Below are 144,179 nucleotides of genomic sequence, written 5' to 3' on the forward strand. Positions count from 1 at the left end.
GAATGAGAACGTAATTCTTGCTGCTATGGCCATTTTTGCCTTGGTGTTTTCTCGCGTAGACGTTGGTCGTTTGGTTGGTGATAATGACGGCACCATGTAGAAGCCGGTTTTTGAGCAGAATTCGGTACATGCGAGCGGCGGGTAGCGGATGATATCTCCGATGGCAGGGTGTTGTGTTCGAGCACGAACGTGCCACATGTTGGCATCGTAAATGCGCCTTATCGTGAACAGGGGGGGAAAAAAGCTGAGAGTAGACGAGCTCAAGAAGCAACGAAAAAAAAAGGCAATACAGTAGAAATTCCAACATCGCATACCGATAATCTGTCCCAGGGTTGGAAGTCATTTCCACGAAGCTTTTTCGACTGGCAGCGTAGTTTTTCCTTGCGTTCTCATGTTTTGTTCAGTCGTGGCTTATTTTTTACGCTTCGCAGAACGGAAACGTGACGTGTGCTGCACGGGATGTCGTACAGCAGCGCAAAAGGGCATCAACATGGTTCCGAATTTCAATTTACGGCCCACACCGGTCCCGGGTGTGCTGTGGCATCGCGTGGTCTGGTGGTGTATATCGTGGTGCAGCTGGTAGTCGGTGTCGAGGAAAAATGCCTGCACGCGCCACACGTAAGGTATGCAAAAAAATTACCTCCTCGGGAGACGCTGGAATACACGACCGCTTGGCGGACGGTACGTGTCCACCGTGGAGGGTGCAAAGAGAGCGTGGAAGAGACGTGGTAAGTGTAGGTGGCTTGACGGCTTAACACGAAGCAGCAGCGAATGGAACGATGGTGGTGGCAAAGCAATGTTCGGATTTACAGGCATGTGTAACATTACCGCTCACACTCTTCAATGCGGGTGGAGGTGGAGAGCCTGCTCGGTCTCGTAAACATGGCCACCAGGGTTGGTGATATAGGGCACATGTAGCGCACAGTAAAGAAAGCGTTCGCAAGGAAAGAATTTCCTTGCACGTTCTGGCAAGGGATTAAACTACCGTGCACCTCCAAAGCGACCTGTCACCGAACGTTACCGATCCTGGGTAACGCAAGCTTATCTCCGATCTGTCTTCTGCTGTGGACATCGTATAGAGTGAGTGCACGCTGTCGTTCCGAACAACAGGCAGAAAGTGTTTAATGTTGTGGCCAATTGTCCAAATTGCTTTCGATTGTTGTGGATGCAACGAGCTGAGCAATGCATTCGGAGTGCATTGAAGGAGTGTTGTTTTTGATTGAGGTTTTGTAGATAAACCCCGGAGCGGTACGTTTTGATTCAACCTGAAAGTCTATTTGTAATGGTTTTTTCAGGGGAAAAAAACAAAACACTGAACGATTGTTATATTTCGTAGAACGTTTGTTCGTTTATACCATTTCATTTTCATTGTTCTCACAGTTTATTTCATTGTTTCAATGAATTTATCGAGATTGTAACAAAATTTGCATACAATCAGGCGTTTTTTACTTTTTGATCGACGCCTAAAGTTAGGCATGACTAAACATGTTTGTTGCATGTTACATTAAATGTACGTTGATTGTAGTCTATTCTGATTCATTTTAAAATTTCATTATCTCAAAATATGTAATTATTGCTTATTGCTGATTATTTCAACGATAATATTCCCGATCAATCATTTATTTCCCACAGAACATTTTCTGTAAGCTGGGTTCAGCTTATGCTACGCTACATAAACCTGCATTCCATGTTATCCATGCACATCGATCTGCACAGCGGTAACCAGCAAGTGTAACAGCAACTTCGACATATTTAGCCCCCGATGCGAAGCATAAAGTTCATTGAGGCTTTTATTTTTGTAAGCTTACATACAGATTTAGCACCGCTTCAGAACCGTTTAACCATCGTGAACAAACAAACCAGAGCCACGGTCACTAATCTCTGATGGGACTGGAGAAAACAAAGCTCAACATCACACACACACACGCAACGGGCGGGTTACGAAGGCTTACAATGCTCAATTGGCCTGATCGTCGGGGTAATGAAGGTGAACGGGAAAGGTAAGCGGGTGCTACCGACAGGCCGTGGGTGGATTAGAATTTTAGAATTTAGAATTAACAGAAGCCCTACCTCGTGCCCGGTGCGCAATGAACCGACCTGCCGGGTTTTGATGCAATCGACCTACTCACGAACCGAATGGTTGTAATTTTTGTGTTACCAAATGGGACGGGTAGCGTGGGTTTTGGGGGTACGCGTGTAACGGGCCAAAGTGCTTGAGTGCTTCTTTCCGGAAGATTTAATTTTGTTTATTGCTTTATTTGCTCAGGTGCTTTGCGAGCTGATCTGTTTTGCCCGGTGAATAGCGTTTCCTCTCCATATCTGGCCTGGGTGTGTATGTGTGTGTATGTGTGTTATGCTTGAAAGGATTAAAACTTTCAGAGAGGGGAATGAATGAGGAGAAGTGGCCATACGTGGAACCAACATGCCACTGTTCTTCTCACCCTCCCCTCGAGCGTTTCTCCTTTTTTATCACTTTGGCTTACGCTTCAGTGAAAAATGGAGTGTATCTCTTTGGATTATATGTTTTGTGCTTTCTTTTACCAGCCCGGTGAAGTTTTACAGACATGGACAACTATGGAGTGGCACTAAACAAAACAAAAAAACACACAAAAAAGAAAAGGGTTTGTTTGGGGTGTGTTGGTATGGTTTTTGAAGGACTCTAGCGGTTCCCGCCTGAAGTGGCCTCTTGTGGGCGATTATTCACTGCACTGCTTGTAGCTTGCGGTAGTGTTCCCCGCAATTGGTTGGGGGGAGCATTAAACACACCAACTGCGAGTGTTTTAAGCTTTAAGGTGGGTTTGGAGATTGCATGCTCATCCGTCCATGGATTATGTGCGGCAGAATTTGGAAGATGAAACCAAAATAAAAGTCGTTCAGCGTGGCGAAGCTGCAGCAAGTGTAGTGATTTGTCAACAGAAGCGGTACAAATATGTTTTATTAGTAATTTAGATAAAAGCATCTGAAGCCAATATTACTTCTCTGAAAATTCAGCAGAACGTAGCTGAATTAGCTACCAATTTTATTAAACAATAATTCTTTAAGCAGTTTGTTTTATTTTTAGTACATGTTTTTTGTCAAATACATCCTTTTGTGGTTTGTTTTTGCCCACTGTGAAACATTTCCCTGATTGTTTCAGCAATAATTTAGCACTTTGCCAACCAAACCCCCTTCCAATAATTACATTCAATTGCTACCGAATGCCGAAAAATAATCATGCTGTAATAACACATACTACTGGTTAATGATTTCCTGTAATGATTTACAACATTTACCCACTGGAGAGTTGCCTTTTTAATTGAATATTCAATCACTGATGCGTGAGTAATGTCTATCCCTTGCGAGCTACGGGACTGAAGTGCCACATAAAACGGCAAGGGCAACCAAAACCAACCGCCAGCTATCACTCGATCGGAGATTAAAAGCTCTACTCTGGTGGATAAAATAAATTAAAAACTTACACATAGCGCCCCACTGCCGAACGCTAGCGCGGGCATATGTGAAGGATGTTCCTACGGTGTACGGTCGCACCAAGACTCCTGACCGTGCGTGACGCGAGCTCATTTGTGCTCGGCCCAACGCCCCACTAAGGGGAGTAAAATTTATCGTTATCATTAATTCCTGACCGTTTACGGTAGGGGCACAGCACACCGTCCCACCACCGCAAAAGCCGCTTTCATTTTCCAATCGTTCGCCTTAACCTTCCGCCTCGTGTGGTGCCCGGTGGCGATGCCACCGAAAACGGGCCGGCTAGTGTCGCCCGGGATTGGTAGCAATAAATACCAGCAATCATATCAGTGCAACAGTTATAATCAATCAATTAATTAATCAGTGTCGGTTTTCTGGTACTTATTACGCTTTTTCGATTCCATTTGTCAATCACGGAGCGATGAGCTAGGGGGAGGATGGCACGCATGGAGCAAGGCACAAGGTACACAAAAGGTGAAGCATCGGGTATGTGAGGTTGTGATAATCTCTTTTTGTTTCGCGATGACAATTTCACGGCGGTCAATCAAGGAGCAGGTACAGCCAAGCGGGGCCGGGTGCGCCAAAGGTCGGGTTGGAAATTGATGACCCATCCGGAACGAAACGCTGAAGCCGGAAAAGCCACAAGCCCAGGTGAACAAATAAGTGATTAGTTTTCATTAACTTTGAAATGTAGCTGAAATTAAATTTCATTTACAAATTTAATTAGCTCATTATGCAGTTCGATGTTGGCTTCGGTGCGTTGATATAAAGCTACCGATCGTGTCAGCTTTCACTGGATCACGCCACCACCACGCAGGGAGAATATGCGATGTTAGTTCCCGGATAGGGCATTTTTTGTGTGTGTGTGTTGTGTGTTTCACAACTAAAGTGTCACACAGGTGTTGGCGGTTTTTTCCGGTTTGTTTATTTTTGTTCTATTCTAACCACACTTGGTACCACGCTCTTTTTAAGCTTAATTTGTTTTTAATGAACGCTAAAGTAAGATTTAATTCACAGCCGCGAATGAAGCTGTGTGTGTGTGTAATTATAAAGTTAATTGTAGTGAACTCTTAAATGGTTGATATCGATTTATTTTTCTTTTCAAGTGTGTTTGTGCAATTTAAACATCGTTTGTTTGTGGAGTTTCCATTTGAATTGATTATAGATTTGAAAAAAAAATCAATCTTGAGTATTTTACATGGCGCGTGTGGGAAACATAGAGGCAAACATTTTAATTTAATAAAAATAGACTAAAATAAAAAATAATTAATTAGCCTGATTAGCCTGAAAGTATGCAATTTGTACACAAAATTTTTTAATACATGTTTGAAAAAAAAAAAAATAGTATGTTTACAGATAGTCAATGTTCCAATGGGGCACTACAGGGTGACTTTAAAAGTTTTCAGAAGGATTGTACTTTATATTTACTGTGCAACAACATATGAAACCTCACGAACTGCCTATGCTATGTGTAAATAGCAGCTATTCATATTGTAAAACTTCGTTTGCACATTTTGGGCGACCACAAAAAGCTCACCGTAAGTATCACTTCTAGCTGCTTGTTGTTATACCCAACAGAAAAAAAGCACTGACGAGATCAACAAGCTCAGCCGAACCGAAATGCAGATATCATAGACGGCGTTGCGATGGAATCGCTGAATCGGTTGAAAATCTTGCAAAGAGGATTTATCTGATGGCTTTGGCATGATAATTGGATTTCTTTGAGCGGTTCGTAGTGGCAGCTTATGTCCGGTGAGCCTCCTTAAAGTTCATCGGTAAGTTCCGTTTGGTTTGAGAGGCTTATTGACAAAACCTTCTCGAAACGCACCGCTCAATGACACTAATTATACGCGTCCACGGTTGCTGGATTTCAAAGGTGGAAAAGGTTGCGGTCATATCTTGACCTCTGCTCAACAGCGGCGAGCGGGTTCCGTTCCGCTGTGTATTCAGTACTTAGTGCGGATGAAATGGATTTACATCCAAATCTGGTGAGCTTTTCGCTGCCGATTAGCTATATTGCTTTTTGATGGTTTACCGGACGCGCAAAGGGGTTATGGACACGGTACGATACGCAGCTGCTTCAAAAGGACGACCAGGTTCCACTTAACACGTTTGCTAAGCCATCGAACGTTGTTTAAGATTAAAATTTAATTACACTTTCAAAGGCATGATACATGCTAACCCGCGTGATGTCGAATGTGTGCGGAAGGATCTCTCCGATACGGCAGCTGGGACACCCGGAACGTGTTCGGATGCCATAAATCATAAATGATGACTTAGGTGTAACGAGGTGGGGCCAGTGCTCTAATGGCGGAAGTAACGCAATCAGCATCGCCAATCTAGCCAGTTTCGCGCCACCGCGGAGTAACACCACGGCACACCCGTGCCGTAGTCAACCCATTCAGGGAGCCAACGAGCAGCCAATCGTAAGACAGCTTGTTTACACCTTGATAGTGATCAGTGCCCTGACCGACTGGGTGGGCGGAAGCGTAAGCAGAGGGTAGTGCTTTCAGCCAACCAATCTTGAATTCCTTCCACAAGAGATAACCATCGCTGGAAATTACTGCCAGCATCTGGATAGGTTAAAATCTTGGTACCGAAAGCTTCCCTGCTCCCGAGGGAGCAGCTGGAATGACTATCGGCTGTATCGCTTGCCTACGGCCGTTTGCCCACATTCTTAGGCTTGTGTTGTTGGAACGACAGCATCCCAGCTTTGCGCCAGGTGATATTACAAACAAACGGGCAGAGTGGTGGCCAACGCGAAAATCGTAAGATACGGTTTAGAAAAGCATCGAGGGGTTTTGCGAAAAGTGGATTAAGTTGAAATCGATTTTAGAGAAGAATGAAGCCCCTTCAATGTTTATTGAAAGTGATTCGATGATATCACTCACAATCAAAATCGTAATGCGATTTTAAACGGTGTTATTGGAATGTGATTAAAGAAAGCTTAAGTAGATTCCGGTCCTAAGGTGTGAAATGTTTCCCTTGGACAAAGAAATACGTTCAGTTTTGGGAATCGCTCTGCTGAGCACATTATGTTGAATGCTGCGCTATCACTGAGAGGTAACTTTTTGGTTAAGCATCAAAGCAACATTTCCGGTACATTAGAGCAGGGCGGAATTTTCTCGGTACCGAACGTCCACCAACAAGAACGTCCGCTTTCTTAGACCACCACCGTTACATCGGACACTGTCTTTGGCAAATCGTGTTCGTTGTTTCGCTCCAAGTAGAACCATACGTTGTGGAGTTGCCACCGGGAAAGTTTAACTCCCGTATGCCGAGCGGGATTTTCCCGACGATTTCCCAACCGGAATTTGGTAAATATTATTAATGCTACAAAACTGAACCACCGTACGGCGTACGGGGAAGCTCTCGGAAAATGGATCTCGTCCCGTCCAGAGGCCGGTACTTGTACTTCTTCTGCCGGTCTGGTTGTATGCATGAAGATCATGTCCCATCGCAAGATAAGAAACGGGTACCCTTCAACGGCTCCCAGCGGCAGGATGGCGAAGGATGATTATAAAACATATAAATATGTGCATATGCAGGTGCATTCTTCCGGATAGGGACTAGCCAAACCGGGTACTACTAATCGCCAAGCGATGCCTAACCGACGGGACTCATACGGTACGGCAGGAAATGGGAAACGGTGGTCCGGTTACATGTTGTTTTGCGAATGGGAATGGTTCGCATGAGTGTGGCAAGGTTTGCTGGCAGAAATTCTACCGTACTTACCTCCCTTTCTTCGCCCTTGTACGGTGCCAGTGGTAGCCCGCTTTGGTTGAACCGTACAATGAAAGCGCAAAGCGCGAATGCATTCCGAACGAATGTAATTTACGTGCCCTTTAGTGGAGAATTATGTTCAGTTTAGTAGTTCGAGCTGTATGCCATTTATTTCCTTCCCTTCTTGTCTCCCCTGACCTCCTTCCATCCCTCCTACCAACCCCCCGACGTCAATTGGCACAGTCAGTTGCGGCAATGGAGTGTCCTTTTCCCAGCCGTTTAAGCTCCGGAACTCTGAAGTTTCGAGTTTTGTGGTGTGGTAACTTTACTTGGTGCTGGTTGAGTCGGTGCAGCCCCCGTTCCTCTTTTCGGTATAATTATACACTTCCCACCCCTACAGGCTGTCTCCCGTGTGTCCGGTGCTGGACCCGGATATGGACCGACGGGGTAATGGGAGCCTTTACCTTTAAACCGATTATAAGATTCGCGCCGCCCGTGGTTTAAACGCTGACCATAATTTAAGCTCTGGTTGTAGCTAATGCTTACCCTTACTGCATTTCTGTACGGGAAATTGGCGATTGGATGGGTGGGACAGCAGCAAAAAAAAAAACGACTAAAGCTGCCTTCAAAAAGCGCTGAACCAGACATTCAGGAATTTTCACTGCCAGGTTTGGCCGAGTGTCGCTGGAATGGATGATGAGCTGGAGCTCGAGGGGAGCTGTCCGGCAGGCATTATATGGAAATGACATGCAGAATTTCAATGAATCCAACCATCGCGTTCCAGCGGACAGGAAGTTTCCCTTAATTTCGTCCCTAAAATGGATAATTTGAGCCTGTGCGTGCGTGCGTGCGTTCGTGATCACTTCTAAATGATTCGCTGTTTTACAGCGCCACCTGTCGGCCGGGCCGGAATCGAAGCTAGTGACCAAGTTGCAGTGTCTGCATACATTAAAAGCATTTTGTAACGCACCGCACCGGTCTCGCAGCACCAGCCCAGGACACCGTACCGAAACCGTGTTTTAACCTGGTTGTCAGTTGAAATTTTGCATGATTGTGTGCAGCACGCACGTATACTCGCGCTGTATTTGTCATTTTTGCCGGGCGCTGGTGCCCTTTATTTGCATACACACCATATTAGGGCATTATGGGATGGGTAGAACGCACCGGGGCTGCCGGACGGACGGGAGCAAAATGTTCCCTGCTTGTCGAAGAAGTTCGGTGTTGTTGGCTGTGGGAAAAGTTTTCGTAAAGCAAAGCATTTATTCTAATTTTCTCCCTTCGTTGCACATTTTCAGTTTTGCTGGCACTTGCCAGGGTGGATAATGGGGGGGGGGGGGGGGGGGGGGGGCGAGGTTGGATAGTCAAGATGGAATGGGGAGGAATAATTTCCCGGTGCAGTGAAATGTGCCAATGTTGAATGTTATTTAATATTTCCCATCCAAAACAAAAGGTACCGCTTGCCCCACTAGCTTCCAGTGTGCATGTGTTTGCGGATGTTCGAATGTGTGGGCCGAATCTGACCGGATAGTGCATTCCGGCGAAAGCCTCGGGGTTCGTGTGCAGTGAAATTATACTAGCACATGAAGCGATTTTCAAAACGAACCAAACAACCCGTTCATTATGAAGGTAAAGTGTACACATGCTCACCACACGGACAGGCTGTGTTAAATTGCAATCAAGTGACAAAATGTAATAAATAATTACAATGTTGCATAAATTGGCAATATGCTGCCGTTGCTTCTGGACGTTTGATTAATGCCGGTAAATGGCAAATACCGGGGCGTCTCAAATTAGGCGACCCTTCTCGGTAGGCTGGCGCTATGATGAATGGCTATGGGGGTTTGTGCAGTCTCATAATGAAATGTTGTCGAATTGATTTTCATTGTTCGGCGGGTACAGCCGGCTTACATGCTCATGATGTCATAATAATTAGCCATGGTGAGGCTAGAAAGAACCAGAGAGAGAGAGAGAGAGAGAACTTGTGCTTGCAGTGTTAAAGCTTTTGATTGAATAATGAGTAGGGAAAACAATGCGATTGACATTTGAGTTTGGAGGATAAAGACTAATAATAGAGCAGTCTCGTTATTACCGTCGGCTATAAAGACATTATGTATGGTTTAAAGAAGTTTTGGGACAGAAAGAAATTATCGCCGTCAATGGAATTCCCTTGCGCTGATTTCACCGTGAAAGATTTGCAACGCCTGAAAGTATGCAATGGCTAAGCCTTCATAAATCTTTATAGGGGTTTCGATGATTAATTCTTTATTATAACACATAGTATTCGTGTAGCTTAGTCGCGATTGTTTAACGCTTATTTGGTACCTTAAATTTCCTAACTGTGTTGCGTCAAATTGGTTCTTGCAATTAATTTTACTTAATAAACCTTCTACACATACTACCAACACCGTACGCTGGGCAAACGGTGTGGCATGCTTGGATCTCACTTCAAAGTAAACGGATAGGTACGATCGGAATCGGAAAACGCGAAGTGATGAATAAATTTGCAGAACATTTCATCGTAAATCCCGATGGGCATTTGCATTCGTTTCCCGAGGCGCGCGTAAGGTTCCCTACCATTTTCCGCACCCGAATAAAAATAAAAAAAACACCGGTCCCATGCGTGCAGAAATGTTAATGACGTAAGGTAGGTTTTCCGGTCGCCGTAGCAGGATGCTTCCTTCCTTCTGATTGTCCTCAAGCACTTTCTTCTTTGTATATTCTCTCGTTCTATTTCCTGCCTACTTTATACACTCCAAAGGACGAACATACCGACGCGTAAGGAAAACGTGAGATACCGCGCACTGGGATTAATCCGCAACGAGAGTGTTCCGCTTCCGGCGGTTATATTTTTCTGCACGCGTTTGCGTGTGTTTGCTCCATGCCATGTTGCTCACGTTTGCAGTTTCGAGCGCAGAAGAGGCACTCGTTCGAGAGGCATTGGTTTACGTTTGGTGTTCGGCGTGTTTGCCGGACGGTGGGGGTGTGGCTGTTGGCAGCTTTTCTTTTTACTTCGGGAAGCAACTTTCCTAATTTAAATATCTCCGAAGACAGTGGCAAGTGTACGAACGTATGATACACCGGAAACTTGATGCTGTTTGGGGAAGTTTGTCTGCGATAGACGAGCTAGATTTTTCTTGTCTGCAATGTGTGCGAGAAAAATGGGTGATAAGTACCCGTGGAACAGGGTTTTGCCACACCTTCGCAACGCTATGTGTCAAAGAAGATTTTCACAACTTAGTTTTCCGGTGTATCGGGGAGCTTTTTGTGTGGATTGGATAGTTTTTCTTGCCTGGGATTTTATTTCAAATAGTGAGAAACACAACGGTTCAGGTGCGAAAAAGATTTCAGGAATGGTTTATATTTTCTAGAGATGATTTTAGGTGTATATTTTAATATAACTCAAACGTTTGTTTTTCAAAAGAACTTTCCAAACTGCATTTAAGCGCTCTATGGCTAATTTGAGAAAAAATGCTTTCGTATATAAATCAATACAGGTAAACGGCTTACAAGGCACTTTAAGCTTTTGTCATGGAGGTTGCCTACTTTTAGGCGCCTAATAGTAGATGTGTTATTTCCAACGTTAAACATATTTCAGCAAGGAAATACAGCCTTTTGCGTTCAGTATAAAAGTCCTCTTAAAGAGAGAACTGTCGATAGTAAGCTTTTTAACACGAGACTCGGACACGTTCCATCGAATAGACGAATCGAAATGAGAATTGAAATACGCTGCATTTGCTCTCATCGAACAGAACTTGCCGGTGGTAGGATGGTCCTGTTTTAATGAACTTTTTCTGACGGGCGCTTGAACAGCATTGCTAACGGTTTTCTAGCAGCACTGGCGAAGAAAAGCGTAACAACATTCTTTCGTGAGTTCTTCAAAGCTTCGCCTCCACCGATTCCGTTCGGTGGTAGACGGGGGTGTGCTAATCTCCCCTTACCAGGACACGACCACGTGAACGATATTTTTCGCTTCCGGCATCCATTTCCTGCAGCACGGGAACCATTTCCTTTTAAGGTGAGCTGTGTGCAACTAATGAAAGAGAATCTTTACTGAATTAGTGTGGTACAAAGATGGAGGAAGGGAGAAAAAAGTTTAGATAAAAAGGATGTACGATGTAAAGTAATGGAAAAAAATATACCTGAAAAGAAGACGAAATGAACGAAAAGAATTGTAAAATTAATGTTCCTGTGGTGATACGACACAGGCATGCTAGTGAAGGAAGTCGTGAAACGAAGGTAAAATATATGCTTGGCGTTGTAATCGCATACCATCGTTACTGTCCGTTTCAGTTCGATGTTCGCTTCCGTGAGTACCGGGTGTCTGTGTTTTGCACCGTCTTGAGGTGAATTTTTCCGGAAGAAAATGTTTCACCACCGGCAAACATCGTTCGCGCTGGCAGGCAAACTCTTTCGCTAACCGGTGTAACCGGTTGACAGTGGTGGGATTAATGGAATGAAAATCATTAAACCCATTCGAAAATTTATCGCCCATCGCGACCCGGTTCCCGGTCTTAGCGTCGTTGAGCCCTTTTCTTTACACCCGAACCTGTCGACGTTGATGCGTCGATTCGGACCGAACCTGTGCGTGCGGGGAGCGGAGAGAGGTGTAAATGAGGCAACGAAATGAGTTTGGTGGCATGGTCGGTTTTGCAAGCTTTTACGGGATGTTTCCCAAACCGGCATCCATGACGACGAGACCGGGCACGGTTTAGAAATTGATAGTGTCTTCAAGTGTCTTCAGCGCTTGGCGCACGGCGTAGCGTCCAGCTGTTGGGCACAGTGTAGGAGACCGAAGTTGTTGAATATTTCTTCCTTCTGCAGGCAAACGAGCGGAAGACAGATTTAATGGCCACTCTTGATACGCTAGTCCTTACAGCGAAGGCAAACGTCTGATGAAGTTTAAAATCCAATTGCTAAAGTTTCTGTGCGCACGCAGCAAAAGTGGAACGATTCGAGGAAGCTGGCATCACCCCCTGATTGCTCGTTGAATTGTAATTGTGCACAATTAAAAGATGCTATCCTGCTCCGCACCCATCCCTTCTGCTCGTGGGGGACGATTTTAATGACATTTTTGCAATCGAAACTCACTTCCGTTCGAATGGTAGGAACACGTGGCGTATCATATCCTTTTTTTCCGGATCCTTTTAACGCTCCATTAGGACGGTTTGATTGCACGGATTTGTAAGAGATTTGATGTGCAATATGATAAAATTTCTATCGTACTTTAAACAAAACGTCTATAGGTATTCAATTAATAGTAAGTTTAGGGTGATATAAACATCCATCAAGAGTGTTTAAAAATTTGATGTTATTATATAACATTGGATGGTTAGTTAAACTAAGTTATTCAGAGTGTTTTACAGCTTAGGTATATTGTATAGAAAAGCTTATTAGCTTTTGCCCATAGATGGCGCTAATGTGTGTTTCAGTTGGTTTGTGAATTGTTGTTAGGAATATAATTTCTGTAAAGCACGGCATGAAAAATAATCTTCCAAATGCTTCGTTTACTATCGCGTACAAGAGTTTTGTGTATTTTTAACACATAAATCTTCAGCTGTACTTTCATTTGCAAATATTCCCTTGTGAAAAGAAGAAAGTAACAGGAATTTCTATTTTTTTGTCCTCAACGCGTTTATCGCTTAAATGCAGCTCCTACAATGTGTCGGTGGTATTCAACAAAATGGCGAAATGAAGAAGACAAAAAAACGGTTTTTGGTCCGTTTTCTTTCGCTTTGAAATCACGTGACACATGATACTGGGATAAGCAGTAATGAACACGTTACGTGATGTGTGCAACGTGAAGGCTAATGTCCGGATGGGGATTCTCTTTTTCAACCGTCCACATGCCAATGGTCGGTCCGAGGGAATTGCACCACGTAAGAGCTTAACCGTGATTCGCTCATCTGCATCTGAGCGGTGATCATTTTATGCACATTGCCCTTACATTCTGGGGTTTTTTTTCGCTTTCTCGTACAGTGGTTTGGGATTTGCGATTTGTGTCCCGTGGTTTGTCCGGCTTCTCCGGAGGCACCTACGGAACAAACCCGAGTCCGATGATCCGTTTTATTTCGTTTTACAATTTTCCTTTTTTGTATCGTTGGGCAGGAAATAAAAACGAAACATGTCATCCACCCTTGCCAGTTCTTGGGTCTCCGTACCATCCACCAGGCGTCTCCATTTTCATCCCGCTCGGTTCATAAACAACCGGGCGTCTCCATTTCCGCACTCGGTGGGCGTGAATGCCGAAAATGGGAACAATATGAAGCGGCGGGGTTGCTTCGAAGAAGAAACATCCTGCTCACTTCATCATGCATGCAATATATGAAACGATTTAAATCGTTGTGACGCGCCATCGGGCCAAAAGTCGCGCCGAGTATCGTGTCGGTGAGTGACTGTGAGTGGGAAAGGGTTTTATTTACCCCGGGTCGCTGCTACATCTGGAATAGGACGACCACTTACGCTGGTTGCTGCGGTCGGTCACTCGAGGGACATTCCAAGGCAAGGCGTGGTTCCCATTGCAAGCGAGAAGGGAAAACCAACCACAATAAAGGGAATTCACTTTTTGTCACCACTGTCACACAACAAGTATGTGGAGGGTGTCGAAAAAAAGGGTTCCTCTGCTGGTGCTGTTTATTTTCCATACCCTACTTGGATATAAACGCTGTACAGCTGGTGGCAAGATTCCGTTACAAAAAGTGGCGTGTATTATGCAGTCTCGTAGTAAAATCGTGCTAGATCCCAATGGAAGCCAACGATCGTTGCGAAAGAGAAACGGATAGAAAAGCCCCAAACGAAACAAGTAAAGAGTAAATTCTTTTGTGGTATTTCTTCTTTCGGAGTAAAATACACAGAGTGGGTCAATAGAAGGTTTTTTTTCTCTCTCTCTCTACCGCTGTAAGCAAATGCAAATGAAACTATTATCCATAGAAACATCTCATGGTTTACCACGTCGTCCATTTGGTGAATGATGAGTTGAATGTGTTATAGGATTTAATCTCACCAGTGGTTTATAAAATGGTAGGGTTATTGGATGGAATTTGGGAGGTAAATACGCTGTTTAATAAACCTCAGGTATTTATTTATCTCTTTGCTTTGTATCTTATACATACTTACGAGGTTGTATACAACTGAAACAATTTAAAACGGTTAAAACACAATCATAATGTGAAGTTAAGCGACTTTATACGGGAATATACACCACATCAACATCCCATCCATTAGTATAAGATAAGCGAACAAAGGGTGATATCTTATTTAAACCGGTGCACTGTTAAATACCGCCGAGACCTCAAATGATACCGTATAAAAACGCTTCCAACCAATCTCACACATTGCTCGTAATGGAAAATGATGTTCAAATTGCAGACAAAACCCATCGTGTGTATGGCAAAGGTACGCCACCCATTATGCCCATAAGTGTTCGCACAATGGCCCCTATTTCGACGGTGGTCTCTGTGTAAGTGTACATGTGTCCCAAAACCAGACAGCGAGTGAAATGTCAAAAGTGTGTGTGTGTGTGTGCGTATGTTTCCGTTTAGTAATTATAAAATAGCTTTTTGGCGGCACCGAGCACAACCGACTGCAGCATAAACCACAGTCGGTGGAGAACACCGGAAAAACCAGACGCCCGGGTCCCAAATGTCCCGGTAGCTCAGCATTCATTACGAGCGCCTTTATTGGAGTTTTACTACGTAATTATTTAATCAAGTGATGATAATTTTTATCAGAGCCACATTCGGCGCGGTCGCTCGCGAATAGTTCCACCACAGGATGGGCAGGGTGAAAGAGAGAAAGCGCGCAAGAGAAAAGTGAGTAGAAAGGAAAAAAGAAACAACCGACCTGTGTGACTGTGTGGGGCAAAAACCCCGGGCCCGGTGTATTCTGCCATCATTAAGCAAAATGATCCAATTGCTCGCACCATAATGAGCTGTTGGCGGGGCGAAGATTGGCAGGGAAATAGCTTTAATTCGGTGCCGACACGCTCACGTGCCTGTTATTTTTTTTCTGTCGGTGGCCAAACCGGGGATAAGTGTTGCGGTTTCGAATCTGGTCCCGGTTCTCCGGTGCAGGCTTAAGGAACGCCGAGTAATTAAGCCGTATATTTTCGGATATTAAGTCCGTGCGGATAGCGATGGGCGATGGGGTGTGGGTTTCGGATATACGTCGAGTGCTATTATGGGTCGCTCGGTTGTGTTTTTGTTGTTATTCCGGTGTTGATCAGCAGTGGTGAATCTTTTTGTGCCATTAACTTTTGTGTTCCCATTATATTGAAGATTGCCAGAGGGCGATGTTGTTATAAATATTAAGCATTCATTTAATTTAAACATGTCATCGATTGTGTAATGCATAGAACAACGGCTAGCTTCATAGTAATTCTTATGGTGTTCTGGTGTTACACTAGAACGGTTGACTTTTATGAATACTTACCTTCTGGAAAGTAGACGTTTACATTTGAAATTGAATTTTCGAACATAAGTTAACAACTCCAACACATCACCCTTAAGTCAATAATTACGACTCCTTTATTTTTTCACGGTTTGTTTGTCGGTTCAGTTTTCGACGTTGGTTTTTTTTTAAGTTTTACTTTACAGCATATATAAATTTTACATATACAAATGTAAATAAAATCAAAACAAGAAACATTTGGTTTGGTACGGTACGCCTGTCTAGCTGAAGAAGTAAGAGCAAAAGGATGTGTCGCTTTCCTGTTCAAATCTGGAGTTCTCTCTGCATCCCCGTTGCGGATGTGCGTTTGGTGGTATTAATTGGTTCAAATATTGGTTTTGGTTTTCTTCCCATGTCCTATAGCTGTCCCTTTTCCGATCGTTTCAGTTACTTCGAACCCATTACTCGTTATGTTCTGGACTGCTTTCCGGAAAGTGTGTGTGTTTTTGTCTTCTTTTCTTATATTTGTTTTGCCACTGCTTTCTGCAGCTTTTCTAGCTTGCGTGAACGTTACTATCCTCCTTTGGATTGTTTAGAAAACCCGCTCTCACTAAATGGTTGTAGCTGCATAACAACGTAAGAAAACCAAAAACATCGTAAGCTTCCTGCATAAGGCTGGACACTTATACTTTCCGTTTTTTTTGCGGCATGATGCGCCTCTTTCCGCGCTATCTTTTTTACATTTTTTGTTGCATTTTCTTGTGTAGCAGAATTTATACGCACGTTTCTTTGTCCTAAATCAAAATTATATATATTCTTTTTTATACTACTCCATGAAAGCAGCACCCAACATGTTTTTTTTTACTTTCATTCGTTCTCTTCTTCTTTACATTGGACGTTCAAACTTCATTCGTTCGCTTCGCTTCTTTAGTGTGAGTTTCAGGTCGGTTTGCAAGAATGTTTTTATCTTCTATTTCATTGACATGTGTTTGGTTTTTCTTTCTTGCTTCTCTGCCTTCGTGATGCTGTTGAAAAGGGATAGAGAATGATGTTTAAAACTCTTTTTCTCTGCATCTCTGTTCACGTTCTATGCGTTTTGTTGTTTTGGATAAGGTTTCTTATATCTGGGGATTGTTTTCCGTTGAGTAGTAGTTAGTTTTCTGTTCCTTCAAACATATTTCCTCTCATTTCAAATCCTTCAATAAACCAGTGCATTTCAATAGAAGTGTGAAAGCGTTTTTCATCTCTTTGCCTGATTCTTTTCTTGCCCTCGCTTTACCACAGTTTCGTTTTACGAAATGCGATTCAAAGTACGGCTTTGTTTTTAATTTCTTAAAAAAAGAACACTATTTGCAATATACATAAATTGTATATCTATACTATACGAGTTGTGCTGTAGCGTTTCGTTTGTTCCGAGTTCGTCCCCACGCACTTTCTCTTCGCGGGGGTTTTCGCGTACGCGGTTGGTTTGGTTTAGTTTTCTTCTCTTCCAACTGTTCTTCTCAGTGTTCATAAGGCATCAAATTTTTCATGCATGCACCAATTCGCCACATACACACACTCCATTCACTCATGCTTCACCATTCACACGCGCACAATATCGCACACCACGGCCGCTTGTGATCGCATTGCAAAAACCACAATCACAATGTTTCGTTCTCTATTCGTCTATTCACAATGGTTGTATAAAATAGCTGTTTATGCATTTGTTTGGTTTTAGCCGGTTTTCCCACCCCACCGCTTTCCATTAGTGGTGGGCGGGTTTTTGTTAGTTTTGTAGTTGTGTGTTTTAAATTTTAAATCTTTACAGTGCATCGGCTTTGGGTACACTTTTTCCCTCTCTTACCGCTTCATAACTCCGGCAAACGGTTCATTGTCCTATTAGTTTCGTAGACCGATCCGCATGTCGAACCGGATGTAGTTGAAAATGGCACCCATTTTCATAGCTGCTTTTAAATATCTAGCTTTGTTTGTTTGAAATATCGATTCGATCATATGCATAAGAACTTTTTACAGCTTGTTTCTTGGTTTTTCTTTTCGCTCTCGCGAATGCTGCCTTCATACACCGACGCATGTAACCCGGACGTTTGTTTCGTTTTTTTTACGCTTCAACGGGAAGATTGTGGGAATAAAGATGGCAATTTGGTTGGAACCACTTTACAAACTATGAAAAAAAAAATCCTCATCACACACTTTTCGGTTAGATTCTCAAGATTTCTTTGTGCTTCGGTATCCGCCCTAAGTTATGCAATCTGCATGGATTTCAAACGTATCAAACGTCAAACGTAACAGTTTGTGCAGTGTTTCGCTGCAGTTGGGGAGCGTTCGGTTGGGTTGACGAAACCTAACTGTCTCGAAAGCATTGGCTTTGTGTGTGTGCATGTTTCGTTGAAATTTGAAGTGGTAAGTCAAATCCGTTTATCAAACCTAGTGGTGCGATTCGAAATGGATCAAGCCAATGAGACTAAACCACAAAACAATACACTTCAATAAACAGGTAAGGAGAGGACTGAATTAAAACACTATTTATTTACCAATTGCTTAACATTAAGAGGTCATGGAAATGAAAAAAAAATTTTGATTTGCTTTCAATGTGGTAGTGTTAGCAAATTGTTTTGCTTCATGTGTTGTCGTCTGATTGTATAAAGCTTTATGCCCAAAATTTGGTATTGTAGAATGGTTTTTTTTTTGCAATTTGGTAACTGAAGTTTTGCATGAAATCCATTTCGGTAGTACTTCCTTAGTTGTGGATAATTATAGTCTTAAAATTAAATCCTCTTTCAGAGAGTTAAACTTAACCATATAAGGAGGTAATCATATTAAACCACAAACTAACCCAATCCAGCTCCTTCTTACGGCAATAAGTGCAGCTGAATTGTTTGCAAATAAACGATCAAGCATAGTTTAAGCTTCCTTGATTTGCCGTTCATACTAAATGGTTACACAGTTTTACTCATTCTAACTTACCGCACTACGCACATTCGGCAGCTTTGGAGTTTTGGACTATCACGTTGACGAATTGCACACATACACACACATACACACAGTTATGGCGAGCACACCCGGTACGCCTGATTATCGTGTTACTGGAAATGAAACTAAACAAAAACCACTAGTCTGTGCGCCTAAATGACCGTAACAGTACAGGATTGACGGCAGCCGTTGCCTATCCAGGGCTGGAGGAAGCGGTTCGGCTTCTTAGCTGTGTATGAAGTTGAGGTGCAATCGGCGGTTCCGGATCTCGACGTCGGTGTACTGCTTCAAGCTCATCTACAAGAGCGTTGTGGTGAAGATGAGTAAAATCGTCACGACGGTCGCCAGCACGCTTGTGGTCGTTCGTAGCGGCACCGGAAGACTGCTGCTAGCGCCATTCGAATCGGTCGCGTTAAAGCCTGCACGCCGGAAACGTTGGTGGAAAGAGAAAAAAAACGGAATGTGTGTGTTAGTTTCTGAAGATGACAACAAACACAAGAAACGTGAGTTCATAACTATAACATAAAAATGAATTTAAAGCTAAAAATAAATAAAATAATACATTGAAATGAACCTTATCATATAATGTTAAACGGTTAAGTCTTATTAAATCTCTATTGTCCTTGCTATGGTATTAAAGAATTAGTCCAGAGAGATAGATTCAAATGTTGTATTTGACCTGCCCAAAGCTCATCCGTGGGTCGGTTGGCCCCGCGACCGCAGTTCGGCGGCGACCATTGCGAAAATTAGTGCCACTAAAACTATCTTAACTATAATGTTTTCGAATCTACCAATACTGTAGCCGATACCGGTCGTTTCGTTGCCCGCACTTCCACTGGAACCGGCCACTGGAGGGCTGTCGGGATCTGGACAGACGGATGATTTGAAGACAAAATTTGGAAAAGAGTGGTTTAATTCAAATTGTGAACAGTCGAATGGAATTTAAACGATCGATTTTCATGACGTTAAAGCGTCGGAGCGAAACGCACGTGAATGAAATGCTGATGGGCTGACGAGGCGGTTTGTATGATTGGTACGTGGCAGGATGCAGCTGTTAATCATAAACAATGTTTCTGTTCCCCTCTATCGTTCCCAAATGTTCAATCTGAGCTTATGATCTCCAGCAATATGCACAAAACGATAGCTTAACTCATGAAAACAAAGTGAAACCATAAATGGAAACTCGCAGCATCCTGTGTCGAATGCACAACTCTACGAAACAATAGAAGAACAACTCAGTAAAATCAGGCACGAAACAGAAGAGGAAACCAAGTAGCAGCCCAATGCTGTCACTGCCGCCCGTGGGCAGTCGGTTCCGCTTACCCTTCTTCTGTAGGTTTTCCGGTGCCGCTTGCAGCATTTCGACCGTCGTCGTGGTCGCCACCGTAGTGGTAGTGGTTTTTAGATGCGATTCTGGAAGCGGTTTATTGTTAGATTTAGTTTTGCGCGCTTTAAAGGAAAGATGTGGAATGTTAGAGAGAAGAAGAAGAAAAGAAGAAGAAGAAGAACCAGACGTGATGAGAACGGAAAAGCGGGATCGTGGTGCAAGGAATGGAACGGTAAGCATTCGTGGTGTGTGAACAAGGAAGATGAGTAGAAAATGTTAGTTAGTAAGGTTTCTGATGGTTTTGATGTTTGGTTGTTATGCCGCTACAGACAGACTGGTGAATGGCGAAGCGAAGGCAAGAAAGCACTACAGTGGGATGCAATAGGTACGGTTTCAGTTCCCAGCCTTTCTCCCCCCCCCCCACCAGAATGCAGCAAATTTAATGCTGATGGAGGGAAAGTATGGAGGGTGTTTGTCATGCAAATGATACAATAAATAAAGCTCATCAATAGTAAACTCGTTGTCATGCCAGCGTGTTGAATGTTCAAGTCCATTTTAATTTATAAAGCGCCTAAAGTTATGCAATTTGTTGTGCAGATCAAACTAATGGCGATTTTTCTTTGCATTCTGGCAACATTAGCGAATGATGAAAGCATTTTCGCATATTTTACCATAAAAAGATGTTTGCTTTTGTATGTTTAAAGTGCCGATACCATCGTCATAGAGCATTGGTCATTCCTACTTACGAGAAGGATCAATAATCCTAACGCCTAACGCGCACCGAGTAGGAAACCATCATCTCATCGAACAATGACAAGAATGCAATCAAACAAAATGAAGGCAATTGCAAGAGCAGTTTGCATTGTTGAAAGCATCTCATACTTGTTTCTTAATCTTTGACCACATCTCCATCACTGGAAGCGATAGCGTGTTGTGTCTTTTAATAGAACTCCTCCTGCTCCTTCTCATGCACATGCTCCATCTCATTCGAGGTCGAAGATCAGAGGAAGGAATTTTATTTCCTCAAAAGCAACATAATCAGAATAAACGAGCACCCGGCAAGCAATCAAAGAATAACCGGTAATGGTTCGGAGAGCGTTTATGGACAAAGAGCATTACGGGGCGCTTCTTAATCTGTAAATCTTAAGCATAATATCACTCGTAGCTATCTAGCTATTGCCATCCGTTGGGCGCTCGGAGGGTGGTCTTTAGCAACATTATTTACTGATTTACTGTGCAGCAAACAAAGCACTGGAAAGCAGGGCAAATAGGATGCAGTTTTGCATAAAGGGACTGGATGAGCAAGCGAGACAGAAGGACTTAATGATGCACGATGGTAGAATTGCATTTGATTGTAGTACGCTTCACCGACCCCCGGAACTTTTGCACTCTTTCCACGAGCAGAAGAGATCCTCGGAACCAAGATCCCATTATCTTAATTAGTCCCATTTCCTCATTATCTTCTGCGGGCTTGATACACCGGCTTATTGCACTCGGTGCCATTGTCTCTCGAACGTTCGGGGATTGCGACTGTTTCTCGTTTGCAATTTCAAAGACACTCGCTTCAAGATGCTCTTACTCCGGTGCGAAGGATTACGAATAAAAAAAAAATGGAGTGATTATATGAGAAGACAATCAGACATCAGCTTTATTACGCGTTGAGATTGATTTTTCAATTGTTTTATGTTCGTTCTTGCTCTCATAATCTTACAGTCGTTTTAACGATCTGACATTTGCCGCTTTTGTAATGGTAACAGCTGAGTTTTTGGCATGATTAATTAGTAGACAAGATTATGAGAAGGTTTGTGAGTATAGAAGTACAACACATTACTTTAGTAACCCACATCTACGGTAACTTCAGTCGTATTATTCACGAAACGATTCATTTTCTAGCAAATACTTATTGCGCCGTAGTTTATGCAACCCGTTTTACAAAAGAAAGCCTATTTTTAGACTTTTCCATCATATATGACAGTGTTTGTTCAACTTATCAACCTGTTGTAAGGGATAACTTTCCTGATAGTACTATAATGTTTTCCCTGGCCACTGATATACCTCACAGATGGTTTTCGGAATGGACGTCGATATTAGAACGATGTTTTTGCGCTCCTGCTTCACAACTCCATCACATTCCTTCAAGTGTGAATTTTCATTTAGCAGAGATTAACCGACAACCACTTCTGGTTCCATTAGCCATTAGGCGGCCCAAAAGAAACGCTGGAAGTGTTGTTTATTTTCCATCACGCTTTCGATAAACAGTAACGTTTTGTGTTTGGTTCGCTAGCTGTTGGTTCGCGAGTGTGTTAAAAACAACCTTTTTCCTGGACTCGTTCCATGTTTGTCCACTATCGAGCAACTCAATCACCATCATCATCATCATCATCATCGTCGTTGTCGGTAAGATCATTAGCCTACTCGGCAGCTTCATCTCGAGCGAATGTGTTGTTTTCTACTTAAGCACCTTCGGTTTTGCGTTTGCTTGCGGAGCTGTCCGAAATCCGTCGATTTCCAACCGTCCGGAACGATCTTGGCAGTAAACGAAGTGGTAACATTCCTCCATTGATAACGTGTTTGATACGGTTTCGTATGCTCTGCCTTCCCAGAACGGACAGATACGGCACGGTGGCGAAGCTCAAAGTGTCCCAAAGGAGACATCTTTCGGTGGAAGAAATCCGGCCAAACGAATCACTATGGCATCAGGGTGGGAAGTGAAACAAGGCAGGGAAATCAATTCCATCGGATAAGGCCAGTTTTATTGGTTTGGATGTTTTGTTTGTACGGTTCCAGTTACTCAGAAGCGGTCGGTCTTGTTTTTTTTTTTCTTTGTCCGGCTTCTTTTTGTATGATTCCCTAATGTCCGTGGTGGTCTTTAAGATTTTGCTTGCCGAGTAGTAGCCGAGTTAGATAAACGACCAAAACCCGGGACTGCCGGGATGGATCATTCTCCGCTGTGTGCGCACCATCCCGTCCGGTCGTGGTGCGTGTGTTTGAGTTACGGATTTGAAACACGGAAAGCGCACCGCATTGTTTTACGGCGCTGCCCGTGTTTTAGTGCCGGAAGTTGAGCAGCTAATCTGAAGAAGACTTTGTGTACTTAGCGATGTGTATTTGGGGAAGGATGTCGATTCCGAGTCTCGATAAAAAAAGGATTATTTCACATGATTGGTGGTGCTGTTTTTTCCCGTGGAATAGCGTCCGGTGCGAAAGAAGGGAAACGGTTTCGGTTCGGAAAAATTGATGATTGAAAACATTCGCATCTGGATGTGTCTAATTGCTTTTCTTTGTAGCGCGCAGGAAAGGCATCTAAAGGAGGGGTTCGGTGTGTGCGTGACTTTAACTCCCAATTATTCATGCGCAGTGACAGGTATGTTGTGGATACACTGCTGATTTAGTTCGTTTGTCGTAGAAGCTGTATTACTCAATATGTCATACTGGTCATTTGATACGCAAACAATGCCTAAAGACCTTCCGTCAAGGCCACGCACTAGCGTCTGCACGAGAAGCTGACAGTGTCTTGTCAGCCGCACTGGTTAGCGGCTTCGTCTTAAGACTCAGACCAGACCACGCGCGGAAAAGGATAATTGAAAACAACTGGCCAGATTGAATCTTCGCACGGGAGTCGTGCTAATACCAAGACAATACTGAATGAAAGGCAGCTTCCGGGTTTTGGGTGGCCGGATAGGTTCGGGTGAAATGGAAGCCGCATTGTTCATTTGTCGGTACCGCTTTCGCTCGGGCTAATTCCTCTCGTCACAACAATTAATGCCAGCGAAGCAACGTATACCCGTACGCACGGTCCGGACGGATGAGTTTGCATGTCTGCCGGCGACTAGAAATGAGCTTAGCAGCAGCGATGATGATGCATCGAGTTCGCCATTGAAACACGTGCTCGGTAGGTACTCGAACACCAACTACCGCACGAATCGGATGTCCATTAAGCATAGCCGTGGTATCCGAGGAAGTGCATTGTCCGGTGCTGCCGACGAACCGACCGACACACGTACGCTGCGCGGGGTTGACAGTTGAGCCTGACTTGCAATCAGGTCAGGTATCTTGCACACGCTTCAACCCGGGAATTGACTGCGACATCTCAATTAATCATTTCGCTTCGCCAGCCAGGACAAAACGGGCGGGTACGTGCGGTCCCTGGGTTTGCGCCACATCAGAAAGTCAGGCCGCGGGTGTCTTCACCCCAAAATTGTGTGCCGCGGTCGTACGCTGAGCGCGCTGATAAATGGCTTTTTCCCGAAGGGCTATGGTGAAAAATAGCTGCCTCACCTGATACGCTTCTTTGCGCACCAGTCATGTCCGGTTTCGGTGCACTCCAATGACTCCATGTCCAAAGGACGCTTACACGTGAAGGTAGGAGTTAATGCTACACCACACACACACACCCACACACGCATTCGCCGGTCGTTGGGGCCATCCGATATGGTGATTACCTCGACGTCGTCTTTCAGCGTTGGCCAATTTGACGAGATACGTCATATCGGTGTGTATCGGTAGGTGTCTGTGAGAGTTTGACATCTCGGACAAAAGAGAACATCTCTGGCCAGGGCATCCAAGAAGTCTAATCATGACCGTGGGTTCATGTTTCACGTTCGTTAGCGTGTTTGGTCGGTTGGATAAATTGAAATCCGATAAGTGACGTATGGGCGACGTCCGTTGCCACTGCCGATGATGCAGTGCGCTCTCATGCGTGAGACCTACTTTCCCGTGACGTTTCGCTGTCACACGAAGGAAGATTTGTGGCCAATCGAATTCCCCATCCTACCATCGAAGGGAATCGTCCCTCGTTAGCGTGAGAAGGAAGCGTTCTACCCTGTGCGATATTTCTGATGCCAATAGAGAAGTTTGCAGGATGGAATGTCCAAAGCTGCATTACTATTTTGCATGTATTTCGCACGCTTTCATAACAACTCGATTAGATAGTTTTGTAAAACCGACCTTTCATTTGAACAGGTCCGTAGACCAAAGGTAACGAATGCTTATGTCACGTTTCAGCTTTCCGGTACAAAACCTTCAAGTGACAGCTGGGCACGTTGCATCTGGCGTGAACGTGCATCCTGTATCGGTCAATTAGCTGAGATTGACATCAAACTCCCGTTCTCGTTGCTCGTCCTGTTTTCCCTTTCTGGCTGTTCTAGCAGAAGATGATGGCCAAACGAGGGAGGAAAAAATCCTATCCATAGGACCTCCTGTTGGTGACACTGACTGATTCTGTCATGTCCAAAATGGCGCATGATGTCACTGCCACTGGCTGACAACAGTGCTACAGCGCTGTTCGACGGAAGCAAAACCATTCAGCAGGGATTCGGTTCCATTAATTATAAAAAAAACCACCGTACAGAATAGAAAAATCTGCTCTGTTTATTTCAAACTCGTCCTGGTAGGCGAAACATACAAACGAAAACACATTGTGCGCCTTTGAATGGGAGTTCTTTGCTTACTTTTTCGTTGTTCCCCAAGAATACAAACCGGTAACGTGAACGGCAATGTGGCAATGTGGGAGGGGCGTCGATTTCGCGGCAAAACAAACTGCTTGGCCACGCGAAGGTCCGGACCGAACGGTGATGAGCCATGATGCCGCTCATTTTCATTTACTAGAATGGATCGTGGTAATTCATTAAATAAATTATCGTCATCATGAGCTGGTGCGAAGAGTGGTCCACCCATAGCACCACAGCGCTCATTTATTCATTTTCGTCGAGCTTTTTTGTGCGGTTCTCCTTGATGGCCGTCTGTGGCGAATTCAGAAGGACATACCAATCCAGGAAAAAAAACCATTTCCCAAAAAACACCTATCCTTTACACATACATTTTCCACTCACCCTTATAATGGTAATCACTACGGTTATGGTCGATTTTTATTAGGATCGTTGTAGAATGCTGAATTTCCCTGCATTTTTTTTTTGCTGTTGTTGGTGGATGTGGGTGCGTTTTGGTGGTCCACTGGATTATACACGCGTGGCGTCACACGTTTGTAAAATTTACATCCAGCACCGGGTGCGAAAAACAACTAACAAAACCACCCCAAACACAAGAAACCCATATAACCAAACAAACGAGTGCCCGCAGTGCGCCGGGCAGGGCTTTACGCTGTTCGTTCTCCCACTCGTTTAGCCGTTCTGGCCATCGTAAGCGGTCGAGCGAAAGTGGACCCATTTTGCGACTGGATGAAATTAGCTGTGAACTGCTACTGTGGATGGTCATGGAACGAGAAAAACAAGATATTTGGGTGCTAAATCCCGTCCCGTTTTGGTGCTGGTTGAAACATTTCGGCAGGGCAGCAAATCGCCCTGGCGTTAAAGATAGCGATCGTGTACGGGTGGCACTACGAACGACAAAAACCTATCCTCGCCAACATCCAAACCGCATTGGCATAATTAGTTCCCTAAGGTGGGGTGTTGAATCCAGCGCGAAAGAAAAGCCCCTCTAGTCTAGGCCTTAAGACTAACAGAAAAATATATATTAATTTCCCCACTGCAGTTGGCTTAGTGTTTAGTGAGGGTCAGTTTGGGTTGGTGTGTCCACAGTGTCCGGTGGGGCGATGATCATTAATGGTGTCCGATAAAGTCCGATAAAGATCCATTGTCAGGCAGCGAGGGGAGGCCAGGGGATTGAGCAAACAGCCCCAGGAGTTGAGTGTTTGCAGTTGAAAATTAATTTATTGGAACGATTTAAGGCGTACTTTTATCGTTTTAAAAGCTGGCCTTGGTTGTTTTCTGTACGTTACTAAGGTTTGCGAGCGATGGTAGCTAGTTTTGGATGATCTGAGACTAGTTTGCTATGGTGCATTTCATCCTGATCCTTACAATATGCGGTATGAATGTAATAACGTACCAATTGCCTACATTTAGGCGTTTATATTGTACAGGCGGCGTGGCGAAATGGATAGATGGATTTAAGAATTTCATGAAAAGAATTTACATACAAGCAATAGTTTATTGTTTTCTTTATAAAATTCTCTTAACCTCAATCATGAAATTAACATGAATGGTATTGTATCAATTTCTTTACTGCTTATTCATTTTTGTTTGACTCAACACTTGAACAGCGAGGAAATCGTCTCGAGGTGTATAATTGCAATTTTCTTTATAAATCGAAGCAAAATACAGACAAGCGAAGACTGGAGAGAGCTTTCACTCGGCGAAATGCCAATAGTGTGGGTCGTTTTCCAAACCGACCCTAGTACAAGCGCTGCCAAACGAACGTCCTAATTGAGATAAGTAGTGATGAATGTTTTAATTAGCCACTGTTGTTAAGTCCTTGAAACTGATGCCCCCTACGTTCGACTCCCACTTGTGTCCCACCCGTTTGGGGGTGAGGAGGGAGGTTTTCCAATTGTGTTTTGGTTTTTAATTTGCACTCCGTTTGCGCTCCTTTCACTAACTATCGAGAAAGTGGGGATGGGGAGTGCGTCTCTCTTGTGAGCTTTCGCTTCATTTCCTTGATTTGCTTTCTTCATCTTTATGTTTTGTCCGTATTTGTTTGCATTCTTTGAGCACATCTTGGTGTGAGCGGACAAGATGGCAGTGAAGGTTTGTGCGAGCTTTTCCGGTGGGTGGAGTATTATGCTATGGTGTGGAAAGTGCAACCACGGCATCAACCTACGATCGGGTGTGCTAATTAACTTGCCAGCAAACCAGCCCAGCACCAGCACCAGACACCATTCGTAGCCGACAGCAACGAGGGCAGCAGAGAAAACAATTTTCATTTCATCATTTTAGTCCCCTTGATCTCCTTCTTCCCTTTTGCTGTGTATTCCCTCTGGTTGTTTTTGGAATTGAAACGTGAAGGTTTTTTTTTTTGTTATATTTTATTTTTCACCACCCACCCGGTCAGTTTGGTGGTGGCAAGATGCTTAACAAAAGCATAACTAAAATTGTAACGTAAAAAGTTCCAAAAAGCAACCGTTTTCGTTACAAACAACAGGATATTCAACAATGCGGGGCAAAAAAAAAAACATCCACTGATGTTTGTGCATCTTGTTTCACTTCAAGCACGTGCTGAGAATGGAATACTTGACCGTATCTGACCGATGGCGTTGTAACACGCTCTGGCGGAAAGGGTAAATGGACCTGGAAGGAACAGTTAGTGCCGGAGCAGTGGCAGGACGCATAGTAAAAAGTGCGCGGTTTGGCAAGATGGATCGCCAACTTGGAGGGTGGAAAACAGTGAAGAATCTCACTGCTCAAGATGAGTTTTTTTGTTTGGTGACCTGAGGGAAGGAAAACTTTGTCCTGGAGCAGTGGGAAAAGTGAGAAACATTTATAATTTTCTCCGTTTCCTTTCTGCACCATGGTACGGTCAGCCGCTCTGTTTGAACTGGACACCGAATGGTGATGGTTTTGGTACCGGTTTCCAGGCGCTGTTTGCTCCTCCCGGTTAAGGTTTTGTGGTGAAGTTTTCATTTAAAGCCTCACCGGATGGTTGGGTAATGAGATGTGCGAGGTAAAAATGTCTGTCCGGGTTCTTACCGGAGTGGAGCAGAACGGTAGGAAAACGTCTGTTGGAAATATCTGTAATTAAGTTTTTTTTTACCATCTTCAACCCATTCCGTTCCTTTCTCTTTCTAGAGACAGCAAAAACAGAAACCAGGCATGAGGGGTTGGCTTTGTGTGTGGGGCAAGGATACGCATGGCACGTTGCACTGTGATCTCGCGATGGCTGCGGTGTCTGTGCGCTACACGCGATGAAAATTGCAAAACGCGTACAGTAGTGGCATTTACTAAGCGTGGATGGTGCAGGAAGATCATTTGCGCCTCGACGCCGGCAAAGGGTGTGAGACGAAAAGCTCTTTTAGAAACTGTCATCCCGCGTTCTGGGCTGGCAGTGAGATGACAAATGAGTTTGGTGTGAATGTAATTTGCAGCTGTGCAAGTGCACCCAACTGCAAGTAGCACATGGTTTCCATGGTTATGCGGCTTTCAGTGTAATGCGTTAGTTTTAATTTTATATAATAAAATTATCATCAACCAATCGATTGTTGCAAAGAGGAGTATCACTCTAAAAGAATTTAAAAGTCGTTTGCTTGTTTGCAAATAAAATGCTTTAATTCATTTTGCTTCAAACGTTAGGAAATCATCCCATTAAAGAATCATCTCATTAAAATGAAATATTCAAGTTAAAAAAAAAAAACCTTTCCGATTAGGAAACACAATCTCTGCTACGAAAGAATCTTGTAATAATTCTAATCATTAAACGACCACTCATCTACTCGAGACGCGACCCAACTGTTACCACCAGGCGGATTATCTATTCCTGCAACATTTGGCATGTTGATGCGGAGCAATACTAATAGGCACAGCTCTTTGTGACTCCACCCATCCTCAGAGATGGTGGAGTTGATCATTGTTTTTAAATTAGCCATTCCACTTCTTTATGGTTCGTTTGTCGTTGTTCCTTTCCATTGTTCAGCTCGGCCAACTAATCGGCCCCCTCCAGTCAGCCAACCAGAGCAGGATCATTTTCCATTTTCCTCATTGGCCCATCCGGGTATCTTTCGCTTGCCCTTCAGCCTGGCCAAGCTTTCCGGCTCGATAAACGATAAGCGAACGATTATGAAGCATTGGTGTTTTGGGGACTGGTTTTTTTCTCGCTCTGTTGTTTTCAGTGCTCTGATATTTCTGAACCATTGCCTTACTTTTCTCGATCGCACAGCATGGTTGTGTTTATTTCCACTGAATGATATTTCATCATCATCGGTTTTTTTTTTTTGCTTTCTTACTCAACCATAAGCGTTCTGTACCGCTGTAACGTTCTCACGTACCACGGTGGAAGTGGAAAAACGTGCCCTCAACGTTCATTAGTAAACATTGCGCTCAAACAAATTTTCCTTCCCGTCCCGACGGGTGGAAAACCGAGTGCAAATGATGGGATGGAGCTATACCACTGAAAGAACGAACGACACGGCACTGTGAAAGATTTCTTATTACTTTTTCTCAGAGGGTAAAATATTACGATTCATTGGCAGTTCGGGTAGGTGGAGAGAATTCAATGAAAAGGAAAACGAATGATCGAGCGAAGCCAGTCTTGAGGAGTTTTTCCACTCGCGCTTCGGTGTTCGGGAATAGCAAGCAAGAAACAGACACGTTGAAGCATATTGAAGCAAAACGAATAAATAGAATAGGACACAGTGCTATTCCGGTAGAAATATATGGCAATACAAAGTTGAAGTGAAAGAGAGAGAGAGAGAGAGAGAGAGGAAAAACTAATTAAAACAAGACGCTTCAACATTACATTTCTCAAGACGATTTTTTGTGCTCCAGATTTCTTTTGCTATTTTCCGTGTTCCGTGTCATTTCAAATCATCCATGCAGGATGACGTTTCGAATAGTACGACAAAAAAATGAAACGTATAAAGGCAACTGGTTTTCCGTTTTTTATTCGCATTTTGTTCTCATGCTTATAGTTGCTCGTGGAAGAATAATTCACCAAAAAAGCAACATCTAATGCGGCATGCTAACATCTCCAAGCGTCTCATTTTCACTTTTACGTTGCTTGGCCGTGGGGTTTTTTCCCCTTCATCCCGGGGAACCCCGAATACCCAGATGCTAAGGAAGCAAAAACGAGCACACACCCTGAAACAAGGTGACAGTTGAAGTTTCGCAAACACAAATCACTTCCAATCACCGATTCGGGATTTCTTTTTCCAACCCCGAAACGATTTGACATCTGTTGACACTTTGGCGAGGGATTTTTTTTGAGAAGAAAGATTTTTTGTCGTTGTCGTTCTTGCCGGTTGGTTGTACTGTCACCGATTCAAATCACGACAAAAGCGAGTTTTTATTTACTTTCTGCAGCGCGTTCCAGATGAAAGCGTGAAAGGAACAGGATCAATAGCAAATATAAAGAAACATCTTGTGTGGGAACGCGTAACACGGGGAACTGATGCGGGATGTGCACAGTAAGAACGCGTGGGACATAAATGGTTAGAGGATAAGTAAAAAAACAACAAATTGTTTGTACTCTTTCTAACATTGCATAGGTTCAGGCGTTTTATTAAATGAAAGGCACGGTAAGCTGTTCTCCTGCACAAATTGGCCCAAAAGTATGCAATTAGTATGACATTTTGAATTACGATTGGTTTAGCGATTTTCACGCAACGCCCTGCGTTTGATTGATGGTCTTCCACAGTTATCTAAGTATGCTATGGTTTTAAATTTATGGAAAAATAATAACAGCGTGCCATAGTGTTTTCCTTCCTTTCCAAAGCACTTTCTTTTGCACACTGGAAACGAAATCGTAGCGACAGAAAGTAGAAAGTAATCTTCTCTATATTCTTCCGTCTGCTGGTCTAGCATGGAGGATTCTATGTCTACAAGCACCCAAACACACACACACACAAACAGTGTGCGAAAGATTTATCTGTGAAGCATGAAATTGATAACGCCATCGGCATCTGCCAGTTAGCAAAAGGGAACAAGCGACATAAGGAAGAAAGGTAAGAAGCGGGAAGAAACATTGAAAGACGCGAACGACAAAAAACATGCGACACGAGACATACGGAAGGTTAAAAGCTAACAGGACACGCCATCAATCCAGCACCCAAGTCAAACTAACTTTTGACCGTGTGGTGTTGTAGGTGGAAACAGCACAACAAAAAAGACGATGGAAAGAAGTACGGCTTCCGATCCTTATCCCGACGCCATACTTTTGCCAACCGAATGTCAGCCACGGTTGACTGCGGTTGAATGGTAATGACTTTTCAACCGGTGTCAAGTTTGGCTCCGTTAAACTGGCTGTCCACAGGGGTCCAAAAATAAAAACTCGAGGTGTTGCTTAGGTGTCGGAAGGTGCACAGGACGGTATTGTCGAATAGTTCAATGCTAGGAGCGCGCTGACGATCATGCATATGGAAACGTGCAAACGGCTTGCTCATGTATACGGTGTGTGTATGTGTATGTGTAATGGTTATTGTTGATGTGTGATAGAGAAGCTGTGGAGGACGCATCTCGGGCCGGGGCTTACCGTAGTATGTCGTCGAGCGGCGTTTGTTATAGTTCGTCTCCGGTATCGAGAGTAGACACTCGATCATGGCCGGCGATTCGAGCTGATCCTTTCGTATCCGGCCGCTGATAGACACGTTGTACAGACCATTCTCACCCTGGACGGATTTAAGGTTTTCCGTCTCGAATAGCTCGTAGTTGATGCTGTTAGAATGTGGATGAAAGGAAAGAGAATAGGATAAGGTGTGATTAAAAGTGCAAGCTGAACATTTATTTGCAACGTTTGGTTAGGCAAAGACGATTAGTGTTCTTTGTTTTGACTTCACTGCAAAGGAGTTTGAATTTACTACACATAAATGTACGGAACAGCAGTAACAAACTTGTGGATTTACTTTCAGAATTTGACTTTTAGTCTTTAAATTCTTCAGCACATTAGCATACAATCGAAATGAGCATCAACAAACGGCTAGTTGCTTCGTAAAGTGTAAATGATCCTACTGCATAAATCATCAACACCCCAACCACTACAACAACATAGTATGCAAATCGGCTTATTCATATTTGAATAGACGCTTTGCTCACTTTAGTGTAATCGCCAATAAACCCCGAACAGCTCATTTGCAGTTCAATCAATCAGCCAACGGTGAGGATGGCCCGGTTGGGATTATGGGTCGAATGAAAAATGATCCTCTTGTTCGCAGCATTGGCTTCACCGCTGGCCAAAGGAGAGCAAACATGAAAATCAAAATACAAAAAAGTACTGTACTTCATCCGTCCGATATCTTTCCATCCCATCGCGGTCGGCTCGAGGCTGGGTCCCGATCGGTTGGGTAAGCCTGATGTTTAACAGCATGTACGATTTATAGGTCTGGTCAATTCCGCGTGCCAACACCGTGCCGTATCGAAACATGCCCTAACGATACCTTTACGGGTGAAGATATTTCACTACAAACATTTTATGCTCATCGTTTGATTATTGTTGAAGGGACCATTTCCTTAATCACCGAAGGACCGGGACCGGTTCCACCCCGGGAGGAAACCGATGTCGATCGTAAACGCGAGACCATAACAGATTTTCAGTGATTGAATTTCGTACCAATGGTTGCTGTGCCTTTTTGCAGCCTGCAATAATGTATGTTTTCCTTTGCCCTCTTACATTTGCCCCGTGGAGGACGAGTGCTCGAAGGGCTTGACCTTTGCCGTGAGCTGTTTTTTATCAATTTTTTTTACTCACCCCCTTCCGATTCGGGGGGTCGTTCGGTTTTAACTCTTGCCGGACACAAATGACCGATGTGGTCGAGCGTGACCTTTTACCCCCGGGGATTTCGGGTAGTGTGCGGGATAGGGGGGTCAGTAAGTTGGCCGGGGAGGGTTTGGGTAGGCGGTAAAATAACAACATATTTTTTGTCCACCTTTCGGGATCCCTATTGCATTTTTTTTTTTCATCTGTAGCAGATGAGGTTCAGTATTGGCCGTGCGCTTTTATTCCCGATCCCGGAGAGTGGAGGATGGAAAGAGATGGAGAAGAGTTTGATTTATCATTCAACCTTAAAAAAGCGCACCCCTCGCTAGGGATGAGTGCAAATAGCGGAAGCGACTTCAACCCTTCCCTTTAACCTGGACGCCTAGGATGGAACTGACCCATGCAGGAATATGCAGGGGTTTTTTGATGCTTATTTTGGAATAGTAACAGCTCGTTAAGAATATTACACTTCTGATTGCTTTTTAAATTTAAACAATAAGAAAATATGCAAAATCTAAGAAAGAAAAAACTATTTGACGAAAATTATTAAATAATTTAACAATTTCACGCACAGGTTTGTTAACCAACCCTGCAATATTTGGCGAAAGATGGAACGACCGGGAATAAATCTGTTGATGAAGGTGATGAAGACGATGAGGTGTGGGGGAAAAATGAATTATGCAAATATTTTACTTATAATTTATTTCATAAATTAAATTGGGATGATACTTTGTGCCATCGTCGAGCCAAAATGGCGTTAAAAATAAGAGGTGTGCAGCAGGGTAAATGGACCGGTTCGACGAATGGAGGTTATTTCCTGCACAAGTCGCCATGGGTCGACGACACTGTGACCAGCCTAGGCTGTTATTTCGTTTTTTTTCCCTTGCTGTGTATGTGAAGGATTGCTCAATTGGAAAACATAATCGAACGGGCATCGAGCGCCGGTTGCCGCTGTTAACCTGACACACATAAGCACGATGCCCACAGTGAACCCGGCATTTGATGGGTTGTGGGTCGGATCACGTACTCGGTTGATTGGCACAGTGAGAGATCCATTTTGTAAAGTGGAAGGAAATGCGTGTCCCAATCAACTGTAGGTTATTTTTCCATTTTCGCTAGCACACCCAGGCCGGCGTTACTCCATCGATGGAGGTTAGCTGTGTTGCCCTTGGTTACCGACGGATACGAGCCGGCCAGGTGGTTCCCACTTACCGTATCTGGAGCTCTGGTAGCGGGGAAATGTCCCGTGCGTGGCAATCAACCGTGATGTACCCATCGCCGTTCAGGTAGTAGCTTAGGTCGAATTTACTCTCCCGAACTGGAATGTAGAAATGGGGCGAAAACATGGTTCGGAATGATATTAGTTTTTGGGCGAAAGCTTGATAAAGGCGTTGTACTTGAATGCTAGAAGCTTACTGGTGTGTAAATTGTAACAAGAAATACACGATCTAGTGTTTCTACCAAGAGTTGTAAGCCGTTATTTGTTTTACGATTGCTTTATAAATAATATCAAAGAGTTGCATTATTATTTAAATGATTTATTCGATTCGAGACTAAGGAGACACCGAAACATACAATGAATACTATGGAATGCTGAAAGTGTCCATTTTTTTACATAAAGCCGTCTGAACTGCTAGGAATCAAATTGATGTTTCTGATTACTGAAGCCAACTGTAGTTGGAGAATTTCTATTCTATATCAAGACATCTAAAACGTATTAAAACGTAATCCAAATCTTCGGACTTGTTTATAAAGCAACCATACGTAAAAAAAAATGCTTTAAACGCTTAGTTGTTCTAGTGTTAAATTCGCCATGCAACACCCGAAACGATAGGTTTTGTACCACTTACCGATAATTTTCAGCTTGGCCGATTTCCTATCAATCGACGCGTACGTCTGCACGATGCACATGTACTCGCCGGTAAAGTTGGCCAGCGGTTTGATGATCGCCATCGCTCGATGCTTGTGCAGATGCTCCTGCGACACGACGTAGCTGGTATCGACCCGGTTCTTAAACGATTGCTATTTAACGGCCGAAAGAAGTGTAGGATGAAACATGTTTATTGCCCCGATCGTTACCGGCCAAGCGCCAAGGTGCAAAGGGATACTTACGAAGGGGAAAGGATTTTTTGACGGTATCCACTGATAGACCGGCTGTCCGTCCAGGAGCCATTTCAGCACGAATCCTTTCTCACTTTCGTCCACCTCGTACTCGCAGTCGAGTATTAGCGGGTCGGGCGTTTTGGACGTTTGATCCAGCAGGTAGGTGGATGGGACTTTCAGGTTGATGATTTTCACCGCCGAGCATGCTAAGAGGAAATGGGATGAAAAGGGCAAAAAAAAAAGATTGAATGTTTTTGAAGCCATAGCAGCAGCAAAGTATGGGAAAGAAACACAATTTTTTCGCGCGCTATGTGACGCGTCGAATGTGAAATTATTTGAATGGATAAAATTGCGCAATGGATCATTGTTTTGTACCTTCAATTTGTAGTACCGTTCGAGCGTTCGAAAGGCAAGCCATAGAAGCACAAAAACATGCGAAAATGAATTTAAATGGCCTCGTTTCAATGTTTAATCGTAAGCGTTTAACCAGCTTACCGCACCTGCCCAGTAGTATTTCGCTTACGTATTCATAAAAATGACTGGCTAATTCGTCATACCCGTGCATAATAAAACCGTCCGTGGATTAAAACCAAAACCAAAACAAACCCGGCTGGTACCGGTAATTCACTTTGGCGTTTCGAATTGCGCGGACCGTTTTGAGGTTTTCCATACTTGGGTGCATTTTTTATTATGCTGCTCCCACTTGCTGTAATTTTGCGCGCATTAGTGCCTGAATGTATCATGCATTTATTTATCAAACAAAGCAACACCGATTTTTCCATACCATGCTCGGCTATCACACGGCACACGGGTTTGAGGTACGTATTGCCAGGATGAGCATTCCCTTTTCCATTGCTCACCGGCGCGGTCCACCTTCATCCAGTTTCGGTATGCAAAATAAGTGCAAAAGAAAAGCGGACGAAAAATCAGCTCACTCCTTCCCGGGAGCTTTCGTGCTTGAAATATTCATTTCACACCCGACGAGTACGAGCGACACGAATGTGGGATGGGGTGACCAGGATAGAGAGAGCAGAAAAAAACGAAATGCATCCGTGCCAAACTGTCGCGTTCATATGCATCCTTCTAAAAATCGGATCATGGCGTGGACCGAGCTCGCCTAGTGCCTCGGTCGGATTGTTTTCCCATTTTCCCACCTGTTCCCGGGAGAAGTTTTGCAGCGAGGAATGCCGGCGCTCGGTTAATATTTTATTCATCTTCCCGACCGTTGAAACACCACCCGGAAACGCTTATCACGCAAGGGAGGGAAACCATTTTGCACGAAAATAAATAAAAGAAAGAAGTGGTGAGATTTTTCCCCGTTCCGCTTTGCGACGGGTGTAGCTCGTTTGTCGCACACTGTCAGGGTAAACCGTTCATTATTCACTTAGTGCATTAGAAGTAGCGTCCGCTGCGAGGTGAAGCTGAGTTGTTGAAGGTGGGATTTTGGGAGAGTGGGTTTTTATTTCACCCCCACGTCTATCTCCCCCGGGTGACAAAAGACAGGGATAATTATTTCACTGCAGATTAGTACGATAAGAGGGGGATTTTTATTTTAACGTTGAGAGAAGTGCAACTACGCGTGATTCTAAGTGAAGGTGAAGTGTCCAAAAAATGCTTTTATTTAGTTCCTTTTAGCCAGGCGATACAATCTAGTCGGGTTAAAGTATAACCGATTATACTTTAACAATCATAAAAAGAATGTATCTTATTATGTATTGGTTGTATTCGTATTAATTTTTTATCTTTTCTTAGACATTTAGCTTCATCAGTAGTGCAACTTGAAGAACAACCATCTTTCCTTTCCGGCAATAAGACCGCACTACCGCACACGACTCGTTACAGGTAACGTGTTTGCCAATTTTTCAAACCTTTTCTTCAAACCGCTAAACACTCTTTCTCGTTCGTTATGCAATGCCGATAGAGAGTGGAAAGCTTTATTCATTTATTTTATCGCTTTTATGCTGCCCGATGGTGTTTGCTTGTTTCGGCAAAGCTTTTCCGAGAATAGTGCATGGTCCGGGCTGTTCCTTTTTGTGGTATTTTTTTTTTGGGAACACCATGTATCACTGAAAGCCCTTTACCGTACCACTTGAGCAAACATGGGTGGTTTTGTGGCTTGGAGTCAATTTATCTCGAATCGGTTACCTAATTTCATTGCACAGAGACCGCTTGGGGTGGTTAGTTAGGTTTTTTTTTCTCTCTCTCTCTTTCTCTCTCCTGGTGGAGTTTATCTTCCCATTCCTTTGAAGCTGCAGTGCAATGCAACAATTTTCCCCTCCAGCTTTAAGCTGTAGCATATTTTTGCCTCATTCGTTAAGGTCGGTTAGCTTCCGTGCTATCTCCGGCTGCTTCGATGAACGATTTTCATCCCTTTGGGGAAAGCTTCGAAAAGAAAAGAAATAAAAATAAAATCTGGTTCTCCGTACTGTACTGCAGCTTGTCTGGTGTCATGTATGAGTACCCTACGGTGCATTTATGTTTCATGTTTTCTTTCTGTTCCATCTTAATCTGCCCTTCGGTATCTAGCTTCCCGATACCGATGGAGCGTGTAGCAGGAAACAGCCTTGAGATCGCCCACTGGTGGATTAAACTCTCGTTTCATTTTGTGTGTCGCTTGTTAAATGATTTCAACCACCGAACACATTTTCGGAACGAAACGTTTGCCAGGATTGAATTTTCACGTACGAGCACAGTGAGGTTTTTCTTCCAGTTTAAGACTTTCTTAGCTGCTTGACGTAGAAAAAGAAGGTTTTTTTCCTGCCAGCACGAGCCAAAGTTTTGTTAGTTTTAATTGAATAATCAAATTAGAAAGAGCTTTCCACCTTCATTTCCCTCTCGCTATCGAGCTAGAACAAGCCAGTTGCAGCTCATTGGCTGAAGTAATGTTTCACGTTTTTTAAAGTTGCCCTTAGTGCCACTTATACTCACTGGAGGAGGGCGAAAACGCGTTGTACACTGTACCGGAAACGGCGAACCGTATCGTGCACACACGTGATTTGGGAAGTTTTTCCTTCACGAACACATGCGTGTTCGTGAGTGTACGTGTTGGCGTGGTGGATGACGGGTGTGAACCGAACGAACAAATGATTCGATCGAGTCGATAGTCGAAATACTGTTCTTTCGCTTCGTCCAACAACGCTGTCGATAGGGAAAGAGTTATCTTTTATGGATGAAAGCACACGTTCACGTACGGAACAGTGAGAAGAACCCGTTCGAGAACCGACCGACACACATTTGGATGGTGTCGACGCCAAAAAGGGCATATGCCGTGTGTGGATGTCTAAAGAGGCTAACTTCCTTGGTGTTGAGTTTCTCCCAGCAAGCAAGCTGGCGAGGTGAGTAAACGATTTCCTCGTTCAAACATCGAAGTCTTCAACGAGTGTACGCTTTGAATTTATCAACCTTTTCTATGTTTCTTTCTCATGCGCTTGTTCGATCTCGAAACAGTTGATACCGTTCTGCTCCTGTTACCGGAAGCCGCCGGATGTGCCGAGATGAAAGGTTTATAGCGGAAACACTCAAGTGGATAAATTTATGGAACCATGTGAACGGGACGATAAAAGGAACTCGGTAGGCTTGGCATGCCACAGGGTATAACGTTGTCGTTGTTGGCTCGTGGGTTTGATGGTTCCATTTTACTTTGCTTTGGTGTGCCCTTTTCTTTTAACGGTGGAACGAGTGTTAGTGAATTCCTTTTTCTTTTAGTAGTGCAGAAGCCATTTTTGTTGTTAAGTTTTTTCTTATCCAACCGGGGTTCAATCCATGGCGTTTGAGTTCTTGAGTTGCAAGATGTTGAATGTTGTAATTTTGTAATTTGTAATTATTTTATATAGAACGTCTAAATATGCGTCATGCGTCACTACTCAATGATCATACAGAAAGTAATGATCACAAAAACTATAGTAACATATTTTATATTTTACCAGTTACTTAAAGTTTCCACAAAAAATATCAAAAATAGTATTTTTCAACATTTCCACTCACATAAGGAAGCAAAAATTACAAACTCAAACACTACATCCCACACAAACTCGCCAACTAATTGCGATAGCTTATCTCACTCGAACCGTTCGAATGTTCTTTGATACTGTTACCAAACCCACCCACCGAACCGTGCACACCGAAGTCCACGTATCGTGCAGTGTACAATTAAAAGTAAAAATCCACTTAAGCAGCGTTTGTTCAACACATCGTTTCGAAATTCCGTTGACAAATTAATAGCCCAAACGGAGCGTGAGCCCGGGAGGGGCAACGAGCAGGAGAAAGACAAAGGCCAAAGTGAAAGTCAATTGAATTGCAATCGGGCGTAGCAAAGTGATTTCAGGAACGTTCTGATCGTCGTTAAGATTGCTACTACTTTCGGCAGCAGTTTTTTTGTCTGTTCTGTTTGCTTTTTAATTCCTTTTTCGAGTTAGAACGATGTTTGTCCCAGTGGCGGTGGGTTGAGCTGCCCGGCAGAGAAATTGAAATGTTTTCTAAACTTTAATCCTTTGTGGGCGTATGTTTTGTGCTGCTTCTGGTTCCACTCGTCCCTCGTACCGAGTGGCGAATTTCGTGGCAACAATGTGACCGATGTTTTCGGTCTGTTGTACTTGTTGTTTTGTTCCGGAACGGGGTAAAAGTTTTCCCCGAAACCCGAAACCGCCACTGCCATTTCACCCCGATTTTTTAAATCGTCTCATGATTTGAAAAGAACAAGCACATCCATTTGCCATTTTCTAATTCCGATTTTATGTGCTCCGTTCCGGGTGTGCGTTGCATTGCACGGTAGCAAAGGACACCGATTTAACTTTTAAGCGAATGGAGTGAATCGAATCGTTATCCGTTTATTTTTCTGCTCAGTTGATCTGGAAGGTAGCAGCGGCACGGAGGGTGAGGTGAAAACTTTTTCTGCAACACGCTTAAGTACAACGGGACCGGTACGACAATTGTCTGGGATTACGATAACACATCTGGAGCGCAAGGCTCCAGCAAAGTGAGCGAATCCAGACTCAGAAAGCATGAACGACAGCAAAAACATGTAAACTTTCAGTTCGACAGTCCCAATGTTTCTGGCTGGAGGAAACGTTTCCAGCCTTAAAATCACCCCCAGATTTAACCTATGTTTTTCACACTTTCCGCGCCTGATTGGACACCCACGCGAGCTGCATCTCGTGAGTGGGCGCCACCAGGCGCCTCCATGGAAAACAACCTAAAATCTCCGACGGATTTCAGCTCAGCCGCCTCAGTCATCCAGGAACAGGAACGTGTCGGTAGGACATATTATTTTTCTTTGCCTTGTTTTTTTTGTGTGAATCTCGAATGAAAACCGCTTCCTTTGAGCGTGCACTGGAATAAGTCGGACCGGGAGCAGATTTCGGAACAGATTTGCTGGTTAGCAACGGGCGCTTAAAACTTTCAATGTTTTTGCTCGGGCCTTTTGTGGGTATTTTATGGCTTCACGCCAGGGTCGCAGTCGTAGTGAACTTCCTACCTGCCCCCCCAAAACGGGGAAGGAATGCCATGATGGGCGATACAGCCCGGTAGCAGTGTCTAGGGGGATTGGATGTTTCGGGGTGTTGGACGATGTTTCTTGTTCCATTTCTTATTTTTTCTTGTTATTTTCAAGATTGTCTATCTTTATTTCATCTCCGTAAAAGAATGCAAGAAGCAATGTAAAACAAACTGGTGAGAAAGTCAACGAGTTCCACAAAAGTAATATGTGTATGTGTGATACCGGATGAGCGGAGTAATCGTACGGATTGCAATGAAAGGTGGAATGAACAACAGGATAAAAAGCTGCCCGGAAGTGTAGCGTTGCAGAACATTTCTAGCTGACAGTCAAACACACCCACACGCATACTCGTGAAGTTGTGAAAGCGATTGGACCGCGTTGTCACTTTGCTGACGCGAGATGGGGGCGTTGAGCAGATCGGATGTCGAGGTCGGGATCGGATGGCAAATACCATCACGTGACGTGTTGAATAATGAAAAAACTGCGAGTGAAAATGTGCCAAAATAAGGACAATTTGAGAGCGAAAATTAATTGTCTCTCTTTTAATTGGGTGAACATTTGAATTGCTTATCTAGGTACTTGACAGGTTGCTAATGTTAAATGTAAAATACACATTATTGATGTTGCCTACTGTAGAGATGCAATGCTTAATCTAATCTAATGGAAAGGTACGGATTATTTGTCAACAGATCACTCTATTTAAAGCTACTGACAAGACTGAGTTGGTAGTATACCTTATATTACTCTACAACGATAATTCAATTAAAAAATAAGAATTTCTGGTATATTGCTTCTATGCTGAGATTTTATACAAATTTGATTAACTAATAACACAAAAACCAAGCTTAAAAAAACCTAATTCAAACCTCCAAATGGCTTCACAAACAATGTTCCACATGGTTTAAAAGCGTGTACGCGTGTATTCAGTTTGTCAGTCACTGGCGGGGGGAGGGGTACAACACATTTTTTGCCGACCTCCTTGCCACAACCCCCATCCCTGCCACCTCTTGTCGCATCATTCTTTGGTGTTGTTTGGTGCTCTTTTCTGGTTGGTGATGATGGCACAAAAAAAAGTTGGGTAGTAAAGCTCAAGGATTGTTCCTGCTCGATCCGTTCCTCCAACGACTGCCCCCTCTTGGTCACGCTGGACCTATAAATGTGGTTTCATGAAAAATGGATTAATGCTGACGGAGCGTACCAGAGAAGGGAAAAACTTTCCACCACAGAACTATGCCATCGAGAGGGCTGTAACATTGCGCTCTGCGGGAAAAATGCAGTTTGTTGTTGTCAACGGGATCGGGATGTTTTTTTTCACCTTACTCTCCCACTCTTTCTCTTTCATACTATGCATGTCGGTTGCACTTGTTACTAAAAGTCACTTCTCAATTCGATCAGTGATGTTAGTAGAATTACTGCATTACAGCACAAGCGGGAACAGAAGAACAGACCGCTGCCAAAACAGAACTGGCTTCAGTTTTTTTTTGTCTAGCAGAGTTACAGAGTGTAACGAGTAGAAAGTAAAGCTATCGAGAGAAAAGAGCATTCAAAAACTCGTCTTTAAACTTTTGACAGGGAAAATCAGCTTGCGTGGCCCCAACCCGGGCAGTAATCTTGGCCAGCTATTTTGTGTGTGTGTGTGTGTTTTTTTTATCCTTTTGCTAGTCTTCTCCAAACACTATCCTTTATGGTTTGCTGTTCATGGAATGTCGTTGCTTGAATTTTGATGAAAGTTCGTTTCAGCTCCGTTGCTTGGGTTTGAACGAGTTGTCGAAAGTTTCTTCGCCCGCCGTCTCCGAACGAGTTGGTTCGTTTCGTTTTCATACTTTTTAACTTACTGCGGCAGGAAAAAAAAATGCAAAAAAATGAACGAAAAATCCCCATTGGTGACAGAAAGGAAGTCAAACATTGGTATGACAAGTTCGTGAAAAATCATTTCTATTCCACCCGCGTACTCAAGCTCTTCCGCTACCCCTTTCTCTCTCCCGCTAGGAGGAAATGTTTGGTGACGTAATTGGCGAACAAAACACACTTTTTCGTAGTTGTCGGTGTTTGCCCCACGTCCTTCTCGTTCCACCGGCTATCCCACCGGAGAAAATATAGGAGGAAAGTGTTCCACTGGGACAAGGTGAAACACTTTAGTGACGACGTTAAAGTAAAGTCGGAATCACCTTCGGTAGAAGGAAACTTTCCGTTACATCGTAGCCATGTTGCTACGGTACGTTCAGTTAGCTTATCTGCACATTGATTGTCAAGAATTGTACCGGCTGTCGAGATGGAGACCCGGAAGAATTGTCCAACCAGCCGAAAGGGTTCCGTCCATGAAAACCAATTTAGCGTAATTGATCCAATGGAATAACCTATTCCCTGGTCGGTTGTGAAGAAGTTTTTCTTTCGGAATTGTTCCGAACCGTTCTTTTCGGATGTGGCGGATGGTTTTGATGTATGCTAATTGATGTTTCGCAAAACGATTGCGTTCGAAAGATGGACGTGCTCCGGTGTGCTTGCCATTCTTTCTATTCATTTTTATGGTTAACTTTTTTACGACTTATTTATAACAATATTATGTCGATTTTGTGTTTGTTTTAAGTTTAGTTGAAAATGAATTCCTTTTTAGAAGCACAATAAATGTATCAAAAACGTGAATAGAAACAATTTTTGAATGGCATTAGGCTCGTTAATTATTACGCCTAAGAGTATGCAAAACACTAAACATTTGTACATTGCATACATTTTAGCTTATTTGTCAATTGACAGTGCATTGTTTCAGTGTCACCCACAAAAACTTTTGTCACTACTTCCATTGGACATTTGGAGCACTGGGACATAACCCACCGAAAATGGATCTAATCGTCTGTGAACATCGATAACTTGATTGCAGTTGGTCTTGTTTGCCGACCCGTAAGTTGATTTGGGCCCCCGTAAGACATCTTCCCTGTCAAGCGCTGCCGAATGTTTTGGACAAAATTTGATCAAATTTCCTTTAAGAGGAGAACTCTTTCACCAGTATCCCACAGCTCGAAAGGTTAGATGAGAATGCTACGTGTTTGGCGAAGAGTTTTTTTTTTACTTTGTTATAAAAGCATAAAACCATTTCGTATTCCTATCTCGATTCGAAACTTTCCGGGGATGATGTTTCCGGGGAAAATTATGTCCTGATCCTGGTTGTTTTGTTCTTTCTTTGCATAACTAAACCGGATATATCCTTCACATTCTTGGACCGTATTGAACCGCCCCGCCCGGTACGGGAACTGCCGATCATATTCAAATTGGATTTATTTCGTTCCGTTTACCTTCAGCCCCTTTCCACAGGGGTCCGTATCGTTGGAAAGCTCACCCATTTGGTGACAAATTTCGACCCACTTGTCATTCCCTTCCGCTAGTTTTGGGAAAGGGGTAAAAGGGCACTTTCCATTCTGCTTCTTCCGCTCACATCACATCAGTGTTTCTCGATGGCCGGAAATGCGACACGACCATATGAAGGAAATGAGTTTTCTTCCGAAACCTTTCGATAACACCGCATCACACAAATGACGCATACTCGATCCCGGCACAGAGCAGAAGGTGCAGAGCAGCAAATTAAATATAACCCACCAACGGTGCCGTGTCCTTTCACATCGCTTGGGATGTTGCTTGTCGAGAAGCGAAAAAAAAAATAATAAAAGGACTGGTTGAAATTTCATTCGCATGACTACGGTAATCGAATACGAGGGTTTGTAGACGAAATCTCGGAAAATATGTGCACATGGGAGGGATATTTTAAGGGGCACATATATAAGTGAGCTGAGAGCGAAAGACGACGAATGTGTGCTTGTCGATATCCAGGCAAAGGTACAAAGCCATCAATAAATCCATAAATCAGCAGAAATCACAATCCATCACGTACCTTCCATTCCTATTAATTGTGCATGTTGGGAGTGTATAGCTGTCCGGACGGGTTAACTTTTACGTTCTACAACCAACAGGGCACATTGTTCGATTCGTTCATAGTTCCTCTTACTGACTTCAATGCGGAAGCAGTTCCTCTGTCTTTGTTTTAATTATTGCATTCCCTATAGCTATGAGACTTCTCGTTCGGGTACAAGATGTTGAATAAATTAAATTAAATTAAAAAAGCTGCATTCCATTTTCATCCTTTCGTTACTACGCTGCTCATAACATTCTGACTCATAATGTCTGAATGGATGATAAGGAGTTGGTCATCCTGCAGACCCCTGACTAAATTGCCACCCCGCAGGCATTTTGGTGAAAGGTGTCCATAACCGTGCTTCGTCCACGATTATGCTAATACTGCGTGCCTTCTTGACCACGGCTACACTTCCTATCGAGCTTCATTTGTCAGGCTCGCAGCTCCATCAGGCCAGCAGGTTGGAAACAGATTTCAACGCAGCGATAAAACCACCCTGGGATGAGATGGGTTTTCTGTGTTTTCCTTCGGCTAACAAGAGACCGTGTAAGGGAAATGAAAGTGAGAACGTAAAATAAAAATATCACACATAATTATGAACCATCGTTACATCGTGCCTGGTGCTTCAAGGTGGGCGTAAGTCGGACAGCAGCTCAAATCAACCTGTACCGTATCAACGGTGGTTCGAAGCGAAACGGAGCTTATTAAATCATTCCGAAAGCGATTATGTATTTTTAGAAAATTATTAGGGGGCAATCGGAGCGAGGAAGAAAGAGAGAGAGAGAGAAGACACATTGGGCTTCATGGTGTGGTTTGTTCGGATTCGTACCGGGGCGTATCCGGCTGCAACACCCCTTAATCTGGTGCCGTGACCAGGAAACATGGAAGGGGACGTTTTTCGCCTGTCACTGTGACTGGGGTCAGGACCCGGTCCCGGTGATAAATGAGCACTTCCTATGGTCGACCTTCATAAGTTGAAATAGGGCGGGGGATTTCTAAGTATCCTTACACCAAACGTTTCCTTCTCGAAGCCCCCAAGCCTCCCATTTCTCGACACCTTCCACATCCGCTTTACTTTAGCGCTATAATTGGGTCCGGACTGGTGCAAACCAAAGGTGACCGGGAATCGTAAATAAAAATTAATCCAAACTTTGGACTTAGCTGGTGGTCGAGTGAGTGTCGAGTTAGCGTAGCATGAGTAACCCGCCGTCCGGTTCCGGGGACGGAGTGAAAACGATCATAGGCACGTTTTTTTAAAGACCCAACATCCTTTCACCGGAAACTCGAACGGGATGCTGTCTATGTTGTTCAGGTACTTTAAGGGAAATTATGGCTTATCCCTTCTCTTTCCCGTTATGAAGGACATTTCCTACATTACGAAACAAAAAGAAGACATCAACAAAATGTGTCGCTCAAATTCCAGGTCGCTAAAGGTCGCCGAGAACTTCCGCCTGTTTTGCTGACGCGTAAGGAGGGATAAGCGAAAAATTATTTGCTGCCGTTTTTTTTTCTTCTTGTTTTTGTATGATAATTTACTCCCCAGCTCTGGGAAGGAAAAAAAAAGGATCAACGTGGAAAAGTTGTTTGGTCGGGTGTGTGAACCGACTTTATCTGAGGTTTGTAACAGGGACAAAATTAAAAGTGACACATTTACACCGTGACGTGGCTGATCCAAAAACAAAAAACTGTAACTCAATGAGGGGAGTGTTGTAATTATTATAGCGATCGTTTAGCCTTTCCCTTCTTGGTGAAAAAGTGTCAAAGTTTGAAAAACTCAAGGAAAAAGTTGCCGCGTGAAACAAATGTAGCACAGCATAAGCTGTTACGTTGGTGTTGAGCTGGTTCTAGGAAAAGTTGCGTAAGAAATAAGAATGTTTTAATAATAAAAGTGGCGGAATTATCATGCAAAATGAAGAAATGACCCGGGTAATGAGTGCAGGAGCAATTAACGAAAATAGTTTTGAGCATCATTCTTTGACTAAGGTCTTCTATGATGATTATGGTAACAATTCAACATATTTAAGCACACTCTCACTTTTCATTCATTCATTAATTTTCATTAAGAAAGAAATATATGAATTATTCAAAGTAGGATATTTATGATACATTATTCAGCAAAGAACTTTAAATTGTAAGCTTAAGACGAATTAAGAAAGAAAACATACTATCGTTTTCTACCGACATGTTGGCATTCCCTTTTACGAACCCGACCTACCAACCCATCGCCTTTCATACTCATTACAAACATTCTTTTTCTAATTTTACTAATTGCAACATTCATTCTCAAACAGCACTAGCTTTAAGCACTTTGAGTGTAACAGTTCAAACAGATTGAAACGAGCTCGCTGCAGTGAACATTACGGTAAAAGTGAAAACAAAAAACTCCCTGCATTATGGAGAATGAAAATGGGGCTGATTCGGGTTGTAAAAATTCGTTACCCCAACATCAAACATCAAACAGATAGCTTGCGGAGGACGTGAAGAGTGAGGCGCAAGCAAGGTGTGAGTGTTTCCAGGAAGGTAAGACGAAAGATTCGCGAAGATTTAAGTCAACTTGTGTCAGGTATCCTTTGCAGCAAACACTGCGAAGTGTGTGTATCGGTGTGCACGCGTGCATGTCTGTGGGTCTCAAACCACTGAAGGTGATAGAAACAATCACCTGCCAAAAGCCATACTAAGGTGCAGGAACAACCTGTACCATTCCACAGTAGCATTCAACGAAGACGTGTTGTCTGCAAGTAGAACGTAAAGAAAAAGCTTTCCTCGTTGCCCGGCTACTTGTTCGCAAAGTAAAATCATTTTCCCCATCCTGCTATGCCCGTAACAAGCGAAGGAAAGTTAGACTCTACCACAATAGAGCTCGGAAAAGCTCAAGGAAAGAAAATAGCACAAATAAAACTTCCATGTGCAGTGGGAAAAATGCTTCGCCAAGAAATATTGTTGCAGTAGTGCAAAAACAGCATCAAATAGTAAAATTTTATTCCCGGACCCATCGCCATCCGGTTTTATGTGCAGCAGTGCATCGTTGCACTGCCACATGCATAAAAAACGTTCAACAAAATAATGTAAAAATAAAACTAGCCACACACATTGCTTTCAGATCGGTTGGCATCTACTGACATTCCGTGGGAAGTGCCGTGATTTTTATCATTCTCTTTGGTGACTTTCCGTTCTTTAACATTGTAAGTTGCTTCATACGCGTTGTGAACCCGATTTGCGTGGTTCGTGTTCGTGGCGGTATAGATGCACTCTGCCAATTTTAACGTCAAACAATCGGGTTAGTTTGTTCATTTGTATCCTCCATCGCAAGGGAAGAATATCAATCACATTATTGAGGTGCTATTTGTTCAGTATTATTACATTCTATTGAACAGAAATAACATGAAAAGAAAAACGAATGTCTCTTATTGAAAGTAATGGTAAAATTGAGTGGTTTCAGCTATCGAACTGTTTAATGACAATTTCTTAAAAAAATAAAATAAAAGCAAACCTGACTATACTTCAAAATTTAGGAATAATACTTAGAATAGAAGAATTAAAATAATATCGTAATATAGAATGAATTATGTGCTTAGAATGTTTGTAAAGTAGTTACACAACGAACAACGGATAAATGGAATGCAAAACTAACTTCTTAGGCAGATTAAATTTAATCGGCAAATACGTGGAAACGTAACAAGGTAAAATTTCAAGAAAAGAAAGTTGAAAAATGGAAACGAAAGCAGGCAATTTAAAATGAATACGATAGTTCGAAGAATGTAAAAAAAGTAAGCAATAAAAAGCCATACGGGATGTCAGGCAGAGTGCAAAGGAAATTATTTCTTAATTCGAAACACTTTTTTCTTCCACATCTTCCACTTATGGCTCGGAGGCTCGAGCTATCTTTTTACGAAACTGTAGAAGGGGGAAAAATGCCCACACCATTACCATCGTCAATTGCGTTTAATCTTCAAAGTACACACCATTCGTGCAGCAGCAGTTGCAAAACTTGAGCAATTTCTTTTGAAGGTAGACTGTTAATCCCAACATGACGTCCAAACATCACGTCCTTTTCATCGCTGCACTTGATGGTTTGGGTGGTAGGTTGACGTGATTCATTGGTAAATTTACAGGAAAACTTCCTCTATCGAAAGTATCCAAAGTAAAGCATTTGCAGTGAGAGTGAGCAAGGTGAGCTAATAATGGTGATGAGAAGGATGATGGCGATGATGATGATGATGGCGTTGAAAGAGTTTGTGGCAAGTTTGGCTTGATCCTGAGGGAGTTTCCGTTTTTTTTTTGTTACTGGAAGCAAGTAAAGGATCAATGAAACATTCCTTTTTCTTCCACGTCTCCACCATCCGTTGCTCTTCTTTTCCGCTCCTGTTTGTGAAAACTTTAATGTGCTGACATCGTAATGTCATCTAGAAGGTTGACGGATGAGTTACTGGCGAAAAGCTCTTGCCAGAGATGATTGCAATAAACTTTTTGCACTGAAATTATGTTCCGAAATCGATTATTCTTAATGGTGTTCAACAAAAAAAAGCGCAGAAAATAAAGTAGAAAGTGTGCTGTTAAAATTCATGTCCTAAGGAGCGTTTTGCTATGGGTGAGGTAAACAAAACACGCAAAACATCCCCTCGGAACGGTTTGAAATTAAAAATAAAAACAGTAAAAAATCCCACAAAACAGATGGTATGAAAGCTGCACCTCGTTAAAAGGGCGAGAAGTGCACGGCAAGGAACAGCACACGGAATGCGCAAACAATTAACCGAAAAACATTAATACAAAACAACCCAATCAAATTAGGGGCCGCCAATTTGGGTTTACAAACATACCGCAACCCATTTCGAGGCAAGGAGGCATAAATTGGGAACGCAAAAAAAAAAACATCATCTCACCCTCACTACTTCCCATCAAACCTCCCTATAAATTGGCGAACAAATTGGCAAACTGGCCTTCCACTTTCAATGGTCTATTTTTCAAATTAAAAAAAAAAGAACAAACAGAACACCTATTCTTCCATCACCCGGTTCCGGAGCTGGGCGCGGAAGAAAAATGGCTCCTTTCGCGAATTAATGGCCGCAAAAAACAGGAAAGCGAATCGGTTTTAATTAGTTCCACCTTTTCACGCGCTCATAGCAGGCAGGGTTTTCAAATTTTTACTCCCATAGATTCTTCTGCCCTGCCGAACTGCGCAAAAACTCATTTCCCACTGGCTGGGAAAGCTATTTCGTAATTATTTTTCCCGTAATGTTAGGCCGTGTTTTGTGGGAAGTGAGAGCATCCCATTTTTCCTTCATTTGTTTTACTGTTTGGAGAGCAAAGGCTACACGCTTCGAATCGAAAAGTGCACAAACCAAACCACGCTGGGACGAAAAGTGGCCTTTTTTCACAGAAAAGAATAATCCTTTCCTTCCAGTGGGTGAGTGTGTATGTGTGAGTCAGTGCCTGTTTGACAAGAGCGAGAGTTACATTTGACCAAGTGAGCTGCTCGCTTTCTGCTGTTTCACCGTGCTTCTTCATCTTGTCATAAGAGGTTTGAGAATTTTTAAAACTATCAGAACCTCACGATGAGTAGGCGGTGCACTCGTATCTGTGTGTTTCATGTTGGCTTTTTCCTCAAATGAACATAAATTCTAATTATCAAATTAATGAACCTCTTTCAACCGCTGGCTTTAAGTGCTTTCGTTCTCTGTTTGTTCAATGTAGTGTCTGATCGTCAAGGATTGCAAGTGTTGTGGAAAATTCCCTGTCTTAGAGCGTCTTGTGTTTACAGTGTTGGTTTTATTATCAAGCATAGTGATTATTGTTGGACAAAGTAATGAAGTTTTTACAATTGTTGTTCTTGTTTAACAGTTGGTTCGGTACAGAGCATCTATTTTTGGTCTCTAAGTATGGACTAAATTTAATGCTTATGGAAACGATATTGCTTGTGATGTGGACATTATTTAAGGCCTTGTCTGTGATAAATATTTAAAAATTGATCCTATGATTGTCACACATTGAAATACTGTTTGTTGAGAATATTAGACAATACCTAAGATTTATGACATTCAATGTACCACAATAATCGTTTGGGCAACACCACTAATTATGGGTGAGGTAAAATAGTATTGCAATTATCATCTTGCAGACTGACTTAGACGGTCATGAAAGATTAAAAACAACATTTATATCTGGCAGTGTACTCGGGTACGGATTATCCGAATGCAGTGCAAACCACTGCCAGCAGCGAACAACATGTCACCTTTTCCGGTGGTTTACTCGGGGAAAATAAAAATAAATCTACATCCACCAAGATCCAGCACCTCCCGATCGGCAACCCAATGGTGACGCGTCCTTTCCACACACACAACGAGCGTGGTAAATAATCCCATAAATCTGTCCAGCTTTCATAAATCACCAGCACCGGTAGGGCAAACCCGGCCTTCCCGGTTTTATCCCAAGCACGGTAGGCACTCCGGGAAAGCACTTTTTGTCCTTCCTGGTCGCATTGCATGCGGGGAAAAAAAAAAACAAACTGGCCATTTCTTTTTCCAGCTACCTTGCTACCGAGAGGAACTAGGGGTGGTAAGGCAAGAAGCTTCCAAGCTGGTGGGGTTGTCTGGGGTTTCGTCTCACCTTACCGGATGAGCCCGTTGCACGGAAGTTCGCGTTGGGAGTAACGGTCGGGAAAAACGAAATCCAATACGTCGATAGCCATAAATTGTGCCTCCACTTACGGGTGGATTGGGATCGGACCATTTTGGTGTGCGGAATGTTGGGTTGGGTTGGAGTTTATTCGTTTGGATTTCAAAACTGCACCACTGTTGTTATTGCTCCGTGTCGTCGTCGCTTTGTGTGCTTGCCCTGGATATGGACATGTCCTCCTGCGTCGTCCTCGCCCGTGTGGTTTATAGGTGTTTCATCACCATTTCTAAATGCACAGTTTTTCATATACATTGTAGGTATAATTTTTTATTTCGCCCGGAATCCCAAAACCCACAACAACTAAGCTCACTCACTCTATTCGATGGGTAATAGGAGCAGGATAAAACAGCGAAGACAAACAATGAATTGGGATGACAGGTCGGTCCCGTTTCCCCTTTTTGTTTCATGGCTGGCAGGTGGTAAATAAAAATCACCAGCACGGCATAGTGGCCAAGCCAATCGATCGGTCCATAAAACAAAACTAATCGAAGATAGATTGCCCATGCAAGGTGGCTACGGGTCGTGCCGGAGCCCTAGTTTTGTTTGTGATTTATACCATGTTTGTTTAGGACGTACACGTACACGGTAAGGTGAGCTGGATATGTTATTCGGTTGGATTTTTTTTTTTTGTGTTGCTGTAAACAGTAACACCCAGTTGGTGGATCACTATTTTGTCAACGCTCTCCGTTTTTTTTTGTTTAATTTTTTGCTGACAGCACCAATCAACAACAATGGGTTGTAATGAAAGGTTTGTGATTTTTGATGCGTTGTTTTATTTACTAATGCATTCGAGATGGATTAGATGTGCCATAGTGATGCATTGGTTGTCTAGTTTGGGGCCTGAATATGTATTACTTTGAACTCTAAATATATCGCTTGCATTTAATTGGGAAGAAGAAGGGAATGTAATACAAGAGCTCAAATCTTGACAGCATGTACTTCAAAAGCTGACATCTCGGATATAAAATCAATTGAATTAAGCAAGATCAACAGGAGCTTATTCTTTTAGTTCCATATACTCGTTGAAAACAGATAAAAAGCATGGAATTCAACGTTTCGTTTTGCTCGCTTTTCTCTTCTACCTCACTATAAAAACGAACGACGCAACAGCGCATCGTATCGATTGTTTGGCCTCCCCGGAGCGATGAACCAAGCTCAAAACGATTGCAAAAACGTCACTGTAATGATGATGCTCATGATTATTACCAAACCTCTGGAGGGCTTTGTTGCAAACCAATCAAACCCACTTCCGGCGGGAATCTCTATTTGATCGTGCTTGTTTGGCCTGGGAAAAAGAAATCGTTGAAACAATGCACATCATCGCATGTTTTAGGATCCGGGCAAACAAAAAATTGGCGAATCCTCCAGAAATATCGTACCGATTGTTTGGGATAAAGATGAAAGTAGTTGGCGACTGGTGTAACGATTGTACGTGCGGAATAATTTTTCGTCCTGTGTTTGATGTTGTACACAGAACGTTCCTTTATGATAAACTGTTGCTCGTTGATGTAGCCTTTGAACTGAGTTCGATAAAAGCTGTACCATTCATCATTTTTATCGAATGTATTGTGGTTTACAAGGTTCATTTTTCATTTTATCTTCAGAGTTATTGTCAATTTGAAACTTTTCATGTAATGTAATGAACCCTCAGAAATACGATGAAAGATAGCACATTGTACGGGGTTTCTCTTTGAAAAATATGATCACGATCGTGAAGTATCCCCCCATCGGTCCATGAAACATTATTGCAATGTTTTAAATTAATTTTCATGAAAAGGAAACATGTCACACTACAGGATCGCGATACCACGATGTTTATTTTCCTGCGTACGCTTTACTACGCGGGTAGCTGGCGAGTTTTTTTACTCTCTCTGTTAATGATTTTACATGTTTTAATTATTTTTATCCCGATATGGGGTGTATGATTTCGTTGCGAGCAAATAATTGCACCCATAGTTCATTTTTAATTAAGATAACCCGAAACGACGGGCTGGGTTGGGTTGGCTGTAGAGATGGTAGGAGAATGAATTAAACATCAAATACCATACGTGCGTGTTTAAAAAAAAAAATATCACGAAAAACTATGGCTTCCAGCTGTTGTATCCCTGATGCATCGGTGGACCCGCTTCGAATGGAGGAATTTCAATTTCCAAATTTGTGACCGCTTTCACCAGCGGTAAAATATGTTTCGCGTGCGAGCAATAATGGTAATTCGACGAACAACAATGTCCCTCCGATAAATGCCATGCTGTGATCGAGCGTGCCGGATCAATCGCTTGCTTATTGTTCGGGTCTATTAGGTCAGATAGTTGAGTGCCGTGGTTCCCTCTTTTGGGGACCTTCCCGATGAGCTTTACAAACATCGATGAGGGTTCGGTTCATCTGACTTTCAATATGATCGTATGAAAGGTGCTTGTACAATTATGGATTTTTTATACAAAAAAAAATCAAACGTGTACCACCCGGGAAGAACAAAGTAAAGAATGTAAGCAGATTGAACTTTTGAAAATAAATTATAAATATCTGAAAAAGACGAAGAGTTTAACCATGTCTCTGCATGGGAATTTTTATGCAATTGCCGGAATTTTCGCAGCGTTTCGTTTTCGTTTCCGCCATTGCCCATGAACATTTGATGAAACATTCTTGTTTTATTTTATCTACCCATTCTCTTTCTGCTATGTGGCCGCCGTGTTTCTTTGCAATTTAATAAATAAATTTCATCAACAAATAGTACAGCGGCTTTATTACGGTGCGAGGTGCGTATTTAATATGAATAAGCACACCTTGCGTCGGTCACCGTGCTTTCTTCTCTCTTTTTGTTTTTATATTTCCACTGAATGAGCGATGAATTATTTTTTGCAACCATCACGACATCACCACACAGCCTACTAGATCCTGGAAAATGACCAAAAGTGTCACAAGGCGAGGGAGGTGGGGAGGCGAGGAACAAGCAAAACATATACAACAACGCGGCACCCGGTTGGGCAGCTGTTCAACACAGAAGTGCTTCATTATTTAGCCAACAGCAAAAAATCGGCCTGGATAACATTTCGAGAGTAACGGAGACAGCTGTGAAGGTGAGTGTTACGAAATACGGGCAGAATTCATATTCACCTTCCACACTACGTTGTCACAGCGCAATGTACAGAACAGAATTAAATTTTGAGTACTTCCAAAACATTTCATAGCTCCCTCATTTTGGCAGCGTGTCAACGATTTGCTATGGGGTCGGTGTGATTTTTCCACCGGGGGTTTCATGGTGGAAAACATGCACCATCGTCATACCTGCCCGCCTCACCCGACAGAGACATTTTTCCGTAGGTGCAATGTTGCACGTGGCAATAAACAAACCGTCCCAGTGTACTCCCGACCCGGCCCAACCATTCCAAGCTACCGGTGGAAATGTATGTTCTCATTTTCGTGGTTGTCTTTTTCCTGGGGTGAAGCTTCCCGTTCTATCTAGTCAAACTCGCTCTAGGAACTCGCTGGCTATTTCAGCTACGCTTTGGCAAAGCAAATTCCGCCGGAAGATTTCTCTCGCAACGGACGGTTGGCTGTGGTGGATGTACCCTTTTTTCTAAACCAAATAATAAATGAGTGGAGCAAAACTTTCGCTTATGGTTTTGTGCGTCACGTAGATGAGGATCGTGTTGTTGTTGTCTGACGGGACGGTGTTTGTGTTCCAAATTCTAACGAGCTAAATACATTCATACACTGCTTGAGGTAATACCAAACCTCGGTTGAACACTGTGGGCTGTAGCAAGATAGTTGGTGGCTAATTTGATTTATTTTCAAGATTGATCCAATTAAATAATAGACTTTCCAAATATTTATAGGTTGATAAATTGTCTTAAAATGAAACGATTTATAAATAATTTGAATTGGGCTGCATATTGGGCGTTTACCGTAGCTTTTGACCAAACACGCCTAAAAGTATGCAATTTGTTTTACAAAATATATTTACACATGTATAAAATTTGTTTTTATATTTTTTAACGTTTTTTGTACGTTCTTTTTTTATTCTTTTCCGTACAATTGTGAATTTTGCCATGAGTTGATCATTCCACGCACAAGATTCCTAAAATACTCTTCTACTGTTTGAGGTACCCCGGAAAACATTATGATGATCCCATTGGCCACGGGATCGCTTTCATTCCCTGTTTGTGCTTGTGATGGAGGAATGAACGAAACCTCCAGCATGTCTTCTTTCTACACAGAAATGGAGAGCGAAAATTGAATGTTTGACAAACCGTGTTTCAACGATTAGTGCCAGCTGCGGTGCTGGTTAGTGTTTGGTTCCCTCCCAAAAACATGCGATTTGCGTTCGAGGATTTGTGGAAAACTTCGTAGAGGTAGGGCTGTGAGTAGCGAAGTTTGTTTATGATTTATACAGCACCAGGTACGATGCACTGGTGCAATTTTTGGAATATTCAGCGGTACGATCCGCCGCTCCCATGCCAAACCTCTCTGGGCCGCGATGCTGTTGTGTTTCGTGTTCAAAAAGCCACCGACATCGAAAACACGTCACCATCGGCAGAATCAACAGCAGCAGCAGCATATTTCCACGTTAACCCGTATCCACTCCTGCGTCACGGGGCATGTGCCACCACGGTAACCACGTTAATATGAGCTTTATGAATGTTCACGCTTGTACGCGGATGTATATCACACCACCACAACCCATGATAATATGGCTGTGGGTGGGTTTAAATTTCAAATGCAACATTAAAAAAGCCATATTGCAAGGCAGATACGTCGGGCTTTCGTTTGTATTCATTCATACTCTTTCGGGGGAAAATTGACATTTCAACTAGCTTCATTACTAATGAACTTGACAAATGCCACTGGAACACATTTGGGGAGTGTGTGTCTGCCTACGAGTTTGGTGCACAATTTCAACCACAACCATTCGCGCAAAGTTGGAAAATTGGGCGTTTACTATAGGAAAATTATTTTTCCCTCTAATGAGGTCTAAATATTTCAAAAATACAAAGGTGAGGATAACGAAAAGGGTTCCCCTATTCATTCCAACTGAAATTCGGTCTATTAATTTATGAGCTTGGAAAACCTCAATCGCTGCGAACCAGTCTACCTGGTTTTGGGTAAGTAAACAAATAGATTTTTTCATTCGACGAATTGTTCATTAGCGAATGTAAGTTATGTTCTTCATTTGCATACATTCGTGTCATGCCACATGTGGGTGTTGATGGTGGTGATACAATTCGATAATGTTGAGCATGAGGAAGTATTCAGCCATAAATAGGAGTGAACATGGTTTGATTAATTTTGCACTGGGCATCCAGCTTGATTGAAAATTTTCCCTTTGCGGTATACATACAGCTGTTCTCGTTTCATTGTAGTGCATACAATGCTGGATTATTAAAATCAATTTGAAAGAGTTTTTAAAGTTTAAAACGTTTTCGAAGTTAATTTTTTTCAAGTTAATCTTTTATAGAACTACCAAGAAGAATGACTGGACTGGAAGTTCTTATTTTGAAGTCTCTAGCTCAATGCTCAACAGAGAAGATAATCTGTTTATTGAATGTAAAATATCACGTGTCTGTTTTTGTTTACTTCATGAGAGTTTTCTCGGAGAAATATTCAACAATACTTAATCACATGTAAATGAAAGATGTAAGCTTGCAAACTTTACTTCGTTCGCTATCCGAAAACGAATCTACCCCCTGAGGATATCAAATTTAACGCGGTTAGTTTAACAAGCACATTTTGCTGTTACCTATTCAGTAAATATTGATTATTCACTTCCTCGTTTCCTTCGTACGCTGCGCCTACTAAGACTGTTCGTTGCTTGCCGAAATGAATTCCTATTAATAAGACGTGCAGAGCTTGATTCATATCTTAGCAGGTAAATAACCTCCTGCTTAACTCTTTGCAGTGTGTTTTTGCCAACTTTTCGTAAGGCATTCCGCCATTCCAGCTTGTCAAACACGCTATCAGAGTGTACCGGGGGAAAAGTTTTCCCTGGCAAGCAGGAAGAATATTCATCAACTGTGTGCTTTAACACAGGCCGGGAGTGAACCGTGCATGACCTCGAAAAAGGATTCACCTTCGTCAGTGGTGAAGCGTCCTTAAAGTTTATATCTTACGCATCGCAAGGAGGGCAAAGTGGATCTCTCGTAGTCACGTCACGCCAGTGAGGGGCGGTGCGCCGTCTTCCGGTGTGCCCACGATGTGCGGTCGATTTCGGGTATCGATTTACTTGCCCTATTCCGGGTCTCCTAATTTTTTTTTTCCCTATTTTTATCTCATCCAACCGTGTGCCGGGTGCTTGGTTTTGATAAATTGGGGTGGCTCTGCATAAACCCAAGATGGAGGGACTTCCTACTGCAAGGCGAAACAGCAGCCGGGGAGCATTTTTGTGAAGTGGCAAAACACGCAGACAAGAATAATGATGATCATTAGGATTTTCCTATCTGCCGGCAGTCTTGTTTTGCTGCGGCATCAGGTTTCCTTTTTCCCGTCCACGGAAGCTTCCTTGTAGCGCATTGTAAGCGCACCACGGGAACTTTGCGGGAAAGCGAAGATGACGAAAACTTTCAACGATAACCACCGAGCAACGGGCACGGTGTGATTGCTATCGAGAGATGTGTGTCACAAAGAGGGACAAGTTTGTGCAATCCATTGGCCCTATCCAGGCACACCACCGGAACCGGAAATGGTTCATCGATTTCGGCTCCATAGGAACAAGCGCTTTTCGTCGTGGTGTCCCTAATTGAAGCAAGTGACCAAGAGGCGAAAATGTGGTCCTTTTGGCCATTGGTTTAGCCACGATCGATCTTCGAAACTTCCAGCAAGGCATATCGCAAACTGACTTTCTGATTTTCCGTCCTTCTTTTTCCTAACGCCGCGTGCTTCCAATTATCCAACACCTAACAGAACTCCTTTTTGGTAAGCGGAAAGGACGAACTTGAAGTCAAAATAAACTGAAAAGAACAAATCACGCACAGCTACCTTTTCGTATCGCTCGCCGTACCGGTAGAGACCGATGCCTATGGACGGGTCAGCTTCATGCTGATCAAGGACCTGGAGAGGAGTTTCGGCATAGTCTGCATATTTTATCGCTTTTCGACCTTGCAGACAAAGCAGAGCACATACACACACACACACATACACTGGCCCCTTTGAAGGATGATTCATTTTGGGGAGATTTATGAAGCGGAAAGATTTTTTTGGACACATTTTGTTTGGACGATTTTAGGGAGAGCATCCATCGATCGATACAGAAGCACCAAGAGATAGAAATTGAAATAAAATCATATTTTTTAACACTTTTATGGACTATAAAAATCATGTTTCGCAAAAATCTGAATGTTACGGGTAAATGTAACGGATTCTTTTCATGTCGGTTCCACTCCTTAATTTATGGATTCATGTTTAACAAATAGTTCAACCTTTCGAGAGAAAAAGAGGGCCGAAGTATTGTTCCAAGTTCTTCGACGTTTAGAACCCATTTTACCGTCTTTACAGCTTGTCGGAAGTTCGTGTTAATCAAGCAAACAACCTGCAAAACGTCCGTTCAATGCTTGCTCAGCTGGAAACGACACGAAGAGAAGCCAAACGATCGGAAACAATCAGTTGATTCCGGAATGCAAGTAAATGAATCACTGCACAATCGTGACATGTGCAATCAGTGTGCTCTGTTGTTGCGAAAGGAAACTATCAATGATTCAGCTTGTTCTTCGGCCAGCACAAGCTGCAACAAACTCTCGGTATCGATTTCCATATCGATAGCCATTCGGTTCAAGGTTTCCGTAAAGGGCTGCACAGAAGCTTTTTGTCGGAAATGAAAAATTTGTGTACGCCAGTTGATCGTACCTGATTGGCACAAAAACCATAGATTAGCACAGCACGAGCCGGTCTCTTGTTGGGACGGCCGGGCCCATTTTTGGGGTGCGCGTGGCAAGCTGACAGTGAAATAATTGAACACCTGACCAAAGATTCCGACATTCGATCCGCTTACACGGAAATTGAACCCACCGGAGAGCGAGACCCAATGGTGACCCCTGCAGTAGGATCGAATGTCGTGCGTCCCCGAAAAGGTCGGCACAGGGTCGTCTGTCTTCAGGAACTGATTAATTCCTAACGTAGCGAGTTTAAGGGTCACCGGTGAAGTCTAACCGTCTCCTTCCTGATTTCTGCTCGAGGTCAGATCAATTACACTCGGTACGGTACGGTATTAGCCGGGCAATGCTATCGGTCGGTTAGTGGGACGTTTATGGCTTGTTTGCTTTCTTGACTCCGTCATGGAACCGTTCGACACAGCATTCGACCCGTCCGTCGCTCTTGCCACAAAATGCCCCTTGGGGAGCGTTTTTAGTGACACTTCCCGGACGGTTGCGAGCAACAGTCTGCCATCATGCCGTTCAGCGGGATTTAGTTTGTGCTGTTGTTGTTGTTTGTTTCTTATTTGATGCTTCCCCCTTCCTAGCTGGCTGCCTAAACGTTCCGATGGCGCAGCATGTGGTCAAGAAATGGACGGAAACGCAGTGGCATGACGTACCGGGTGCGCAATAGGCGGCAGTAAAAATGTCTTCTATTTCGATGCTTTCTCACATTCTTCATTCCCCATCTTGGGTTTCTCGTCGAGTCGTCGCACGTACGCGTATGTGTGTATGGGTCGTTTTTTTGTTACTGAGCTCGCACATGGGACATGGTACGAGGTGTTGGATATTAATTTCATTTTTGCCACATGCTTGCGTTTTGGCCGAGCATCGTATCATTGGACGACACTTGTGTACCGATAGGAACGCGTCCAATATCGATGTACTGCGACCAGCGTTGGGGGTCGTGCTCCGGGCAGACAGCATCTCGACCCTGCATGCGTCAGCCTCCGGGACCGGGCGAGATGCCAGCGGGCTCGTATAAAAATAACAAAATCATCTACTCATTCGCCTGCACGTTCCGGATGAGCAGGACACACAAGAAATAGTGAAATGGGTTTTTTGGCGGGGTGATCTGAAGACAGGGGGCACGAGGGAATGGAAGTGAGCCACATAATAGGAAACTGCTCGTTCGTCATACGGAGGGATTATTGAGTGGCTCGGAACGCTATTCATGACGATAACGAACATACAACATTTTCAATGAAGGGACACAAACCGTATTATACGTGGGATATTTTTATTCTGTTCGATTTGTACTGCTTGGCTTATAGGATAGATGGTATCTGCATCCATCATTACTATAACAAACAGCAACCGATGAGGTTCTGTAAGTTTTTGCGTTTCTAACAACAATTATGGTTCTAAGAAGTAACGTTTTTAATTTTTAATTATCGATAATTAAATTAATAGTCTCCGAAGTGCTTTGAAAAGTTCGATAATATTCTCATGCATAACAAGTAAATAATTCTAAGCTAAACGAACTCACAGCTCAACTCTATTAAATGACACAACCTTTTATTATGATCCCTGACTGTTTTGTATCTATATTCGTTCCGCCGTTCGTTTTTCCTTATCTCGTACTTCATCCGATTCTGGTACGGTTTTATACTGCGCTTCCCCAGGGATTCGAAGTATTTAATCGAACAAATGCCTGACTGCCTGTCCGCTCGGCAAAGTTAGGAAACTCGCCAATGCTGGAATATTTTGATGAGTTATGTTTCTCGCTTCGTCTTGCGTTTGCTCGCTGAAGGTATGGATTGAACAGTATGTTTTGTTGCGGCAAAAAAAAGCTGTTCACATCGAAAGGAAATAAGTGACAGTGCCATATTTCATCATGCACCGTGGGCTGATGGAGTGGACTAAAAAAAAAAAGAAGGAACCAGCTAACTATGCAATACTGTATTCGTACATTTTGCTATAAAAACAAGGTTTTTGGGATAGCGTTTTTCTCCAACAGACGGAAAAAAAAGAAATTGGCAGCATATTACTCGACTGTTGCTAGTGATGCAAGTGGAACCATTCATCCATATGGTTGAATAGTTTTGAGCAGTGGAACAGCTTCACATTCACTGTAAACGATCGTTCTTTCTTTCGAACTTCAACAGTACGAGCAAAAACCAAAGCAATTTTCAAATCAATATTTAAACAATAAAAAAGGTGGAGTTAATTGAAATTCGGGGAATAGGAAAATATGGTAACATTCATTCATAAAATAAACCAAATTCATATCGAGCAAGGTTTACGATTTTTGTTTTCTGTTATAGTGACTTCCATGTTCGGTGGATGGAAATTGTTAGTCAAATTGTTTGACTTTATCTGACGGTAGTGGAATGTTTATTGAATAGATTGCAAAATATTCTCGTATGTGGAAACCCTTTCCAAGTAAATAGAGTTGTTTTTATATGAGATTAGTCGAGCCAAAAGCATCTAAAAGTTATCTAAAAAAAATAATACATAAAAAATAAACCACTCAGCTTTTATCTTATTTGAAAAATGTGTAAAATGTGTCCATTTTGTCAGCTGTTTACTTTCGATTCGCTCAAAACATTCACCCTTCTCTTCTTACCTAAAGTGCCCTTCGTGGAAATCAAAATCAATCAATACACCTAAACTTCAACTCCAACAATAATATCGTATTCAATCAACTGCTAACAGAATCGAACCAATCGAATCGAATTCACTTCCGTTTGACACCCAATTTTCACGCTAAACAAAAACAAAAATCCGCCCAAAGCAACCTTTATTTTATCGCGCTTTTTGGGTTTTGTTGTAACGTAAACCGTTATAAGCTTGTTAGGATGTGAAAATGTAGCAAAATATTACGACCCGTTAAGGGGCCGCCTAATAGGCCGCCCAGTTGGCTCTCCTGCTGGCCGGATGGCGATACGTTCGATCAATAAAAATGTGATAAAATATTAGTCGAACGCTTTATAAAAGCAACCGAATATTTAGGGGGTGGGAAAAGCCGAAAGTTAAAGAGCGATGTGTGCTTTTGTGTGGTTGGGAAGATAACGAACAAAAAAGCTGTCGAAGACAAAAAAGAAACCATGAGATGAAAACGTATGACGCATAAAAAAATGAAACCGGAATGATTCGATCGATTTTTTTTTGTTGTTGGTCGTTTCGGCCCTTTAACCACTTTACGACCGGCGCATATACCTCCCAACCATCAAACTGACGACCGAAAGAAACAAACCAAAAAAAAAAAACATAAAGAAACAGAAGCTTAAGTAAAGACAGGAGAGAGGAAATATCCACAAGAAAAGAGAACAACAATTTGTCCTTCACAGACAATTAAATATCGCCATTTTACGCCTGATAATAATGGTGACCTGCTAGCTGCGCCTCATTCCGGTCCACCAAACTGGACTGGCGCACGGTTATCGCGCGATGCGGAAAATAATAATCATTATGATGAAGATGATATTTCCGTTTCCCGCGTGTCCCTTGCACGGGGGATTATTAGGAGCGGGCTCGTGGAAGGCACCAAGATGGTGGAAAAAGTTTGCCATCGCCGTAACCGGCGCTTCACTCCTGCACGGCAACGTCGTTCCGCTTCCGGGAAAGACGGTCAGCTCAGACGGGAAATTACAACTTGATTGTGTGTCATCCGCCAATACCATCAGCGTGTTTATCATTAAAAGTTTTCGATTTTTGCCGACACAACACCGGTTGAAGGGGTTCGGTAACGGAAGGTTTGGGAATATCCTTTCCGAACCAGGGTATGGTTCGTGTGAAGTGTCTCTGGACGAATGTTTTCGATAAGGCTAGACAGCAGTCTAAGACATTCTATCAGCTTGTGTTGGAAATTGTTGGGTGGACATGGGTTTGCCAGCCCCATTTTCTTCATTGCACTAATTCGTTCCCGTTTCGGGGTAAAAGTTTTCCCTTCCCGAACAGCAAACATCCAAGGTGAGCCAGAAGGAAATAAAAGAAGGTAAGACAGTTTGCCCCAAGCGAATCAATTTTCCTGATGGCCATCATTAATTTTCACACCGCAAAACCTCCCTGTAAGCGGAGAAGTCACAAAACCCAACCGTCCCGTGTGTGTCGCTCGTTGCGGGTGAAATGAAATATCAAAACTTTCGCAGAACGCCTTCGCCTTTGGGAAGGTGCAAATTTTACGGGTGCGAAACTTTCCGTTATCGACAAACATTTCGGTTTGTTCGGACGTGTACCGCTGTACCGGACAGCAAGGGCCAAGAAAGTTCGGCAATGACCCGTTTGAAGGTAAAACAAAAAATCATTCTTGCGAGTTGTGTGCAGCAATGGTAGCGGTTTTTGGTAGGTATCGGGAGTAGCAAGCAGAGGAGCTCCTAAGGAAAGGTGCAATTTAGATGTCACCATGTGGAGGGAAGCAGAGTGTTTGGTTCTGCCAGATTAAATAAGTTTACATCTTGAAGTTAGATAGTAGGTTATAAGATGGTCGAAATAAGTATTAGACCTATTATTTCTGTGACTTTTGTGTTGGTAAAGTGAACTCTGGAGAAAGTATTTAGAAACCAGGCAATAGGTCATAGGCAACTGGCTATTTTGTAATACAAATTGCATAACTATAGGCGTTTCAGGAGCTTTCTCCTGTTCAATCAAATGTCTTCGCTCAATTATGCAATTTGTTGGTCATTTATGCTATTATACAATGTTTTACAGATACACTTAACATTAAAGTGGATTTCCTTACGCTTGTTTGCACTATAAAACAACCCATCGCAGAATATGGCACGAATGCGATTGAACAACGTTTAATCCACTAAGAATGATTAGATACTGTTGGTAAACCAGCGGACCCTCTTCAATTCGAACAGTTGACAACAAATGGCTTTGGACATAGTTTTTTTTTCCTTCAAGCCTTCAATTCTCCCTTCCTCATAAACACTGATAACGTCAAACATCTCGAGCACAACTTTTGCCTGCTACCAAAGATACGGTACGGGGCAAAAGTTTCGATTACGTGCCAGAACAGATAAATCCAGCCATCGCATCACTCCTCATCGGACACGTTCGGACATTGAGAAATGATTTCACGGATGGTACGATCATTGGGGATGCTGTTTGACATAAATTAACAATGATAATTTCGAGGCCCATCGAAAACTTTTACGTTTGTACTTTGCACCATTGCTTTCCCGGTTACGCTTACGCATTCAACTGTGAGGTGAAATGGCGACGCGAGAGATTGATCTTGGGTCGATGGAACACTTTCTCTGTCGGGAACGGTGTGTGGGGTGAAAGGCCCAATACGAAGAATGATAAATGTTCGCCAAGTGTTTTATTAATCAATCATTACTCGCATTAATGTACCCGTAGCGCAAAATTAGTGTATGATTTAGTGAAGTTGTTGGGTGAGTGGACGAATTAAATTTCTTCTCATTGATCACATTCTTGCGTTCGTAAACTTGTCGCAAAAATGAATTGGAAGCTTGTACGAAAGAAATGTTACTTGTTTTAATACTGCAATAGACAATTGACATTTTCGACCGGACATAACTTTTTTTTTATACACACATCAATTTGTGTGCTATCCTAAAATTAGCATCTTACATAAAAAAATGCCTTTTCTCAATGATGGTACTCAAAGGCGCAATATGAAAGTTTAATACTGAGCGTAGTATAGAAAGGTCCTTCAGGCACGACGGCAAAAAGTCCAAACAGTAGAACGCATTAGGCACGCAATAAGTGATTCATGACAAAACGTGCCCACGTTTAATAGCAATGAGTCACAGGGGATAGGAAATCCGGATAAAAGCCTTCCCCCACTGATGCTTCTCTCCCCTCGCCCCTTGCTATAATTGCAGTCACGAGGGCGAATGGCGATTGTTCTTGATTTTTCCTCAAGGAGTTCCGAATACGTGTCCCCGGGATTCTGGGAAGCGCTGATGAAGCGCGACGATAGACAAAAGATCCCAAGCATGGTAAAGTCGATTCCGTTATGGAGTTTTCCCTCCCCGGCCAGTTACCTTAAGGGATGGCAATTTTCATTCGAGGTTACCGTTAAAAGGTGCGTTAAGCTACCGTCACCGTGTCGTCTTGATCGCTCGCGGAACATCTTAGGTCCGGTACGTACCTGTGGGAAGAGAAGAAGAACAAATGAGAATACTTGCTAACTGTGTCAATTTGAAAGCTGGAGTAAAGGACACACGGGCATAGCATGCCCGGGGCACTAGTGGCGTATCACATTTTTCCATTCGCCAAAGCTCGACCGATCGACCGCCTGGCAATCCTGTCCCGGGTGACAACGTCATGAATATTCAGACGCAATGAAAACTAACGACCGCCCCGCAATGAGCTGGCAGCAATATTGAAGAATAGAGGTCGGAGAGTTAACCCGCAACAATGGGACAAGCTTTTATCATGCTTTGCCGACCGGTTGGGAGTTATGCACGGCAAAAAAAAAACATAAGGCATCGACGTACGGGGCGTAACGAGCATTCCCATCTCTAAGGATACAAACCCAGCCTGCAACACATCGTGTTCGTTGCTGCTTTCGATGCGCGAGTGCAAACCGAACCGGTTCCTTCCTGGTTTTCTCGAGCGCGATTTTCATAAAACACGCCGTGCGCAATTTTGCCGTACGTTCGCGCGCGCACACCGTTGCATTACACGGTGCAATTGTTTTCATATTTATGTTAACTGCTGCGGCTTGCGAGTGTACAGCGCCTGATCCTAACCGATCGAATGCGGTCGTTATTCTGCTTAATGGCCGTAAGCAACGCTCATCCGCGTAAGGTTGTGTGTTGTCCGCTGGTAAGCGATGCAATTTTATGGGATGCAGTTTTGTGCAGCGTTTCGCTCGGAACGTGACTGTGTGACACCAACGATGGGATATTGTTAGCGTAAGCGTAACAGATAGATAGGTTCGAAAAGGTAGTATGAGCAGTAGGCTATGGATGAATATTTCCCCTCTAGATGACTAGATTTTGGAAATTTTTAAGGTTGAAATGTTTTCAAGAATTTGTAAAGGTTCTGTTGTTTTCCAGATTGCATACATTCTGGCGCATATCAACTGAAGCACTCATTTTCAATATTTCTACAGAAATATACCTTAGCACTACAAGGTGTGCCTTAAAATTCTGCCCAATTCGGTATCGATCTTTATTTCGTAAAAGGCTAAGTAACATTTCCGTAGGTCTTATGTCTGCCTTCACAGAAAACCCGTAAAATATCCTGTCAGTATCACACTACTACAGAGTCCTTCCTCTAGTACACCCCCGAAGTGGTTCGTTTGGGATCATAAGTATGAGTGACTGAGAAATTTTGTTTACATAACACTCACCCACAACCCAAATGGTTACAAACGACCGGCCGGCGGACACGGTACGCTGGTTTGTACATGTGGTGCTGCAAGTAATGGCATCATCACCCCAAAAAACCTGTCGGAGAGTTGTGCATCGGTAGCCGGCAAAAGCTGCAGCGTGTGCCGTATGCAGATTATATTGAATATATTACGTACTTTGAAGCACTAACAGGAAAGGCTTCTCTGCATGGCCTCGGTATGCATTCCCTCGCCCGCCGGCACAAGAAGCCGAGAACGATGCAGCTAACGAGCAAAACGATTCTCGCGAGAAACTTTCCTCCGAGCATGTGTGTGTGTGTGCAGGAGGGACACCGAGTGCGGTTCCCCAGAATAGATCAAGCCGGGAATGTGTTCGGCACCACGGCACGGCGCTATTGCATAAAACGTCCTTGTGGATGAGCCATTTAGAGTTTGTGCAGAAAGTTGCTTACCGACACCAAGAAATCCAGCCTTTTTTTTTTTGGCTTTAACCCACAGTTCCGGCATCAAATGGGCACCGGATGGGTGAGCGCACCGGGAAAAGCGCACTGCACAAAGGGCAAATTTTGTTACAGTAAATATTTTGCGACTATGCAGTAAAATTTGCCTCCTGCTCGCTCCTTCTCTCGCGTCACTACCGAGGCAAGTACAATGGAACGGTAGTCAGGACCTGTCGTCGTCATTTGCACCTCCAGAGGCGAACAGTTTCCGCTGTAGTGCCATTGTGCGGGTTTTGGGTACCAAGTGAAAATTGGAACCCCATTTCGTTCCACAGGCAGAAGGGTACAGAGGCCTTAGTACATTAAAATTATGCCCTCGAAAAGACGCACAACAGTGCCAAGAATAACCGGTCTTGTAATGCACCGACACCGGGAGTTGGGCCGTTTCTAGGCAGCGCTTTTCTCGAGCTGCGTTGCCAGACGGTAAATAATAATAGAATCACCCACGCTTACAGCAAACGATGAAATATAATCGACCCAGCGGTAGGCGATAGGGAAGTTATAATTGCACGGCGCATTGGGGAAGATTCGGATCCAGCGGCAGAGAGCGTGTTGTAAGCGATCGTTAGCTGTAGCAAATTATCTCGAGCGATTATGGCGATGGAGAGAGCGAAAATTATAGCGAACCAGCCACGTTACAGCGTTTATGAAGGATCACTTTGGGTTGCATTGAAGGCTTCGGTTACGGAAAATTTTCCTCACGGAAAACATTGAAATTGATTCCTCGTTTGACTATGTAAGCTTTTGATGAATGGTGAGAAAAAACTGCAATATTAAAAACATTCAAAGCGCTGTATTGATTTATCCTTTTGTTTATTACCAGCTCAAAACACCAACGCCTTGAGTTATGCAGCCCGTAGGACAAAATATCCATTATAAACTGTTTATTGTACCTATAAATAAATATGATCGTGAATGGTAGCTTTCACGCCATTAACTAACCTTTCCCTGCGTTTTCTTTATGCTCTCATTAAACCAATATTAAATTTAATGTTCACAACGCATTAAACTAACACGCCGGTTTGCGGTAACAAGTAGAACGGTTGCACTTTTGACGTCGTCTTAATCAAGCCTGCGCTCGCTCGAGTCGATCGTTTTTATATGAAAACATTCAACCCATTTCCGGGAAATATTTTGCACACGTTTCACTCACCCGTTGGTATGATGGTAACGGAATTTAAGTTCGTAAAAACGGCGTACATTCTGCACTACATCGACTAAGCGCTTTTCAATGTTGCCGTAAAGAATTGGCAATGGGGAGGTCGAGCAGGGGAGCTCTTGTGCATTATATTCACATAGCTTTTCATTAAATAGTGTTAACTTTTGCCATTTTGTGCATGCTGGTGCTGGCAGGACCTGTTTTTATACTTTCACACACATTTACTTTCGGGGTTCAGTTTATGTGCAGTTTGTAGAAAATTGTGCTTCTTGTTGTGCACGGTTGAGTAGCAGAACACGTTGCATTGTACCAGGAAATTGAAACTTTCTCTACTTTTACAAACTGTTTTGGTTGTTTTCACTTCTATTCCTAGAGATTACTTTCAATTCATTATAATTATCCTGTTCATTCAGAGTGAAACGATAAACGAGATTTTTTATCATAATTATTTCAGTAGAGCTTAAATACGTAGGCGAAGTAAATCGTAGCAAACAACTGAAATGCAATAAATGAGAATAAACCCTTCATAAATATTTTGCAGCACCAACAGTAGCAAATTTTGCGATACTCAGCACTGTTTAAGTGGTCACATTAACAAAGTCGTTTTGAAAGTAAAGAACGATCATAACACACGTACACCGCGAAAAGGTGTCTGTTTGCCTTGCAACAAATGAAGGTGAATCTTGTGCGACTGATTTACGCATCTTGCTAGAGTTGCAAAAGTAAATGTAAATTCCTGTACCATAACTTAAATAGATGTATCAAAAGTTTGAGGGAGGCATAACATTAACAAACGAAGCTATTAAAATTCTGCAATCAGGAATAGATGGGGAAATAATTGAGCACAATGCAGCTAACTTTGGCTTTAGTATGCTTTTATTAGAACATAGAAAATACAGCAGTAAAATAGCCATCACATGACACATAGTTCGCACCATCGTTCGTGGTGTGTTGTAGACCAGTGCCATTTTCACTATGCCTAGCGAATGATTCTTCTTGCCAGCTTTCAGCTTTCGAATCTTTCTTCCAAATGGTGGACCCATACCCATGTCGTACCGGCTAGCTCGGTACACGATACAGCCGGGTTCCCTTTTTAAGCGGATTTGCAAATTTTATTGGCTACCTTCTGGCCCGCAGCTCATCGCACGGTACGGTAAAAGTCCAATTTCCGATTCGAGGAAGCGATGTCACAGACCGAGCGCAGGGTAAAGTTGCTGGTCGGTGGTGTGCGTTTTTTTCTGTATGTGTGTGTGCTTTGAATTGTTGTTTCTGAGTGGGTGTTCTGGTAAGCATCACCACACGGAGCGGTGCGAGGGTGTCTAGGGATGGCAACATGTTTGTCAAACCAAGTCTGAAGCCTATGCCATGCTCTTGGTAATTTAATTTTTCAGACCATAAGCTCCGAGAGTGAGAGCTAAGTGGGCTCTTTTTTTGTGTTCATCATTTTGCTAGGGCTTGTGAATGCGTGGAGCTGCTTTTTATGAGGTTGGAAATTGTTGAAATGTGAGAATTACTAACAACTAAGTACTATTTGACAAGTATTTCAGAATAGCTTCCAACTGCTATTCACAATAAATAAATAAACCTATGGGATGGAATAACAGTACAAGACAGTACAGTACGCAGTCTAACAGTACAGAATGCATTCATTAAGAAGCAAGTGTAAATTTTTCAAATTGACAAGTTACTGGAACTCAAGCACTTTGCAGAGACCCAAAGAAGTCTTATTACCTAAGGGCATATTTTACACCTTTTTCAATGGCCAGAGAGAAATGGTATTAAAAATTGAAAATATCCTTGCATATTAAAATTAGCAAAACTCCAACCGAAATCATTTGCACAGTTTAAGGAAACAAAAGATCTTTAGAAAAGGGAAAATTGTCCCAAGAAACCCTCCGAAAAAAGTCCGACCGCACACAGCTGCACATGTAGACACATGAGCCAGTCTTAACAATGGCCTGAATTTCCAACAATAGGCTGACAAATTAATTCCCATTTCCCTTTTTCGGCACCAAAGTCCCGTTGAAGCTGGTGATTTTCATCCCGGCCCATTTTTCCGTGCTAGAGCAAGTACAATTTTCCACCTCACCGAAGCGTTACGATCACACTTCAACCTACCCAGCCACATCTTCATTCCCATTCTGGGTGGGCCTTTTAGGTGTGTAAAATTTACCTGTACTCTGTCTGCCAGAAACTGCCAGCAGGAAGCATTTCGCACGGCAGAAAATAAGTACGAACATGTGTCTCTCGCGCTCGATTTTTGCCACACAATCACCCAAATTATCGTCTAACTTCCGACGTCCCGTCCGTTGTTGTGGAGGATCGGGTAAAAAAGGAAGTGCAGGTAATTGTGTTTTTCTCGCTCGCACGATAGACGACGGTCGAAAAAGTTTGACTGTTAAAATGGAACATTATTTCCAGTAAATGACTTTTCCGCGTATCGAGTTGTGGGGTATGCAGCGGGTGTGCGTTCACGCCAAAACCATAAAAGGCCACGGTACCGAAAGGGGGATGGCTCTACGGTTAGCTGAAAGGTGGCAACCGTAAGCGTTTTTCTCCAATTTGCCTAAATTGAACCTTACGTAAAAGGCGTGAAAGTTTGGTACGAACGGTTAAAATATATTTTCCCCCCACAGCGCCTGTACAGCGTTTGTGCCTATGCAAAACCAAACAAGGCTTCCGTTTGAAGCAGTTTCCTCCTTTTTGTTTCTTCAATTGTCCCCGGAAAAAAAGTTAGTCGCCAGTCGGTGCGGAGTTAATCTTTCCTCTGCAACGCTCTTAGGCGTGATAGTAAGATGGTTTAATTTTTGTTGGTTCCACCTGCAGATTCCACCGCGCTGTTACTTGTTCGCTATTATGCTACAAACTTTACAAATTAATTGCATAAGTCGATCACATTCTGTAATACAAGTGCCTGTGCGAAGTGCCTCTAGTTCGGATGATGCTGACTCTTTGCACCAGGCGGATAAGTTTGTGATATTAGTTTAGGTAACAACGAACTAACTGTTTCCATTTAAGCAGTGTATAGTTTGGAGATGGGAAATCAGCTTCAGTAAGGTGTGCACCATACGGTATGCAATCTGCACAACAAAAGAGGAGGATTAAAAATTCGTTCTGTCATTGTTTTGTCACGCTTGCTTTTTGGGGCTAAATAATTCAGCCGTAGCTATTGCTTAACTTTTGATTTATCTTTTCAAAAAAAAGTTAATAATTTTTGTATAAAAACCCTGTATTGCGTGATAGTGAATGTGTAGTTTTTATGATTGATCGCAAATCCTTCCTTGGATCAGATGTTGAATGATTAATTATACAATAATCGATCTCGAAAGAACATTTGTTTAGGAACCAAAAGATAGCATTTACGATACATTGAAAGTGTTTGCTTCTCAATAGCTCTCCCACACGGTTACTTGTTGATGCAAATGCCCCTTTTAAACTGAATGCAAATTAAAGAGCAGCAAAAGCAACAATGTTGCTACGGACGCCCACTGGGGGTGAAATATCTTCCATCCCACCGAACCGGTTGTATCGAAAATGGAATGCTCGTTTAGCTTGAAGTTAGTTTTCAAAGTTTGCCCTTTGAACGCAGCCAAACGAAACGATAGGCAAAAATTACACCCGTCCACCCATGCACGGTGTTTTCTGTTGGCTTAAACCGTACATTTTCGAGCGGACAAACTGTTGCGATGCTATGTTGAAAAGTAACATGCCAAACCAACAATCTTTACGTAGCACGTTATCATCGACTCTCTTATCGGTATCGAGCTTTTTAAAAAAACAGAATCATGATGTTGCAGCACAAAAAGAGGGAAGGAATAGCTTTCAGCTAACAAAACAGTGGGCGAATTTCTAGTTCATTACCATCATCACTTTCACAGGTAGCCTGGCAGCAACAACAGCCCGACCCGACAAAATCGATAATCCAATAGAGAAATCTGTCCATCCGCAGTGTACTCGGTCGAGAGCGGCAAACACACATGCATGGACGGGAAAGGGAGCAAAAAAAAAGAAAAGATTTTCCATTTTACTCGCTTTCAGGCATAATGACGTGGGACGGTGGGTTGTGATGGGAAAATCGAGGGGAAAATCACACCATCACTGTGTCCGTGGTATATTTTGCCAAGGATTAGACTTTTGGGGCCGCACCCTACCCATGACTAGACAGACGTCGTCTGGTAGGACAACCCCATACTCCATGCTCCGGAACGTGTTGTGTACCGTGCCGTGGTTACCTCTCGGCACTTGGGAAAAAAGCGAACCGAGAGTGCATTGGAAAGTGGTATGCAAATTTGTGCTATCCCATTGTTTACTTTTCGGCGCTGTCTGGGAAGTTCGATTATTAGCAACTGTCACGTCATGTCAACACCATTTTGCAGCAAGAAAAAAGCGTAAGGGTAAGAAACGGGCATTGTTGTGTGTTGTTTGGGTAAATTGTCTCTCATTATTGATGTTTCGTTATTCGCTGGATTGCAAATGGGTTAAACTAGTTTGCGATTTGTTCTGTTTGGTGTGTGTAAGATAGCAATTTCTTTCTGTATTTTTATTGTTTTACTTTGACTTTGCTGTCAAAAAAAACAGCTGATTAAAATGGTCAACAAATTAATGGAATAAATATTATATAATACCCAATTCTTTTATTTTTTGAAACTATCGGGTTGAGACATAAAAGGTAGAATTATATAAATATATTAATTAATATATTAGTCGACTTTTAAGAGTCAAGTCAAATCAATTCATACATAAATGAAGCAAAGGAATTTTTCATTTTACTAAATTACTTAAGAACAAAATACCTTCTGCACCCCAGTTTATGGGGATGATGCATCATAACACCCCCATCACTGGCCATTTTAAATTGTTTCACCGGTTGGATTTGGGAGCCAAACGTGCAGAAACACTTCACAATCTGTTTTGATTTCATTGGCGAACGTTCGTGTTTGGGGGTGGCGCAAATATAAAGCGCTTCGAACGTTGCGCGTGTACGACGCAGAGTGCAGAATGCATTTTACTGTTTGTTTGTAGAATTGCTTTCAAAAATGGAACCACTTATGGAAGATTTTTTGGTTTGTCAGTTGAAATAAAGGCTTGGCAGTAATAGGCTTTTGAAATTGTTGTGTCATACAGCTTGCCACACAACTCTCGTACCCCTAAAACCTGTAGCCCCGGATAAAAGGGGGTAAAAAACGTAATAAATTTTCCACATCTCTTATGCTGACATTGTGCATGGAATTAAATTAAAGTGCACCAAGCAGATTTATCAAATTTGACATAAAACCCCACCGGGAGCTTTGGGCTGGTAGCTTTGGTAGCGGACAAAATTAAATTCTTCACAAAGCTGGAAACGCTCCAACAAAATCATTCCCTTTCGGGCAGTCCCGCCGGCACAGAGACGAAGCGTTCTCGCTTCACAATCGTTTCGTAACGGGCGTCCAGTAATCTGAAGCAATGTCGAAGTGGCCATTACGGGTTACGGTCCAGCGTACGTTCCCACCTTCGATTGTGCGGGTGTTTTATCGCTGTTGCCTTTTCCGGTGAATCCTCGTGGTGGGTAGATTGCAATTTTCCCCATTCCTCCTCCGTTCTGTGCCGTCCCAAAAACAGGACTTCAATGTTGTTACGTTTTCTGACGCTGGAGTCAGATCGGGCCGATCGGGTGGAGGATGGATGGAGTACGCTGTACCATTTTAAAAGTGATTCGGCCATTCGGCCGGAATCGGATTCGGTAAGCTTTCTGGAATGTTTGGCACCGATGCTGGCTGGGGGTTGGTTGTTTCGGGAGCAGTAGGACACAAGTGATGTGCATCCCGGACGAAACGATTAAAATGCATGTTACACAAACATACATGGGTAGGGGGTGGGTGAGTGAGGAGTTGGCAAGAGGGTTCGTGTGGCATTCGAAACACCAGTCAATGTGGCATTGCCCATTACGAGTGAATTGCAATCGTTCAGAGCTGTCCTGTTCCACAAGCGGCAACAACATCAACCACAACTATCTACAGCGTGCCATTACACATAACCACCCCCAAAAACACATGCACTCATAGAAACAAGTTTGCTCATTGCATTCGATACACGCCTTAATGTTGCATATGCGAAATAGGACACACACAGTGAGTGTATTCTCAACCCGACACAATGATGCGATCCTGCAGAAAAGGCAGCAAGTAGACGACACTTAGTACGTCCCTTACTTTGAGGGAAAGATCACATTCCACACACACACACACACACGTTCATCCATACACACAAACAGGCAAGGAGTCACTAGCAGTCATTTGGAAAATGGGCAAATCTACATCACAAACAGGGGTTTTCTGGACGAAAAGAGGACATGCAAAAACAATGCCACCGGTGTCCGGACCCCAAAGAAAGCAGTGCGACGATCAGTGAACGCCGTGACCGTGGATGCGCAACGTGAAGCGAACGCAGTGGAGGAATTATAAATTGGACAGCATACAAATGAACGTTGTCATGTTTCAATTTAAATTACTGTTTTTAGAGACATCCACACGTTTCGGTTTCTTCTGGCGTGCCGAGGTTGGAGTTTTTGCGGGATACGGCAACTCTTTGCCGAAGGACCAGTGACACCGCTCGGACCGTCCAGTAGCAGCTGGGAATGGGAAATTAATTTGACGAGTTGCAAAATAACTAAATTGGACCCAAAATTTCTCCCCAACATAGCAGGACAATAATTGATGGCATTAAAAATCGATCAAATGCAGCTGTCGTTGTGTGGACGATAGCCACCGGGTGATGTAATAAAATCTCTCCGAGTGTAAGCTTTTGTAAAAAGGTTTCCCAATTTATTTTACGTTGGCTGGGAGGAGAAGAGGCATCACGGATAGTGGCCATAAAATGTGTCTTAGGCTTTCACTCAAATAATGGGCCAACAGCCCCAGTCACCAGTGGGATGCGGAACGTGAGCCAAAAGCAAACGAAAAGTGAAAAACCCACGAATTAAAATTGGCCGCAAACCGTCTCCTACGAGTTTGCTTCATTAAACATCTGCTTGCTTGCTGCCAACCGTGCAAACCGCGCAACCATCTTGTCAGCAAGGGATTTAAGTTAATTAAAAATTCAAAAACCGAATGCCGACTCCCTCGGTTCCGCCCTCAATTATACGCAGTTTGGCTCTCTAGTTCTAGGGGCCCGCTCGGTCAGTGGGCGATGTCCATTTGACTATCGACGGATCCCGGACCCGTTCATCCCGGACATTCGCCACGCGTATAATCCTGCTAATTGATTTCTCCGCAGAGGATTTGCGGTAGAGGGAGGTGTGGCGGACGACCACGAAGGAAAAGCAGACTCTGACCTGAACAAACGTTGGTCATCTTGTCGAGATCGAGTCCCAACCGTCGACCGGACATCGAGGTGTTGTGATTCAGTTTACACCGGCTTTGGCTGCGGATTCCGACCGGGCGCAAGATGTCCACCAAACTGGTAATCAGCTTATCACATTACGTGGTCCATTCCGAAGGGTCCGTCAACTCGGGCCATCTAAGAAACCACCCCGGACATCGCACACTGGGAGAGATGGTACGACAGGTTCGCCTTATTCCGGCGGACACACTTCATGAGTTAAATTCAATCAGACTCAATTGGCCGTGCGTTCCGTTGCGTAATGTTATTGTTGTCGTGCGGTAACTTCTACTGAACCGGCAAGGTTTTGCGCTGTGATTCGCAACGAGGTAGTGTTCTTAAGTGGACGCATCGGTGAGTCTAAGCGATCCGAAGGCAAACGCCCGTGTAGAGCGCACTGGACAATGTGCGTACGGCGTAAGCAAATCAGTAACGGGTGGTTCCGAGTGTGATTATTTCATTACCGGAATCGTCCAGATCCGTTGAACCGTTGGTGAACTATTGAACGAGTTGTTGTGGTCGGCTTCTATCAGCAGAGTTCCAGATTGTTTCATGTTAGCTTGCATGCATGTTGTGCTAATGCGAACGTGAGCCACCCCGGAAAGACGGACCAGATTGTCACCGTATTAGGTAAGAATGAATCGACTCCGTGCTTCCCATTCACGGCAAGGCGTTTAATTGATCCATACACAGCTGTGCTGACAGTATGGAATGTCATGATACAATTACAAAACCTATGAACGGTTTTGTGGAGACACCGGCATTGATCAGCTTTGTTGGAACATCTTCTGAAGTGGGTGAGCATTTAGCACCTCCATAATATGATGCTGCTGTGGTTGAAGAATTTTCTTCAACATGGGTTTCGCATTTGCATCCAGGATACTGAAGCCATGTCGGAATTAACAATTAAGAATGTAAATAAATGAAACAGAGCATTGAAGTTTTGGAAATGTTTTACTTCCTGACGTCACGATGACCTTCATAGAGGTGTTAATAAATTACTAAACTTAATGTTACCAAGTACCTGTGAATTAAATCCGAACTGGACTTGCTACCGATCCGAAACAATATGTCACTTGTCAAAAATTCAAAACATTTGAGCAAATAAAAAAACCAACTACCCAAACTACTGCATGACCAAAAACTTATCCTAATTATTAAAACTTGATGTAGTTACCTTAGCTTAGTTTGAAATAAATGCCAAGGATGATAAAAATCAACTTTTAACAATTTCTTTCCCTTCCATAGCACACAACAAAGCGTGTAATGACACAACAATTTACTCCTGAGTTTCGTACTGGTACAGCCGAACTCCCAAGTGGCGGAATGCGTTAGGTTTTGTGTTACTTACTTGCAGCCGTGGAGTAACTTTGTCCTACCCGAAATACAGCTAACCACTTCAAAGTAGCACAACTGTTTCGTGTGTAAAGCGGCAAACGACTTGTGTGTGTACGTGTTAACTTATGGAAGAATGTTTCCCTTCTTCAGTGTTGCGGTATGCACGCAACCATCCATCAAACACCATCATCAAACGAGGTAACAAACCGACGGTTTTTCGGTAAAGGCAAATCCTCGTAAGCAAGCAAACGACCAATGAAAGAGAATATTAAACTTCGTATGCCCGGCTCGATGATATCGTCGCATAAATAATGGACAACTATTGACAAACCTCTGGTACGAGTGGTTATCTTTGCATCGCTCCGCTCCACCTAGGCCAGAGCATTGTTTATTAAACCCAGGGTTCCTCAATGTCTGCGGGAGAAAATGAGACCGTGCTACACTCATACGGCACGTAAGTACGCACGGATCGACGTTATCCCTTTAATGTTGTGTCTAACGGACAAATCGATTCCAATCCTCCGACAAACTGATGTGTACGCAAGTGTGTGTGTGTGTGTGCTATACAATTATAGCGTTTTTCCACATGTTGCTCGCCAACGCGGAGGACGGGAGGTACGGTGAAAAATGGGATTTCCCTGTCAGCCATGAACGAGGGTTTATACACATCCGACCCCGTATCGCAATCAATCAAACCCGTTACCCGGGACGGCGGACGGTGGAGGTGGCGAACGAACCCGGGAGAAAGAGTGTCGAGATATTATAAAGACACGCCGAATAGCGATTTACTGTATACTTATGGGCTGAGTAGGTGTTTGGGAAATACGAACCAGCCGTGTGCCATCCACTCCTAACCGTGGGGGAGGGAGCAAAACCCACCTGGTCTCGGACATATGGGGTCGTGTGGGTACATATGAACCCCGGATAGCCTTACCTTACCTCCCACAGGGGTCGTTAGTATAAATGTCAATTTTAATTAATTTAATGGCCATGCTCGACATCACTCATCTTTCGAACCGTGACAGATGCCTGAGGGACACGGTATGGACTGTTTTGTTTCCGCGTATCGTTTGATTCCGTCCGTGTGTTTGCATTGCGCTCTGCCCGGTGTCACGATCTTATCGCAATCCGGTGGATGGGAGGGAAAATCGTTTTACCTAAATGAGCGCTCCGCACGTGACGCTCCATAAATGATGGGTACATCGTTGATTCCTTCGTGGCCAGGTAGGAAGGTGGCTGTGGGAATTTGTGCATGGAAGTTGAACAGCTTAATGGGGTTTGTTAAAGAATTTCAGAAATCTCCAGTGCAGTGAAAAGGGTTCTGGAGCATTTTTTGGCAAGTAAAAAATGACGATATTTGGAGCCCACACTAACACACATCTCCGTCGTATCGAGATTGGTGTGAGTGTGATGACACAAAATTAACATTTCACTACCGAAGACATCACATACACTTTGCCACCCTTCCAAGATGTCCAAAGCTCACGCTCTGACGATACGAATCAAAACAACGAGCAAAGTCTTCTGTCGCCATTTGCTACCTTCCAGTGCGTTGCTATGAAAATGTGGCTCAAAGAGTAGAGCAGAGGAGGGAGAAATTCTACCAAAAATCATCATCTTTCTTTCACCCATGATCACATGCCACGTACGTCCGTAGTGCCAAGCGCCCCGACAGCGATCGGATAAGATTTGCATAGAAATAAAGTGTTCCTCGCCATAGGAATACTCTTTGTTAACCTGATTTCATACGAAACCTTCTGTGTGCTAGAAAGTGCACATGCACTCTGCAGCACATCAGCAAAATGGTCACTAGTTGGAAGTGCCTTCAGCCTTCGTACGACTTCGTCAAAAAAAAAAGACGCAGCAGTGTTGGGTGTACGTGAGTCGGGAGGGCAATTTTGAAGCCATTGTTAAGGGGAATAAGATTTTCTGTTGACGTTTGGCTCAGACCTATCTAGTACAAGGAACTCTGGTGGTGTTGTATTTTAGATACGATAAAATAGAGAGAAAAAAAACCGTACACTTCTGCAACAAAAACTTTTAAATTTGTGCTTGGTCCTGCGGTCAAGCAGCAAGTGCACTCGATGCAAATAAACCGAAATCTCAGAAGCGGATTGGGAGCTGGGCGCTTAATGGCAAGCGCAGGGAAAGCGTTGATGCAAAGGATTGTTCGGTAACTGTGGTGGTGAGTGTGGTAGGTTTGAGTCTTGCCAGGATCGTAATCGTTCATGCTTATAATTTGTCGTTCATGAAGTGAAAGCTGTTTAAACGGAGAAGCAAGAAGCCATAACCCAGCTTTTTTCTGCTGTGCAACACGACTTTTTGATTGATCTTCTGAAAGCCATCCAATGCCTTGTGTGGTCTGGTCAACTGGGGCAGTGTAGTTGAACTTTGGGCATTGTGGTATGGGAAGAAATTTTTGTACATCCATACATCAAACGAATTCCTGGTGTGTTTATTTGTGGCGTTTGTGAAGAATTATCGACCACACACTAAGCTCTAAGCAGCTAGAGTGATGATCATCTTAGAGTACGTCATCGGCATGAAGGTGTTATAAACAGAATGTACGAAGCAATATGAACTTTGGTTTGTCCTACCGTATAATAAGTATTGTTTGCAAAAATGTGCTGCCCAATGCCATATCATGACCAGTGTTTCGAATAAATATCAAACGAGCGCCACCTGCAAGCTAATTTGCAACACTTCAACTTGTCTCACCAATCACAACGGTGTATCGTTTTGCAACAATATTAGTACCGTGGTGCTCACGCAACGGTTACTTTCATCATGCGCACCGTAGCGCCATGTGATGGATTGACAGATGACGTGTGACACTGCACACGTCAACTGAGCTGGGAAGTTGGAAAATGCTGCCCGTATCGGTGACTTACGTAAGGTTTGATCCCAGCAGCCCAACGGGTAGTTCAAAAGGCTGTCAGTTTGAGCTTGATGGTGTTGGAAAAATGTCATTTGCAAGCGATCCAAGCGCAGGCATGGAATGGCTTATGCCGTACATGTTAATTCAACACGGTTAACAACGCTGTGTTCGTGTGAAGAACGTAGAATAATTCTTTGAACAATGTGATCGTCGCAAACGAGCCTTAGAGAAAAAATTAATTGCTATCACATGTTTACCATAAGAACGAAAATAACGTTTGAATTCATTTCATAATAGCCATATGTTCTTAATACATCAAAAATGTTTTGACAGTTGCGCATCTACCAGCATTTGCTTACTTAATAGCTTTTTTTGCGGGAAAAACATAATTGAATTGATTAAAATGTGGTATATGTTTTGCAAATTACATACTTTGCGTTATGTGCCTGAAGTTATGCCTTGTATGGCAGGGATTTTACGTCACTATATCAGACTGTGCATTAATGTGCTAAAAAGTTTCTAAAAATAAATAGTCCTTACTTATACAGTTTTTTAAACAAATACAACACAAAACCTTGCCAAAGGCCATGGCGGTTGACCCTTTTACGTTCTCTTTCGTTTACTATCATACGAAGTCATATTGGTCCTCGGATGGTACGCTTAATCGGTTGATTTCACTTGAAAATATGAATGTTGAACACGTGTTTTTGAATGCCTTCTAATATTCCACTTCCATATCTACAAAAAAAAAGCCTTACCTCACCCGCTAGAAACCCCCTTTTTTGTAAGGTTATGAACGGTGAGCATTCGGTTCGTTACACGACGTATCTTTGACTCGTGCATGTGCTCGCAGAACCGGAGAATTGATCATGTAAAACCCACTCGTCTAGCTGTCTACAGTGTAAGCTCGGCTGTCTGAACGAAAGACTACAATCATCTTCCAAAAACAAGATGACTCACGATTGTTGCAAGGCAACTGCTTTTCCATTCCAAACGCATCCACTAAACCGAACGAGCCCGTACTAAGGACTTTCATGTTCCGTGGGGCCAGGCCGTACCAAGAATGACTTGGCGTGTTGTACGAACAGTTTTGGTCCCAATTTGCTCATGGCGATGGAACGGTGGTTAGCAGTTAGTTATTCTTGTGGGACATTGCAAGAGAAAAGTTCGCGTCCTGCTGCAGTTGACAGGCGGTGCAGTTCTTCCGCGTCAGTTAGTACGACGGGTGGTAGCGGTCCCAATCGAGTCTCAATTACGCCTCGGTGAAGATATCATCGGTTTCATAACGCGCCCAGTCATGCCGTCATGCTGGATATATGCACTGGGCCGAGTTTCATTTTGAACCGAATTCCTTCAAACCAAAGTCCCACTGTTTGTCCGTAGTTTGATCGAAAGTGCAGCAGCATCGAACTACACGCTGGTATTACAGCGTACAGTGGGTTCTTCGTGTCGTATGCGATTGGAATAAATTTGTTCACAGCGCAGCAGGAAACCAATCTGTTGGCCCGTGCTTTGGCCGGTACGGAAAACCGTTGCGAGTGGGAAGTAGCTAGTATGGTTAGGTTTGCTGTTGCTGCTCCACGAGACTGCCGGCGGGTTTGGTGGCCTGGGAACGGAGCGTTACAAATGGAGCTTAATTTGATAAACAGTAATACTCTTGTTTATCGCCTCTTTTGCCGATCCGCTGAGACAACATTGGAAAGCACCGTGGTACGTGGCAGAAGATTTACCATGGAAAGCAATCCCTCAGATCCCTCGGCCGAATCGAATGTGGCGCTCGTACGAAAGGGGTCTGGTTTTTCTTGTCCGGTTCCGGTACCCGCACCCCGCAAGCTAAGAGGAAAGGCTTAACCATCAAAAAGAGAGAGAGAGATACATTCGGGACATCCTAACACCGGCTGACGTCGTAACGATAGGCTTAGCGGGCGAAACTCGTTCCGGGCCTTTCAACGCGCAAACCGAACCGTACGGTACGGAGAAAAATTGGTACCCGCAAAATTGGATTACGCGTCCGGGGTCTAACCGGCAAACAACGCCATCGCAGGAAGGACCATCCTCCGAAGACCCTGAGCTTAGTGATATGCGAGAACTGCGACTCAAACCAGTCTCACGGCATAAGACGATTACGCATTTTCGGACCGTTGGGTTGCATGCGGGGTTGGTTGTGTTTGCCATCATCTGCACCATGCATGGAGATGGAAGCTGGAGACAGCAAACCTAAAAGAAGGAAAAAAGAAGCAAACTACGCAAAACGAGCGAAAAATTGCTTTTCCATGACGTTATGAGTAATGAGGTTCCTGACAAACGGTGAGAATGTGTGCGTGGTGTTTCTTGTTGGTTCGTCCATGTACATGGATTTTCATTTTGGCTTTGCTGAGAACCGTCACGGGCACAAGGAGTCACCTAAAAAAAAGGAGCGTAATCTTCATGGAGTACCCATGGCAAGCGCTGACGTGGTTGGATGAGTCATCGGCTTTTTTGTTGTGTGTGTGACTGCGACCAGCTTCGGACAGATAATCGTATTCATCTTCCACGAATGCGGCATCCATTGGTTGCATGGTAACATATTTGAGGAATTAATCATTCCGTTCGAATCGTGGCTCGTGAGTTTGGGGATAGGCGGAACGTTCTGCACGCTCTGCACGGTTATGATCGCATTAGTAATCCGTTTCGCAATGGGTTATCATCAGGAAATTATGGGTTTTAGGAACGAAGTGAATTTGAGGGGAGTTATAAAGCATCTGGAGCTGGCATATTGATTTGGAAGCATCGCAGCATCCGATAAAATAAACAGGAATACTTAAACATCAGGGAATGGTACTCCAAATAAACATTCAAAACTGATAAAATATTTCATCATTTTCTCTATTTGTTTAAAAGCACTTAGCTTAAGAATTAAACAAGTGTTTTAAATTACTCATCCTTGCCGAAGGAATTTTGTGTCGCACATGAAAACGAAATTATCCCACAGAAGACTCTCTCGTAATGGATACGCACCTGGAATGAGAAAGAAGCAACACATTTTCATTAATTAAGGATCATTTGTTTCAAAAATGGCAAGTTGTTGTACCGTTAGAGAAAAAAAAACCTCCCCAATCCATTGCATTTTCACCTATAGAAATTGTCTCCTGCGACGATTGCTCTGAAAGGCTGTACGGCTCGTAAACAGAAGCCAAGCGTCCTGCAACCTGCCTGACCGTTAATTACACCCATAAAAAACCCCAACAGCAACATCAAACTCATGGAACGGCAAGCGCAAAAACGTGTCGCTGTACCGTGCGCGCCGTGGTCTTAATTTTGCCTCGCGGCCGCAAATCTCCCGGCGTCTAGAATGTTCACGATGGCTGTCACCAGCATCCGGATGCATGCAATCGGTACGTCGCGAGGGACCGAAAAACCAACAAATGATCCGAACCGCACACACGAACAACAGCACAGGACAAAGGGAGGATAGGCGTAGGATATGTACGATGCCCGATACCTTTCTCACCTCATCGCGGGCTTCATATAATTAAAATATATTGACCAGCAGAATCACTGCGCGAAAGCCGTCCTATTGAGCACGCGGCTGGGCGGCAAAAAAGGGATTCAATTCCGATGCGGTCCTGCGAACCCCGGGTCCGGAATCTCCCACTTGCACGGTTGCAGTGGGATCGTTCAAATTTATTAAATTCAAACACGAAATTATGCGCCACGGTGCTATCCTGTGCGGGTTTCGCGGGCATGTTTCGCACACCCGGAAGGCGTACCGTCGTAGCGAAAAGTGCAGATCGGTGTCTATCGCAGCGACCCTTTTCCCGCGATTTGAATGTGGCCCTTTTTTTTTGCAACGCAACGTCATGCTGACGTTTATGACGATAAGGGACAGGCGCAAGACACAACACGATGACTACGCCACAAAACGCAGGCCAGTGGTACAGTGTTTGCGTTGGTCATTGGGTTCATCCCGGTCGTCGGTCGTCTGTGCAGGATCGGTGACTTTGGCCGGCGTAATTATTGCCATTAGGTGACGACAGCCACGGCAAGCGATGGAATGCGCAGAAGGTGAGTTGGTGTTTGCGTACTTTTTTTCCTTTGTTGGTGTTGCCGGGAAAATGGGAGCCTCTAGCATAACAGAGGGTGGCCCATTCATTTCGGTAAGCGTTATTTCAGCTGGCGTTACGATGCTCGCCAACGAAAATAAACAGTTCCACGGCAGGTAGCCACGCCAACGGCTGGGGACATAAACACACTGAACTCTTCACGGTCACATGCGTGTGGACACGATGGGTTCACACTGCAACCCGTAGAGCCCGTTAGTTTTGCACCGCCGAACGCATCTTCCAGGAATGGTTTCTTTCGCCAATGGAGGTTGGCAACACGCCAACGGCTGCAATTGCTGTGCAACGGTGAGCGATAGTGAGATAAAGTGGGATCGGTACATGACTGGAAGGTAATGGTAGTATCGGTGACCTCAATGAAGAATCACACCTGAATCATTGCACGAAGTTGGTAAATAATACAATAGCACAGCGATTTACAAAGTGATGATCCATCTTGAAAATGAGGATAATGATAAAAATAATCTCTTTGATATATTTTTAAGCATCAATACTCATATTCCACAATGGGTGATATGGAAGTGGCTAATGACACCCAAGAATAGTCAAAAACTCCTTCCGATTCCATTTTCACCTAACAAATAATCGTTTGTGATCAATATTTCTCTAACGCTCTTTTTATAGCCAGAGCATAAATAATAAATCCTTAATTGATACTAAATTGCTTCTTCCTAGGACACCGCTGAGCAGTTCTCCAGAGTCTCAATAGCTGAGATCGAGATACTGCCCTCCAGCACATAAAACCCTTATGTATCTGTCAACGGCCGCTTACAAACACCAGCTTTGCTTAAGATAATCTCTAACTTGTGCATCCTATTGTTAAATGCTCGGGATACAAGTTGGATGATAAGGACGCAAGATGTTAAGCAAAAGCTACCCTTTGCAACTCGATAATGGTGGACCAATCGTCAATTAATTACTACTTTATTTTTACTTCTGTCCTGCTGATACTCGTCTAAGATTGATAGAGTCTCCTTGATTTTTTTTTTTACAACATCAAACTTAATTGTTTAAACAGTAAAGGAAAGGACGCACAGGTCAAGTTATGGTGTGACCCCAATATCTCAAAACAGCTCCAACAAGAACCATCTTGGCGGAGCATTACAAACATTAAGCGGTTTGCTGAATTGGCCCATTAAGCCGGTAATTATTGTAGATGAATAATTCATTAAAATCAATCATCAATTAAAGGATCATCTACCCTTTTGCGCTCACTATCGCATGCTACGATCAAACGTGCCTTTCTTTCGCCGTGAAAGCACTTCAAATTCCATCGACCAAAAACACAAAAAAGGTCAACAAAATCAAACAAACCTTGGCTGGTGGACCTTGGCCTTTGTTAAAGCGTCGTAAAAGAAAAAGGGTCAAGATGGTTTCTCTGCATGTAAAAAAAATGGCTCCTTCGGGAAAGCGAATCGCTGGGGCAGTAACTTCATCATGCACTTGAGTTTGCTAATGAACTGTAAACTCAATTTCCCTTACTCATAAATGGAGTTTCAAAGGGAAGTGTATCCCAGCAAGCACACGTTGGATCGAAAATGTACGATTTGTTTTAAATATTTGACGAGTGTTTTGCTGTTGTTGCGTCAAAACCACAACTCCCACAGATGGCTCAGTTTTAAGCTCTGGCTGTCAAGTGTATGCAAAGCAACGGCAAACACTTAGTCAGTGACATTTCGAGGATTAGACGGCGAAGCAAGTTGGGGTGCTCAAAAGCACAGCACACTGCCCGGAAAATGTTCGATCAACAAAGCCGACAACAGAGAGGGAGCGTCTCGTTTTCATAGAATTAACGCAACCGTAAATGGAACCGAACCGTGGCCGTAGCATTCTATAGCTATTGCGTTTTTTTTTTTGATTGGTTATGTTTATTTTTGTATCCCGATTTCAGCCTCCGTTTGTCGCTTCCAGCAATGCCGGCATGATTGGCCTGTGAGATCGATGTTACTTCTGCTTAGCTTTTTGTGCGTCACAATTGGACGTCCATAATTGGAGTGTTCGTTTCGTTCTGTTTTATTCGCTTCACGCCAATTGTCCTGCATAAAGTTCCGCCCGGTAGTAAAATTAAATCACGTTTGAATGCTTCGCTTCCCAATGCATCACTTCGCACCTAACCGTGGACCGAACGCAAACAACCGTCGCGTGGAAATGTATTGACCTCTTCGTGGATGTGGCATAAATAACGAGCTTTAAATTCGCCGACAACACCAACTGCGAAACGAACTCGGATCGACTTCGATCGCTAAGAACGAGCTGCAAATTTATAGTAGCCTCTTGGACCGTGCCGATAGTTCGAGAGCTCGTCCACGTTTCACTTCACATCTCGGTCGCGGGAGTGCCACAATACTACTCGAGCAAGAATCTCCGTCCCCCCCTCCGGCGCCTTTCACCCTGCCGGTTTCTCTGCCTTGCTCGCCAGCAAGACGGTAGCAATAAAACGGTACGAAATCGATCGATCGATTTGTTTCGCTGAGTGAGGAGGAATGTTGCGTCAAAAAAAGTAAGCAAAACAAGGGAAAGAAAAACCAAGCAGCAAAAGACACGTGCGCGATTAATTCAACCGCGCTTGTTCGAGAAGGCGAACGTGAAATGTTTGTTTTGCTTTGCCCACCGTTGTGGCAAGGCGAACAGAAAAAAAAAGTAAATAAATAAATCTTGTTCCGGGGTGGGCGTATTTCACCGGGAACCTGGGAAACTGTTGGAAGCACTGACAGTAGCCGATGCCGATGGGTTGCGTCTTTATTGCGTTCCGGGACTTCTTCTTTACCGCGCTGAGTTTTTTTTTCTGTGTGAGTGAGTGTGTGTGTGTGTGTGTGTTACTTGTCCATTTCCATCATGTTTCCTTTTTCCGCTTGGCGTTCGCTTTTCGGCAGTTCTAGTCGGTTCGAGCGCCAAAGGCATTATGCGTAGGTCAGTAGATGCGATTAATGCCAGATGTATGTATGTTCTACCACCGTCACTCCACTCACTCGTCTTCCGATAGTAGGGAAAAAAAGCCGAAACATCCTCCACTGTACCTTTGCATGCGCATTGTATACGTCGGAAGGATATTTTCGGTGGCTGAGGTCATTTTTCTTACTGCCAAACGATTATTTTTCTTTGCGGTTCGATTATCGCCATCAGCGGCATTCGGTTGGAGGTTAACGCTTGGGACGTGTTTAACGGAGGTTTGATTTTTCGTGTGTTGATTTTAGGGTTTTTTTGCGTAGTTGAAGAAATGGAATGCAGGAGGAAAAAAATGGCCGGACAGGCCAAATTAGACGTTATCGTACCCAAGCTGTCGGTAAAGTGATGAGGTGAAACTAGATTTACGCAGCGGAGTCGTGCTGATTTGGCACTGAAGGTTAGTTGAATTGGTTTTATCTTCGTTTTATGCTGCTACGAAGCTGTCACATTTGACATGCTTAATAAAATTGACTGATGTGGAGAACGGTATCCAATAATACTTGAAGTCCATTGAAATACTTCTTAAACTGTTGAAAGAGACCAATAAATTTCTTAGAAATACATGATGCAACCGAACCATTTAAAACTCCTTACCACCATCAATAAACTCACCACTTGAACAACCCCACAATGTATGGAATTACGTCCAAAACACATTGAAGAGCCGATCCACACCACACGCAATACTACTGCGACAGGAAATACGATCCGATTGGTGGCTAAAAGCCACTCGAACAACTTGCCAGTAACTATTATACTTCGGCGAAAAGGAAACGATATGCTTCGAACTACTCCGTAGACTCGTTAAGGATGTTTTGTACTATCCGTTACTAAACTTCCGGTAAAGGCTTTCGAACATACGCATCAACGGGGCGTCGATGTGGTTGCACGTTCATTGGTTATGTGTGGGAAGGGTTGTTTTGCACTTCACTCATCATCTTACCGCGTAGCAGTTTGATTGATTAGCTGTATCATCGCCATCATCATCAATATCATCATCGTGAGCTTGCATTCTGCTGATTTCACATGCTCAAGCATCTCACAAAACACTAATGATTCTAAGAAAACTCGCGGGAAATCCACACACGTGTACGATGCGGAACTGGCGGTTATGGAACCAATCAGCACGCCGGATCTAACACGCTACGTGTAGCGTCTATTGATCAACATAATTCATCGAAACCCGTTGGGAAGCGTTTCGATTACGCTTTGCTCATCAAAAATCAGCAAAAATCATAACCCTCTTCCTGCCGGTAATTTCGCAAGTAAACCCTCGCTGCATGTAAATGTGAGCAGACCGTTCCGGGTGAACCATTGAACGGTGCGACGTTGAGATTACATGGTGCTTCTGACGATCCTTGGATTATTACCAAATATGCTGCATACATTTAGGCGCACTCATTTGTACCAACTCGATGCTAACGATACAAACCACCAGGCGTCTCCATGTGTTCGTTCACACGTGCTAATAACTACACTACCACCATGGCCCATTTAATCAAATCCGTACGAGTAGGCTCCTCGCAAACTCTAGCCACAATGCAGCATTATCTGGCCACTGAATATGCATGGCTAATGTCCACCTCGAGTCCTCGGCATCATCGGTCTTTGGGAAAGTGGCGTCTTCAGGAGTCGATAAATGGATTCCTTGTTAGCTGTTTGTGTTTTCCTCGCTCAATCAGAATTTGAGTTCACCAACAGACACTTCCAGTCGATTGACATTTCTGAGAGGCGTATTTTCCAAGGCCCAGACGGTTTATGGCAACGATGCTGCCCTGTTGCATACACCGCATTATCTGGCGATGATGGAAACGCACCGCATTCGATGCAGTTGCAGTGCAAAATGTGAAACATTAAGAACGTTTCACTAGACAGAGAGCCGGCTAGAGGTGGACTGAAGAGGTGTGCACCAACTAAAGATGGACCGGTATGGAGAAGCAAATCAATTCCCAGTGCCAATCTTCGTGAGCCACTCCACACACTCCAACAAAGCAACAAAATTGCTTCACACATACCCGCACGTGCGCTGTCGCTTTGCGAATTGTAACTGTACCAGCATGGACCCAGCATGGACGATCACAAAATTGGCCATTTGTGTGCATTATGAATGCATTGCCAAATCATCTCACTCGAGTGCACACTTTCGATACAGTTGTGTTGCTTGTGCGGGAGGTTTCGAGAGCGTGATCGAACAGATCAGGCTGGGATTCGAACCATTTGCGAACCGGGACAAATCAACAGCCATTTCTCGTTAAGATGCAATCGAAATGCATATTGATGGTGGTCTTGGGGATGGACGCGGGATCTTCGGGCACAATTCGATATGGAATTTGAATGCGAATGCGCTTTGCTTGAGGGTGTGTGTCGATGCACGGTGAATGTACGGTCTAGCATTATCCTCTTGGGGCAAAGTATTTCGCTTTTAATTTGCATGCCGATAAGCTATAATTTCCACTGGAATGTACGGACTGCGTGTCCTCAACCAAGCGGAAGGTGATCTTTAGAGAAAAAAAACATTTTCACTGTCTGGATTTTATAATTTATCAGTGTAGTAAATCGGGCGTTGAAAAGGATATACATGTGATTTTGTGTGAAGATATTTTTTTCTAAAGGACTTGGTTGAAATAGACACTTAAAAGTTAGCCTTGATCATTAAAAATGTTCCAAAGAATATGTTTTGCATACATTCAGGCGTTTCAAATCAGAAGTCGCAAATCTTCTCCTAGAAATCTAGAGTATTCCACTCGAATAAAGCATGTGCTTGTTACTGTGTATTCCTTTCTTATTTTATGTCAGTTGAAGCGAGGATTTTTTCTGAGTTCGATTACACATCATCATCACTTAGAATCTGAACGATGTTTTATCCTCAATTCCCTGCCGATTAATATAGAACCCTTTGCAAATCTGCCACCGTCAATCTGGCAGCAAAATTATCTACACGCATACAATCATCAACGGCCTCAACCGTGGCCATTCTGTGAGGCAAAATGTTTGTTGTACCAAAATCACACACAAGCTGCACAGCAAACCAACCAAGATTGGGGGCAATTTTCTTCGAGACTTTGTTTTATCAGAGACTGTGCTGTTCGCATGAGTATGTGCGAGTCATTCTGCATGACAATCAAACCAACCCTTTCCTTCCGCTTCCTGTCCTACCTTCGTCCTCTCATGACTTTTTCGCATGAGCAATCAAAAGTTAGTCAGAAAGGTAGGTGAGCATGAAAGGAAAGAAAGTACGCAAGAGATAACTTTGCTTCATTTTCTCTCCATGTCGGTGTGTATTGTTCAGTTGTGGTACATCAACTCTTGCCAGGGGAGGCATTATTTGTTTATATTCTTTCGGCAAAATGGAAGCACTTGCTTCTAAGGCCTTTCTATTTTTTTCTGTCCCTGCAACTTCCAGCTTTGGTGCTTGGTGGTAAATGAACCTTCGCTTGTTTGATGGCTTTGGGGACAAATATTGCTTATCACTGCCGTTGTTTCCAAATGTGAAATCGGGGTTTTCAAGAGAACCTCTTCCTTTCCTCATTGCCGGCTGGGGTAAAGATGTGAATCGTTCTCGATAATTTCCTACACAGGCCTTCATCAATTTCTGGCTGGCGTTTGGATGAGGGTACTGAACACACATGGTACGGTCGGTAAGACAATCGAGCAAACTGAACGCAACTGATGCGATCGTGTACAGCTCAGGCCCGACATCAAAACGGCAAGGAAGTGCTCGAAGCACAAACGCCCTCGGTTTGATGTTTCAATATTTACTGAACTTTTCTTTGCAGTGTTTCGATGGTTTTTAGACTTTTGCTACGCAGTTTGTGCTGCGGTTGAAGGCCATTCAAAGGGAGCGGAGTTTTATACGAAGATCACAAAAATTTTACGATCAAACTTTCGACTGCACCGCTGGGGAAGTATACGTTCCGTTTTGTTCCTTCAACGTAACCTTCAGGCAGCAGAAATTTGAAGGTCAAACGTACTTGCACAACGAGACCTTACAACATGATTGCGGCATGCTGCGTTGGAAGTGCCTGTGGAACATCCCAAAATCAAACGCAGACTAGCCGAAGGGAAATTAAAAAGTGAAACGCCCATTATAATTGGTTCTCGATGTGCCGACGCCTGACAGGGCTGTGTTTGACAGGTCTCATCGAATCGACGTGAAATAAAAAAGCTGCACCACGAGTACGAGAAGCAAGTGGTTTTAAATTCAATTAATTCGAGTTCCGGCACAATGTGCACACGAAGCATATAATGGAGGAAACATACATGAAACGCCACTTAGTACATTGAACATTAATGTTTGAGGAAGGCGCGATGTGTAACTGAATGGTGCGTGAGATAAAGGAAGATCGCTATTCACTCATATAGCTAGAGTGATACAGTAAATGATTGCAATGCAAACAACTTGTCACAATACTAATAAAAGAAATCATAAATTAAATTGCTTGAAGGGTAGAGTGGTTGTGTTGGATTTGTTACTGCAGGAAATAATTTTAGCAATAAAAGACTTAAATCTAAAGATAGTAATATCATAACCACCAGATGAATTGTACAATCATATTGACATGTTGAGCATCAAAACATCTGCAACTTCTCAGAGAAAAAAGCATATTTCTTAACGGTAAAAACCAACACCTCCGATATCTCCTAGAAGACACTGATTTAAAGAAGCCACGTAATACTCGCATCAATCCGCCGCAAAAAACTGCCCCCATAGCTTGACGGATGCGCGTATCTGTATCATGCTCCGTTCAGCTTACCGGCAAAGCCTTTCCGTAAAAACCCAATAGCGATTTGATTTGTACACCCGTCAACATCCTGATTCAACGTCAATGATCCCTACCGTGGGGGTGAACAGTGCACGCCGGCCAAATAAAATGGGAGCGATACAACCAAACCGCCCGTTTCATCGCCGGGAAATACGACCATATTGTGCACGAGATGGCAAATATTAGCCGGATGATCCGGAATCCTTAGCGATGGGGAATAAAACCCAACGAAGGGTGGAAGATGAATCTTTCGAAATTCGTTATTGTCATAGGGTCGCCTTTTCTTTTGCACGTTATTGTTGGAAGTTGGAACCGTTTTTGACTCGATGATATGCAGGCCCGATACGCGTGTGCAATGGTTCTGCTTTTTTTCCGGCGAAAACTCCGGTGTATTTCTCTTCTACCAATGTGATGTTGCGTGCTGTGTAGAGAGCGGCACACTCCAATCGAAATCGTTTGTGCTTTATTTACCTTTAGGTGTACGATTTTGGCTGACTGGTTGACGTACTTTTCGCGTACTTTTCGTTTGTGATTATTTTCGTTACAACCCAGCGCATCCGCGATGCCTTTCCAAGTGTGTCCGTGTGGTTCGGATCGTAAACGGATAGGCCATGTGTGCGAAGGAAATGATAATAATCCGCGAAGATGGCAAAAAGTCGACATGCGCGGGGAGCTGGCAAGTCAATCTGCTTCCGGAATGGATAGAACCACGGTGATATTGGTTCGAGTGGAGAAATGTAAAAATAGCGCAAAAATCATCCAATATCAAGCAATGATAACATTTCACCCATACACCCGCAAAGCTCTCCTTTACGGTACACATGTGTACATTCTTACTGGAGACTTAGGTCTCACGGTTTTGTGGCATCTTAGTGCCCGGTGGCGTTTCGAGATGGAATGTTTTGCAAATAAGCAAATAATAAATAAGCATCCCACCGAAACAGGATAGGTTTTGCTATCGGGGGGTTGGAGCTATTTTTTTGCTGCCTGTTACAAAACAGAACTTTTTTTTCCCTCTCGCTGCGATGGTGTAATAAAATAGACGATTTCGCAAAAACCTTTCCAAAACCCCCGGACCGGTTGGCGAGAACTTACGTTGTGTAAACACACGAGAAGAAACCATTGTTTAACGGTTTGGTGGTCGATTATTTTTTCTTGCGAGGAAAAAGTTAGCCTTTTCGGGGTGTTGTTTTTTTTTTGTTTGGTTGTGGTTGTTGGGTAGTAATAGCACAAACGTACACAAGTTTGATATTAAACATCCCCATCGTGATGCGGTCTCGTGTGGTGTTTTCCATTCCGGTCTGGATAGTGTTTGACTTGAGCCAAAAACGGCTTGACAGATGGAGGCCAACCCAGCTCAGGATTATCTGCAACAATTTAGCAACATTTTCTTTCGCTTCCCAATATTGGAAATGACACAAATCGAATCGGTTTATTTCATATTGGTGAGCAAATAGAGGCCGTAGGGGTGAGCATATTAGGTGCTGCGAAAGCATACAGTGCACACCGAAGATACAGACGGGCATTGGCAATTCTTGAAGAAACAATGCGTAACCCAGTTATCATGCACCACCTGCCAGAGAGGGAGTGGCGGAACTGGTTACCCAAAAATTCCCCCGAGACGATTTCGGTTCGAACCCGGGGCAAACCATAACCGGCAGGTGTCAATTTAAATTCAGCCCTCGTCAGTCGTCCGGATGTGGAGCATTCCGGTCCAAGCATGTGCAGCTAGTGGGAGGCGAGCGAGCGAGCGAGCGAGAGATCCTCGTGGGAGTTACTCATGCAAACAGCACGAAACACCCAATTCCAACGGCCTTCACAATCGATTCGGTCGGTTTTTTTTTTCGGAAAGGTAATTTCCTGTCTCGAGGGTTGGAAGCATGCGAGCCAGTTTCCTCGGAAGCGCTCCGTAAGTTCGGCAGCAGTTGCGTAATAAATTATTTAGCCTTTAAAAAGGTAAACTCAGCCGAAATTCTGCTGGGAGGCATTAAAAACGGAGTGGCGTACGGCACGGAACAAACATTAGACGTTCGTATCGATCTTATCGAGAGGGGAAAAAGAGCGCCCCGAGAAGTTGTATTCGCTCGATGAAGGAAAGAAAATGGTGGTCCGTTCTGGTGGAGGCAACAATGAACCAAAGATTGTCAATGTTGTAGAAAAATTGAAGTCAACTTTGCCTTCAAGGGTAGTCGGTCTATGAAATACAACCGAAAAGCTCCGAAAAGAAGGTGATATTCCAGTACTCCCTATAAGCAAGCCATCCGGTAAACGGTCGTTCGGAGTAACATACTCACAAAAAGCGCACGATAACACGACTCAATGAAGTGACAATTCTAGCAATTGTTTTGTAGTACCATTTGGGGAACTGGAATGAAGACATTCCAAGACGCCTGGAGACCATGTTGAGCTGTCCTGTGTGTCTCATGCCTATCCATTTCGGAAGGTATCTCTCGAGGTAAGGATTAAGTCAGCCCAAAGCACGTGGATATGGATAGAAAAAGGGGAGATTGAGAAGGTGAAAAAAGCGAAAACACGTGTGAATATTCCCACCTGAAGAGAACTTCGAAGCTTGGCGAGAGTGTTGTGCGAGTGGGTGAAACGCAATTGTCAACCGCAGTTACCTGCGTCCCATCTGTGTACGACATCACTTCCCTACCGGAGCTGTCACTGAACTCGGGTATGACTGGAGGCCTATTTCTTGCGTGGAGGGAGGGAGAAGAAACAGCCACTGTTGCTACATTCACATCCCCGGTAAAAACCATCTGCAATGGGGAAAAAGAGCACGAGCACCCTTAAGACAGCTGGCAGCTCCAAACGCCAACACCCGGCATGTTCGCCAGGTGTGTGTGTTCCTGTTTGTGCCCTTATTCCCACCGGTGGAGTGTTCTTTTGAGGTGAAAAATTTCAATATTACACCCTCCAAACTTGTTCGTGTGAGTAAGGATGTGAAAAAGTTTCGCAAAACAAGCACACGCATCCATGCGATATGTTGACACGAGTTCCAGTTACAAGACATGGTCGTCCGGGAATGTTGGTGCTGCGAAGGCAAGAAAACTAGTAGAAAGGCACATCACCACAGCCACTGTGCGGCAGGTGAAAGACAAAAAAAAAACACATGAACACGACAGGAATCCCATTTTAGCATACTCTGTCCTATCGCTTTCGTGTGTAAAGCCACCACTCCGACAGAAAAAAAACGAACCATCCATCCAGAATGTACGGAGAAAAACAGAAGTCAATCTGACAGGGAAAACAAAAGAAGCGAATGGGCAAGTGAACAATCCTTGAGGAAAGCGTCAAGCATCCAGATGTGGTACAGGTGTGCTTCAGATGCACTTTTTTCGCCGTGGTAGAACGCTTGCGGAAGGAAATTGGAACATTCCTGTTCGGCGAAACATCGTCTTCTTTTCTTTGCTTTTGTTTTGGTTTGTTTTTATAACAAAGATCCTGCTGTCGTGAAGCTTTTGTTTGACTTTCTCGTGGCATTTTTGTTAAAGCTTTCTTTTCTGTAAAATAGCATCAATAGCGTCAAGTTTTAGAACTAATGTAAGCTTCATTGTACTGTTTGTTTCAAATTTTGAGTAATTTAATATTAAATTCTAAACAAACTGCTATAGTCTCATTCCCTGACAACAACGTTGGTATAGATCTCTGTGGTTTACCATACCTTGAAAACTTATTTCCCTTTGGAGTTTGCAATGGACAAAACTACACAGGAAGTAGCAAAAACTATTCGCCAGCATTGCCACCCTAAGTACCATCTAGACCGTGGTCTGTGCCATGCCGCTGTTACTGTCATTTCCGGTTGTATTACGAGTTCACCAGACAGCGGCAACAGAGACAGATGCTTTGTCACCAGCGAGGCCTAGAGGTTTGGTGTTTTTCGGTCCTACCCGCCAGATCTTGGACACACCGAGCGAACCATCAGCCACAGCGCCACAGTCTGTTGGGACAGATGGTTTACTCTTCAGCTCATTCCCCCAGTGTTTCTCACTCGCCCAGTAGAGAACTCACCTCCCGCAATGTCTTCCAACCCCCAAAAGGGGTGGTGAGTTCCGGGAGCAAAAACCACAATCTACCATCAGCATATTCGATTGCAAGACTGCAAGACCAGTTGCCAGTGGGTGTGCGCACGAAGAAGTGATAAACCAGCGCAAATAAAAAAGGGGCAAAGGAAGAACGGCAACACACCACAAAAACCAAAGTACGAAGGCAACTTCCAGCAACTTTGCTCCGGAGGTGTGCTATTTTGGGGGTTGGCAAGCAGCAGCAGCATCATCACCAAACTGGAAGATAATTTAATTCTCTTTAATTAACCATCCGTTTGCGAATTCGATTCCACTAATTATACGGAATTAATTGACTGCTACAGCTTCGATGCCAATGAAGCGGACACCGGCACGTTTTCCAACTTCTGGTGTACTATCTCTGTGCTCACCTCAAAACAACGCCCTGTCCCTGTTTTGACATTGGAGTAATATTGGTCGAGAAGTGTGTTTCCGGTATAGGGAAACACACACACTCATACACACAACTTTCCATTTCATTCGTTCGTCTAGAAAAGGGAAAAACTTTCGTACGATTGAAAAGTGTAGTGAAGCGAGTACCCCGAAGGGAAATTAACTCGAGTTGGCGCTGCAAAAGAAGGAACAATCCCTTCATAACCTCCACACTCACACACACACACACACAGGTGGGTATTTTCGTTGTCGTACTTGAAATTAGTCCCGACGTACCGGGGACTGCTTCAATGAGACATCGTTTGAACTTCGCTCGGCTCGAGTGAAGGAAGCAATCAATTCTGACCCTAGTTGCCGTACCAAACCGGAAGTTCCGTCTGGAACGATTTGTTTGACTAGCCGTAGACGTTGCGTCGCGTCACAGCTACGTGCTGGTACGTCGCACTGGTATGCCGAAACGAATCATAAACATTTCCGAACAAAATAACTGACGTCGTAAAATTTGTTCCCCGGTACAAATAAGTCCAGCCCTTGGATTGCTTTTTTATTTCGGTTCTACTATTTTGGTGTGTGTGTGTGTACTTCCTTTTTTCCCCAATGGTTACTTTTCGGGGGTTGCTTTAGAACGACGTACAATAGACCCGAAGGAAGTACGGCCCAACAAAGCATACCTTTACAGGAAACGCACTCATTTCAAAGTGCGCCATGTTTTGTGTGCTGCCCTTTACGGTTCTCCCTCCCCCGATCGTCCCCTTTGGCTATCCAATAAAAAAGGAGAAACATTGAAACAATTGAACAAAACAAGCAAGGTTGGTACGAACGATATTAAGGTCCCTTTTGCAAATTTTTGGAATACATTAAGCACCGTGTACACCGTGCTCGGGATCGGACCACGGGCTGTGGGGAGTCAAATACCACATTAAAGCTAAACGGTTGCGAGCGGTTAACAGCGTACAAGCTGGCTACAAATAGTAAAGGGTTCCGGTTAGCAAACCCTGTAACCGTGGCGGGATGGGCCAGGAATTATAATAATTTCTCATGCGTCAGTAAAACGCCTTCCAGTCATAAATGTCTTGCTGGGGAGAAATTCTTCGCTAGTACTACATTTTGAAGGTTGCGTTTGCTCCGGGCAACATGCTTGATGAATGCGTCATGATGAGAACCGAACGGAAAGCTTTAATGAGAGAATACGCCGTGCACATTTGCGCGCTGAGTGGGAAGCGGAAGTTTGATCTTCGTGCCAGCTTGAACCCGGTACGTTCTTATTTGCTGATATGTGCGCTACGACGAGCGTTACAATGCAGCAACCAGTTCTTGCCATTTTCCCGTGTGACCTATTTCTGGCAACTTGCTCGAAGCATCGAACACTGTTCATGCGGGGGTTGAGGTCTTTGTGTGGAAAATTTAGCCCCATTCACAGTAGTACCGCCATTTGTAAGATGTCACCAAGGCAAATGCTCGAAGGATCTCATTGTGGCATCATTCCAGCGTTACGTACAGTGTCTGCGCGGTGGCTTTAAATTTATACGTGTTTGCTGTATATCGCAGAACACTCATCACCCACTTGAGGCATACAATGCCTTTTGTACGGGGAGACTTCAGCGGTGGGATCGGATCGGTGGAACGGCTGTTTAGGTGTGCTTTAAATTAATTTTATTCTTCATCGAATGGCGTTGAACCTAAGCGACAAACGCTGGATGGAAGTTTTATTTACCAAGTTATTGTTGAGGTTGTAAACAACATGTAGCTCGGAATATCAAGCACAATGAAGTAGGTGTAAATATCTTCGAAGAATATGGATGAAAGCAGTCATAGAAAGTAACGTAAGTGCTTCAAAACAACTCAAAATACTTTCTTTTCAAATTCTTGTTATGCAGATTGCATACTTTAGGGCAAATACGACAGCATACATTTAATCGCCTAAATGTATGCAAAACCAAAACACATTCGCAGAACCACAATAAATGTGCTCCTTGTATACTGCTGTTCGAGCCAGTCTCTTTGTTTGGTTTATCGAGTTGAACAATACAAGAAGCATTCAAGACCCACAACAGAAATAAAAAATGCGAATATTAATCCGTCATCAATCCTCCAAATCGTTGCACCATTTGGCCGAGTGCGAAAGTGCGGAAATTATGACCCACACCGTAAGCTTTTTACATCCATTTTTATTCCTGTGCACAATGTACAGCTTCTGTCGACAATCCGCCACAGAACTGCGATACTTTTCCACCATTGAATATGGCGCATAATCCCGGCACAATAACGACCACGTAAAGTGCAACCAAATTGACTCATTTCGTTACATTTCACCAAACGATAAAGTATACAACTCCTCCCCCTCCCCTTCAGGCTGGACTGGTTCATAAAGAAAAAGACCCTACAGGACGGGTTACAGTTCCTAGAAGGCACTCTTTGCCAGCCGCGTCCTGCACGATGCGATACAACCAATAAAACAAATCCCAAAACCCGATCGTCTGCGTTGACGGCCATTTGAGAGGCACGCGCATAAAAGGATTGAGGGAGTCCAAGGGCTCAATACTTCCGCGAACGATCTTGGTGGTCATTATTTGCCACAAAATTGCATCCCTTCCGGGCGGTGCTGGGAACGCCATCGCTTTAAGCTGGATCGCTTTTTCTCCCCGGAAGGCGTAAAATGTCCCGCGCGTGTCAAGAAAGGGGGCGAGAAAGTGGGAAGGCAAAGTGGCAGGGACAGTAAGTAAGGAACCTTTTTCCTTTCTGGTGACCCTTTTTTTTTTTTTTTGGTTTGTTGGTGCCCCTAGCGCGATGGAGTGTTTTAGTGCGCCATCAAACGCAATTTGACGTCGTTGGTGGCAGAGAGTCGTGGGCAGTCGGGAAAGCAGTATCTTTCACTTTGGCTCCCCTTTGCTTTTGTTGAAGAGGCGGTATTGTTCGGGAATCTAAAAGGGTATAAATTTCGTAAGGAATATACAACGGGCGAAAGCTTCACCGATGTAAGTATGTGCGAAGGAAACTGGGGATTTCAAGTACGATAAGCATCACCGGGAAGGGTTACGTACGCTAGGAAATGTTTGTGCTTCTATTCCCGCCTCTACTCCATCGGTCCATCCTTCCCGGGGTTCCCGTGAGCTCTTCAAGTACCCACTGACATCACAGCGCTGCGGACGGGCCTAGCCAAAAGGCGATGATTTATGGCCAGGAAACGACTCCTCATGCAAATTGCTGTCCGAATCACTAGCGGTGGTGGTGGTGCATGCGGTGGTGTAATATCCTTGCAGAAGGGACAATAATGCTGCCACGATCAATTTCTACTTTGCCGGTGTCCGTTGTGTACGGCCAATTTTATCTCCCATTGGCCTTCGTAGTTCGCATTCCTTGATTTTCCATAAGCATTTTTTTCTGCTGACGGCACCGACGTACCGTCTGAATGAATAATAAAAACGTAGGAAAATTGCTCCGATTCTCCTGGCGTCGGACCATGGTTTTGGGGTTTGAAGCGGATCTACCATGGTTCATGATTGAGCTCACGATTTACTTGCGACTGACGACTTCTGCAAGAAGACAGGACGGTACGCGCTGTACGTGTCCCAACGTGTGCTCTACTGGTTCAATCGGAATTCTTCGAAAAGCAATAGAAAATGGGAAATATAGAAATAAGAAGAGGAAAAAGAAGCGGAACTGGTCAAAACACAACCGGATACGGTAGAATTGCCCATCCTGGCAAGGCTGGCTGGGTCTGGGTCGTAAATAAGACGAACAAAAACGGCAGCTGATGAAGGAAAAGTGTTTTATTTTAAAGAGTGTAGTGTGAATTCAAAAGGGACACTTTATGTTGGTAAAATTTTCTTCTTGAGACAATTTAAAGATTTGACAAAAAAAAGTGTTTAGATGTAGCAGATGGAACTCAGTAACTCTGAAGAAAATTGATAACAAAACGGGTTCAAAAATCGCAAATTAATATCTTGCAGTAACAAAACTTTCTTAAAAGTATGAACATGTTTTCATAAGTATTGTAATAAGTAATAACAAATATTTTCACGGTAAAGCTTTAATTGAAATGCTGTTGCTTATCAAAACAACAATTCGGAGACGATCACCACGTGGTATCACATGCTGTAAGCAATCTCAGCGACCCAATCATAAACACACCACGCTGGCCGATAAAATGAGCAACAGAACTTGCCCCATTGCCTGGAATAATAATACACATTCAAAACAAAACATTACCTCTTCCGTGCTGATTACCGCATAATGTTAGCAAAGTTTACGACCAACCGAAACCTCTCGCAACGCGGATGGGTGACTGTCCGTACAAAATACACTACGCACCAGGAAGGGAGGTTATGATCTGGAAGAAAAATGTCCTACCTGTCACCTACTAATTTGATAATCATTATCCTTCTGTTTCGGCACAAAAGGCACCCCATCGGTTTGGGATGTTTATGTGGCCCTCTTTCCTGTTAGTTTTGCTTCCCTAGTTGCCGAACTTTGCCGCCCCTAACAAGATTTCTACCCACCGCCTAGGCAAAGATAAACTTACCATAATAATGGGGAAAACGTAGGCAATTTTCCGTGCTGTTTGGGAAATTGGGAACTTGCTACCGTGCGGTGGGCGGTAGGAGCAGGACGTTCAATCGATTGGCTTTCCTACGACGACTGACTCTTGGAAAGGAAGATGTCTGCTATGGGATGTACGAGGTGGACAAATCACCATGAGGAATATGACGAGTGGTGTCTTTCCCGATAGGGCAATAAAGTTTCGTGCGAGCGTACAAAGGTGAGCGTTCGTTTGGTTTGGATTATGTATCGAACACCCTCGCTCAGTTCCAGCCTCCGCGAGCTGGTCCCGCCCGGCCAGCATGCTTGGTGGGAAAATGTGTACTCTACACCCTCCACCACAAATCGATCTCACTCGTTAACGAAATTGGAACAAAGTTCCCTCGAGTCACACACGCTGTGTCTGCACCGATGGCTTCAGGTGCTCCAGTTTTCGGAGCACAGCCGAGGACCATACGCACCCGCATTCCCGAGGCGCCGAAAGCGAAAGAAATCGAATGGAATATTTGATGAACCTTGGCTGCTCTCGCTTCCTATTGCCACTTGAATTGGGCATGCTGGGGCTGTAGGCCCGAGGTGGATAAAGTGTGCGTGTTGCTGAGAGACGGAAAGTTGAAGTTATCCTGAGGCTTAACGGAGTCGGAGAATTGCTCCAAAACCCCATGACTCCCGAGCTTACGTATCGATGAAGCATTCGGTCGATAACGAAAACCATCGCAATGCCTGCCTTGAAGGGGTCTCCCTTCGCCAAGACGCCCAGACAGTTACACACATATATCACGTTTCTATCACGCGTGAATCGTTCATCACTTGAATGTGCGCCGCCGCTCGCTTGGGGAGTTGTAAATAAGAGTGACAGACAGTGTGGCCTCGAAGGAAGCCTCGAAGTTGTAACCCCGCCTGTGCGTGTTTTCAAAGCCTTGCTTTTACCTGCTATACACTACACGATTATCAGTACGTGACACTCAGACGGTCGGTCGGTTTCCACGCGGCCACCAGCCCGAGTGCTTCATCGCAGTTGATGAAAAGTGGAAAATTGTATTGAATTTTAATAGCACGACCATTCGTACCGCTCTCTGTGACGGTGACGAATATTTTACCGAGTTGAACGGAGCAGATGATGACAACACGGTGTGTGCCCTTGGCAGGCTCACCTAGTCCCTAGCCTTCAAAAGGGGGACCGGATATGACAAAGGGGGGGAAAAGTTTTTTATTCGCAATATCCACTGTTGCGACATTTCAATTCGTTGCCTACGGTACGGTTAAAACTGGACCCGTCTGTCATCGAATGTGGCGGTGTTTTTTTTTTGTCCTCTTGCATGTTGTGTACATCTGGACCGATCCGTTCGGTATTTGCCGTCTGTCGCAGGTTTGTGTGGGATGACGAAATGGAAAAGTTATTTCTTCCCATTTCCCCCAATTCCTTCATCACTGTGCCCCGAATGAAAATGGTGGAATGATAATTTTCCAATATCGGTCCCATGACTGAAAGAGGAAAAAGAAAAGTTTAAAGGTTTGTTTTTGCCTGCGACCGGTTCAGCGGTTAAGCGGTGCGTTGCGTTGCATAAGATCTCTATAAGTTGCTGCCAGCTGGTGTCCATTATTTGTTAAAACTTTGTCTTTCTATCGGAATGATTTTCGGTCGCTTGAAGAAATTTTCCCGCTCGAATGCTTCCCAAAACATGCAAAGCGTTGATGAAATATACAGCTAGTATGCAAATATACCTATAACCAGTACACCTATAACCTACAACCTTAATTAAGTAAATGTTTCTTTGCCATTTATATTTGAAAAATAAATAGTAAGAACAATAAATGGCAATAGTAGTACTACCCTACTTGATTCATCGAAAAAACGCCCCTAAAGGTATGCAATCTTCATACCAAACAGCTCTTAGACGAGGAGTTACCGCAGCTCTGATAAAGCATTTTTTGGATGCTGGCTGCTCTGTGGCGTATGTTTCTGTACATACATCATTTCCCAAGCTACTGATCATCTACTATTGCACATAAAGTGTTTTAAATGGTCATAAATTTTAAAGCTTTCACATGACACATTTTCCTGTCCGATCGACGAGATAAAGTGCATCGTTGTGCTTTACCGTGGAAAAGCTGTAAATGAATGCTTGATTTTTGGCTGTGTATGTTGTCCCACTCTACCAGTTTCGCAGTGGCACACAAAAAAAACACAAAAATGCTGGCACAATTTTGCATCACGCGCTCGCTACCAAACGATGCAGAATGATTTGATTTGTTTGCTAAACATAGTTACCACATTTTCAGCACCGTCACGGGAAGAGCGATGATTTATTAGACGGATCAGCCCCGACACCGACGCGCGTGTCACACGCGTTTGATGCGTGTGCCGCATACCGAGGATATTTCACGTTCCACGCTTACGCTCGCTTCAATTTTCATTCCCCACCGTCCGTTCGGTTTTCATCCGCGCAACGGCTAATGGCGCCACTAAGGTAATGGATCAGAGCTTTAGCTTATGGGTAAGCGTAAGCAAGAGCATCCTTTCGTGACTGCGGTGAAGACCATCGTAAGAATATTTGATACTCAACAAACAGAGTGTGATGTGAGTACTTAACAAAAAATGGAAAAACGACTCTCATTCATGTATGAAACATTTGCCCATACCCACACACTACCGCCATCGAAATGAGTGCAATGAATCTTGGTGCCTTTCGACACTTTATTTCCTTTACCATGCAAAAACTGTAAAAGTTTTCCCATCCGCAGTAAAACATCTTTACGAGCGATAGTGGCGTGCATGTTAAGAAATTGGGAAAAATGGCTCGTTTGTATCCCCTGCCGCACTGCTTCAAGATGGACACGGTGACGGAGCCAGACTGTACCACACGCCACCATCGAGGAACAAGTCATAAACATTTCGAATTCGACTGCACAAATGGTCGCCTTTTGTTGGTTTTTGGTTTAAGTTCTTGCGTCGAAGAAAGGATACTGCAGAACATAAGGCGTGCCTTTTGAACTCTAAGGAAAGAAAAGACTTTCTATTAGGTTCACGCAAAAGTTGCTAGCCGTTTATTGACCATTTACACAAAACAGTGTTGTGATTTCCTGAGATTAGCGAAAAGACGTCTAAAAGTATACAATGTACGTTACAAATTTTTCTTGTTAAAGTACACTATTATTTATATAGGATATTTTGCACACCAAAGCCAATTCGATACTTACATGCTGTGTAGTATTGTGTAACTTTGATCATGAAGATCTTCTTGAACACGGATTATATTACTGATGAACTTTAACTTAACTATATCTGACCATTCCACGGACAGGAGAAAAAAAACTCAATCCAAAATTAGACACCAACTTTCCTGTGAACCTAAGAAAACCTCACGACCTTTCCAGCTGCTGTGCACTCTCTTTTAGAGCTTCATTTTTATGGGTTTGACTTTTGCCTACCAAACACAATAGTTCCACCATTACGCGGTTCTGTCCGGTTCACACGAACCTTTTGCTTTCTTTCCGCGATTTTACGACAAACCGTACCGTACCTTACCGCTTCTTCTGCATCGACCAAAGGAAAGGATTGTATGGAGATGAATTTTGCACCAGCCGAAAAGCTTGTTTATCTTGCCCTTTTTGCGCGCTGTCAATCCGCGTCAAACCAACCATCAAACGAGTGTCCTTTTTCCGCCAACGCAAAGCGCCAACTTTTCATCTAGCTATGCATAATTAAATCGTTGTGCCGTTTTGTTTCCCGCCGCCCGCACACCGCCCGTTAACTTTGCCGGCCCGAAGAGGACGGAAAATCAACAAATTGCCTCGTTCCACTTGGCCGGCGAAAGGGATTGTGACGTTGTGATGTGCTTAATATAATCATCCAAATTCGATGAATCAATCCGTAGGAATGGGATTTACATAATTTCCTTCGTTTCTTAAAGGGGTGCAAAAATGCTGCTTCCCGGTTCGCTTCAATCTCGTTCCCTTTCAATAGTACATAAAAGATGGTTAAGAAAATTGTTTGACTTCCCACAACCCTATGATTGGACGGCGTAAAACCCGTACCCCACGATTAGCATAAATTTGATTACCCGCTCTCGTGTTGGGAAAATGCGAGAAAGCAAAATTAATTCAACATGTCGCACGTCACGAAAAAAAGAATACATTCTAGCGAAAAGTAGGCTCGCCTTGGCAAACAAATTTGCAGACAGGCAGGATTCGGTCCGAGGTGGGATGATTAACTGATATAACGTGTGAAAAGCGTTTAACCACCAACCTGCATATGCGTTACACCTCCATGGGTTGCTGAGGTTTATTTTTTTTTCACTCACCCTTTTACAACGGAGAAATGCCACCACCAGCAATATTGATAGGCAGGCAGCAAGACATTAACATCAATTTCACACCTGAATACATGCTCACCTCGCACTGCGGTTGGGTGTTTTTCCTGTAGGGAAATTTTGCAATTTGCTCGCGGGTGAAGGAATGTACGCATGGCAGTATCTTCGAATCCCGAGGAAATATGCATGAAATTGATTTTCCGCCTTTTTAAATCGTGCAATGCAGCCACCGAAAGGAAGGAGCGAGGCGTTGCGTGTGTTCAGTCAGGCACTGTGAAGCTAGACTGGTGTATCCCACCGCAGTCGTTATGGCCAATTTATACGACTGACAGCCGCATAATTTGAGACACATTTTAAATCGTTAAGTATTTATTGATTATTTTCAAACAATCGTTTAAGAATTTGTTGTGGTTATTTAAAACGGAAGAAAGCATTATTTTTCATAGCATAAATCATTGTTAATACTTGCCAGCTATCGCATCTACAAGTTAAAATATCGGATGAAGGGAAAATCTCTAGGCAAACTACCGAAATAAAAGCAAAACCACCGGTTGTGTACCGATGCTGACCACAAAACACCATGATTTTGGGGTCAAAAATTGACCTGACAACACGAAATCGGATTTTGTCTTGCAGCGTACCTTCTCGGCAATGTTCCGCTTCGCTCCTCGTTCTTAATCATCATGTCCCTTCGAATCCACCCAGCACCACATGCAACTCCTGTGGTGTTTTTTTTTCTTCTTGCAATTGCAACTGCAATTGTCCTTATGAATATTCAGCCAACGAACTCAACGACCTAGCTCGGTTCAGGTTCGTTTCCATTTTATGCACCTGTCTTGTACTACCAGCGAACCATCCGGCCATGACGTCCATCGTGTCGATGGAGTGTTGGGACGGAGACCACACTCGCCCACCCCCTCCGGGTTGGGATTATGAATTTCACATTGTCTGACTGAATAAAACATTCGGTTCTGTGGCTAGCAGGGCACATGCACGAGTACCGTGAACGAAGATGCAGCTCGTCCGGTAGGTGACACGAATTCACTTCATTTGCATGTAGTTTGATCGGTTTTCGGTAAGGTATATGAGTGCAAGCGTTTTCAGCTGGAAACGAGGAATGAAAATAAAGCAAAGGGAAAACGATTTCCACAAAGTCTTGTGTCGTGGTGACGTTTTGCAAGGATTCTTTCACTTGGTTTATGTGCAAGATTTTACACTGAGCCGGACACCAAACAGGAAGATGATGCAGAGAAAAGGGAATGGGGTGGAAATGGCAAAGCGCATGATGAAATCGAACAAGACAACCATTAGCAGATAACTCGTCGGGGTAGACCATAGACCATAGCAAAAGGGAAGAAGAGAATGAGAGGCATCCGATGGCGGATGTGATAGTGGCATATCAATTGCAGCTCCGGCAAATGCATTGATGGTCAGCAATAGTACGAAACCCGCAGGAACAGTTTTCGAACTAAATTTAAATCAATGCCCCACTTCTGGAACACACCAATCCCGTACGGCAGACGGACTGTGCGCTGTGCGGTAAAATTATTCACACAGAACTGCTAGCAGAAGCATGAGAAGCGCAAAGTTTTCTGTCACTTTACATATTATATCACACCGTTCGAGCGTTCGTATGCCCGTATACTAAATGGGAACTAGCTCCAGTAAAGTGGTTTGTCAATCGTGAGCAGAGTTATACACACAAGCTGTCTCGTGATGAATATAAAGTTAAATAAAACAGTCAATTATGATTAATAAAAAAAACTATTTGCTCCACATGGGAATTGTAAACAAAATCTTTATTATTTCGGATTAGTTTGGTGGGGTTTTGATGGTAAAATGCAAAAAAGAAAGAAAAGAAGCTACAACTGACACAATCGTTCTTGCATTCAAACATCAAATAAAGCGGAAGAACCAGCTCGCTGATTTAGATGTTATTAATTTTCATTCAATGCATTTTTTATGAATAATTACCACTTTGTTGTTCTAGTAATTGCAACCAATTTGCGAACAATCAGTACGGCGCAATGAGGCTTATTGCATTCATTGCCTAGCCTATCAATCTGGTTAATAATGTACAAGAACGCCAGTAGGAAATATATTTTCCCAATCAAATTGATAACCTTTCAGCGGAAAACGATACACCCGGAGTGCAGCAATCGATAAAGCAAACTGACGATATCGTTTCAATTCCGCGCATAATAGCATGTTTAAAACATCGTTCCAATATGGATAACTTGCTGGGAACTATTTAATAATTCTGATAGAATACCCTGTTTTATCGCTTTAACTTCATCGTACCAAGCGCTTTAAGGCTGAATGTCCTCAAACCTCAAACAACAACTATGTCACACTATCGCGTCCGTACGGTAGCAGAATGATTGTGGGGCAGCAAACAAAAAAAAAGGGTAATGCTAGCAGCACAACGAAACCCCCCAAGTACAACAGATGTCATCAAAACTGGGGACGATTATTCCTGGCAAACATCATAAACTGGTGTGTGGGCTTCCCCATTCCATGCCGTCTCATGCCGTAAAGTACCGCCTCATGCGGTAGTGCCGGGCCTGAGTATTCCGCGAACGAAAACTATTATTAGTCGTCGCCGGATCCCCGAGACCGTGAGTCAAAGAACGCCAACCGAGGCACGTCACCGGCAGGATTGACCCAAACGATGAGTTGGAAGGGAGAGCGAAAACATCCACCCTTCTACAGTTTTTCTATTGCCGGCCACCCGGGACGGGTTGATGATTGGAGCAGATAATAAAAGCCACTGACAGGCCACCACCGAGGGACAAGCGCATAAAAATGGACGCTAGGCTGCGAAACGGAAGACGCTGTTGCAGAAGAATGCACAAAGCAGAATAACCACACAAAAGCGTGAATCCCCGTCCCACACAAGGGTGTGATGGACAGATGGGGTGAAACACACAGGAAGCATAACACACACCCAGCAGATGACCCTGGAATTGGACGACGAGAAAAGGGTCTTCCCCTGGTTTGATGGAAGATATATGGAATGTATTTTTATACCAAACTTCCACGGATCCACGGATGTGACACTGCACGGAGGAATCCTTTTGCGGAAAGACTCTCCCGGCGCGAATCTTGTGTGACATGTACCAAGGGTTGGAATGAACGAACGTAGGACAAATACAAAAATACGCCAACTCGTCAGAAATTCGTTCCGGACCTACTGAACTAAGCATGGTTCTGATCAAGCGAAAATGAGGTTGCCATTTTTGCTGCCGCTTTTTCCACCTTTCAGGAGGGCGTTAACGAGCATGACCACGAAGGTTAGGATGTCATTTGGGCGGTAGTGAGTTTGAGGTTAAGCTTTCCTGTTAGCTTTATAAGTTCTTTGCTTTATTCATACAATGGTACGTGACATCTAACTGCTGGACATTCGTGTTTGTAGCTCGGAAAAGCTTGGATGAGCGATAACGACATCTTTTAAGATTGCAGCTCTACAGGACAAAACTTGATCAAATGGTCGAAGTAGGTATTTTGAAGATGAGACATCGCTTCAGCCTGCTAAGGGGTTGCTAAGTTACCATTTGGGAACAATCAGCGCCCATTTATTATAGAAGTCTTTGAGGCCGTGTCTCATAACTCTTACGCGGGAAAAAAATAGCACTAGAAAAAACCGTTTCGTTTTCAGTTGAGTAATACGTTTTGAAACAATAATTTGAATCCCCCCCCCCGCTTTGCTTTTCATGGCGCAAGTCAAGCGGACGCTAAACGTTCATGGACTGTTAGAGACAAGTACACCGGTCTGCGGAGAAGCAACAGTTGCTTTATTTCCCGATGTGCTCTGGAACAAGATGCGCAAGTGAAACAATCGTCTCGAGGCACTACCCAACAGACGTCCAATATTTGCTGAGGCTTTCCAACGGACGATTGTGGTGTACCTCAAACGGCGCTTCAGCGGCGACGACTGTTCCCACCGTGAAACTCAAGCCGCTACTGCTCCCGTGACCGGTCCAACCGAGCAGGAAAATCAATTTTGCAATTTTCATCATAATTTCACCGTTTTACCATGTCCTTGCTGAGCTCCTCGACCAGTCACCGTTTAGTCATAATTCGCTGGACCACTTGGCTTGGGGCAACCAACAGGACAGGGAAGAACAAGGACATGCATACAAGAGATCAGCTAGATGGTCGTCGGCGTGCCTGGAGGCGGTGACCAAGGTGAGCATACAAAAATCTCGACAAGATTCCGAGCGGAACGTGCCTCGAACACCAAACTCGTGTGACTCAATGCAGAAAGACTGCCACAACTGCTACTACTGCTGCTGCCACTTCCGGCCCACTCACTTCCGTCCGCTCACGCTTCTACCCGTGACGGGGTTCACCATCTTCAAGCAGTTATATCACATCCTTGTCCAAGGGGCCAGGGCAAAAAAAAGTTGGACGCTTTCGAATTTTTTTGTTTTAGTTTTTACTCTACCACTACCCCACTGCTCATGTTCTGCTTGTTCCTGTAGGCCCTAGTGGCCTGCAGTCATGCAAGTTGTCCCCATCCTCCGATGAGAACGTGCGACGAAGTTGAAATCCTGCAGGCAAGCATAATGCCGCTTGACATGCAAAACGGTTTTTAAGAACACTTAAATTTCTCTCACCGTCAGCTGTTTAGTTTTTTCACCTTACTCGTGAGCTGAAGGAGTATTCTCACAAACAGTTGAAGGACTACAGTGTTCACGTGGTCGTGCACGTGATGGCTAGTACGTAAAGGTTGATGCTTCCTGCTTAACCACTTCCGGGTTAAGGCTCACACAAGCACACACTAGCAGCGCTTAATATCGAAGAAGATCCGGAGTCAACAGCTACTTCCAGGAAGCTTTCGCTCACTGGACTAAGCTTGCCGGGATTAGTGACCTACCGTTCATCGTTCCAGGTGCTATTTTAAAGGTACGATTTAATTACACAACCGGACGTATCAAGACAAACAAGGGAGCCTTGCGTCGAAATGGACGTAGAGTTTGTGGTAATGTCACTCGAAATGTGCCACTCAGTCAGTATCTTACCGCACCACTTTCCTACCATGTTTCTTGAAAGGTGGTGATTAAATGTCTCCGATTAGCAACTGAACGCCTTCTCCACGAAACCCGCCCGAGTGCGAGTGTTGACATTGACAAAACCGCGCCCAAGCCATCGGATGGACACTCCGGAGCACACTGCCGGAATGGAACGCTTTCAGTGGCGAGCGGTTAATGACAGTTGTCAACAGAAAGTTGTAACTTTTATTCACACTTAAAGAGTTTTTAAAGTGCTTAGTGGGGCCTGTGACGACCCGCTATTCGGTTGACTAGAGCCACTGCGTATGCAAATGTGATGTTCTTCCATAAACATTTTGCTGTCGTGAGGAAAGTTTTCCGAATCATAGTAATTTAAGTAGAGAAAATCATTTCTGTTAGTGATTCTACTGTTTAAGCACAATGTTAAGTGAAAATACTAGTAGTTGTAATTTGTAATTGTCCTCTAATGTACTACGCATTGCTTGTATTTGGGCGCATAAAGCAAGTTTCATTAACAAACCCTATACTTACCTTCGCCTATATTATTAAAATTTTGACTTCCCCATTCCACCTAGAGAGTTCGCAATATCTCATCTCGTGTATCGGATATACCTTCTGTCTCCTCCTGGCAAATTGTTTATCTTAAAACTTCAAACAAATTCAATCAGCACATAGAAACGAGCACAAACCGAAAAGTGTGAAAGTTGCCTCCTCATTACAACATACTACCTTATCGCTTTATCTTCACTCCCACGAAAATATTTATCCAAATTCCATTCCAACTCAACACCCCCCCGGATCAGGCCTCTTCCCACCAGACGGTGACTAATTTCTCACATAATCCATTTTTAACCCTCAAAAATGTCTTCCGACAATGCGGAAGACCAAAGGCATCCAATCGGGTTAGCAGCATTACCTTTCCCATTTTGTTATCCGGAAATTTAATTAAAAAGATCCCATCCGTTCGATATCGGTGAACCCGGCCAAGAAACACTCCCCAAAGCCCCAAACCAATGTTTCGATTAAGCTGAAATTTAGCAATGCCTTTTAAAAAGGAAGTTTGGTGAATGGAGCTTTTGTGCGGGGATCGCAAAGGAAGAGAAATTGAATGAGTGTCCTGTAGAGGTAAAAAAGGTAAAAACTGGTCGCCCAAGAGGGGGGTTCTGGAAGGTAAGATTAAAAATCTAAACTATTGGTTATGCGAGAGAATTTTCAAAATGTTGACCCGTTCGAACGAACGGTCCCGACAAGAGATCCGATGTCTCTTACTGTTGGCGAATCAGTAGCTTTCGAGAGGCTTCTGGTTTAAAGTGTTCCATTTCATTACGCCAGACACAACCCGGATGGAAGGATGGATCAAAACACAATGCAATACACTAGCAGGGAGTGTACCAGAAATAGCAACCAAACCCGCTGGCATCGTGCATATCGCCTTCGGTGGGGATGCTTTACGTTTCTATTGAGTACATAGAATCAACCCGACTCTAAAAGCAGTACTTCCTTCTTTCACTTCGCAAGCAAAACAAAAAAAATAACCAATGCAATCAACCGCTTCACAGTATCGGTTTCGGTGGCTGAATCAAAAGGATCGACATCGTCCGAAAGAACTCGCTCGATTGCTCGGGTTGAGGCTTGAAAACTATCAAACGAATTCCCATTCCTGCGCCCACAGTACTCACCCAGCCGGAAAGCTCCAAGCTTCCGATGTCGAGCCCAGCTCGATTAAGTAACTAACTTTAGAGTTCGGTTTTTGTGGCAGTTGCCATACTGTACTGGTTCTATTGGTCAATGAGCAAGCAAAAAAAAGGACAAGAAGTGACTCCAAACTACACACGCCAAGCCACAAACATTCCGAAAAACGTCTCCCGTATGGGCAATTTCCGTCGGCAACTGCAGTCGGTATCAGCGCGCTTGTGTGTGTGTGTGTATCGATTCCGGATGGAAATTGAAACACATGATATGTTCAACGTACGAGAAACTGCAACTGCAATGTAGAAGCAATGCTGTGTATATGTGTGCGGTTTGGTCAGTGTTTCTCCCATACGAAAAGACCTTGTGGGAAAGTTTTCTCCAAAGGAAACAAAAAAACTACCCCAACCACCCCATTGCATCGCATGTCAATAAAGTGAGATTTTCCTGCACAGTCTAACTTTAGGCAGCCGAGGGTTCTTCCCGTTAAAGGAAGACAGATCCATATTTTAAGATAACATACAACACGGCACATGATTCCGAATCGGGAGCTCCATATAGCCGAAGACACCCGGCCAGGAGTTTTGTAACGATGGAAAGGGAAGGAGCTGTTCGGTATTGCTGTCGGTGTCTATCTACGGACAGCCGGTTAAAGCAATCGGTCCGGTTCCTGGTAATGAAAGCACTTCCTATCCAGAAATCTAGGACAATTGGAGTACTTTCCGCTATCCAGCTGCAGCCGCTCTATTCGCCTATTGCTGCCAATGCAGTTGGTGGATTTTGTGTGGTAAAAGGGGCGAACTTAAAATGGGATGAACTTGGGATAAAATCGATTACCGGCTAGGACTATACGAGGGTATGGGGTACAATGCAGTCTTTCCGTGATTCGGTGCTTCATCCGGCCCAGCCAGCATGATGTTAGCCAAGTAAACACAATTTATCGCAGTGGAAATGCTTCATGTGGTCTATGTTTCGTTGCTTCTCTTGAACTGCTGTCTCCCCACCCCTCACATTACGGTGATTTTTCCCATGAGGTAAGCTTTTAAAGGGCCACATGATGGAATCGATTCCAATTGCCCACTGATTGGGTGCAATGCACTTTGAGAATGTGCCGATATCACGTGTTTTTTTACTGCGGACAGGTTAGGACCAGGTCTGGTCCATCTCGAAAGTGGTGGAATGTTGTGCAAAACATAAATATATGTAGGAGTTACAGAAAATGCAAAGAATTCTATGCAAATACAGCCTCAAGTAAGACAAATTGCCCACATGATGGTGATAGGTTTTAACATGATATTCAATTCTGGAATTCAAACGCCTGTCGTTATGCAATTTGCAGAACAAATTGGGTTAGAAAGGATTTAACTTTCGAGTGTAAAATAAACAAATTTTTTGGAAAGTGACCTAACTCTTCACTAGTTTTATAAGTAACTCTTTCCTATTTGTTATTGTAACCGTGAGTTTTTAACTAAAAAAATCTTACTCTCATAGAGTGTTATTGGGTCATTGTCTCATAATGTACAAGGATGTAACGGACCCGAGCATTACATTGTTCCACTACGCGAGAATTCAATTTAATGTTCTTCACAACCACACCGAAAGGATGCTTTTAAGAAGCCATCTCTTTGCAACCATCAAACAAACTCCCGGTGGCGCTTCAGAGCCGTTCGGGGACCAAACGACGAAACCCAAACCAACCTTTAACGCGTCCGTCAGTGAAGGAAGAAGTAAATGGAAAAAAAATCCCAAAAACCAAAACACTCACACACTACCGAAAGACGACAAACCATAGCATATTGTATAAATCTTCATTTGCAGCCGAAAAGAAAATGGTGAACCGCTAAGGATGCGGTGACAGGCGAAACCAAATGGTCAGAAAACCGACCGACTCACCGACTAACTCCCCGACCGCCCACCCAAAGCGGTCGTAAGGGCACATCGCATCGCGGTGCTGTACTTCTTCGTCCTCAGCTGCAACCTGTTACGGGCTGCTGTGGAGGTCACCAACATTACTACCAAAGTCATCAAAACAGCCGCACAAACACACATGGTTTCCGCCACGGTACGGAATGTGTCCATGAATTTGTAATGGTCGAATGCCATAAATTCCCATTACATTAGTGTGTAATGTGAACGCAAACGCGTATGACAAAAGCGTAATAATGTTTACCGTGTCTTCCCAAGAAAACGGCTAGTACACCGCACCGCCAGGAGCCATGGTGGCCAAAGACAAAGCTCGCGGTTGACCACAGTACCAAAAGACGATGTTCGCCTTTTTGTGGATTTTTATTACCATTTTCTTGGCTTCCTTTTCGTATGCTTTCGTTCGCCGCTGAAGCCGCCGAGATGGTAAAGGGGAAACAATTTATTTCATTCGCAGCATGTAAACGGAAGTGTACCCACACACGCGCGATAAGCCAAGCGAATAATGTGTGAACAAACACATCGTCTTATCCTTCCCCATGGCAACGCACGATGGAGGCGCATTGTCATTGGAAACGCACCGCTTAACCCGCAGCAGCGTGCTACATAAAACTGATCAAAAATCATGTGACAAATGGTTAATATTTCAATCCAGCTGGGAAAATGGTGATCGTATGTTTATTTTCCGGTTGGTTTTTTTTTTTTGCCGGAAGCTAAAACTCCCTGCGAGGGTAAAGAAAACGTTTTACTCACCTCCAAGCAGCACGCAGAGTAATCCAATTTTCATGCTCGTACGTTTATCCATTTTTATGATTTCACGCACTCCCACGTTGCTGAGGCGCGTTCGATAAAGGTGATGCTGCTGTTGCCGCTACTAGCTTCCTTCCTCTGCCGGAATCAAATCAGCTGCAACTTGGCGGTGAAGGTGTTTGGCGATGTAAACGATACAAGGAAACACACACCCGCGTTTTCGCTACCGTGGACACTTGGAATGGTTTTTCGCTTGCCTCCAATGCGTAAATGGGGTTGGGTGGGAAAATGGGGGATGTTAAGAATCACTTGCCCCACACGGGAGCACACTATGCCTTTTTGGCCTTCGATGGGCTTTTAGAGAGGAAACAACTCACACACGCACTAAGAAATGGCTGAGAGACAACGGAAAATAGCTAATATTATAAACTGAATGGTGGGAAATGAAATTTTTAACGGAGCTCTTTCCTTTCAGCACCAAACTAGGAACCTTTATTATTTTATGAGACCTTTTCCTTTTTTTCTTTTCCCTTGATTCAATTATTAACACTTTGCACACATATCGCACGAACATCAAGGACACACAGGCACAGGCGAGGAAAGGTGGAAAACGCCACGCACATTCGCCACCTCACCAGAATTAAGAAAATATCTCTCTTTGGGTGAATTTTCCCACCTACTCGATGGCTTTTTTGTACGATTCGCTACTTTGCTAGCTTGAATTTAATCTTCACCCTAGACAGAAAAAGACCTCACGATGCTGCCCGAGTGAGTGAACACGCGTTTGCAATCGTTTTGACTGCAACCTGTTTTCCGAACACGACTTTTCCTTTTCCGTGCACACAATTTTCCACGTGCGGCCACCACCACAGGGAAAAGGGGAACCGATGTAATTTTATTACGAATGCGTCTATTTTTGTGCTCCGACTCGATGTCCGACCGACGCGATTAATCTTATACGCACAAACACACACACACGCACGCACACGCGAAAACACGCTCACTTCGCTGCGCTAGCTTTACGCTTCAGCTGTCCCAGTTTGTGTGTTTATTTTCAAGCAGAATTATTCCCGTCTTTCGATTTTTTCCTTCGCCCGAGCCGGCGTTTCTCGTTCGTGGTTTAATTTCAAATCGCGTTTTGCGTTTACGTTGCTTGCTGGCGAGAAAAAACCCTCGCAGCCCTTAAAGCCGGCACAGCACGGTCCGGTTCGTTCGTACCCGCTGGCGGCAAACCAATGTACAGGAAAAGCGGTAAAAGCTCACAAATGCTCTCACCAGCACGGGACGAACCTGCTCATTCTCTGCACGGGATTCGGTGTGCTCTCTTGGCGTAGTTTTTCCTTTGCGGAACCACTTTCCTTCTCCAATCCTTTGCGGACAGGCAGGGTTCATAGGATAACTTCCGCGTTGTGGTGGATGGAGTTTCGGTTTGATTTCCTGGTTTTTATTACTTCTTTATAGTACTGCGGGATTAGTAACGAGCGCTCAGTGAATCTGTATCGTTGTTTGGAGCATAGGAACAAACGTTTTAAGTCTGCAACACTTACGGGAACAGGTATTCTACGCGTTACGTTCACCGATTTAGATCAATATTTCGACTTGTCCCAACATTGGTACACTCACATTAATTCTTTACCACTCGCACGGTCGTCAACGTTCCACACTTGTTTCAACCAGTCGCACAAGTTGGTTTTCCATCTGGGAACCGCACGTCTAATTTCACACACGCGTCCCGAAAGTTTTTGGCTTCCCCGTCAACCGAGAACGAAAGGTGACAACAACCGACGAACAGCGACGCACACGACGCTATTTTCGAACCGTCAGCTCTGAGAGGCGGCACGCGAATGATTGTATGCGGCGAGTGCGTTTCTCTGAGCAGGACGCGTTCTATAAAGTGGTGGCCGCTATAAACGGTTGCAACATTGGCGTGACACCGCCGTGTCGAAGTCGCCCGAATCATATGTTCCCAGTTGTTTCACACGTTGTAGAGTAAAAAGAATACTAACTGATGGAGGAGAACTTGTGTACGAACGAAGATGCGTATGCGAAAAGAGGACATTTAGTTGATTTAATTAAATTTTAAATCCGAATAATTTAAATCTTATTTCTAAACATTTAAATAATGATGGTTGTATTTTATACATTCAATTCCGGTTCAGGTTCAGCGCCTGGCAGTATGCAAACTAACAACAAATGATAATTAAATAGATCTGTAAAAGCACCCTTTGAGCATTAGGAGATGAAATCGTATTATGGAAACTCCGTTTTATAGCAAACATGTACAGCATTCGAATGCCCGTTTGGCTGTATTTTGTTGCGCAACATTCCGAACGCATAACGAGTGAAGGAAAGATGAGAGAAATATTCATACGAAGTGGGAATGAAGTTATCGTTTTATTTCCCTTTACAATGGGAACGGTGTTGTTCTTTCCTGTTCACAGAATGGGGTGTCTTTTTTGGGAATCATTTCTCTCTTCTCACCCCATGCAACAGGGTGAGATGAGAGCCGGGAAGTGAGATGAGCATGCAACAGCAACATGACTCTCGCGCTCAGTTTGTACGCACCCGTCGGAACAGCAGGCATGCGAAAGAGCACACAAACATTCTTCACTTCACTAGGTCAGGCGATTGCATGTTGAGGAAGTTCATCTGCGGTGTTGCTCATCTGTTCTGATGGGTTGCGTTGCTGAAGTGAGCACACAGCCGGAAGAAAAACGCAACGTAACCAGGCAGCAAACAAACAGAAGCCAATGGAAAGGACATTAACCGGCGTGCAGGATTGGGGGTTAGATGTGTATGTGTTCTTTTTTTCCTTCTTTTCAAGCATCACTTCACACTCCACTCGAGGATGGGGAAGGTTAAAGCACCCGGGTGTTAACTAATACCAGCACAAAATGAATACGACAAAAAAACTCACCATCAATAGGGGTGAAGGACTCAATATTTTTGAAGACAATTGATGTCCCTTATCAAAACTAACTTTTAATCTAAAATTGAATCATTTCACTAAAAGTTTTCAGCTATTTTGATTCAGCAAAGATGACGAATGTTCTCCTTCATTACGAGCAAAACTAGGCTGACAAAACAAAATAATAAACATGCTACTAAAGATATCCAAAGATTAACTTCTTTTTTATTACACATGCTGAAGCTGTCCATTTGAATAAGAAATAATTAAACGCTATAAAAGAAAATCAGCAAAAGATACATACCAAAACATAAGAGATAGGAAGAATAAGGATAAATTTCACAAAGGAACCTCAATACCAACCCACTCACACATATGTTACCGTACGTCCGCGATACACGAGGACGCCAACACTTTTCCCGAAGGTCACGATGATAAGGCACCCAAAACCGAAAGGAAAGGCAACAACCCGGTCACTATCCGTGTGCGGTCGATATTTATGCTTCGCTCTTCAAATAAAACACACGCACCCGTTCGAACACGCCCCGAACCGGTAATAAAAGCCAGCTTCAAGTGGTTTTCAACGGATTTCGACCACGGTTCCATGCGTGCTTTAAGCTGCTTTAGCGCCAAGGTGGAATTTATTCGATTGGTTTCGTTATTGAACATTAACCGCAAATTGATTACGTTCACGGGCGTCTTTCGCGTCCTGTGCTTTCGTCGGCCAGTGATTAATTGGATTCGATTTAACCGATCCTGGGGATGGGAGTGGGTTTGTTTTGTTGTGTGCGTGTTTTCGGGGGGGTTTGTTGTTATTGCTCTATTTGTTTTCGCTTGTTCATGGTAGGTAAGCTCTGTGTGGTGGGTCGCATAAAGGATAGTTTTATTAAAACATACATTCGCAGGGCTACAAACAAAGTATTACCATTATGTGAGGCTTTATGATGTTATTCATCTGTTTAATGGTAGCTTTTATTCACCTTCACGAATTAAATAATTAGCCCAGAGATGCTCCGTAATGCTTAACGAAATTCCCAACCATTTCAGCAGCAATGTCTCACCTCATTATTCAGGCAGGAACTTTCACGAAAACTCCAAAATTAGTTTGCTTAGGCTCGCGCTGCAAAACCGTGGTAAGTTTTGCATTTGCCTTCGAGTGAGAGGCTTTCACCATTCTTTGAATTAATTTTGATCCTTCGCGAACGAAAAGCAAGCAAAACCAAGATGCTGAAGCACCCTTTGCAACGGTACCATTCATCTTTGTTAGCAAAAACGGGGTGGAAAAAAAAAAGATTGAACCTGAATCGGGATGGATTTTCGGCAGCTCATAAGACATAAGACATCAGTCAGTAAAGATCGGAAAATCCTGCCTTTCTGCGATGTTAATCTAGCGGCGAAAGTTTGTCCCAGAAGCCTAGCGGCTCATGCAAATTCATATTCATGAATAATGACGCAGTAGGGAAGAGAGCGCAGGCAGGTGAAAGGATTGACGCATTGAGAAGCAACTAGAGCAGTTGGCGAACATTACTTAAGGTGATGATTTTCTTGAATGGCCAGTGAACAAAATGAAAAAGTTTTTTCTCGGTATATAATTCCAAACATATTTTGTTTCTCTGACAAGATTTTTGAATTTTGACATATTTTAATAGATAATCCTTCGATAACTCATAATTCAAATAAAGCTGTTGTAAAGGACGCAAATTTTAAACTCATCAGTAGTTCTTGGTCCAAGTATGAGACGCTTTAAGATCTCAGAGAAACTACAGACGACTTGGTACAGGTATTTCTATCACCTGCTCTAGATTTTCCCCCTATTGTCAGTAACTTCATACGCATATCCTTTGCAAAACGGTACAGTGTCATTAACGTGCAAAAGCACAAAGGAAAGCTCCAGAATAGTGCACACATTATATCGCTTCCAGTCCAGCGGTTAAAAACTATTTACGTGATATGGAAATTACAAACGACCCCTCTCAAACATAAATGAAGAAGGTTGTTTTTTTTTTATTCCACAACATAAGAGCGGTTGTTCTGCTTGATGAGATGTACAAGTCGAGCGCTCGCGGCGATATGTGTGTGCAGTGGAATGCGTGAACCAGCGCACGTGACCGATGGGTTCTAACCACCTTCACTCCAACTCCGGTCGAACGGTTCCGGTTCAGGTCCGTTAGTTGTTGCTGCAGCACAGGGCAACGATGCGTAGAGAAACACAGAGGTCCCTACCGATAGCACATTACGAAAGGTACCGCAAACGGATGAGCGGGCGTAGAACCGAAATGGAACGATGATAAAGATGCCGATGAGAGAAGGAACGCATGGAAATTGTGCCAGCTGGTCCGATCCGATCCGTTACACAGCACGAGTCCCTGTTTTCTTTATTTGTCGAGTTGTGTGATGCACATGGCATCAGGGTATTTGTCAAGCGAAGTCAAAGCGAAGCTTCTTCCAGCTACTGCTATGGTATTTTGTTTAATATTTGTGAAAGAAAAAAACCGTTTAATCAAACAAATTAGTAACATTTTAGAAGCATGGAAAAACAAGAGTTACATGATTTCAACTCTATTAGATGCTTGAAATGCTTTAAATTTCAGAAATGAAATGTTCAGACCTTAAAGACTATATGAGGATGAATAGGGTTTTAACTTAATAAAATGAGTTAAAACCTTTCCACCATTGGAATTTAAGATAGAAAATTGTTTGATCTTCATTGCCCTTCTTTGATGTGCGCTAAGCGCTTACCTCTTGGATTGCCAGAAGTAGATTCCTTACAAAACATCCAAAGCATTTAATCCCATACCACTTGATGTAATAAAATCCGCTAACGAACCACAGCTTAAAAATACTCGTTTTACTTGGAATAATTAATCAATTTCGACTCCGCCAATTGACACTTTTTGTAACACCTTCATCTGCCCATCTCAGCTCATCTGCCCGCTGTTTAATTAGCGCCCCTGAAAGTATGCTAATCGGTAATGCACATGTTTGTAAAGGAATTCTTCGAATTCATTACCATTCCGTCTAGCGTCGAGAATCCGAATCACATTTGATTGCACTTTTCGCATGAAATTTTCCATTCCGTTTCCCATTCCCTGGGAAAGAGACGTGGTTTTCGTGGGAATTTCCTTCATCGACAGTTGTTGCTTTGGTTTCCGGCTTTGATTGACTGACGGGCGAATTACACATACCCGTGTACGCATTTTCCTATTCCGATTGGAAAACGTAAATGGTGGTCCCGAGGCGGGAAAAGGCGACTATGTTTAAAATGCGCAACAAAACCAACCTCTATCCCGTTGGGTTTTGTTTGTGTTTTTATGTCAGGTTAGATGTACGGTAAAGCCATCATCATAATCATTATGGTAAGGATCGTTGTCGTGCCCATCACTACCCTGTCCATGTGTATTTCTTTTTTGCTGTTGCTGCCGCTGTCGATTTATTGGAGAGGAGTTTTTACGAGCAGCGGAACCACCGGGTCAGGTGGCACAAAGTGTTCGAGCACATGTTGAGTAGCGGGTGTGCATGGGACCTCACCGAACAATTCGTAGAGGAGGCAATTGAAACGGGCACCATAACGCACATAATACCAACGAACCGGGTCTATCGGATGGTTTGGAAAGCCTGCATTTGGAATTGATGGTTTTCCATCAATCAAATTAGAATTAATGTGAACATTTGATGAAACCTTCGCACCGCGCACCACAGGTATAAACCTCACCGCAGCCAAAGCCCAGCACCGTATGATTGATGTTAACGGTGGCGACTCTAAAAACCAGATTTAGATCGACGGCTTACCGGTGGGCAATTGCTGCTTGTCAGTTAGATGGAATTTCCACCATTTTCCAGACCAATAAATTGGCGGACTTCCTGTAGCGGGCCCAGCGAACCTCGCCATGGTGCTGCATAATTGAATTAGGCCCTGTAATTGACAGCGATATGTAAACAGGATGTTCGCCCGGGTGCATCCGTACCACACTTCTCGGCTCCGGCTTCCCGTTTCGAGTGTCGGCGAGCGGCGGTGAATAGTTGAAACTGAAAACTGGCAACATTGTGATCGTAGCAAGCTAGTACAGCAGGTACGGAAAAAGCATCAGGCTGTTCCTTTCTCATCGGAAATAGTTCTTTGCCTCTTTATCCGGACGGTCCAGCACAAGGTAAAGTATTTAAAACACGTGCTCCTTATCAGATGGCTCAGTCCGTTATAAAGTTCTTCCACATGGTGGTGCTTTTTATCATTTGTTTCGTTTGTTTTTGCACTGAATGCAGGGGATTACGCGTGTGGCGCGTTAACTGTTTTAAATTATCGACAAAATTTTTTATACAAGTAAGACTTTTCGATCTAAGCAAACATTGCTTAAAGGTTTTTAAGATGATGTTTTAATGAATTTTCCTTTCGTTTTACAATGTTAGCTGTAAATATTACGATACATATTTGTATTTTCTAAAACTGACACATGACCACCCACATTAAGTATTTTAAGGGCAATCGAAAACATTGCGCAAGTTAACAGAAATGCAAAACAACAATAAACAAAGACTGAAAATAGTTACAAGAATAGATTTTGTTTACAAAACTAAATATAAATGTACGAAAAGAATCAATATCACTATTCTTAATAATAAAAAAAACTTTCTTGTAATATTCAACCGATGAAGAAAGGTAAAAGTAGGTTTAATGATTTATAATTAATTTGGCGCAATTCTATAACAAACCTCTACATACCCCTGTAAAACAAACAAGGTTGTGATTCATGTAATGGTGGTCATGATGAAGTAACCCTGTACTTCATAAAGCAATGCTTACAAAAACACAAAAAGAAAGCCACCTTAGTACCGGGTACTTACTTTTCTTTGCTTCGCAAATTGCAAAACTACCGCCCTTCCTCTAATCATGCGACGTGTGAAACCAGTAGAGTGAACTTAATGGAATTAAAAACTTAATTTTCCTGGCTCGACAATAATTTCCATAATCTTTCCATAAATTTAACAGCAGGCTAAACCCACCCGCTACGATGGTACCTGCTTTATTATCCCCTTTCATTCTCTCTCTCTCTCTCACACACACACCCACAGCACACTCAAACTAAACCTTCCATGCGTCCTCGGGGGATGATTTCACCGGCGATGGTAAGGGCACGAATTGGAACGAGGTTTCTGGTGTGCAAAATCCTAGAAACACCCCTTGCCACACCGGTGGGAATTTTCATCCGTCCCCGCTCGGAAAACCACCCGGGAACCGGGAAGATGTCTTTCTTTCTACTGTCATTTCGTTTGTACCTTTGCAGGCAACAGTCTACCGGCGGGCTGGAAAACTTCCCAGCGTTACGTTTTTCCTCCTTTGGGAAAAACCCGCCCGGGGGGTTACAGGTGGACAGTTTCTCCAGCTCATTCGTCGAGCATCGGTGCATTCCGAGCCGGTAGCTTATGGCTTGTACGCCCAGAACCGCTCCGATGCAGGCTGCCTTCCTGGAGAGGATTTATGATAAGTGCAAGAAACATCCTCCGATTCCCGAACGTTCCCTTATCCGTACTGGCTTGCTTATACAGCTTTCGCGGTACACCCGCGGTAAGAAGACGGTTGTAAATCTACCAACCCCTTGGCGGCACTCACCTCAGCACTGCACGAATGCAACCGAAGAGGTGGAAAAGATAATTTTCCCGTTTCGCGCCACACAAATAACTTACCACGGCAGTGACAATGTTGCACAGCTTTCGGTCGCGCGAAAGGACTTCCTTGGTTTGGCTGGTGGGCAGCTGATGAATGGTGTAAATTGTGGGGCTGTGTTGCAACGCGTCACGCTGTTTGCCGGTGGAAGCCGTAGATAAAAAGGCTTCCTTTTACGTAGCAGCAATCACTACGTTCAAGGCACACAAATAGCTTCGGGAAGACGTTTTGCTTTGCGCTTTTCACCAATCACTGTACAAACGAACGTCGATAATGGTCGGCGATAGTTGAGCCGTTTTTCTGTGCTGTAAACGATCTCAACATCCTTTCAACGAATAACACAAAAGAGGCGTCCTGCAAACTAGCTGATAAGCAATGATCTTAAAAAAAGGGAATAATTTTGCTGCATTATATCAATTTAATCAAACAAAACTAAGCAAAATGATTTAAAAAGCCTTCATAATTGGCAAATAGTTTGTTAAATTTTAACCCCAAATCGCCAAAAATACTTTAGTAGTAAACACATGCTTATAAACCTTTACAGATATGCAAATTGCATCCCTTTAGGCGCTTTTCTTACATTCTACAATGTATTTACCAAACGAAACCGTCCCAATCGTGCAATTTGTTTGACAATGCATCCATCTATTTTGATTTTGTTTTCTAAGTTTCCGCCATAGGAGAACTATTCCATTTCAATCTAATAATTCACCAAGCGGTCGAGAAAAAGACCCTCTAAAGCGAGAGGTTCGACCAGCCGTGAAAAGTCAACTACTGTTTCGAAAGTTTCAAATAGAGCAGCTGCATGCTATCGATGCATTCCGATGTGCAGTGTTGCGTGACTTTTGGATTTTTCGCCAGTCCCCTTTCGCCCTTCGGTAAAGACGACTCCACATGGTGTGAATATCGGTGATGAGGTAACATCACACTATCCTATTTTTCGACGCTCGCCATCCGTTCGTTTCTTCACGCCAAGACGCCAAGGACGCCATCAGGATAGATTTACTTGCTTCCGTTCGGGCTCCCGGTCCCGCTTCAGCTGTAGAAGCTGAAACAGTGTTACAAATGCATGCCATTTTCCCGATGGCTCCTGTCAGCAGCAGCTTCGTGACATCGAAATGTGTGTTGTGCAGAAATTTCGTTACTTTACGCCCGTTTCGCGCAACCGTTCGTGAAACAGTTCTCCCCGCGGTGCGTCTTCTGGTGGAAAACTTTGGGCGTTTTGTTTGTGCTGGCGTTTCAGTTTCCAGTGCATTTGTCAGCATTTGTTTCTTGCGACAGGCGACAGCAGGGAAGCGCCATGATGGTAGAATTGGCGTAAACTAAAACGAACACGATGAATAATACATCAGCGTGCAAAACTGCTTCCATTCCTTTCTGCCCATCTATGCTGCTGTACGGTGATAAGTTCGTTTGTTTAAATATTTGCGATCATGCACGAGGGTCTGAGTGTATTTGACGCTTTTTTTTTGTTGTTGTGGTGGCCTTTCACATTTTTAATTATTCAAAGTGTGTTAAACTTTTGCCAGAAAGCCGTGTTTGTTGAATGTTGTTTAGTGATTAAAATTTTGGGGGGCTATTGAAAATTCATAGCTTGCTATATTTCACCAAGATTGTCAATTATTTTCGTCACAAATTTTTCCATAAGTGTTATTATTTTGGGTTTGCGCTTTGTGTGTTGCATGTTTATCGCAGTTTGAAATTCGGAGCCTGCAATCTAATTAAATATTAATCATAACTTAGGATACCTTCTGACCAGATGGTTCATAAGCGTAAGAGATAATGTAAAGGTTTTACAAATTTTTCATCTTTTTGGTAACAAAAATGTGCATCTCTTGTCATAGATAATTGTGCAATAGTGGAATTACCTTAAGCGTTCAATGGAAAGTAATTAAACATTTTAGATAAACATAATGAATTATCAATCTACTTAACTGGCTGGTGTCGAAAATAATACATCTTTAAGGCAAGTAAAAGAAAGCAACACAAACACTGTACTGTAAAATGTATTTCTTCCACGCCGACAAACACGAACACGAACCTCATCAACTGTTTGATGATAATTTTTCCGTGTAATGTATAATAACCCTCGCCTGCACCACACTGCCAAGGTATGGCCGTGGTCGTGTTAAAGATTCGCGATAAATGTTTTGTTTGAGCTAAATGTTAATTGCCATTTTGCATGCAGCGGTAGTACGTTGCTAGTGTTCTTGAATGTTGTGTTGTTTTATATTCGCGTTTTTTTTTTCTTTTTAGCTTTTTGTATGCTTCCCTTTTATTTTCCTGCCCAAAGTCAAGCAGGAAGTGAAGCTTATGCTTGCGAAAGCAATTTTCCTTCCAGCTAGCGAGAGCGCAAGCAAACAGCGAGGATCTTGCCTTCGACAAGGATGGTGAATCACATCGCACATATGTTCGCGGCTAATTTCGCGGTTTCTCAACCACAAACGTGGCGGTACGTGGCTGAACATTTTAACCGTCCCTTAAAACATTCGCCGTAGAGTGTGATTAAGCGAACGGAGGGAAAGTTTCGCACAAACAGGCCCTTCCCTTTGCAATGAGGAACCAAGGGGCAGAAGACCAACGCGAGGAATCATAAATTAATTTAGAGTGAAGGAGCATTAATTTGAACGATGGCCATGCACAACCGTACGAATGGTGCACAAACCACACACATACACACACACCGTACACATGTGATAGTGTTTTGGGTGGGGAGTATGAAAGATCGCGACGATCTGCGTCACGCGACCACGGTGCTGCCCCTGTGCCTAATGGGAAGTAGGGTTCGGCACGTTGACCGCGCTGCACTAGCGCAACTGACCGGAAATCAGCTTCCTTCGTAATTATATACGGCTAGACCAGGAGTACCCGAGTGCAATGAATTCTAATGACTTATTGGGTTTGTGGGTGCGGCCGGCATGCAAGGCTAAGGGGAAAATGGTATTCCGCAGGGAAATGTTTGTCACCGTAACTTCCCAACCGATGTTCTCTCGAGTGGACTTCCGTCATCGTAGGGCAATAGCAGATTCGGTTTGGTGTGCTTTTATTGTCATGTTTCGCTTTATGGATTATTGTTTTGGTTAATTAACTTGATGAACGGTGTAGATAATTGCCTAAAACCATAATAGGAACGAGTTGTTTTCGATGCTGATTGATTGATTGATAATGGGTAGTTAGAATAAAATGGGTGGAGAGGCAACAAATATTGTCTGCTTGTAGTGATTGCAATTTAGAATGTTTCTTTATTTACTTTATTGTAAAAGATGATCACTTTTAACTTTAGTCCCTATCAACCAACCTTCTTATTCAACGTTTGTTTAGTTGGAAGTTAAAAAAATACGCCTTACAGTATGCAATGTGTTGTCATAACGTTCTGATTTGTATTATTTGTTCAGATCGGCTTGCCAAATTTAATAAATACACAGTTTTTAAAGTTATATTTTATGTTGAGATCAACCCTTTCTTGCGTTGGCTGAGCAGAAACTTCTGTACAGATCTTAACATAATCATCCCCTAAATTATGCTCACATTAAGGCTAATAATTCAAAATGATGACCCACGGAGGCGATCGTCAGCATTCATATTTGCGATTCTACGAACAGTCCCACTACCAAATAGTCCCCATGCAGTCGCTTATCCGAACGCTAAACGTAGCTAGCTTCAGGCAATGCCAATCTACATATGGTGGTGTGATGTTATGGGTGCTCAAGTAGCAGAAAGCAAACTGCACACACCACACAAAACCGTGACACTGTGGCCATTTCGCGACATCTCCCGAAACGCGCATTTTATTACCATTCCGGCGGTGGCTAGTGGCGACAAAGCGGGCCGGAAGTGTTCACACGAATGCGTTATGCTGACTCACGGGATCATCAAGGGTCTTAATCGTACCCATTCTAACGCCAGTCGTCACTTATTTCTGAGGATGGCAGCGATAGTAGCAGATGGGAATAAGCAAAAAAAAGACAACTTCACTGGCTTAACCCTTCGATGTAACAAAAAAACAACGGGGAGATTGGACTATTTCATTCCTTTCTTTAAAAAACACAAGGAAGTGTGGTGTAGTGAAAGTGTATAATTTTTCGAGCTCTCAAACATTAAATTTGTAGCAGACAATAAACAAAAAAGGAATCAGAAATGGCTATCGTTAGTGAACTGTAAACGTCACTTATCACCAACGGGTTAATCAAAGGCACAAGCGTCACTGCCATCCTTAAGTCCAGCACAGAACAAAGTAACGCACGGACCGAAGAACTGGGGAAGATGCAACCAGCTGCTCATTTGAATTTGTAATTCAAGCACGCCCCTCCCAAGTAGCGAACCATCGCCGGTTGCGCGTGTGCCACATGCGGAACATGTTGCGATGTTGCGCACGATAATACGAGGGTTGCGCGGACGGTTGGTTTTGTTGGTGCTGTCTATTTTCGGTACCATCACGGCAAGGAATCTATTCATCCCCTGCAAAGCCCTTTCGACCCCCCCCCCCCCCGCCCTCCCCATTCGCGACGTGTGCGTCGATATGCGTCGATGAGCATTAGCATTTTTATGCTCCGAAGCGTTCTCGCTGGATGTCGTCGGGTTCGATAATTTTGCCACGAGGATGATTGTGGAGCAATCGCACCGAACGAAACAGAAACCAGCAAATAAAAATAGTAAAAAAAAAAAGGAAGAGTGAGAATAGAATAGAAATGAAAATATGATGTCAAATGTACTGCAGCAGTGGGAGCAGCATGTGTTGTGCCATAAAATCTACTGAACCGTAGAGAGGACCCCAACCAGAATACTTCCGCGTTTCCGGTAAAAAAGTTTACTTCGTTCTGCATGTGGATCCGGACGGATTTGCTGTTTAAAGATCAGAGGTGAAGGTTGTTTGTTTTTTTACAGAATTGGACTACCATCAATGACAATTTTTCTCAAATCTCTTTCTAAAGCTGTAACATATTTTTAAAAGCAAATTTCTTTTTTGAGGAACATTCTTACTTTTAATAACGATTTATCATTGTGCCCGATAGTCACTGATGTTTTATATCAGGAAGTTTAAAAACAAATCGCGACACTCTCTTATTCATTCTAAATTTGCAATTGAAACCAAAAAAAGACATACAAACAATTGCATAATGCACCGGCTAAGCAAAACATCCAAACTGTATAGACCTCATTTTTGATTATCTGCACGTTACATGGGTATCAGCACGGACACACAAACTACACCACAGTCCTGCTGGGAGCAGTCATGCTGGTTGGAACATTTCCACTCCGTCGAGCATAACATCTGTATTGGGGCTTCTGGTTGCGATGTGATTACGCGAATAGTTTGCAAATACGCTTCGCAACACAGAGCACAGGGCATGGCCAATGCACTATTTTGCTATGCAAACGAAATATAAGGGTGAGGAGTTTTTTTTTTTGCTTGCGTAGGAGTTTCATTTTTCCATTGTAAAACGGGCACATTGTTTGTAAGCCTGTTTCTGACCACAAATCGGATTGTTTCTTTTTATATGAATACATAAAAAAAGGAATAATTCTTTGATCTGGTAATTTGATATATGTTTTATAAGCAGTATTAATTAGGTGGAACTTCAGGAACTTCCATAAACAGCCTTATTGTAGAACAGCACTTCTAGTATGTTACCGTAATTATATTCTGTCCAACCAGTAGCATACATTTAAGCGACCTACAATGACGTAAATTTATTTAGAGTGCCGATTTGCCTAAATTTAGGCGCAACTTGGTAAGAAATACCAAATCCATCATAATAAATATCACATTACTCATTTAACAATACCCTATAATACTGAACAATAATACTGATTCATCTGTAAAGTTATTTTGTATTATTTTAAACGTATTTCATTTTTATGTCCAGTCAGTCTTATTTTATTAGGAAAATAATCATTTATTTTCATGCATTGAACATGTTATCCGCAGTTGGATCTTATTATAAAAATTTCCGATACCATTCGAACGTAGTTCTTCAAAACTTTTGCCGACTATAAGAATGCCACATTAGACTCTAAAAATAGTGTTAATCCTGCAGGATTTCATCTCTTGCTAAAGTCAATTATAAACTTCTGTAATGCTCTTTGCTGCCATCCACGTCTCCAACTGGACTTTTCTACAACACGTTACTTTTCGCCGCTGTTCAGCGATGATTCTTAATCTATTTAGCACTCACTAAAATACACCTTCTACCCATCGAAGGCGACTGGTCTGATACGTTTTAACCTCCAATCATTCACTTAATAATTGATCGAAAGCATCCCACACCCAGTGGAACACGTTCCAGCAGGACACGCGAACAAGTCTTAAAGTTGGTCCACGAGCCACGATTAGCAGACCAAAACCGGTCGGGTTGGGTCGTGCTTTTCCGTTTCGTTTACGGTTCACTCTCAGCAATGCGGCCACCAGGCGGGTACTGGAAGAAACCTCCCATCTGGGCGGTTGGTTTTCAGTGGACCAGGAAAATATCTAACTCCACGCCCAACCATTTCCTCCTTGGCTATGCCATTCCCTGGCAGCACCTTCGCACTTCGTACGGCGTCGGTTGATGTTTTATGAAAAGTTTTAATGCTTTATGTATAATTTATAACTCGTTAATGCTCTTCTCGCTGCCATTGAGCGACGCCAGGACAACGCTAGACAGTGGTACCGTCGGTGAGAAAGAAAACGAACCCCAAGAAACTAACCGCATCGGTTCGCGCCACGTTCCGAACGTTTTTGGTGTTTGGGACGGATACAGCACAGCAGAACCCGTTAGTGCGGGTGTGTTTTAAAGCTAGCTCCGCCTGTACTCATTTCGTTGTTCCCAGCATGGTGCAATATCCACCCAAATTAACAGCCGGAAAGGAAAAAAAAAGCTGCACATGCCGCGACCATGTTAGATGAAAAAGTTTTACATCAAAACCTACGGGCCAAACGGTTCGAAACCTTACTGGTGGGTAATAAAATGAAACAAGTGATGCTTACACAATTTGCTTACCATTTGGCAGCTCACGGAACATGTTTTCTGCTCTTGCGTGTTCATGCACACGAACACACACTTCCTGGTGTGTAATTCATTCGTGTTGTTTTATACCACAATTTTTTGTAACGCGCTGAATTTTAACAGTATTTTAGACACACTGTGCTTTAAGGTGGTGAAAATGATTGTTTCGCCAATGTCTATAATATGCCGTAATTAAAGTGCAATGCCATTCATACGAGGATCTTAATCTCTGCATGAAAGGATCATTGGTAGGAGGTTGTCGTTAAAAAATTGCCGAAGTGTTAGTGATAGACGAGATAATCTAAGACAATTAGAGTCTTTTGGAGTCGGGAGGTGGACGTTAGAGATGTAAACGAACTCGGCCAGGGCAAGAGCTTAAGCAGATACTAACGAAAGAGTTAGACGATCTGTACTCGCAACAGAAGCATTTTAATGTTAAAGAAGTTATCTCTTCAAAAAGACATATCGAAGATATTGAGAATGTAAGTCATGTTGGGATAAAAAACGTCCTGACAAAGTAGCCATTGGTCCTGCATCGAACTCACCATCGCAATAACTTCTATCGCAATAGCTTTGAAATAACTATTATTATTTCTACGATTGATTGATCAATTGTGAGAAAAAGAAAATTTCTTAATGATTTTTAATGAAATTCTTAAAAACATATAATGCGAGAATGTTAAGACTCATCGATGTGTGACCACAAACCACGGTAGACAACAAAATTCGGTGAGTCCTGCGTATCAACCGTCTCCACCACCAGATCTCGCAGTTTGACAACATGCAACTAACCTGCCAATGTAAAGCCCACCGGAAAACCATAGACACACGGATGGAATAAAAACTCATCCCACATCCTCCACACATCCATTCGATTCGTCTCTTTCCCGTGGCGTAAGCGCGGAAACATAAAGCCCCCCAACCACCGGCACCAACCTGTTTAATGAGAAAAGTTTAACCCTCAACATGACGTACTGGCTCGAGCCATTTCCCCCCGCGCTTCCCAGATGGGGTGATGTTAGTGACCAGCGCCAGAACAGTGGCACCGTGTCATGTGCGTGAACAGGTTACGTTTTCTAAGCGCCATTCCGGTACTAGTTCTGACTTGCGGAAGGAAATGATTTTATTTCGCTCCTTTCAACAATTTTTTGTTTTTCGTTGTTTTGACTTTGTGCTTCTCATCTCAACTGACCACGCGGATAATGGAACTAACAACAACAAAAAAAAAACACATCCCACCGTTACCTTCAACCTAACATCAATCAGTCTTACTTAACCGCGTCCAACCGTATGGTGACATTTGATTTTCATTGTGTTTTTTCGTGCCTTTCTTTCACGCTCATTTTCCGCGAACTTTCTCTTTAGAATCGTTCCGTTCTTGTTTGGTGCCCCCAAACACACCAAAAAAAAACGGTATACTCCTCGCCACATCACGGTCCAAGCATGGTCGTTTCGATGGAAAACAAACACCGTATCGCGTACATGTGCCAGCGCGATGTCATGCGTGTTTTTGTCCATGGCAGTGTCCTTTGCTATCACGTTGGGGAATAGGATTTTTTTGGTTTTGTTTTCCTTTGCCATTTGAGCTGAACAGCTTTTCCATGTATGCCCGCCGGTAGGGATAAAGCAAAGTGTTAAGCCGTAGAAAAACGTCAGCTCGATGTAAACGCAGTTTGCCCAAACGGTTTAGTTGTGACATTGTTTTACGGGTGGGAAATTGTTATCAAACTTTTCAGTTTTCTTTCAGCTTTTAGTGAACGATATTGACAGTTTTCCTTGTTAATTACTTTGTTTGGTTTTGGAACAAAAATATTTCCATATTTTAGTAGCTTCATGGCATTCTGAAGGCTTATGCTTTGGATGAGTTGTGGGTGCTCTATCACTGATTAAGTTAGTGTACTCGTACAGGATGTCCTTTTTCATGATGGTGTCCCACGCACTACGACATAAAAAAAACACGGATCAAATCATCGCCACCACACTACCCCAGTGGTTCCTAACAAATCGATTAGTTTTTTCCACTTCATTTTCTATTTCCCACCCATGAAAAACGAACCACCTTAGTAAGCGCTTGAACCTTACGCTCCCATTTGACACAACCCTGACACGAATTTCACTTTGAAACGACGCAGAAGAAACCGTCCGAAAACGTAAATCCTGCACACAAAAACAATTCTCACTTAAAAATAAAAACACACAACGACTCGCAACGGTCCCATAACTGGGAAACAAAAGGAATCCAACAAAATGTCATCCTAAACGCCAGTTGGCCAGTTGATGAAAACTCGTCTCTGTTGTTGTGCTTCCCGGATGGGCAAAAGCTGTCCCAGCACTCCATAAAGATAAGCCGGAAATAAATCTAATTTGCTGTGGTGCGTTTTTCTTTTTGCCCTGCGAGTGACCCAACTTCATGCCACATTTGTTTCCCGTTTCTGTGTTGCCAGCTACACACAATGGTTTGCGTAGCGACGCTGAAAATGAGTGCAGGATTATCCTTAAATGAGGTTCCCGGGGTTTCTCTTCGGTCGGTGGATTTGGTGGCTGATGGTCTGTACCGGCTATGAAAGCTTTAAGGAATGCTTATTGTAAAACACCACCGAGTAAAGCGAGAAAAATGGACGCTGCCGCATTTCCCTTTCCCAGCCGAACCGAATTGGTGTAATGGATGAATGCTCATTTTTCTTGACACATTCGCGTTCGCTTAACTCGCCGAGGATGATCGGGTGACGAAAACGAGACGCCAAATAGGGGCACCCGAGGGAAGGTTGTGCTGGATTTTGGGTTTTTTTTCACCGCTCATCCTTTGACCGTCACTGTTGGTAAACAACGCGAATCCAATGCAAAGGCAACACCGAGTGGAGTAAAAAAACGCATCGCAACTGACACACCGTCCTTTTGTTTCGATCGGCAACAAGTGCACCATAAATATTCGTCAATCAAAAATTAAACAATCGTAAATGACAGTGAAAAGTTTCCGTTTCGCTCGCAACTGATAGCTGGTCGTAATTCATTGCATGCTTTCCCTTTATTTTCAAGCGTTAGCAGAAAAACGCTACAAAAAGTTATTTGCAAAGTTGTGTAAAGAACCGACCACGAGGACAATGCACAGGTTTGTATTGTTAAACTAAACTTATGATTATCTGCCAAAACAAAATCTGCTCATCATTGCGTAACGGTCTTTCAAAACAGCTCAATGCATCGGGTTACCATAGTTGGCATTGAAATAGCCTAAAAGTATGCAATTTGCTTTGCAATCGACAGTTTGTGTTGAATTAAATTTTTTAAACCAACTCCAAACGGATGAAAGTGCTCATTTATCGATTATTTTATAGTTTCATTATCATTTATCACACAATAACGATAACCTGCTCTGCTGCAGTCCACATTACGACACATTCCCCATTATGCCAATTCCAAACAAAACCGAATCCTCCTAACAACCGCTTAAGTATCATCCCCATCAGGGGAGAGAAGAAAAAAGAACAAACACTCATACATACATGCCTTACCTTTGGTCTGCGAACATTTTCCATGGCCACTCATAAAACTCAACCACAAGCGACCATTGAAAGAAAAGTCCGCAATGTGCGCAAAGACAATGTCCACCGTGTGTGCGATCCCGAACGGTAGCGTCCACGAAACCTTCGCTTCCCGATTGCTCTTTATCTTTATTACTGTGCTTATCATGATTTATGCAACGCTTCCATGCAATGTTTACATAAAATCCTCCAGCGCGTTTCCGGTGAGTTACGCCGGATTGAATCGGAAGATCGGAGGAAGTTTTTCTTTCCCCTTCGCTCATTTGCTGCACCTTTCAGCTGGACCATATGGTCAAATCCAGCCTGCTAGAAAACTTCCACTGATCCTTCCTTCCTTCCGAGACGGGGAAAAAAGCAACACGCTCCACACAAAAGTGTTGGTCAGAAGTCGTACGACCGTTTTGCCGGTACCGGTCGGTGACGGGCGGACTTTTCCAAAGAAACTGGTGCAGAACAACGGTTGGTAGCGAAAGTTTGTTACGGGTGCACATGATCTTGCACGTTCGCACGAGATGGGAACTGACGATTGCTGGAAGGTTTCGTTTTGTTTTCTTATGCTGCTCTCGGTGCGCTTAATCTTCAAAGTAGAAAGACAAACATTAGTATCCGTTGCCACTTGCCATTCCACGTCTGTGTGAAGCAATGTATTAGTCTTTTTTCGATATGCATGGGCCAACAACATGGGCTGACTTAATCCAACCACGGGTTGAACACGAGCGCTGTAAAGATAGGTCAGTTTGAAAAATCTTGTTTTCATCGTACCAATTTTCCCTCGATAAACGAGTACTTAAATGCCCTCCAGGAACAGCAAATATGGTACGAATTATCTCTTCAATGAGGGCAGTGTTGTTGCTTCATGCTTAACATGAATAACTATGAATTGACTTATGAATTGACAAAGCTGGAAACTTAAACTAATCTGTTGAAATATGCGAAAGTAACAAGAACTCTTAATAAAAGGCTTCTGATTCGACTTGTTTACACCAGCCAAAATACTTGTCACGTATTTGCAAAGCATAACTTCATCAGCATTGAAGTTCCATTTTAAATAAGCGCCTGGAGGTATGCAATTCATCATCAACATCTCAAGCTCTAGACACTTCCAGGACTCTTCGATTGATTCCGATTTAGTAACGGGCAAGCATGAGCAACTTATAGTCGCCTATTTTAAAGTAATTACCTACATTGAAATGTTATTGACACACTAGCCATTTACACACTATTCAACGATTCAACTATCATACATTTCAATAACCCAACGCTCCCTCAGCTTTCCTAAACGCTCCCTATTGAAAGAAAATTGCCGATGAAAGCTTAACGACGTGTTAAGAAAATGGAATAGTTCCAAAGATAGCTTCTTGCGAAACTTTGCCAAAATCCACAACGAAATAGGCACGCAATGGGAAAATTCTCCACCCACCAGTGCTAACCACACAGACACCGAGGTCAGCTCCCTCGAGACCGGCACAGTGGGCCGACACCAGTGAAATGAAATAAAACATTATTCCATTTCACGAAACACTGAATTATTGCTCCCAGTCAGGGCGAAAAAGCGGGAAAGCTTTTTTATCTTGTTTCATTTTTTTATTTATTTACGGTGGGATTTTTTTTTTCCATTCGTTTGTGAGCCAATTTGAATTGGTCATCGTGATGGGGTAGGAAAGTAACAAAAACAAAAAACAAACGCGCCCGAAATGGGGTATAGAGGTTAAGTGTTGGATTGCAAAAATTACCCAAAAAGCACCGATACGGGCTGGTGGCACATTATTTATTATCCACACTGGAGGAGAGAAAAACGAAAATTGGGAGTGCTGGGAGCAAAATAGGCAGAGAAGAACGAAATGAGAAAAATAGAATCTAGGCGGCACTGGAAGGTGCAATCGGTGGGACAGTCCACAAATAAAATGGGGAAAAATGTGTCTCCTTTTTCTCAAGAGGAATCGGTTGAATAACAAATGCATTTTTAGATAAATGGAATGTAAGCTGCTTGGAAAGGATTCAGAACGGAAAGCCGAGCACATCCTGGTTTTGTGTTGGTTTCATAAATAATATCACCTCACCACGACTGGGACAATGTAAGCCGAAGCCGTAATAATAGCTGTGTGAAATAAGGAGTCGAGTAGATCTTAAATAGAAAAACACAGGAATTTTATTTCAATGAGAGCGACTCAAAGCCCTGAAACATCACATAGACCAGCTGACTAATTTGAATGCTATTACTCAGACTTCCAATCTGTTAGTTTCCTTACGTGAGACTATCCCTTTTGAACTCAATTTCAGCAGAATACTGTACGACAACAAGTTATTTTAATAACATCTGCAATGCATGGATGGAAACATTCCAACGAACTAACTGCAGAAGAATTTGTTGAAACAGTTATCCCATTAGTTCGTGTTTGATCTGATCCTCTTAACATCACGGATTTTACCTTCATCCAGCTATAGAAAAACCCACTAAGGCTTGTAACAGCAACAGCAACACAAGAAAAACGCTTTCGTCACTTCCAGCAGACAGGAAATGCACACCTTCCTTACGGCTAGACAGACTCGTCAAACACACACGTCTAGGTTAACTTATAATCGATGTAATTCTCGGCAGTGGTACATTCGTGCCATGCTCCTGCCATTGGTAAAGCTTCTACGAAGCAGTTGAAAATTGCTTTCCAATCGCTCTTGCACGCCCCAGTTTTGCTGGAAGAAAGGGCAAACTTTTCCAACCACGATTGGCCTCAAGCAACATGAAACAACACCGGTGATAGGGAAACACACCAAAAGCCCTCCGGTACACTTTTAGCTACTTTTGTTTGCCCTCGCTCGTGCCGTACGCCTGTCCTGTCTCTTGTGTTATCCATTTTCCGCTAGTTTATCACTGGTAGTTTGTTTGGAAAGTGGCCTGTACCGCCTACCATCCCCGGGTAGTTTGTGAGTTCGTTTTCTTCTGCCACTCTCCATAAAGTCACCATGCACTGGTGGATATCTTGATGTACGTAGGTGCATTTGTATTTATTGTTTTTTTCGCGCGCTATCTCTCTCTAGCTCGGATCGGACATCGTCACTGATTTGGACACTGCAGAGAGGCGCAAAAGTCACACAGTTTTCCCACAACCAAACCCAGAAGGCTTGTTAGGGAAAGAGTTTGTCAGACTTGGTTTCCTCTTATCGCTTGTTGGGTGGATGTTTTTTTTCCGCCCTGTTCTGATACTTTTTTTGCACCACACTGAATCTTGCCAGTGGACAGGTTTTGGTCTACTGCTGTTTTTTTCTACTATTCTCAAATGTACATGAAACATCACTGGCAACAACAGTTAAATGCCACGGACACGTCCCCGTCTGGAGGCGAGTAAGTTTGGGATGGTCAATTGGAAAACTAGTTCCACAACTAGAGCACGTCCGATGGCTTTTCTTGTCCCGTAGTACTGCTCTCAGACGACGTGGCACGTGGACGTCCCATTTTTTTGCCAGGATTTTGGGATGAAAAACTGAAAACAAGTCACATTATTCTTGGACACTTTCTGACGTCTGGTTTTGAAAGTGTCTGGAAGATGTACCAGGATACACCGATGGATACTGCACAAAGTGGCGCATGTTTGTTGATCGTATAGATACGATCCGAGCCATCCAGTTGTGTCACCAAACGAAACAATGCATTGCTTTGTATGAAATACTATTTAAAAGTACATTTTAGGTAAAATAATTTCGGTATTGAAGCAACTCAACGTGATAGCTAAAATTTTTCAGATAAAAGCATTCAGCAGTTTCTTATCGGACAGGGTGAAGCGGCAAATCTCTAAGTGTGTTACTACATAATGCCCAACCTATTTCAAACGCTTTCCCACGCTATTGCCAGCAAGCTTAGAAGAAGAGGCTAAGTATCGGAACACCCAAAAGAGGAGATGGTTCTTCACTTACTAGTCTATAAAACGACAAGCAATCTGAATCGCGCTAAGGCAACTAAACAACTGAACCTTCTAGACGTGGCTACCAGTGAAGTTTATATACGCTCTGGTTGTTTTGTTACTGCACTTTATTTTTCATTTCTAAAATCCATTTAAGCCTCCTTTTTCTCTCTCTCTCTCTCCTCCAGTGCTCCTTGCAACTAAGCGTGTTCGACGTATTTCGTCCAAGGGTTACCATAAAACATCAAAACTATCTTCAGTCTTAAACAAAACGCCAAACAAAAATATTCCCATCAGATATGTTGGAGACCTTCATCGGGTCCTGCCCATACTAACGTGCGTCGTAAACTGTATTTCGCCAATGCACACTCAGCATCCACACATACACTCTCGGTTGTGCTCGTTTGATACATCCTTCACTGTCACTGTGCGACACTTGTCGAAATGTGGTACTTCTAGTTCTAGCAATAGATCCCAATATCCGAAAGGCACTCAAATCACCCGGAAAACATGTGTCCGCACACACAGTCATCAACCATAAAACACGAAAGCTGCTGATCCGGCAGCTAGGTTTAAAACACCCAACTTACCCCAATGCCCCAACGGAACAAGGATGGTAGATTGTACTGGGGAAGTAAACCGAAACAAAAACGGCAAACTTTACAATTTTCTCACAAAAAAAAACAAGAAATACATCACTCACACACATTTCACGCAATCGTCACAGTATTTGGAGTGATTGAAACAAAGGAAGGAAGAAAAAACACGGACAATCGTGCTGGAGGGCTTTCAATTCAAATCGTGAGAGTACGGAACACATGCGTATAAACCGATTCCATCCTTAAGCTCTAGTTCAAACCATCTCCCGTTTGAACAGCATGTCATGGGAGGTGTAATAAAACGCTAAAAGCAATCATAAAACATACAACCAAACATGGGATCCGGGGGAAACAATGAACACTTTTAACATCATTGGGTCGAACAAAAAAGTTAAGTAACTCGAAGCACCATCCGACCCACTAAGTACATCTGGTTGAGTAAGCAGTCTGTCGTTCACCTATTGTAGGCTTTTGCAGAGATGGAAAGTCCATCGCTGACGTTTGTGAACAGTTGCTTCCCACACGCTACAATTAGTTATTCAAATAGACTTACTACTAAAAGAATTACTACAAAACGCTTTACTAAAAGTTATCCAATACAACATTACTTGGGTAACATAGAACTATCGTAAGCAATATTGCTTGTACGAAGTTTAATCACAACATTTCAAAAACAATCCCACAGATATTAATAACACTACACCGTGGACCACGAACCCCCACCAGGATACAACAGCCATACATAATATTCAAATCAAGCCCCGAAGCTAATCCAGATCGAAATCACACAGCACGGCGGAGTTCTTCCCGAACGAAATGGAGACCATTAATTTCCGGGACAAAACTTTGCTCTCTGCAGAAGTCACAACTCTCTCGACAGTATCGCGTGGTGCACTTTACGGCTAACCCGGTCCCGGTTAGTTTGTAAAACTCATGGCAACTTCCATTCCGTACGCTTCGAACGGAACAACCGAGGAGATCGCAAATTTCCCACAAGCTTTGTACAAACCCATTACGGCAACACATTTCCAACCTTCCCAGCAACTCACCATCTCGAACGGTAAACTTCATACCGAAATCATCGATCTTAGGGATCCGTTTTCTTATCGTGTGTGGATCGTTATGAAGGAAGTTTAATTTTAACTTTGTACCAACCCGCCACATAAACGGGGTACATAAATTCCGCACGAACCCGGAAGTAATAAATGAACGGTCCTTGGAGGCTAATCAGGATATTAACCGGGCTATCGGGTGCGGTGTTGACATGAGTCATTGAGCCACTTTCGTGCTGCCTTTTGGCGACCGCGCACGGCGTTCGTTCGCTTTGCTTTCTGCAGCTCCAGTCTAACCAACCGAACGGGCAATCATGTGTTCAAAAGTAATTTTCCTCAAAACCTCCGTTGTTTCTAGCAGATTTTCCGGACAGCAAGACGATTCCGGCAGTCCGATATGTCCCGAAACTTACGTTTCCCGGGCACGAAAGTCCAGCATGGTGTGCTACGAACCGATGCATCTGTAGCGCCACGATGTCCTCAGTGCACTCGAACGGACGCCCGTGTGGTAAACGTCAATGCAACGTTTCTCTGTGCACCAAATGGGTTAACCGCACGTCATCAAGTGTCCCCGGAGTGAGCTTTTCCAACAGAACCACTGCGAAAAGGTTAGCCTTCAATTTAAATTTTAACGCTATCAGCATTTTAATTATGTTCCAGTGCAATCCGGTCCCTTGCGCTGGGTGGACTTTTAAGCAAAATGCATATTTAAATTTCCCTCGGGGAAAAAAGATGTTGTTCTTCTTATTGGCTACCTGGCCGAGACGTGGAAGCATGGGCAGGATCCTCACATATGTGTGTACAAAATGGGCGTCCGAAGAAATCGAAGTGCCTGCGGGACCGACAACCCACACAAACCGGACCATTCCATTCTTTCCACCGGGAGGCGTTTAAGCCAGCCACTTGAGCGTTGAATAAAAGAGATTAGATCAGATTGCAGTACATTTATTTCAAAACATTGAACCCTAAGGACAATAATGCGTGTGTAGGTGTATGGATCGAATGTTGTCTTTCTGAAGTCAAAGGCGTTCCAAACACTCGTATCGAGTATGCAAATGCAGTGACCGTGTGTGTGTGTGCGCGCCTGTGGGAAAGGTGAGTGAATTTAGTGCCTAGAATTTACGATGCATCTTTGGGACAGATTTTATCGGGAGGAAGCTTTACATTTGTCCCGTTTTCTTTGAAGTCAATAGCACTTTAAGCAGAAGGGTGCTTCATTTTAAAGGAAGATGTTGACTGAGATGTTTCTTTTACACTGTCTGGAAGGAACAAGTGGGCGTGTATTATCATATTTTAATATGCATTCATTTATGCATACCAAATCCAATCAATCTTCTTAAACGATTTAAGCCGTAGCTGTAACCTGGAAGTAGATTAAAAGTCATGGACTTGTGGAAGTGTGGTGTCTTATATGTTTGAATTTATGCACATTTTACCTACAAGTCTTTCATTGCTTGGGGTAGTAAAAATGTTATTTGAAACATTCGATATTAAATTAATAATTTAAGAAAAGAAAGACCCTGCGTTACTATTCAGTGTAATAATAAGCCACTGGTGAAAACGCCTGAAGGTATGCAATGAAATTTGTATCATTTCGTGTAGTGCAAAACCCGCAACCTTTGGCAGCACACGTGTATTAACAGCTGTTTTTTAACATTTTCCGACACCATAAATGAACGTAACATTATCACATCTTCATTCAAATTGAAGTACACATTATTAGTTCACTTTAATCCTAAGATACCCGGCCCCTAAATTCTGCTGTTTTGTACACACCTTGGGCACAATTTCTTTTCTTTTCAACCCTTTCATGCGTGCCCACGGGTGTGCTACTGTTGAAGGCTACTGTTTTACCATAATCGGCTAGATTATCTGTTTGTTTGTCGACGCCTCAAACACCTCGGGTGAGAAAAACACCTCAACTTTTTCAAACTCCATCCCCGCACCGCGCAAGGCATTGTTTAGTACTGCCCACCAAGTACGCACTACTAGCAGCTTTCCCATCTGGATCGCTACTCACTCGAAGCCAGATGCTCCGGTACCGTTCGGTACCGTTTGCCTCCCATTGAATTACCACTCATTTACCCCAACAACGCCCCACACGCTTCTCACACAGTAAAATAGAATTTAAAAATTAAATAAAAGACACTCGTAGCATTTTGGTTGCTTTCAAAGCAAAGCCTATTCGTACCCGAGTTCCAACAGCGCCGTTCCACACTTCGGCAAGCCTCTGTTTTACTTGCATAAATTAAATAAAACTCACTGTTTTGCCGGAAGACCGAGAAAGTGCCTGCTGCCGCAAATTTTGTTTACAACTAAATCAAAAAACTTTACAGTCACTCGGCCCGTACGCTCGCGTTCGTTTGCGGCTTTTCGAAGGATTCGGAGAATTGTCTGGAAGGGCCCTTTTCGGGCGCAGAGATTTTTGGCAGGGTGACGCACAGCTACCAGGCTTCGCGCTCCCTGCCTGCTGCAACTGCAAGTGCCCTGGGCGGAGGGAAGCACACCGAGTGGCACCTTCGGATGGCGAAGGCATCATCAACAACAACAACATCTGCATAGGAAATTACATTTCGCAAATACAATTCGGGGCTTAATTTATTTACACATTGCTCCTGCACACCATCACCATTCTCTCTCGCCCTCTGCATCTGTTTTGGGCGGCTTTTTTTTGTTCGTTGCCCTCAACGCTTTGCGTGCAAACGAAGCCATGCCTTCTGGTTGTGATCTCAATTTCAGATGTGGTTACGTTGGTTGAAGAGCAACGATCGTGGTTTGAAAATCACGCATCACTTATAAGCGTGATGCATTCTTGTGTTTTGCGCGCGGTTGCGCGTAGAATTTTAAGGAAATGATATTCATCACCCCACAGTCTGCCACCAAGTGGCATGCTACAAAATGTCCGCATTGTTTGTAGGAGCTGGAAAAGAAAATAAATTTATGATTTAATAAAATTGGAGCAATGTAAAGGAGACTGTATATTCAATTCTTCTCTTCTAAATGAACATTTGATTATTTTTAAATTATTTTGATTGGTTATGTTAAGAATACCAAGTCCACAGTCATCAAGACAACCGTCTTTACCATCGAAGCAATCGAGCCAACCTTTCCGGTTCAGATGTAGAAGATTTAATCCCCTACCATCCATCCAAGTAGCCCGAAGAGATGCGACAGGGAGTTGCGAATTTACCCACATCTCCATTTGCGAACACACAAACAGCCCACCCAGCATATGGTGCAATGGCATCGAGCGTAAGCAAACCAGCAAGCACCGAAAATGGTTCGGAACCAAAAATTACAAATCATCCCAACACCCCAAAAATTGCACCGGAACCGGAACCCGTTCTTCCGCTGCTCACACACACACGCACACAATCACATGTGCATACACTATCTTGGCTAAGACTGATTGAGGCAGTTGTGGCACGCATCAGTGAACGCCTAAAAGAGGAAGCTGTCATAGAAGCACCCGGTAAAGTTTTATCAGATCTTGGTGCCTATTTTCGGCATATGGCGCCTACCGTGCTGCGAACGTTCCGTTCCTGATGGAATGCGTTTGACGCTGGTGTGTAGCGCACGACCATGGATGGGTGTATGGCGCTTTTTTCGTTCGGTGGTTGGTGACAATTTCCAATTTGCATATCATACACCATCCATCTTTTAAGTTGCTCTTGTGTGTTTTTGGGGAAAGGGGAATTCTTCATCTCGGGTTGATATCTCCCTTGCTCGTTGTTGTAGCGATGTTTGCTCATTTTGCGCTGGCTTCCGGTTTTGTCGCATTACGTAGCAGTTGTTGTTGTGTGTGTTGGGAAGACTTATAGGAAGTCAACGTGAGTCAACTAAAATTAAAAAAATACTTCAAATGGAGTTCAAAAATATTCAAAATTACTAATTTTATATAAAACAAATAGAATACCTACAAGAAGCCAAAAACACAATAAACACAAATAAACTTTCAAATAAATCCATAAACCAGGAATATTTTATTGACCTATTTTGTATGCAAATTGCATACCTTTTAGGGGGTTAATGTTCACTCCACAGTTGGAAAACCCTGTAGCTCTGTTTTCTTTCAACTAACCAATTATGGTAATCACTGTTTTATGCAAGTTAGCTCTTGGTTTAATCAATTTTTAAGTAAAATTAATAATAACCATTTCTTCTACCTGTTTGTGCTACAAAAGTTACCACCTTGCTTATCACCACAACAAAAGCCCCCCACTTAATTGATCTATTCATCTTGGAAATACTCACCACCGAACTTCATTAACCTTCGATCACCATGTTCCATCACAGCAGACAATCAAAATGGATGATAAAAGGGTGGCCAAATGGTGTCACATTTATCAGCCCACAAAACCACACGCAAACAACTCCACATTCGCAACAGGACCACATTAATCATGGCAAACAAATCAAGACCCAACGACTGTTGTTCTTTATCATTTTACTTACCCAACACGTATCGGCCACACTTCAAACAATCACCCACGTCAGGTGATGAGCACTGTGGAAAGGCTTTGTGTTTGCGTCGTGTGTTTTCTTTGCATTCTGAACTCACCTCATCCTGAAGCGGTGGAAAATTGCCAATTTTATCAACCGATTTACCTTGCTATTATTCTGTGGCCTATGGTTGGAATAAAAACTGACAACTGACAACAATTTGGCTCACATGTCATCGTGGTGGTAATGCCGGTTGCTGCTGCCGGATTAACACTGGATACCTGGTAAGAAAATAAGAACAGAACAGAGAAATGTCCCATACTCAATCTCACTAGATGTCTCCATCCATCTTTGATGGTTTCTTTACTTTTCAAATAAGAAAGACGTTTTCCTTTTAGAGAAGTGAAAAGAAACTTTTTGCCGGCGAAACAGACGGAACGGCTCGGTGCAAACTTAAGCAAGCCTTATAATTTATTCAACTTCTTCTGCCTTTCATCGGCCTACTCTCTCTCACACACACACACACACACACACACACATAAATGGGTACAGCAAATCACTAACGCATTCGTGGCTCAGCTGCAAAAATCTGTCGGTCGGCCGGAAAAACGAATCTTATGCAACTACACGTGTGCGCTGTACGTGTGTATGTGGACTAAAGTGAAATACGACATTTTCCCTTCCGGTTGTCCTTTCCCATCGGTCGCAAACTTGGTACAACGGCACACGGTAAGAAATCGTCCTTCACTTCCCCGTTCCCGGTCCCGTCACCTTCTCGAAGACTAAACGATAAACAAACGCTTCAAGACTTTCTTGCCGTTAGAAGTCTTACCCACGCAGCAGTAAAGTGGCAAGTAAATGAAAAACTACCATCATCAGCAATGGTGAAACGGAAAATTTGTCATAAAAAACCAATTCCCCCTTCTCTACTACCCCACAACGAGGTTT

The 144,179-nt window shown here is 43.3% G+C and overlaps 1 protein-coding gene across 1 annotated transcript; it reads right to left on the reverse strand.

The window, feature by feature from the left end:
- Positions 1 to 18,843: 18,843 nt before the first annotated feature.
- LOC128708323 (uncharacterized) lies at positions 18,844 to 114,204 on the reverse strand. Its single transcript, XM_053803297.1, has 7 exons — positions 114,153 to 114,204; positions 35,180 to 35,376; positions 34,918 to 35,089; positions 34,280 to 34,385; positions 31,847 to 32,028; positions 19,870 to 19,995; positions 18,844 to 18,965 (listed from the first exon to the last, which is right to left on the reverse strand). Exons 1-7 carry the CDS (start codon positions 114,202 to 114,204, stop codon positions 18,844 to 18,846), a joined length of 957 nt encoding a protein of 318 aa, XP_053659272.1.
- Between the last annotated feature and the right edge of the window lie 29,975 nt (positions 114,205 to 144,179).

This window comes from Anopheles marshallii, chromosome 2 (genome assembly GCF_943734725.1).
Source record: "Anopheles marshallii chromosome 2, idAnoMarsDA_429_01, whole genome shotgun sequence".
In the NCBI taxonomy this organism is placed as follows: domain Eukaryota; kingdom Metazoa; phylum Arthropoda; class Insecta; order Diptera; family Culicidae; genus Anopheles; species Anopheles marshallii.

Coding starts and splice junctions, on each gene's coding strand:
- LOC128708323 (XM_053803297.1), bottom strand. CDS start 114,204: ATGGATAAACGTACGAGCATGAAAATTGGATTACTCTGCGTGCTGCTT. Junction 32,029..34,279: donor CTACCAGAGCTCCAGATACG/GTAAGTGGGAAC, acceptor ACATTCTAACAG/CATCAACTACGAGCTATTCG. Junction 19,996..31,846: donor CCGCTCGACGACATACTACG/GTAAGCCCCGGC, acceptor TTTCCTTTAAAG/CGCGCAAAACTAAATCTAAC.